The sequence below is a fragment of the Schistocerca serialis genome, chromosome 5, assembly GCF_023864345.2.
Source record: "Schistocerca serialis cubense isolate TAMUIC-IGC-003099 chromosome 5, iqSchSeri2.2, whole genome shotgun sequence".
In the NCBI taxonomy this organism is placed as follows: domain Eukaryota; kingdom Metazoa; phylum Arthropoda; class Insecta; order Orthoptera; family Acrididae; genus Schistocerca; species Schistocerca serialis.
Window position 1 is genome coordinate 239,085,631 of NC_064642.1, and position 144,179 is coordinate 239,229,809.

At 43.8% G+C, this 144,179-nt stretch overlaps 1 protein-coding gene and 2 pseudogenes across 1 annotated transcript; 1 reads left to right on the top strand and 2 right to left on the bottom strand.

Moving 5' to 3' along the window:
* The first annotated feature begins 3,082 nt into the window (after window positions 1–3,082).
* On the top strand, window positions 3,083–3,200 carry LOC126482630 (5S ribosomal RNA; annotated as a pseudogene).
* Window positions 3,201–8,515: 5,315 nt separating this feature from the next.
* LOC126481862 (venom allergen 3-like) lies at window positions 8,516–100,884 on the bottom strand. The gene is made up of 4 exons (XM_050105821.1): window positions 100,711–100,884; window positions 60,683–60,764; window positions 57,279–57,414; window positions 8,516–8,993 (listed from the first exon to the last, which is right to left on the bottom strand). Exons 1-4 carry the CDS (start codon window positions 100,882–100,884, stop codon window positions 8,765–8,767), a joined length of 621 nt encoding a protein of 206 aa, XP_049961778.1. The 3' UTR covers window positions 8,516–8,764.
* Window positions 48,375–48,492, bottom strand: LOC126482489 (5S ribosomal RNA; annotated as a pseudogene).
* Window positions 100,885–144,179: the final 43,295 nt, after the last annotated feature.

Sequence of the window (144,179 nt, forward strand, 5' to 3'; positions counted from 1 at the left end):
CATCTGACTGAAAAACGAAAAATCGGCAATTTGTCAGTTACGCGGTATTGTTTCTTCATCGACGAAATATGATTGTTGTCCGCAGCAGCACAGTTTGGCAACACGGATTTCGTTTGCCCGCTCTCTGTCGCCACGCACGTGCAAACCCGACATTCCCGGGATAACAAGTCCGTCCAGCAGTGTTAGTGACGTCACACTAAGCGGCCCATAGCCGACGCAGCAGTCCACGGACAGCTCCGTACAGACGCGCCTGATGCTAACGATCTTCTGTCCGTCATACAGAAAGGAGCGAACTATAATTCGAACCAAAGACCAAATTATACGTATTCTTGTAAACAGCATAAAGGTTCATAACGAAATACCGATTGCATATACGGGCAGAAATAGGTTCTAGAACTCCTCTGAAAAGTGTTTATCTTCAGTACCAGAATGAACATCAAACTGTCAGGTTTTCTAAATAGAAAAGCACTTTGTTAGTAACAGACAGCGATAATGAGACTTGCAGTTGGTGATTTCTACGTGGAAAAGCTGTAGAGAGATTGAAAATGGCAAGTAAAGAGAGCCTCAGCCTTTTGCTCACATTCTTACATGTAATGCACTTGGTTGTTTTTCATTTCCTTACCTTTCATAACATTTTTAATATTGTTTCAAGAAGTGTATCTTCAATAGCAGAGTGAACTTCAAATTGTCAGGCTTTTCTTAAAGGAAAGAGCAGTCCCTTAGTATCACAGTGCAAGACAGAATATTGTGTTCAGTGATGTCTATGTTAAAAGGAGAATATTTGATATCTATCTTTTGTTTCCATTCTTTATTACTGGGAATACACTTGTAAAAATTCTTGAAAAGAGCTGTCACCATGAACATATAGTAAATTCACAATAGTCATGTGTTTTATGAGATAAAGCGAACTCTTGTTACCTTATTGTAAACGAAAGTTGTGAGGGTTTTGCTATGTATGACAGTGTTTAAGATAATTTACTTTGAGTGTAATAGCTTGAAAAGGTTAAGTCCTGCTGTCAGTTGGCATTTGTCACCACCTGTATGCGAGTTTTAAAGCTAAATAGTGTTCTGATAATTATAAAATAGTGGCAAAGTTCCTCAATCGATTAAACTTATTCCTGCCCGTATATGTAATCGGTATTTCGTTATGAATCTTTATGCTGTTTACAAGAATATATATAATTTGGTCTTTGGTTCGAATTATAGTTCGCTCCTTTCTGTATGACGGACAGAAGATCGTTAGCATCAGGCGCGTCTGTACGGAGGTGTCCGTGGACTGCTGCGTCGGCTATGGGCCGCTTAGTGTGACGTCACTAACACTGCTGGACGGCCTTGTTATCCCGGGGGTGTCGGCAAACCTCATCCCCTCTACCCCTCCCAACCGCTCCGCCTCTATGCACGGAAGTACCTTCTTAAGTGAAGCGAGTTATAGACGGACAGCTCAAGAAATCCTTCCGTTTACAAGTGCATTGGACTTGAGTGAATCTTTGCCCCGGATAAGTTTTTCTATACTGAAACTAATAAAAATTATCTTCGTTCTACGTCTACATCACTAATGTGCAAGCCACCTGACAGTGTGTGGTGGAGGGTACGTACGGTATCACTAACTGACACCCCTGCCCCCCCCCCTGTTCCACTTGCGAATGGTGTGTGGGAAGAATGAATGTTAGTAAACCTCTGTTTAGTTCGGATTTTCTTATTGTGGTCATTTCACGAGACGGGTGGGAGGAAGTAATATGTTGTCAGACTGTTTCCGGAAAGTAGGCCTACTCTCTGAAAATTTCAGTAGTAAACATCTCTGTGGTGGACAGCAAACAGCTCCTCTCTTGTAGTGTCTGCCACCGGAGTTTGTTGAGCATCTCCATAACGCTCTTGTGCTGACCGAACGATTACATGACGAAACACACTGCTCTGTGTTGGATCTTCTCTACCTCTTCTGTCAGTCCCACCTAGTAAGGGTACCAGACTGGTGACCAACACTCAAGTATTGGTCAAATAAGCGCCTTGCAAGCCACTTATTTCATGGATGAGCTACATATTGTTAAGATTATTCCTGTGAAGCCCAGCCTGACATCTGCTTTCCATGTTGTTTTTCTTACATGGATCATTCCACTTGAGGTTGCTTTGTGTAGCTACGCCTACTTATTTTATGGTAGACACTGTTTCCAGCAATTTGTCACCAATAATGTAGTTTTACAGTAGTGGCTTTTTTGTGCTATGTACATGCAGTTTGTGACATTTATTGACATGAAGGGTTAACTACCAGATACTGCACCATCCTTCAGTTCTCTGTTGATCATTCTGCAGATCAGTAGTGTCCTCTGGCATTGCTACTTTCTTGTAGTCAACCACATCATCCGTGAAAAGTCTTAAAGAGCTTCTTACACTTTCTACAAAATCTTTTATATACGTTGTAAACAGTAATGGACCTATCACACTTCCTTGGAATATTATGGAAATTACCTTTACATCTGTTGATTTTATTATGTGAGGGGAGACTTGCGAGTTCTATCTGCAAAAAAGTCTTGAATCCGGTTGCAAATCTGATCTGACACTTGGTAGGCTCGTTTTTTTTTTTTTTTTTTTTTTTTTTGCACAGCTGCACCCCTGAAATTTAATGCAGTGAGAAGTTAAAAAGGCAAAGATATTGTCTATCCCAGAAACATGACAAATGTCTGTGGAGAACTATGACACATACTTCAACTTCTACTGATGTTTCAGATATGTACCATCTTTCCATCATCAAAGTGAGTCGCAAGAATGACAGCAATGTGCCAAGTGTGGCCTTACATACTCCACCAAGGTGGTATTTCTATCCACACTAGTATTAGTAGATGCCCCCCCCCTTTTTTTATGTTTTCGTTTGTTGTAAAGTTGATAACACATTAGGACATGCTACATATAGTAAACCAACTCATACTAATCTCCACTTACGTGCCAGTAGCTGCCATCAGCTTTCACAAACCGTAAGTGTCCTTAAGATATTACTACACAGGGTGCACCGTAGGATAATTGATTGTTTCACAAGGCAGTTATGTATCAGATTCCTTGCAGTAATTGTGATATGTCATATATAGGTCAGGCCAATGGCCTTTCCACAGTGGTAACACTGGTTCCCATCAGATCACTAAAGTTAAGCACTGTTGGGCTTGGATAGCACTTGGATGGGTGACCATCCGGTCTGCCAAGCGCTGTCGGTAAGTGGGGTGCACTCAACCCTTGTGGGGCAAACTGAGGAGCTACTTGACTGAGAAGTAGCGCCAGCCACGGTGGTCTAGCAGTTCTAGGCGCTCAGTCCGGAACCACGCGACTGCTACGGTCGCAGGTTCGAATCCTGCCTCGGGCGTGGATGTGTGTGATGTTCTTAGGTTAGTTAGGTTTAAGTAGTTCTAAGTTCTAGGGGAGTGATGACCACACATGTTAAGTCCCATAGTGCTCAGAGCCATTTGAATCATTTTTGAGAAGTAGCGGCTCCAGTCTCATAAACTGACATACGACAGAGAGAGTGGTGTGCTGACCATATGCCTCTCCATATTCACATTCAGTGATGCCTGTGGGCTGAAGACGACATAGTGGCCAGTTGGTACCATTGGGCCTTCATGGCCTGTTCGGGCGGAGTTTAGTTTTTTTTTTATATAGGTCAGACACAAACACCATTATGAGAGCTGCATGGAACATCGAAGATACACACACTACAGTTAGACCACTCGGCTGTGGCTAAACATTGTGTAGATGTGGGCCATTTGATGAACTACAGTGACATGAAGATTTGAACATCCACCTCTTCCTTTTAGGATTCTATTTTCAAGGAAACAATAGAAATTAGATTAACCAATAACATGATAAATAGAGATAATGGTTTTAATTTGGATAAGGCATGGAATCTGGCTCTCGGTATAATTAAATTGCAAAAAAGTCATCAAGGTATTACCACCACCAAACATACATCAATAAGTGAATCTGTTATTCTTAATGGACCTATTTTTTTCGTGGATGTCGAGTTAATTTTTCACTCGATGTTGCAACTGGAGCAGCTGGCAGTGGGTGGTTTACACTCGCAATTGTCCACTGTGAGAATGCATCACTACGTGGACTAGAATCTTTTGCCGACCGAGATGTCATTGCCTAGAAGACATGGCATTGTGGAATTGACCCGAAGACTCAAAGTAGACCTAGTTTTGTTTATAGTAATATGTCTTTTACTCTGTATACCCGTTCCTGTAGGAAAGTTTCAAATGATGAAAAAATACATGTATGGATGAAAGGACTTGGTGTGCTTGCCAACCAGCATGCAAAGTACCATCACAGTGGAGTATATAACGCGATGCTTGGCACCTTACCGTCAGTCTTGCAACTCACTCTGAAGATGGTGGGATGGTATGTGGCAGAAATACCAGTGGAAGAAGTAATGTTTGCATGGCTGTATACATGAAATTTAATGAAATATATTCACTGACTGTATGTCCTAAGTTGGTGCCGTTGTCTCTCCTCTGTGAGCTTTGAGGACGTTGCCCAAGAACAGGAGAGCAATGCTCAACTGGACAGCCTCTGTCACAGTGTCTCCAGCAGCCTATGACACGATCTAGAGCCCATTCCTGGCTCCACCCATAAGATTTGGTGGAATGTGTCTGTAGGCACATTCTGCCCATTTCTCCTGGAGAAATTCCAGCACAAAGCTTTTGATCATGTCCATGGACTATCACACCCCGGTGTCAACACTATTGTATCACTAATCCCATTTTGTTTTGTCTGACCACAAAGCCAGAAAGACTGCCGTCAATGGGCACACACCTGCACCACATACTAATATGTCAAAGCCGGGAAGCACACCCTTGCACCTGTCAGCGCCTTTCCTGACATGACATGCTGCTTTGTGCAAGTCCATATGGTCATCGTGGGCCTGCTTCCTCTGTCCAATGGGAGCCAGTATCTGCTAACAATCATGGACCATTTGATTCGTTGGCCAGAGGCAATGCCCATAGCTGACATCACCGCTGAGACTATGACTTATGAATTTAATTGACACCTTGGTGCCACATTTTGGATGCGCCAGATCGAGGATGCCAATTTGACCGTGCGCTGGTCGCTCACATCGCCCGACGGTGTGGTGTGCAGTTACACAGAACCACTAGCTACCACTAGGTGTCTAATGGCATGGTGGAGCAGCTCCATAGGAAGTTGAAAGCTGCTCTCACTTGCCATGACACCATCTGGATGCGAGCACTTTCACTGGTATTGCTCAGGTTACCAGTATCACTGAAGAAAGAGATTGGTGCTTCATCTGCCAAACTCATCTATTGAAAACAACTCGCTATTCCTGGAGATTTCATGGAGGAAGCACCACAATGCTTTGATGCTGCTATTGGTAGAATGTCTGAGCATCCTTATGGCCAATATTCAACCATCCTCACTGACACATCATGGCACTAGTAAAGTATTTGTGCACACTGATCTGATGCACTGAACACGTCATGTTGTGCACTAACGTGGTACAGCCACCACTTTGGCTGCCCTACTTTGGGGCCACACCACGTGATCACCTGCAGTGAAAAAGGATTCTACATCGAGTACAACAGCAAGCCGCTTGCACCACTACTAACAGGAAGGCCCTCCAGCAACACCTGCAGCTGCACCAGCTTCTGACAGCTGCCACTGCACTGCCATGTGTGGCTCAGTCTCCACCCACCTTGCTTAAGCAGCCGTCGCAGTCGCCTGGACCACACCCACTACAGGCAAAACCGAGCACCCGTGTGCCAGTTGCTGGCAGACTACGTCACAAGTGCTGGACTTTGTATCTGCTTCAACCACCTGTGCTGTGGAAGAATGAAGTCACACCACATGACACAGCCCATATGTGCATCAGCCATTGGATGGGATTAGAATATGCAGTCTGTCTTGTTAAATTGCAACTGCAAAGTACACAACGGCTCGAGGATAAGAAGATGGTTATCAGCTCCAAGTGCATGTATGTCCATTGGTTCTCCCACAGTTACACTATCAGACCACAAGCTCAATCATTGAGGAGTATTCACCCTCCATGAACAGCATTCAAGCACATCTATTGTGCAATGCCCATTACTGGCCATGCGATCGCAAGAGCATAGACTTTCATTATTAGAAAATATTGTTAATTTATTTTGTATTCCTTTGCCACAAATAAATATACCATTGTGCAGTCATGTTTTCTGGCAATTACCATCACCACATCCTACACCCAGAGCACAGTGTGTGGGTGTGGCAAGAAAATGGGCCCACTGCACCACTAACTTGTAAGCAGCAATTCCACACATTCCCACTTCAAGACCTTGCTTGGAACATACTTGTCTAAGCCATATGAACAATAATGACTAGTCAATTTGTCCATTTTATCAATTGAAAGGCAAGTTTCAAGTGAAATATACTTCAACAACATTATTCATAATTTCAGTAAAATAAAAGCATAAAAATATGTCCTATAACAATATGAATAATAACTACTCCCTCATACTTAAGTTATGAAAGTAACTGAAATTATAACTGTAGAAGCTATGTTTACAGACATTTAAAATGAAAGGTAATTTCCTTATTCTATTCTTTATTATTTCTCTGCACCTTAACTCATGACTGCTGTGCTAGATGATGATTCATATTGTTTCTCACCTATAGCTTTAAGTATATATATTAAAATTACTAGAGCTTAGACTATACATATTATAAATAGTTGACATCAAACTTTGTTGATATAGTTTTGTAATACCCTTTATATCTGTGTGTGTGTGTGTGTGTGTGTGTGTGTGTGTGTGCGCACATATCTCTCTTTATATGTATATATTTTTGTATGTATATATAAGCATTTTTCAAAGATTGTTGAAATTTCTTTTAATGGGGCTATTTATTTTCTATTCGGAGAGTAGAACAATTACGTTGACATGTACACACTTCTGGCATGTTACTGAGTGTGTGATGACAGTGCAAGAAAGCAGGAGATGAGGATGAAGTGTTTTCTCTAAATGCTGATCAGTTATTAAAATAAATGTACAATAGTCTTCAAAGAAGTTACACAAATGAATGATAAAGTATACAACTAGCTATTAGCCTATAAACGCAAGTTGACATTCTGAAAAGAATACACAACAGTACCTTTTTTTGTCACAGAGATAACAATTCATCAGTCTAAAGAAACCGTAGTGCCACTTTTCTCAGATTTGTCATACTCCCGGAATGATAGTGAGAATGATGGGAACACCAGAGTAAAAGTGATGCCTTGAGTTCTGATGTGTGCAACCTGCAACATTGGACTTGTATTCACTTCGTTACTGACCTCTAGTGTAACCTGGCTAGCTCCCACTGCAGGGAGCCCTTTTATATAAAGATGCAGTATTTGTACCTTTCACTCAACTTGTAAAAACCTCTAAAAACTTTGTAAATAGTTGAAATGTTGCAAACTAAGAGTACCAGTTGTCAAGGTATAACTTTCAATGCTGTCATCAATAATGTTTGCTTTCTTCCATGCAGATATCATGTTAATGAATGTGTCTCAGTACCATAACCAAACGAAAAATAAAAATACGACATTTCAGTCTTTGATTGCTATTCTTTTAATTTTCAATAACCGGTTTAAAGCTAGCTACCCATCTTCAGATCTATTAGATAAAGTTAAAAATATAATTAACAAGAGAGATTATATAGTTACTGATAGACTATCTTAGTTTACAAAATTTTTTTTCAGAATGAATTAAAATGCAAATGTACCATATATTGCAGTTACAGAGTAACCTTTCAGTACAGAACTACTGGTTCACTGTCATAACTAAAGTAATTTTTAATCTGTTAAAATCTTATATCTGTAGAAATTGTGCAAATGTCCTAAGAGGTTGCTTTATCACCATACATATTAATGGCAGATATACTTTTTAATAATAAGACAATTTTTAAAGAAATAACATTTACATAATCTTTTTTGAGTGCACCATGAACTGAAATAATGTTCTGTAAACTAAGATAATTCTATCAGTAACTATATAATCTCTCTTGTTAATTATATTTTTAACTTTATCTAACAGATCTGAAGATAGGCAGCTAGCCTGAAACCAGTTACTGAAAATAAAAAAATAGTGATCAAAGACTGAAATGCCATATTTTTATTCAAAGAACAGTTGTGGTTATCCTAGTAAGACAATCATGTCTTGTTTTGATAAAACGATGAATTGCTGCAATCTGTATAAAAAGGCAGTTTCAGTGACATCTTGCCCTTAGTGCATTATACTGTTGCAATTTAGATAACTCATTCATCAGTGAACATTACATGTTATATGTCAAATGATTTTCAATCAGTATAATTACATGTTTTGAGTCCACACAAATACAGATGGATAAAGGTGAGCCAGTTTGGTTTGGAAGCATTTTTCTTGCAACATAAAACAAGGATAATTTAAATGGCTACTGTTATCTGATCCAATAAATACAGAAAATTACTAGTTATTTCCAGCATTTTAATTTTTATAAGAAGATTAAAAACAATTGAGGTGTCTATTAATTTTAGGTGTTAACAGTTTAAGGTATGTAGAGCACAAATGCTGATTAGAATACAAATCAGTAATACCAGTAACAATACAAGAATAATAACTGACAATTTCACAAACAAATTTGAATTATTATGTGACATTCACCACCACCATCACTTGTTATTTGACATCCACTGTCAGCTGACAGTAGTTGGGTGTGCCAGACAGAGTACTGTTATAACACAGATACATTGTAGTTAGGCTTGAACAAACTATAACCACTAAGCACAAAGTGAAGTATAATTGCTATGACAGCCATTGGCACATCTGGAGCAGCTTTGTCCAGTGATGTACACAGATTGGCCAATGAAATTCCCCGCTGGTCCATAGTTGCACACGTACAACTGTGAAGTCCAGCCACCTGGTTCAGTAAATGCTGTGTAGCCACACCCAATGTAGCGTGTGACAGCCCATACAACTTGTGAATAATGGCCAGTTGCTGCACTGAATCTGCAACATATTAAAAGTAGACACAATTAGGAGGAGACTTTGTTCTCCACATGTTGGATGGAAGAATGAATGAATTAGAGTAGGAAACGGATGAAGGGATACTGTGAGAAAAAAATTGCTGCACATGTTCAAATACCCTCCCTACTCATGCACAATGAATCAAATGAATAAGCAATTAAAATCCATAGTAATACAAACAATTAGCAAAGAAGTGGCACTGTCTGGAATGATTTGAGGCTGCTCACCATCTCTTCCTGTTGTTTACATCTACATAAATATTCTGCAAATGATTGAAGTATATTGCATTATTCCCTCTTCCATTCATGCATCGACCGTGTGAAGAAAGACTGTTTAAATGACTGTGAACACTGCAGTTAGTTCAATCTTGTCAGCACAGTCGCTACCTGAGTGACACTTGTGGTGATGCGGATTACACTGAGGTGGTAAAAGTCATAGGTTGCCTCCTAATAACATGTCAGACCCCCTTTGCCTGGTGTAGTGCAACAACTTGGTGATACATGGACTCAACAAGTCATTGGAAGCCCCTGCAGAAATATTCAGTCATGCTGCCTCTATAGCTGTCCATAATTGCAAAAGTGTTGTTGGTACAGGGTTTTGTACACAAACTGACCTCTCAGTTATGTCTCATGAATGTTCCAGGGGATTCATGTTAGGCAACATGGATGGTCAAATGATTCACTCAAATTGTCAAGAATGTTCTTCAAACCAATTGCATACAATTGTGGCATGATGACATGACACATTGTCATCCATAAAAGTTAATAGTTGTTTGGGAAAATGAAGTCCATGAATGGCTGCAAATGGTCTCCATGCAGCCAAACATAACCATTTCCAGTCAATGATTGGTACAGTTGGACCAGAGGACCCAGTCCATTCCATGTAAACAAAGCCCATACAATTATGGAGCCACCACCAGCTTGCACAGTACCTTGCTGACAACTTGGGCCCATGGCTTCATGGGGTCTGTGCCACACTCAAACCCTGCCACCAGCTCTGATAAACTGAAATCAGCATTCATCTGACCAAGCCATTGCTTTCCAGTCATTTAGGGTCCAACCGGTAAGGCCGTGAGCCCAGGAGAGGAGCTGCATGCGAAGTCGTACTATTGGCAAAGACACTGCTGCGGCCTACTGCTGCCATAGTCCTCTGCAGCATGGTTCAAAATACTACATTTGTCGTGCATCCCACATTGATTCCTGCATTTACTTCACACAGTGTTGCTTGTCTGTTAGCACTAACAACTCTGTGCAAACGCCGCAACTCTCAGTCATTAAGTGAAGACTGTCTGCCACTGCACTGTCCGTGGTGAGAAGTGATGCCTGAAATTTGACATTCTTTGCACACGCTTGACACTGTGTATCTTGGAATATAGGATTCTCTAACAATTTCCGAAATGGAATGTCTCATACATCTAGTTCCAACTACCATTCGACGTTCGGAGTGAGTTAATTCCCATCGTGTGGCCATAATTGCAACCCTTTCACATGAATCACCTGCGTACAAATGACAGCTCTGCCAATGCACTGCCTTTTTATACTCTGTGTATGTGATACTACTGCCACCTTTATACATGCACATTGCTATCCCATGAATTTTGTCAGTTCTGTGTATCCCCTGATTCTCCACTTAATACTTGCTCTTAATACTTTGTAAGTAGGCTCTCCCCCAGCAGTTGGTGACTGTCTTAAAATGTCTGAAAAATCAGATTATTCAGTTAGTGAGCCAAACAAACCTGTCATCATTCATACTACTGTTCTTTGTATTCATGCAGTATCATTTTTTAGTCCTAGTTCGTATGAGTTCCATACAATTAAGCAACATTCAAGGATGGCTGCATAAGTGCATTTAAGCAATTTCCTTTGTAGACTGAAAACATTTTCCCAGCACCCTACTTTTGGATGGACACTTTATCTACGATTGGGCCCGTGTTATCATTACACCTCAGATATTCATAAATTGTTAGACCCAAGTAATTGTATGAGCTGACTCTGATTTTAATTGTGACTCGGTGATATTGTTGTCACAAAATACTACTTTTCTGAGGTTTATGAAGTGCACAGTTTTATATTTCTGTGCATTTAAAGCAGGAATCACTGACTAATCACTACCCACATTTCCAAAGCACTCTTCTACAATCCCACTATGTTTCATTTCAGTGTTCACTATCAAGCAGTGAATGATATAACTGGTCAAGATTTTGAGTCCAAGTCTATTTATTAATAACTGCTAAATTCAAGTATCATCCCAGATGAAGGCATGCCATTGCTTTGGTCAATTTTGTAGCTTGTTTATTTGTTTACGTATGTTAGTGGTAAGCTGGCCATTCAGCTCCATAGTCCTTGATAGGTAGAAGTCTGAAGGTTTCAGCTGGTAGTCATTTGTTTTTAGCTGCAGCCAACATTACCAACTTGACAACATGTTATGAGGTAGCCATTGTCATATGCAGTGTTACTGTTTTTCACTTCTGCCTGTTTCGTATTCTTTCCTTCTCAAGTTTATGTAACTGTTGCAGTTAGGATCTTTATTAAATATATCATTATATGAGAAGATTTTGCTTTCAATTACAAAAAACCCTGAAGCCTTTTTTACCTCCTTGCATGACTTTTGCTTTCACAGAAGTTCCCCCCCAAATGGCTCCTCACACCGTTGGGGCTGGGCTGCCTTTTGCAACTCCCTGCAACTCTCTGTGGCAATCAACCAACTAGCAGATAACACATTGTAATCATTACAAGTATTGCATAAATTTGACAAATAATTTGTATAAGTACCTGCAACTGGGTTTCAAGCTGGATCCACCGTTTACATTCGATGCTGAAGTGCTGTTCCAGAACATGGAGTGCCTCAGCAATTATGTTGATATGTAAGTGGAAACTGAAAGTAGCCATGGAAATTGAAAGTAACCTGGGGCAGCAGTGAGTGTTTGGGCTGAGAATGGAGGCATGCCAGGGTAATCCATGCGGTTGTGTGAATCGCTGTGCCAAGGGGGCGTAGTGTCTAATGCACATGCCTTGTAAGCAGGAAACCCGTGTTCGATTTCCAGTGTTGGTACATATTTTCACTCATTGCTTCATTCTTGATATATAAAATTAAATTTGTTTCAACACATCACCATTTCACAAAAACATAATATTTTTCAATTAACCTATGTATACAGATAGAAAATATATTGAAAATGATTTATAGAATATTATTGTCTTAGAAGTCCATTAGGAGGACTTCAGGGATTCCTACCTATGACCAATGTTCAGGCTGCAAGGGGTCCTTCCACCTGATTTTGTGGTTACAGGAAGTATCTGATGTGGACACAAACATGATTTCTTAAAGACATAAGTGTAAGTAAAGGCACTAAATCATCAGATTGGTAAAGTTGAGTAGAAAGGTAATTTTGAGGATTAGAACTATCTATACTACATATGAGAGTTTATTATGGAGCACGTTCCATGGTGGTTGTTCTACTTGTTTACCTGAGGTATTACTTATGGTCTCCATACAGTGACGAGAACTGTCGCGCTGCACTTGATGTCATTGCAAGTGCAACAAAGAGACTGGTGCACTATACGTAACTCCAAGGAATGTAAATGACTTGAACATAATATATTGTAATATTGTGAAGATCTGTTATATCTTGTTTTAATAGCTAGTTGTTTAACTGGATAAATTTCACAGTCTGAACTGGAAGTCAGCCTAACATAAAGGCACATGCTAATGACTAATACCCTATTTTATGTATAGGCAATGTATAATAAACTCCAAGATCCACTTCAGTATCCACTTCAGTAGCTGACATAACCTCTGCAGTAAATGCAACCTTGTTGATACTGTGCCTCATCGGTACACATGTGGAGATAGAATTATCAACTGGAGGCTGACCAGGAGAAAACTGCTCAGATAACAAGGACTTCCACAAACAATGTACCAAGTAACATTTTCTACAGACCAGAAGCAAGTTACCACCCTCAGGCGAAAAAATAACACAGTGACATATACCAGCTACATTTTTAACAATATTGGAAGCAATGAATGTCTTGAGTACAAAATCTATATGGAACCTGAATTCCAAAAAACGCTTAAGTACCCAAACCACAATACGAAATATGGTAACATGATATGAATTGTCTGCAACAGAATGGGTAGATTTTAGGGACATGTGGATTTCTTATCAAGAGTGGATGGGTTAGACCACAAAGCACTAGCAGTGCCATGGAAAGGCCCCACTGCTCCTGCAAGGTGTTCCCGACCCTAACCTTCCTCACAACTCACGTATGAGAAATTAATCAATATTACAGCAGATACAAGAATATGATGGCAAACATTTAGTGTCTGTTACAAAGGAAGATGTTGAACTCCCTAAGGGTGCTGTTAGAAGTCTGAAACTGACAAAAATGACAAGGCAGTGAAGTACTTTGTGGTGTTGCTGTTCGGGACTGCCCTTCTGTCAAAATAATTTTGCCTGGAGGAGACCAAGGTGCGTACATCAAGGATTAATTGATTGATTAAATTGGGTCTGGTAATTGATAAAGAGGAACCTCAGGCTGCTATTGTTAAATATTGAATATCATTCCTCATTCTATGAATGCTGTAAATGATTATGGCAATAAGCTGTCACCTTATTCATATCACTCCTTTGTAAGCTAGTCATTTTTGTCACTGTTTTTGTGGGGAAAAAAGGTGGTTACCCTGTCTAACTGCAATGCTGGGGTCCAGGTTCAATTCCTGGCTGGGACAAAGATTTTATTTTCTTGGGGAGTGGGTGCTGTGTTGTCATCATCATCATCATCATCATCAACAACAATGTCACCAAAATGGTATTGGATAAAAGACTTGCACTACGTGGCTAAATAATCCTAGAAGAGTGGCACTGGCCAGTGATGTCGTTAGATCATTGCATTTCATAAATTCCAATTGTAATTCCAAGTTACCAGAATACTGATTTAGCAGACACTGTCATTAAATCAAGACTTGAGAAATTTTTTCATATAGTCAGGGGTTCAATGACTGCTGTAGAGCAGATATGTATTTTATTCTTAATATTAAAAATCAAGATGATGAAACTAAATATGGAAGAGCTTTAGCAACTGTACTTTGCAACTGTCAAGAAGCAAGTTCCTGCCTCTTGCACTGTGCAAAACCCTGCGATAAACAGCCATTCCCCCCCACCCCCCACCCCCCCATCCACCCCCAAATGTTCTCAAATAAGCCTATCATGGCCCATCATTGTTACAATGCCAATCATGTTTTCTAGCAAGGAGACCCGATCTTCCTCAACCAATCACTGCAGTGCAGTTCATATTCTGTTCTCTGAATGCCTGGAGGTCCTGTAGCCAAACCCCTGGTGCATTTCACAAGATGAGGGCAGCTTCCTAGTGAAAAAAAAGCTCCATCTCGTCCATAAAACGATTTAGTGGGCACTGATTTGGTGAGGCGTGGTGGCATTTAAGGAACATAGCATGCAGAGAAGTTGATCATCCCATCTCACACGGTAGGCTGTTCTTGTAATAAACACATTAGCTGGGTGCCAGCCCGATGTCACTTTACCTGGAGCCGCACGTGGGATAAGGAGACCAGGCTCCCTCTTTCATTCTTGCTTCACCGTGACTAGTGACTGTTATGATGTTTTAATTGAGACATTTTCCTTATGTTGTGTCACACTATCCCTTACCATAAGTGAGCCACAAATGGCGAAAAATGATCTACTGTGAGTGGTGCGTAATGAAAGGCAACGGTGCCTTCGGGGCAGGCCACTGTCATTGTAATACTCGTCAGGACTTCCCCTTTCATTTTGTTTCAGCAATTATCACACAGTTTCATATGCCTTTGGTGTATCTAAATTTTCTCTGGTTGTCAGTAATCTGATGGACTATTAGGGTTAGGGTAAACCACTGATTGAGCTCAGATTACTTGCAGACTTGAATAGCAGTAGTAGAAGTAAATACGGCTAAAGAGACAGATTTTTGGACGCTGGATGTGACCATTGCATTAGGGGCAGCTTTAGAACTTTCCCCGAGCAGCATGCGAGTTTGCTGACCCTTCTCTTTGTTAGCCTGACTTCGTAGTCACCAAAACTGGCCATGTGCCTGGCAGGGTAGTGGTTTATGGACCGCCATTCTGAGGGCAGGCCTTGTTCCACTACGCGGCCAAGCAAGAGGGTGGGAATGCCGTGGCTTAATGCAAAATAACACTTTTCTAGGAACTGGTGGCGCCGGGCATCCTGGCGCCGGCCTAACCACTTTAGGTATTCCCGTAACCTCGAGGACGAAATGCTGACTCTGAAACTCCACAAGGAAAGCCGGACAAACTTCCAGACATGTTCAGTTATACCAAGAGCCAAGAAACACAAGCAATAAAACAGAACTACTGCTTCGATGGGAAGTAACTGATATGCATGAGAAATATGCAGTCCAGTCCTGTGTCTCGGTTTTGTTGTTGGGGTGCGACTCACTATTCCTCACTATCTTCTCTCCACAAAGAAGTTGCACACACACACACATATTTAAACGTGGAGGTGACACCAACCTCTCACAACACAAAAGTATGACCCAATGCACAGCGGTGAGGTTGGGCTTGGTGGCCTACTTAGCATTTCACAAATCCAAATTCAGCTCACACAACTCAGGCGCTGCTAAGCACACTTGAAAAAGACACCACAGAAAACTGTCACATTGACCAAGGGCGTGCCCATATGCACTAGAAACTTATCAGAAGATAGGTGGAATGCTATGAGAGTTTGCCTCTCATAAGCACTCGTAAGAGTGGTAAGCACCCTACAGAACCACCAGAGACACAAGACTGGCCCAGCTTTCACACATGCCAGATAACGATTCCCCCATCAAGGATGCACTGCTCCGTGAACCACCCAATGGCATTGCTCGTGTCGTTGAAGCTTCACAGCTATGTAATTGTTCCACCGCCCAAGGTCTCTAAGTCTTTGTCTGCAACTTTTCCCCTACTTGGGCTAGTCGATCGTTTACTTTGGCAATATTCTCTGTGTTGGTCATCACTGCCAAATTTCCCTGTGCCAAGACTTTTGAACTTTTGTCTGCCACAGAGCTCGCTCATTTTGCTCTGTTGTCAGCAGCAATAGCAATCTTTTTCACACCTGCTGCCTCATTTTGGGCAAGGAGAGCAACTTTATTTGCCTCCGTCCTCAGTTTGTGTACATCAGAAAGTTTTGCCCCAAACTCATCATTCATTCACCAATCTGCTCCTTTAATGCGATCGCCCTCTCCCTCCATTTTCTTTCTGAATCTATCTGCTTCTTAAGCTGACCTAGGAGAGCAAAGATTGGGTAAGGTTTCAGTTCATAATGCGTATCAGCCATTGGCGAAGCAACCCATGATTGTTGAGCGCAGCTGCACTGGTGTCGCACTGTGTGTCTGCCTTCTATCTCCCTTTCTGAATTTCTACTCTTGACTAATATGTCTAAATGACCATGATCATTTCCATCATCAGACTCGTCACGACTGTTAATTCCCTGTTCTGATTGTGCATCATCTATCAGGACTGAGGACCGAATGCCTATCATACGCCTTTGGGCCTGACTGCTCTATGGGAAGCCCTTCCAACAAGTCACCAGAAGGGTTGACGTCACCGTTATTAGCATGTTCCATCAGATTTCCTGAGTCTACTAGACTTTGGCCACGAAGTAACTTCGCTTTTCTCCTTGTCAACATTCACAGCAATGGGGAATAAAAAAGAAATTATTTTGCATGACCCAAAAAGAGAACAACAAAAAAACCGAACACAAAACAAAAACTATGCATATGTAAGCACACCTAATAGTATCTGACTCCCAAATACACTAAACAAAAACACACAATTACCCCACAAAAAGAAGAGTTTTTGCACCACAGGTAGCAACACTGAACTGTCAAATTTGTTTATGCGCTACAGAATCCACAAAACCAAAACATGAACAAAAATAAATATGTTACATAACAAAAGAAAAAAAATTTTTCTCATCTGTGCCAGCTCTAAGTACTACCTCAGAACTAAAAAAATTGGACTGAAATGCAAAAAGAAAAACACAAATGTAATTACATAATGATTACTTTTATCAGAGGGAACCGAGGGGAAAATCGATCCTAGCAGGGTCACCAACACGCGAGCTAGCCTGTGGTGGTGGCAGTTCTCCATCTGCAAATGACTAAAAAGTTGTAACCACCACACCCAAGAGGTGCCACATTCCTCAATAGCGCAAGGAAATCTGACTAGTGGCCCCAGTGTGGATCACCCCCGAGTTGGATAACTTGACATACTTTAATTTAATTCCTTGAAACCCACAACAAAATAAATGACATCGTAGGGAATGAGAATGGGTGTTGTTGAAAAATTGACAACAAGCAACTGCTGTATCACAAAGAGATTTGTTAATTAATATCAAGGTCAAGAGAGAACAAACATATAAACATAAACTTCAGCTGTATAACATATCATCAACACGAACTCAGGTTGGTTAGCAATAGACTTGGGGAACCTAATTGGAACGTATGTGTAAATGAGACTGGCTATTGTGAGTGGAAAGATGTCAATCTAGGCAAACACACTCTGATGTAACGTTTCACTGATTGTTCTCTAGCACCAAAATATAATTAAGCATACAATGGACACTGGGAGTGACTACTGTGATTACAAGGCTGCTATGAAAAAAGATGGTTGTGAAAACGATTGATAGGCTTCTGAGTTTGCCGAAGCTGCACAACAAAACCAGTATAGCCGGTGAAAGACGAGATGCTGTTGTCAGCGTGTGGGCGCTGCCGAAACGCCGTACTGTTGGATATGACCCTACGTCTGCTGGTGATTGTCTCACATACGTGAAAATATAAAGTTTCGACTAGGTGTCCGGATGTCTTTACAATTAACTGCTCTCCCATAGAAACTGAAGAGCTCTAGTGACTGTACTGCACGACAGTTGAGAAGCAAGTTCCTGAAGTTCCTGCCTCTCCTGCTGCTCCCCTCCCCCCCTCCCCCAATGTTCTCGTACCTACCATGGCCCAACAAATGTGACATCCAGAGAAATTCATTGTCCTGTCTCACAAGGTACGCTATTCTTGTAATAATCACATTAGCTGGGTGCCTGCCTAGTGCCACTCTACCTGGACTCGCACACGGCATAAGGAGATCAGGTTCCTACACCATGTCCACTCACTAATAAAGCAGTTAGGCTGGCGTCAGGATGCCCAGTGCTGCCAGTTTCTAGAGAAGTGTCATTTTGCAATCAGCAATGGCATTCCCAACCTCTTGCTTGGCCTCTAGCGGAACAAGGCCGGCCATCAGAATGGCGGCCCATAAACCACTGCAGTTTCGGTGACTACAAAGGCAGGTTAGCAATGAGAAGGCTCTGCAAACTCGCTTGCTGCTTGGGTAAAGTTTGAAAGCTGGCCCTAATGCAATGGTCACCTCCAGCATCCAAAAATCTGTCTCTATAGCCATGTTTATTTATACTACTGCTACTCAAGTCATGCTAGTAATATGAGATCAATCAGTGGTTTACCTAACCCTAATAGTACCCCAGATTACTATCAATCAGGGAAAATTTAGATACACCTAAGATGAATGAAACTGTATGATAATCACCGAAATATAATGAAAGGGGAAGTGCCTGACGGGTATTATCATGGCAGTGGCCTGCCCGGAAGGTACCACCATGTTTCGAACGGAAGAATGGACAGATTTGAAACGTGGTTTATCTTAGGATTTGATCATGTTTCAGAAATAAATAATCAATAGGAAATCATAGATGGTAAACTTAAACAAGTACATAATATAAAGACAGAACAGGACAAAATGTTGCGAAGAACTGATGCTTTAGGAAGTGAATTATCAGGCACTAAAACACTTTTAAGTAAATAAGGAAGTAGAATATACATGTTTTGTACTTCATTATTAATGAATTAGAACCTAAATTGCAAAAATGTGAACTAGAAATGGAGTTAGAGAGTAAAGAAGCGCACATGAAGCCCACAGATTTTTTGAAAGCAAGTCAATGTTCCCACCAACTGCAGTTGTGAGGGAGCTTCAGCAACAAATAGCAGCAGGAATTTTATTACTATTACAAAAAAGGGTCACACAGTAATGCTTTAAGTTTAGAAGAAACATAAAGAGAATCAAGGAATCCAGTAGAAGATTGTCAAAAAGGAGTGTAGTAGTAAGTAAGTACTGCGATACTAAGTGAAGTATTGAATCAAAAATTCCCAAGATTTACACCTTCAGAAGAAATTAATCCTGTACTCTTTCTTAAATCTTTTCAGTGTATGTTACCAGAATCTTTGACAATTAACAATAGTAAGTCATATGACAAGTGATGCAGCACAATGGGGTATGCTACAATTAGAAGATGTTACAACTTATCATGATTTTTAAACTGATTTCAAAGCTAAATTCTGGAGTGAAGGTACAGAAAAGAAATTATGAATACAATTTTTTGCTTAAAAATCGTATAATAGTAGTTTCTGGAATGGTTGTAGGGATTTCATAGAGTGGCATATTAACAAGGCGAAGTATTTAGATGATCCAATAAGAGAAGAGCACTTAAACATTTGTCAGTTATCATCGAGAGTAAGAGACAAGCTAGTAAGAAAGGATTGGATAAAAGTTAACATTTTATTATAATACTTAGGAGATGTAGATGTAGTGAAAAGGCAGTCAGAAAGATGGCAAGCAGATAACTTTAGCAGCTACACTAACCAACATAACAGTAATGAGGCTCCCTTGTATCTAGCGAAGACCCTACAAATGCAGGATGCAGGGGACACAACAGTCAGGATCATATTTGTGTCCTGAAATAGATACAGAAAGGGAAATAAGAAAAGAAAGTATTAGAATAGTATGTTCAACAATAATATGAACTTGGGAAGGAAAAAATAATACACTTCTGAAGCAATGCAAAATGAGCCACAAGAAACTGCCTCAAGTTTGGTTAGATGTGGTCATGACAATAAATTAACAGAAGAATTATGAACAGAGAATATACGATCAATAAAAGTACACATAAAACCAAAACTGAAAGGTGTACTAGGAAATGTAAAAGTATGAATAACTTTAGATTCTGGGAGTGATGTTTTGGTAACAGTTAATTATTTCTTGGAATGAAATAACTTATTGAACGTATTCCCTAGACTACCAGTAACACGAGTAAAGATAACAGAGATAATGGGTAAACCAGTACATGTCAAGTTATAATGATACAACATTTTAGCAACCAATATTCATTGTTGCAAGTTAAAATGTACTTTTACCCATAATCATAGACAAGAAGAAGTAGTTAGAATATACTTTGAAAAAATAAATACATGTATATTTAACTCTTATGATGGAAGATGTACTAGGCCAAAATTCCAAACACTAATTATGCAATTATGATTGACAGGTAGACAAAAATGATGTAATCAAAATCATAACTAAGTCCGAAAAAACCTTAATAAAAATGAAAAAGAAGATATCATTACTTTGTTATACAAACACATAAATATCTTTTCTATGAGATCAGGAATTATTAAAGATTTTGTTTGTACTTTAAGGACTATACCTCACAGTCCAGTCTTATCAAAAGTATCCAGGCATCTGGCTGAAAATGGCTTATAAGTTCGTGGTGCCCTCCATTGTAATGCTGGAATTCAATATGGTGTTGGCCCACCCTTAGCCTTAATGATGGCTTCTGCTTTCGCAGGCATCCATTCAGTTAGGTGCTGGAAGGTTTATTGGAGAATTGCAGTCCATTTTCAGGAAGTGCTGCGTTGAGGAGAGGTATCGATGTCGGTCAGTGAGGCCTGGCACGAAGTCAGCATTCCAAAATATCCCAATGGTGTTGTATAGGATTCAGCTCAGGGCTCTGTGTAGGCCAGTCCACTACAGGCACGTTATGTCATGTAACTACTCTGCCATAGGCCGTGCATTATGAACAGGTGCTCGATCGTATTGAAAGATGCAATCGCCATCCCCGAACTGCTCTTCAACAGTGGGAAGCAAGAAGGTGCTTAAAACATCAATGTAGGCCTGTGCTGTGATAGTGCCACACAAAACAACAAGGGGTGCAAGCCCCCTCCATGAAACACACTACCACACCATAACACCACCACCTCCGAATTTTACTATTGGCACTACACACACCGGCAGATGATGTTCACTAGGCATTCACCATCCCCACACCCTGCCATCGGATCGCCACATTGTGTACCGTGATTTCTTACTCCACACAACGTTTTCCCACTGTTCAATCGTCCAATGTTTACGCTCCTTACACCAAGCGAGGCATCGTTTGCATTTACCGGCGTGATGTGTGGCTTATGAGCAAACGCTCGACCATGAAATCCAAATTTTTTCACCTCCCCCCTAACTGTCATAGTACTTGCAGTGGATCCTAATGCATTTTGGAATTCCTGTGTGATGGTCTGGATTGATGTCTGCCTTTTACACGTTATGACCCTCTTCAACTGTCAGCAGTCTCTGTCAGTCAACAGATGAGATCGGACTGTATGCTTTTGTGCTGTATCAGAAATAGTGGACCTAGGGATGTTTAGGAGTGTGGAAATCTCACATACAGATGCGTGACACAAGTGACACCCAATCACCTGAACACGTTCAAAGTCCATGAGTTTCGTGGAGTGCCCCATTCTGCTTTCTCATGGTGTTTAATGACTACTGAGGTCGCTGATATGGAGTACCGAGCAGTAGGTGCCAGCACAATGCACCTAATATGAAAAACGTATGTTTTTGGGGGTGCTGGATACTTTTGATCACACAGTTTAAGACCATATTCTACATTGGTATCTACGAAGATATTGATACAGTAGAACAATCCTTTAGTCGTTGTTAAACAAAATCAAGACAGAACCATGCGATTGGTATCAGATGCATGTACTGTCAAAATAATTCAGCTAGAATATAATAGGCCACCTATAATAGAGGAAATGTTAACAAAGTTTGCAGAGGCGAAGTACATAAGTACAATGGATTTAACAGTATGTTACTGGCAAATTGCACTGTATAATGATAAAAAAAATGTACAATATTTTTATATGAAGGATGATCATATCAATTTCAAGTCCTGGTCTTTGGTCTACATATTTTCATATCAGTATTCATAAGAGTGTTGGAAAAGTCAATAGGTGATGAATTAAGGGCTAGTATGTTCTTATACATGAGTGATACAGTAGTGATATTCAAAAAATGGAAGGAAATCTTTGGCTGAATTTTTCCTTAGATTAAGATCCCAAGGTGTTACAATTATGTGGTGTAAATCACCATTCAGAAGAAATGAAGTTATGCTGTTGGGACAAATTAAAGATACATTAGGAATTAGGCCTGATACACACAGACCAGATGCAATTAAACTCTGTCCAGAATCTTCTAATAATACAAACTTCAATCTTATTGAGGAATGGTAGAATTTTAAAAGAAAATTCCTGCAAATGCAGTGCTTAATGCACCTAATTGAATGAAATTACTGAAACAAAACACAACATGGAACTGGAACATACATTGCAAAGAGGACTGCAACAATATAAAAGAAATTTCAACAAACTTGCAACTACTAGGTGACCCAAGTTTCGTTCTGTCTATCCATCTAGCAGTAGCTGCATCAGTCTTACAGTTTCGGATGTCATTTATTTCAGGAATGTGATACATTCAATACAACAGAACACAGGCCAGTAGGTTCTGCTAGTAGAGTGCTAGCACAAAATGAACAGAATTACACTATAACAGAAAAAGAAACTGTATCTGTAGCATGGGTGTTGAGGAAATTGAAGTACCTATTACGAGGAAGGAAAAAAATAATGCACAGTGATCAAAGAGCATTGATGTTTCTGCTAAAAACTAACTATTCAGTATAATACACTTACAAGATGGGCTCTTTTTCTACACAAGTTTGTATTTTCTATTACACACGTAACAGTACAAGATAACATAGTGCCGTGTACACTGTCTAGACTACCACACTTTAACAACTTTAATTTAAACAATGAAACTATAGAATGTGTAGACTACACAAAATTTCTTGGTATGCATGTTGACAGTCAGTTAAAGTGGGAAGAACATATTAAAATACTTAGTAACAGAATCGCTACAGCATGCTATGCTCTGAGAATTCTGACTGCAGTTTGTGATACTACATGTGTCAGATCTGTATATTTTTCTTATATCCACTCTGTTATTACCTATGGAATAATATTTTGGGGAGTCAACAGTAAAAATATTCAAATAGTTTTCAAATTACAAAAAAGAGCAATTCGTATAATAACCAAGAGTGGCAGTAGGGCTCACTGCCTTGAACATTTCCAAAAGCTGGAAATCCTAACTGTCCCCTGTGAATACATTTTTCAAAGTGTTATGTATGTAAAAAAAAATATTGACTGCTATATGAAAAATTCATTAGTACACAGCTATGAAACTAGAAACCAATTCAATCTGCATCTAGAGAGGAAAAATAAAGTTAAAACTCAGCAGAGCTTGTTGTACAATGCTGTTAAATTATATAATAAATTACCCCAAAAAATAAGAGATATTGACACAATCAGACAGTTCAAAACAAAACTAAAATTTTTTTTATTAAATAAAAGTTATTACGCAGTAACGGACTATCTGAATTAAAACATGTAGTGTAATTAAAGTAGCCTGCATTGTAATACAAGAGGAAATAATTATGATATGTAATCAAAAATTGTACAGTACTATAAGAAAATTACAAATTACATAAGGATATAAAACTAATTTAAGATACCTCAAAAATGTGTGTAAATACTAATTTTATGTGTATAATTGTAGGTATATTGTATTGTATATGATTTTGCTGACGAAATCCACACAATGTAAATTGTTACATGGATTAATAAAGAAATCAATCAATCAATCAAACCTGTGGACCTTCAGTCAAACCAGGATGTGAAGGAAAGAGGAAACTTTATTTTTTAAATGGTAATAAATACGAGAAAGGCATTAGAATTTTTGGTTGCAATTTAGAAAAAGAACAAAGGCAAGATGCACATTTCAGGATTCATTTTGTTAACTTACAACAAAACAATACAAAGATTAGTCACCAGTGGAAACTGTACAAAGGGATCTTATTCCACAGTAAGAACAATGCAGAGAAGTGGTTACTGTGTATGCCAGAAGACAGTATAAAATTAGTAACTAGATATGAACATATAGGTTATGCACTTTTTAATCCAAAATATGTATCTTGCATAGGAATAAGTATTATTACTTTAATCAAACAATCAAAAAATCCAGGATGGAATGTAATAATATTATGAAAAGGAAAATTGCCACGCACCATACAGCGGAGATGCTGAGTCGCAAATAGGCACAACAAAAAGACTGTCACAAATAGAGCTTTCGGCCCATAAGGCCTTCATCAAAAATAGAAAACACACACACACACACACACACACACACACACACACACACACACACACACACACACATGATGGCAGTCTCAGGCAACTGTAGCCACACTGAGCAGCAAAGTGGTTGCAGCTTGGCTTGTAGATCACATGACTGTTTTCACAGATAGCCCTGCCTTTGATGGGATAGGTGATGTTTGTGATCACACTGGAATAGGTGGTGGTGAGAGATTGTATGGGACAGTTCTTGCATCTAGGTCTATTACAGTGGTATGAGCCATGAGTTAAGTCATGGGAGCAGCGGTTGTGTAGGGGGGAAGAGTATATTGTGTAGGTCTGGTGAACATGAGAATAACAATGTGGAAGGGGGGCGGTGGGATGGATAGTGGGCTGGACATTTCTCATTTCAGGGCATGACGAGAGGTAGCTGCAACCCTCACAGAGAACATAATTCAGTTGCTCCAGTCCTGGGTGGTACTGAGTTATGAGAGGAATACTCCTCTCTGGCTGGACAGTGGGACTTTGAGAGACTGGAAAGATAAGGCACAGGAGATTTGTTTTTGTACAAGTATGGGAGGATAATTAAGGTGTGTGATGGCTTCAGTGAGATCTTCAGTATATATCGAGAGGGACCAAACGTCACTGCAGATGCAATGACCATGGGTGGCTATGCTGAATGGAAGAGACTTTTTGGTATGGAATGGGTGACAACTGTTGAAGTGGAGGTATTGCTCTGGTTAGTAACTTTGATATGGACAGAGGTACTGATGTAGCCATCTTGAGGTGGAGGCCAACATCAAGTAAGATGACTTGTTGGTCTGAGAAGAACCAGGTGAAACGAATGGGGGAGAAGGTGTTGAGGTTCTGGAGAAATGTGTGTAGTGTGTCCTCACCCTCGATTCAGATCACAAAGATGTCATCAGTGAATCTGAACCAGGTGAGGGATTTGGGGTTCTGGGTGAACAGGAAGAATTCCTTTTGATGGCCCGTGAATAGGTTGGCATAGGATGGTGCCATGTGGGTGCTCATATCCATACTTTGGATTTGTTTGTAGGTAATGCCTTCAAAGGAGAATGTAGGATGTAGTTAGTCATGGTGACTATGAAGTAGGTTGTTGGTTTGGAATCTGTCAGGCATTGTGAAAGGTAGTGTTGTGTTGAGTTGTCTTGTGACAGCCAGAGCGAGAGCACCAGCAGCAGCGAGTACTGTTTGTATAAAGCGTTTATTTTGCATTTTGTTTACGACCTTCCACTAAGGAAGGGATTCTATTTGTGTTTATCTGCTCTGCATAGTAACTAACAGTTCTTGATAAAACTTTACGTAGTTTTCGTGTTAGATTTCTTAGTGTTTTCTTGATCGTTTAGAACAGAAAGCGCCCTAAAACCGTCTTTTGTTTGTTTCGCGGCCGTTAGCCACTAGTCACTTGAATCAGCAGTTGTCTTGTAACAGCCAGAGCGAGAGCACCAGCAGCAGCGAGTACTGTTTGTATAAAGCGTTTATTTTGCATTTTGTTTACGACCTTCCACTAAGGAAGGGATTCTATTTGTGTTTATCTGCTCTGCATAGTAACTAACAGTTCTTGATAAAACTTTACGTAGTTTTCGTGTTAGATTTCTTAGTGTTTTCTTGATCGTTTAGAACAGAAAGCGCCCTAAAACCGTCTTTTGTTTGTTTCGCGTCCGTTAGCCACTAGTCACTTGAATCAGCAGTTGTCTTGTGACAGCCAGAGCGAGAGCACCAGCAGCAGCGAGTACTGTTTGTATAAAGCGTTTTTGTACTTATTTGCTGCGCTTAGCCTTTAAATAGTTTTTCTGGGAAAACCTAGCGTAGTTTTCGCGTCTCGTATTTCAGTGAGTGTTCCTTGATTATCAGAGTAGCTCATCAGAAGATTATCTTGGGAATTTGTCACCGTATAGAGTAGGGTAAACATAGTCATGTGTAGGGACTGTGGTTGTTGTGAGCGGACGCAAGGAGAATTGGCCACTCTTCGGGGGCAGGTGGAGGCTTTGTCTGTTAGGCTCATCGAGCTCGAGGCGCAGGCGTCGGCTCGTAGTGGCGTTGGGGCAACTGTGGTGAGACCTATGCCTACTTCGGTGGCCTTGGAATCACATGGAACCCCTGATGTCGCTGCGTCTTCCGGCAGTGAGCATCTTACCGGTCAGCCATCACTCCAGGGTGAATGGCGGACAGTGGTGGGCTCGCGCGTGCCTGGCCGAAAGGCGAAGGTGGGATCTGGCCGCGTGGCAGCTGCCTTACCCCTTTCCAACAGGTACGGGGTGCTTCCTAGTGGTGATGACATCGTTTCCGAGCCACCACAGGATGCCTCGCCTGTTGGGCCAGTGGCCGATTCTCCGGCAAGGTCCCGACAGTCACAGAGGGCGGGCCTATTAGTTATAGGGAGCTCCAACGTTAGGCGGGTTATGGAGCCCCTCAGGAAAATAGCGGGTAGGTCGGGGAAGAATGCCAGTGTGCACTCGGTGTGCTTGCCGGGGGGTCTCGTCCGTAATGTGGAGGAGGCCCTTCCGGCAGCTATTGAACGCACTGGGTGTGACCGGCTGCAGATAGTAGCACATGTCGGAACGAATGACGCCTGCCGCTTGGGTTCTGAGGCCATCCTTGGTTCCTTCCGGCGGCTGGCTGATTTGGTGAAGACAACCAGCATCGCACGCGGAGTGCAAGCTGAGCTTAATATCTGCAGCATAGTGCCCAGAGTCGATCGCGGTCCTCTGGTTTGGAGCCGTGTGGAGGGTCTAAACCAGAGGTTCAGACGACTCTGCGACTATAATGGTTGCAAATTCATCGACCTCCGTTATTGGGTGGAGAACTGTAGGGCCCCCCTAGACAGGTCAGGCGTGCACTACACACCGGAAGCAGCTACTAGGGTAGCAGAGTACGTGTGGCGTGCACACGGGGGTTTTTTAGGTTAGAGGGACCCCCCCTTGGGCGAAACGATAAAATACCTGACGGCTTACCAGAGAGGACATTATCATCGTTGATAAAGAACGTCCGTCCTCAGAGACCAAAAACAGGAAAAGTTAACGTAATATTGGTAAACTGCAGGAGTATCCAGGGCAAGGTTCCTGAATTAGTATCTCTTATTGAAGGAAATAGTGCGCATATAGTATTAGGAACGGAAAGTTGGTTAAAACCGGAAGTGAACAGTAACGAAATCCTAGACACAGAATGGAATATATACCGCAAGGATAGGATAAACGCCAATGGTGGAGGAGTATTTATAGCAGTAAAGAATTCAGTAATATCCAGTGAAGTTATTAGCGAATGCGAATGTGAAATAATCTGGGTTAAGTTAAGTATCAAAGGTGGGTCAGATATGATAGTCGGATGCTTCTATAGACCACCTGCATCAGCAACCGTAGTAGTTGAGCGCCTCAGAGAGAACCTGCAGAACGTCGTGAAGAAGTTTCGTGATCATACTATTGTAATAGGGGGAGACTTCAATCTACCAGGTATAGAATGGGATAGTCACACAATCAGAACTGGAGCCAGGGACAGAGACTCTTGTGACATTATCCTGACTGCCTTGTCCGAGAATTACTTCGAGCAGATAGTTAGAGAACCAACTCGTGAAGCTAACGTTTTAGACCTCATAGCATCAAATAGACCGGAACTTTTCGACTCCGTGAATGTAGAAGAGGGTATCAGTGATCATAAGTCAGTGGTTGCATCAATGACTACAAGTGTAATAAGAAATGCCAAGAAAGGAAGGAAAATATATTTGCTTAACAAGAGTGATAGGGCACAAATCGCAGAATATCTGAGTGACCACCATCAAACGTTCATTTCTGAGGAAGAGGATGTGGAACAAAAATGGAAAAAATTCAGAAACATCGTCCAGTACGCCTTAGATAAGTTCGTACCGACTAAGGTCCAAAGCGAGGGGAAAGATCCACCATGGTATAACAATCATGTACGAAAGGTACTACGGAAACAAAGAAAGCTTCATCATAGGTTTAAGAGTAGTCGAATCATAGCTGATAAGGAAAAGCTGAACGAAGCGAAAAAGAGCGTAAAGAGAGCAATGAGAGAAGCATTCAACGAATTCGAACATAAAACATTGGCAAACAATCTAAACAAGAACCCTAAAAAGTTTTGGTCATATGTAAAATCGGTAAGCGGATCTAAATCCCCTATTCAGTCACTCGTTGACCACGATGGCACCGAAACAGAGGACGACCGAAGAAAGGCAGAAATACTGAATTCAGTGTTCCGAAACTGTTTCACTGCGGAAAATCGTAACACGGTCCCTGACTTCAGCCGTCGCACGGACGCCAAAATGGAAAATATTGAAATAAACGATATCGGAATTGAAAAACAACTGCTATCCCTCAGTAGCGGAAAAGCATCCGGACCAGACGAGATACCCTTAAGATTCTACAGTGATTATGCTAAAGAACTTGCCCCCTTTCTATCAGCAATTTATCGTAGATCGCTGGAAGAACGTAAAGTACCTAGCGACTGGAAGAAAGCGCAGGTCGTTCCCATTTTCAAGAAGGGTCATAAATCAGATGCGAATAATTATAGGCCTATTTCGCTTACGTCAATCTGTTGTAGAATAATGGAACATGTTTTGTGTTCTCGTATTATGACGTTCTTAGATAATACAAATCTCCTTCATCATAACCAACATGGATTCCGCAAACAGAGATCATGTGAAACTCAGCTCGCCCTATTTGCCCAAGAAATTCACAGTGCCGTAGACACTGGCGAGCAGATTGATGCCGTATTCCTGGACTTCAGGAAGGCATTTGATACGGTTCCGCACTTACGTTTAGTGAAAAAAATACGAGCTTACGGAATATCGGACCAGGTTTGTGATTGGATTCAGGATTTCCTAGAAGAAAGAACACAACATGTCATTCTTAACGGTTCAAAATCTGCAGATGTAGAGGTAATTTCGGGAGTACCGCAGGGAAGCGTGATAGGACCTTTATTGTTTACAATATACATAAATGACTTAGTTGACAACATCGGTAGCTCCGTGAGGCTATTTGCAGATGACACGGTTGTCTACAAGAAAGTAGCAACATCAGAAGACTCGTACGTACTCCAGGAGGACCTGCAGAGGATTAATGCATGGTGCGACAGATGGCAGCTTTCCCTAAACGTAGATAAATGTAATATAATGCGCATACATAGGGGCAGAAATCCATTCCAGTACGATTATGCCATAGGTGGTAAATCATTGGAAGCGGTAACGACCGTAAAATACTTAGGAGTTACTATCCGGAGCGATCTGAAGTGGAATGATCACATAAAACAAATAGTGGGAAAAGCAGGCGCCAGGTTGAGATTCATAGGAAGAATTCTAAGAAAATGTGACTCATCGACGAAAGAAGTAGCTTACAAAACGCTTGTTCGTCCGATTCTTGAGTATTGCTCATCAGTATGGGACCCTTACCAGGTTGGATTAATAGAAGAGATAGACATGATCCAGCGAAAAGCAGCGCGATTCGTCATGGGGACATTTAGTCAGCGCGAGAGCGTTACGGAGATGCTGAACAAGCTCCAGTGGCGGACACTTCAAGAAAGGCGTTACGCAATACGGAGAGGTTTATTATCGAAATTACGAGAGAGCACATTCCGGGAAGAGATGGGCAACATATTACTACCGCCCACATATATCTCGCGTAATGATCACAACGAAAAGATCCGAGAAATACGGAGACTTACAAGCAGTCGTTCTTCCCACGCACAATTCGTGAATGGAACAGGGAAGGGGGGATCAGATAGTGGTACAATAAGTACCCTCCGCCACATACCGTAAGGTGGCTCGCGGAGTACAGATGTAGATGTAGATGTAGATGTAGTGTTCAACAGCGGCAAGGCCATGGGCATTAGAGATGTTACTGTAAAAAGAGGTGGCATCAGTAATGGTGAGCAGTGCACCGTGTGGTAAACGGAACAGAACTGTGGAGAGTCGGTGGAGGAAATGGTTGGTATCATTTATATAGGAGGTTAGGTTCCAGGTAATAGGTTGAAAGTGTTGGTCTGTGAGAGCAGAGATTCTCTCAGTGGAGGCACAGTAACCAGCACAATGGTGCATCATGAGTGGTTGGGTTTATGGACTTTAAGAAGGTGGTAGGGGTGAGCAGAGAGATGGGATCTGGGGGGGAGGTTCTGGGATGGGCCTAAGGATTTGAGGAGTGAGTGGAGATCCAGCTGGATTTCTGCAATGGAGTCACTGGCAAGGTTTGTAGGTGGATGTATCTGACAGCTGGTGGAGTCCTGCTGCCAGGTAATCTTTATGGTTAAAAACAACAGTGGTGGAGCCTTTGTCTGCAGGGAGGATTTTAAGGTCATGATCAGTTTTTAGATGGTGAACTGCGGTTCTTTCTGCAGATGTATGGTTAGTTTGCATGTTGAGGGATTTGGGGAATGGTGGTGAGGCAAAGTTCGATGCTAATGAATTCTGGAAATTTAACAGGGGATGATTTGGGGGCAGTGGGAGTGGACCACAATTGGATGGAGGAGTGAACTGAGTTAGGCAGGGTTCAACATTGGTCTTTGCTTGAGTCTGATTGGTAAAGTTGGTGGTGAAAAAGTTTTTCCACTGTAGGACCAGTAGAGGGAGAGAAGGTCGAAACAAATCCTTCATGATTGAATTTGGCAGTGGGGCAAAAGGTGAGGCCTTTGGAAAGAACTGATATTTCTGTGGGGCTAAGGCTTCTGGAGGAAAGGTTCATGACCAGTATTTCATGTCTGTTTAGGTTCTGGATTCTGTGTGGAGGTGGGAGGGAGTTTTGGAGGGTGGGGTAAATGTAGTAGGTCTGCAAGACAGGGTTTCTTAGCTATAAGTGGAGGAAGCTTGGAGGTTATTGTAGAAGTGGTGGACAGTGGTACTCCAAGGCGAGAGAAGGGATTGAGCAGGATGGAGAGCTTTTTGAGGTGGCGTTGTGCATGTTGCTCTAGTTCCTGGAGGGTAAGAGTTTCAATGTGCATTATGGGTTCCAGAAATTTGGGATTGCATAGCAGGAGAATTTTGCAGACGAAATGAGTGAGCAGCAGCACAAGTGTATGATGGGAATGGTGACTGGGTGGGGGTAAGGAGGAGGCTGTGGCAGGGAGGGGGAGGGATAGTAGGGTAGCGGTGGGGGACAACACAGTAATGCTGCGGAGTGTACGCAGACAAAGTGGAGAGAGGGTGGGCAGTAAGGAGATCAGACAAAGGTAGCAGAAAAGGAGAGAGATGTAAAAAGACTGTGTGCAATGGTGGAGTGAAGACTGTATAGTGCTGGAGTGGGAACAGGAAGGCTGGATGGGTGAAGACAATGACTAATGAAGGTTGAGGCCAGGAGGCTTATTTGATCATAGAATATATTGCAGTGAAAGTTCCCACATGTGCAATTCAGAAAACCTGGTGTTGGTGGGAAGGATCTATATGGCAGAAGCTGTGAAGCAGTCATTGAAATGAGGGATGTCATGTTTATCTGTGTGCTCAGGAACTGGCTGGTCCATTTGTTTCTTGGCCGCAGTTTCTTGGTGGACATTCATGTAGACAGGCAGCTTGTTGGTTGCCAAGCCCACATAGAATGCAGCACAGTGGTTGCAGCTTGGCTTGTAGATCACATGACTGGTTTCACAGGTAGCCCTGCCTTTGAGGGGATAGGTGATGTTTGTGACCAGACTGGAGTAGTTGGTGGTGGGAGACATATTGGACAGATTTTGCACCTAGGTCTATTACAGGGGTAGGAGCCATGAGGTAAGGGGCTGGGAGCAGGGGTTGTGTGGATAGGGACAAGTATATTGTGTAGGTTTGGTGGATGGAGGAATACCACTGTGGGAGGGGTGGAAAGAATAGTGAGCAGGACATTTCTCATTTCAGGGCATGATGAGAGGTAGTCAAAACCCTGACGGAGAATGTAATTTGGTTGCTCCAGTCCTGGGTGATCCTGAGTTGTGAGGGGAATACTCCTCTGTGACCGGACAGTGGGACTTTGGGAGGTGGTTGGAGACTGGCAAGATAAGACACAGTAGATTTGTTTTTGTACAAGGCTGGAAACATGAGTTGTCAAGTAAACTAATTAGTAAAATCTTGTGAGATCTGTCAAAAAGTTGAAGAATTTCTAGCATGGGAAAAAAAGTAAATCATACACTGAAGAGCCAAAGAAACTGGTACACCTGCCTAATATTGCGTAGAACCCTGTGAGCATGCAAAAGTGCCACAACATGACGGGGCATCAACTCAACTAATATCTGAATTAGTCTGGAGGGAACTGAGACCACAATCCTGCAGGGCTGTCCATTAATCCGTAAGAGAATGGGGGTGGAGATCTCTTCTGAACAGCATGTTGCAAGGCATCCCAGTTATGCTCAATAATGGCCATGTCTGGGGAGTTTTGTGGTGAGCGGAAGTGTTTAAACTCAGAAGAGTATTCCTGGAGCCACTCTGCAGCAATTCTGGACGTGTGGGGTGTTGCAATGTCCTGCTGGAACTGCCCAAGTCTGTTGGAATGTACAATGGACATGAATGGATGCAGGAGATCATACAGGATGCTTACGTGCTCGTCACTTGTCAGAGTCATATCTAGACATATCAGGGCTCCCATATCACTCCAGCTGCACACGCCCCACAGCATTACAGAGCCTCCAGCAGCTTAAACAGTCCCCTGATGACATTCAGGGTCCATGGATTCATTAGGTTTCTCCATACCCATACACGTCCTTTCGTTCGATACAAACTGAAACAAGACTCGACTGACCAGGCAACATTTTCGTGTCATCAACTGTCCAATGTCGGTGTTAACAGGCATAGACGAGGCGTAAAGCTTTGTGTTATGCAGTCATCAATGGTACACAAGTGGGCCTTTGGCTCTGAAAGCCCATATCGATGATGTTTTGTTGAATGGTTCACACACTGATATTTGTTGATGGCCCATCATTAAGATCTGAAGCAATTTGTGGAAGGGTTGCACATCCATGATGTTGAACGACTCTCTTCAGTTTTCATTGGCCCCATTCTGGCAGGATCTTTTTCTGGCCTCTGCAGCATCAGGGATTTGATGTTTTACTGGATTCATGATATTCATGGCACACTTATGAAATGCTCGTATGGGAAAATCCCCACTTCATCACTAACTCAGAGATGCTGTGTCCCATCACTGATCCATCGACTATAACGCCACATTGAAACTCACTTAAATCTTGATAACCTGCCATTGCAGTAGCAGTAACCAATCTTATAACTGCACCAGCCACTTTTTGTCTTGCAGTGCTTTTTGTCTGCAGTGCCATATTCTGTCTCTTTACAAATCTCTGTACTTGAATATGCATGTCTATACCACTTTTTCTGGTGCTTTGGTGTGTTTTAATTTCTAAATAATATCCGCATATAATGCCCCTGAAGAGTCATGTGCGAGCTCGGCAAGTTATGCAAAACCTATTGTGTGAACAGACATTCTAGGTGGACAGCGTAACTTTTAATCGATATCTACATTGTGTATGAGTTGGTACCATAAAAAGATTGGCAAGATATATATTGATTTATTGTACTAGTTTTCAATGCAAACATTCTGTGATTGACGACAAATACCTTAAAAACCATTCTAAACCTCCCAAAGATGAATTCGAACAGAGTTTTATCAAACATTATATGGAATGGCCACATTTCGTGGGACAAACTAGCCGGGCGGCAAGTGAGAGGGTACGAGATTTTCCGCTGTTTTATTGCTAAGAACCTCAAAAAATTGGAACTATTTAACTAATAGGAAAATACCATTCTAGCTTGATGTATAAATAAAGAAGCGTATATAGTTGTGCGTTTTGGAGAACTTGAGTAGAAAGGTCATTTCAGTGGTTAGAACTATCTTTCTTTTGTATGAAGGTTTATCACACAGGGCGTTTTGTGTTGGTTGTTCTATTCATTTGCCTGAGGTATTCCTTATGGACTTCATGCAGCGATGAGAAATGTAGCATTGCTATAGGCGTCATCACAAATGCTGTAAAGAAACTGTTGCACTGTATCAGCTCCAGTTAACGGCTCAAAAATAATATATTGCAATAACGTCAATGTATAGTGAATCTTTTTATAGCAGCATTTTCTTTAGGTGGTTGAATGTCAGAGTCTGAACTGAAAGAGAGCCTAACATAAAGAAAAAATGCTAATGACTAATCTCTTGTTTGATGTGCAATACACTCGATGTATAAATAAATTCCGATTGTAACACCAAGTTGTCGGAACACTGATTTAGCAGCCACTGGCGCGGGGTTTGAGAAGTTCGACGAGTACTTTAGAGGAGATGTACAGTTTATCAGTAACACACATGTTGACCGAAATCTTGCACGTGGCATAGGAGTTGCATGTGACATGCAACATGTCGAACATCCAGTTTTCAGTGACGTCACCCACCACCGAATATCATTCGACTGCTCCCTGGTGGCTGTATTTCAAACACCAGCATTATGTCGTAGTTATCGTGGAATAATTGCTGCTGTACTCTGTTCAATGGCAGCGTGTTTCCATTTTCTTACTGAAAAAGAAGTCAAAACAGAGGTCGGCAGACACAATATTTGTAATCGAATGATGTATCCTACAATCTTGAAAGATTTTTGGATGAAGGAATACCTACATTTAATCTGCAACCAAAAAAGCAAGTCATATAATAAACCTCGTGGTTTGAACGACCAAGCGCTGTAGAAATTATGGATGTTATGCGGGAAATGCCTCCCGAGTGTGATTGACTGCTGTGAAACTAAAAACGCCTACATTTACGAATGCCTACATTTACGATTAGAATAAAGTTCTAAAATCTTGGAATAGCGGTGCGTCTGCAGATGATATTTATACGACAGCTTTCGGTTTGTTTGCCATAGCAGATAGAATTTTCGTCTTCGAGTGTGAATTCCTTTGTAAACGTTTTGTAGCCCCCAATTTTATTTCCTGTGCGAATCCAACATGTACGTTTTCTTTCCTTTGTATTTACTAGATTAACACCCGACGCCGCACTGAATATTGTGCAACTACGTGCAGTTCCTGACGTCCTGTGTCAACGGTAGCTCACGGTTCCACTGCAGAATGCTACGAGCTGTGCCGTCACTTTCGTTACGTGTGTAGCCCGGCTTTATAAATATGTGTACCGTACTACCCAGTCTTCCAGACATAGTGGCAGTTTCAATGTACGTACAGTACACAGTACAGGTACACTACCTACAGCGTGTTTCGCCGCTCAGCCGTCGCTCTGTAGTAGTGCTGCGCAGACACCTACGTACCTGAGGTCATCAGCAGCCTCTCTGGACTGCTATGCAAGTCAAGCGTTCATGTCTTCCAAGCCGCCGCTGACATTCATTTAGGCTACTGGCTATAAAGAAAAAAAATGGCTCTGAGAACTGTGGGACCAAACTTCTGAGGTCATTAGTCCCCTAGAACTTAGAACTACTTAAACCTAACTAACCTAAGGACACCACACACATCCATGCCCGAGGCAGGATTCGAACCTGCGACCGTAGTGGTCGCGCGGTTCCAGACTGTAGCGCCTAGAGCCGCTCGGGCTATAAACAGTCAACGCATCTTTCATGTGCTGTGCGTGCAGTCTGGCCAAGGCAGGCCTTACCATATTCGCACCGTTTCCTATAGAGTACAACTTTCCTGTGACCCAAATTATCTTTTACCGAGTCGAGAAGAGCCAAAGTCTTTTTATGTAGTGAGAAGAATACTTTAACTTGGTGCTTCCTCTAGTTTTCTGTCTAACTTTAATCAAATGCCGCCAATACTTGGGAAGAACATCTTGAATTTCCTTTTCCTCTTTATCTCGTGACTGGACAAGTTTATTCCTCGCTATACATCTACATCTATTTTATACATTCATATTCCGCAACCCACTGCGAACTGCATGGCAGTGAGTATTTCCTAATGCGTGTATATATATATATATATATATATATATATATATATATATATATATATATATATATATATATGATTATTTATATTATTTTGTTTTTTTTTATAATTTTTGTTGAACTGAATTGAGATGGATGGAAATATTTAAAAATCAGTGAATATATTTAAACCATGATAAGGTGGCATCGGACATATACTTTGAGAATTTCGTCGCCGTAAGAAGGAGGTTCGTGGCCCACGTTATTTCTGAGCTAAAATGAGATAAATACCGAAAATACAGTTTACATATAATGTTGAAATTTTAGGATCATGGATTAAACAAATAATGAAATCACAATAGCGTTAATTATAACTATAATTACTGTAGTGCACTGTGCTACTTACATTGAGAATACAATATTAATCATTAGTGATATGTTGATTATCCGCACGTCGGTGTCTCGTCCGCGCGCAATGGAAATTTCCTTATGTAATTACTAGTATGCGCGAGTATGCGCCCTGCAGTACGCAGTGACTTTTTATAAAATTAAAGAGTTTAAATTAGAGCGGCCAGTCTAACGCGCGAGCCTCTCCCTCGACTCCATTCCAGAACAGATAACAGAACAAAAGACTAGACATCCTGTGTCTCACCAGCGATCACATGCGACCGCGCACAAGATAACTTGCATTGGCTTTCATGCTTTATTAAAGAGGGTTCTCTGATTAAAAAAATAGATTTACATGCTATGGCTAAAAATGTGCCTTTAAATGTGCCAGTTATCCGGGCTTGTTCGCGTTCCATTCAGATACAGGACACGAGAAGAATAATTGTTCAAATAACTCTGTAAGCGCAGTAAGTAATCTAATCTTGTCCTCACGATCCTTATGGGAGCGATACGTATGGTTGTAGTATATTCCTAGAGTCATCATTTAAAGCCGTTTCTTGAAACTTTGTAAGTAGACTTCCTTGGGACAGTTTTCGTGTATCTGCTAAGTGACTACCGGTTCAATTTCTGCATCATCTCTGTGACAATCTCCTACGGGTCAAACTAACCTGTGGCCGTTCATGCTGCCCTTCTCTGTATACATTCAGTAAATGCTGTTCGTCCTACTTGTATGGGCCCAACGCACTTGAACAATATTGTAGTATAGATATGCAATCTCCTTTGTAGATAATCGTATTTCCGCATTTTTCTACCAACGAACTGAAATCTGCCACCTACGACTGTGCAAATCTCTCGACAGGAATCTCTGTTCTGTTGAGTATCCCAACAAACACAAGGTGTGGCTGGTGCTCCAGCGGTCGAAAGACGCTCATACTGATGACAGCTAGGCGTCTTCAAGTAGAGACTTGTATGTGTGTGTTCATTGTTAGCGAAATTCCTTAAAGACTCGTCTACTTTTTGTCTGACTAAAAGTTTAGGAATGGTAGACTGCCAACTTTTTCACGTCTGTCGTGAAGTGGACCTATGCGCTGCACCATCACTCCTGTTTTTGGTGTAAACATATCGTTACGCACTGTAGCCATAAAAATTCGTTACGAGATAAGGAGTAAACATCATAAGCATACCACTATCTCGTGGAATACTCATTACGCTGATGCATAACTATGTAACAACATGAAAGAATGTATTAACCCACAGTTGGAGACCATCTGAGAAACTACGATCACATCGCAACAAGAAATGAAGATATACGACTGTTGCGCAGTAAGAGATACAAACATATGCTTCTAAAATTACGAACTGCAAAGAAAAAAAGGTGTTAAAAAAGAGCCCTTTGGTCATTAGATGACGGCGAAAAAAATAACCATATGCGCAAGCTGCTGTGTTAAGACTGAGCACTGAGGTGACTTCGCTGTACACAGGTGGACAAACAGATGCCAAAGTATCCTCGCTTTCAATAAGTGGACGAGTCGCTGCAGAGGTCAGTTTCAGAGAATCAGAAGGGTCTGGCTGCCTTTACCCTGGGTGATTAGTTCAGCATCTTTTTTCCTCCATCTCGATCTGTTACATAGGCGTCTGTTTTGACCGCAACGGCCTCTTAGTACATCGACAAGACACACACATTCCTTGGAAACATGTTCATGATTACCCAGCAATTCACAATTAGTTTTTGGCAGATGATTCGTGGAACAATTTTTTAACTGTTAGAAGGGTTATCGGGTGTCCAGCCGGATACGATCGTCGAATACCTACGAATGCTGATGGAATGCATCACCTGATGATGGTGGAACGTTTATTTGCCGATGCATCAGTACCATGGCGGAACGTTTATTCACCGAAATATCGTGGGCATTCAACGATCGTATCCAGCTGGACACCGAGAACCGTTCAAACAGCATATACACCGGTAAAGCCTCGGATCACAAATTACTTTTAAACTATTTCTCGATCATTCCACTCTAGAACAGCGTGTTGGAAAAAATGAAGATCTAAATCTTCATGAGATCTCCGATATCTCTTATTTAATTACTTAATTACGATGATCTTTTCTCCATATGCAGGTGGGTGCCAAAAAATATGTTCACATTGGTGATGGAAATTTCGCGAAAAGATCTCGTCGTAACGAAACATGTCTTTGTTTCAATGATTGCTACCTCAACTCGGTTATCATATCCGTAACATTATTTCCACCATTTCGCAATAATACGAAACAAACTGCGGATTTCTGAGGTTTTTAGATGTCTTCCGCAAATCCTATCTGGTAAAGGTTCTATACTAAGGTGCAGTTCTTAAGAAAGAGGAGCACAATCATAGTGCACGCTGTGATCTGTCAATAAAATGCAATCTTTGGTTCGCCTCCCCTACACCATTTTCTGTGTGATAGTTTCAGTTCAGCTTGTTCGTAATTGTAATCCTTAGGTATTTAGTTGGATTTACAGATTTTAATTTTGTTTTATTTATCGTTTAATCAAAACTTAACGAATTTTTCTTAGTTCTCATGTGCAGAAGCTCACACTTTTTGTTTTTAGGGTAAATTTACACTTTTCGCAACATGCAGATATCTTGTCTAAATAATTTTGCAATTTGTTTTGATTTTCTGATGGCTTTGATAGACGGTAACAGACAGTATCATTTGCAGATAATGTACGAAGGTTGCTGAGATTGGTTCCTAAATCGTTTACGTAGAATAAGAACAGCAGAGGGCCTATAACATTTGCTTGGGGAACCCCAGATATCCCTTCAGTTTCACTGGATGACTTCCTATCAGTTACCACGCACTGTGACCATTCTGACGGGAAATCAATAACCCAGTCGTGAAGTAACACGATGCTCCATAAGTAAGTAATTTGTTTAGAAGTCCCTTGTGAAAAACAGTGCCAAAAGCCTTCTGGAAATCATTATCTTGTGTGAATAAAGAAACAGCTGTATTTCACAAGAACGATATTTTCTGAATCCGTGCGTGTTATGTTTTAGTAGACTTTTTTCTGTGGGGCATTAAAGAATGTTGAAACACAATGTATATTACAGCACCAGTCTACAAATCGATGTCAGTGTTATGGGTCTATAGTTTAACGGATTACTTCTATTTACTTTCTTGCGTACAAGTGTAACCTACGCAACTTCTCAGTCTTTCACCGACCGATGGGTTTTGTATGACTGCTAAAAAGGAACTACACTACTGGTGTAAAATTGCTACACCACGAAGATGACGTGCTACAGACGCGAAATTTAACCGACGGGACGAAGATGCTGTGATATGCAAATGATTAGCTTTTCAGAGCATTCACACAAGACTGGCGCCGGTGGCGACACCTACAACGTGCTGACATGAGGAAAGTTTCCAACTGATTCCTCATACACAAACAACAGTTGACCAGCGTTGCCTGGTGACACGTTGTTGTGATGCCTCGTGTAAGGAGCAGAAATGCCTACCATCACGTTTCCGACTTTGATAAAGGTCGGATTGTAGCCTATCGCGATTGCGGTTTATCGTATCGCGACATTGCTGCTCGCGTTGGTCGAGATCCAATGACTATTAGCAGAATATGGAATCGGTGGGTTCAGGAGGGTAATACGGAACGCCGTGCTGGATCCCAACGGCCTCGTATCACTAGCAGTCGAGATGACAGACATCTTATCCGCATGGCTGTAACGGATCGTCCAGCCACGTCTCGATCCCCGAGTCAACAGATGGGGTCGCTTGCAAGACAACCACCATCTGCACGAACAGTTGGACGATGTTTGCAGCAGCATGGACTATCAGCTCGGACACAATGGCTGCGGTTACCCTTGACGCTGCATCACAGACAGGAGCGCCTGTGATGGTGTACTCAACGACGAACCTGGGTGCACGAATGGCAAAACGTCATTTTTTTCCGATTAATCCAGGTTCTGCTTACAGCATCATGATGATCGCATCCGTGTTTGGCGACATCGCGGTGAACGCACATTGGAAGCGTGTATTCGCCATCACCACACTGGCTTAACACCCGGCGTGGTGGTATGGGGTGCCATTGATTACACGTCTCAGTCACCTCTTGTTCGCATTGACGGCACTTTGAACAGTGGACGTTACATTTCAGATGTGTTACGATCCGTGGCTCTATCCTTCATTCGATCCCTGCGAAACCCTACATTTCAGCAGGCTAATGCACGACCACATGCTACAGGTCCTGTCCGGACCTTTCTGGATACAGAAAATGTTCGACTGCTGCCCTGGCCAGCACATTCTCCAGATCTCTCACCAACTGAAAACGTCTGGTCAATGGTGGCCGAGCAACTGGCTCGTCACAGCACGCCAGTCACTACTCTTGATGAACTGTGGTATCGTGTTGAAGCTGCATGCGAAGCTGTACCTGTACACGCCATCCAAACTCTGTTTGTCTCAATGTCCAGGCGTATCAAGGCCGTTATTACGGCCAGGGGTGATTGTTCAGGGTACTGATTTCTCAGGATCTATGCACCCAAATTGCGTGAAAGTGTAATCACATGTCAGTTCTGGTATAATATATTTGTCCAATGAATACCCGTTTATTATCTGCATTTCCTCTTGGTGTAGCAATTTTAATGGTCAGTAGTGTATATTTTCAGCGTGCTGGGAGGAGTCGTCGTTCCTCTCCCTTGTTGGCAGCCCGCGAGCTTGTCGGCGGACGACGGTGGCCACAGCGAGAGGACCGAGGCCAGTGCTGGTGGTTTTGACCCAGACGTCATAACTCAGCTTCGACAGTCCTTTGTTTGTGCTAAATAAAATGCAGCGTGGCTAGCCTGGCAGTTTTCTCAGACTTTCTGCCCAGATGTATCAGGTTGCAGTACGTTCCGAAAGTGTAGTAAGCTCACTGAATGTTCGCATCCTGCCATAGTGACTGCTGTTGTATGGATTAAAATGTTTTTCTATTCTGCTTCCATTAGTGGGTAGTTTCAGCTATGAAGCCACTTACAAGCGATTGTACAGCATAAACCATCAAATGGACACCACACTCAAGCAACCCCTAACTTTTTTAAATAGTTATTTGATTTGATGAGTGATTGAATGTAACCAAAGGCTGTTAATCTGATGGCTTATGCAGTGGAATTTAAAATGAGCATAGGGATTGCAAGAGTCTGTAACTACATTGGTGGAAAAAAATCGCGACACCACGGTGGAGTCTTTTCAAATTTCGCGCTAGTGGCTTTAAGACGAGAAAGACACCATTATCAAGACCTTATTGAGTTTGAAGGAGGTCGTTTGATAGGGCTACGAGAATCTGGATGTTCCTTCTGCGATACTGCAGAAAGACGTGGCGGGAATGTAGTCAATGTGCAAGGCTGCGGGCAGCGGTGGTTACAGGAATGTACGCTCGCAAGAAGACGAGGCTTCAGACGGTCACGTGGCGCTACCGAGAGGGAAGACCATCTTGTTCTGGCGCATCATACTGCATCTGCTGCAGCAATTTAAGCAGCATCTGGCACTACGGCTACTTCAAGGATAGCTCCGAGCAAGACGCCCTGTAGCTTGCATTCCACTAAACCCGTAGGACAGCCATTTGCGACTTCAGTGGTGTCAAGCGTCAGCTCATTGGAGGGCCCAGGGTGGAGGTCTGTTTGTTTCCTGATGAAATCTGGTTCTGCCTCGGTCCCGGTGATCGCTGTTTGTTGGTTAGGAGGAGGCCTGTTGAGGACCTGCAACCAACCCGTCTGCGTGCTTGCTCTTACACAGAATAAGTGCCAGGAAGAGGGTGATACTACACAGTTTTACACGAGTGCTTTTCTGTACCCAATATTCGTATGTTGTACCGGTCAATCTTGGCACTTATGTAGAAGGTTGGCTCATCGCTTAAAACGAGATGTGCAGCAAACGTTTCTTTTTCTGTGGCTTCCAGCATGTGCCGGTTTTGCATTCACTGCGCTTGAGCAACGAACGAAATTTTTAACTTTCCTTTACTTTCTCTGTGATGGTTATCGATGAATCGTTGTGCATTAAATACACTGACGGAAAAAGGGTCGCAAAACCAAAAAATAATTATTGTAGACTAGAGAAATTGCTGGGAGGAATTTGTCTAGGTAACGTCTCTGAGTGATTACAAGTGGTTCAAATGGCTCTGAGCACTATGAGACTTAACATCTGAGGTCATCAGTCCCCTAGAACTTAGAACTACTTAAACCTAACTAACCTAAGGACATCACACACATCCATGCCCGAGGCAGGATTCGAGCCTGCGACCGTAGCGGTCACGTGGTTCCAGACTGAAGCGCCTAGAACCGCTCGGCCACAACGGCCAGCTGAGTGATTAACATAGCAAGATCGTAGGTTAATGTAAGCGCGAGATAAGCCTTGCAAGTGTGAAATGCTGGTACACTGATAACCGGCGTAACCACCATAATGTTAAATGCAAATATGTATGCGCTGTGTCATACAGGTGCCGGATTCCACATTGCGGGACGGGGTTCCACGCCTGTTGCACTTGGTCGGTCTATAAAGAGACTGTTAAGAGTGTTTGTGAATGACGCCGGAGCTGTCGTCCGATGATGTTCCATATTGGTGAGAGACCACGGCAACATATCGACACCCTGTGGAGCATGGCCGGCTGGTGTGACCGCGAGGTTCTAGGCGCTTCAGTTTGGAACCGCCCGACCGCTACGGCTACATGTTCGAATCCTGCCTCGGGCATGGATTTGTGTGATGTCCTTAGGTTAGTTAGGTTTAAGTAGTTCTGAGTTCTAGGGGACTGATGACCTCAGATGTTAAGCATGTGGACGAGCTTCTTCCAATTGGAAAGCACCCCTGGAATGACACCACAACAGGTCGAATCAAAAGACTGATGTACCAATTCGCAGTCAATGTACGTGGGATAACGAGATTCTCCTGCTGTCACAGAAAATCGCACCCCAGACCAAAACGCCAGGTTTAGGTCCAGTGACACACTGTGTAATATCAACACTTCTTCCTGTCACTTTTTCCGTTAAGAGCAAGTATTTCAAGTGGTCTGTATGGGTCAAACACACATTACGGCTGAGAGAGAGAGAGAGAGAGAGAGAGAGAGAGAGAGAGAGAGAGAGAGTTTCGAACTATGGTTGCGTAAGATACCGGCATAGGTCGGCGCTGAACTACCATAGCCAACCGCAGCGAACAATTGCGCTGTAGCCATTACCAAATGCTTTGTGTACTACAAGTTCCTTTGCGTTGTGGACTGCATACTTTCTTTTGAAATGAGTGAAGAGACCAGTCCTGATGCATAAACGGATTTGAATGCGACTCTCATCACAACAAAGAGAATCGGGAATCGGCGATTCGTGCGACCGTTACGTCAGTTCTGCTTTCATGGAAGCCCAGAACGCGGACTTAGGAAGGCAGCCCTTCCAGAGGGAGGCGGGACTTATTCGCCCGCGCTGATTCTCATCCCTCGGGCAATCCTATTTCTCGTTTGCTTACGGTTGCGGCCGACTGCCATGATATACCGTCCGCGTAATATCTGTGGCTCGTGATATAAAAACTGTGGATATAATGTGGAACGTTAAGTGTACTATGAACTACTTACTTCTGATTTAGAAATTGCGGAGAGGAATCGGATGGTATGATCGCCGGTGAACTGTAATTAGCGGCATTGTTGGAAACTGTCATTTTGGATATGGAACGATAACATTTAATCTCTTACAAGAGGATGATGTACGCGGAAGTGTAGCTATGATGATCATTTATGGAAAAATATAATTTCATGAATGCAAAAGGTATGTTTTATTATTTGGTAATTTTATCTTCTCTCTTGTCTGTGGCTCAGAACATTATTTGGTGTGTCGTAACTCGTAGGGAACTTTGCATCCTTGGAAATCAGTACAGCCTACATCACAGTCGTTTATGCTCTATTTTGCGAGATTAATTTCTGGACTTATATCAGAATTAATACACAACTTGGACACTGATTCCCATGCTGCAGAGTGAGTAGTTCGTAGGAATCAAGACGGCTTCCCCACGGTGTACGATTGTACCTTTGCTTTAAGAATTTTCACAGTCACAGGAAGCACCTGATGAAGACGCCGAGGTACGACGTCGAAATATTGTGTTAGAAAAACGCAGACCACCGGCAGTACACCACATTCAACGAGATGCCACAAAATGGAAAGTCTAAGAAATAACATGATAACTCCTGCCCGCACACGTTGAGTGCTTCTGCTGCTTGTCTTTGTGCTTCTCAATGCCTCCCTTGGCTAGCAAGGCCCACAGATCTCTTCCCAGTTGAGAACGTTTCAAGCATTGTGGACAGGGTCCTCCAAGTAGCATGAGATCTAAGGCGCCTTTTGCACAGAATTTGGCATGATATCTCTTAGGAGGATATCCAACAACCCTGTCAGTCAATAGCAAGCCGAATAAATGATCGCATAATGGCCAGAGATAGAGCAATGCATTATTGCACAATTTATGAAGCTCCTTCTCTTGAATAAATCATCCAAGTCTCCTGAAACTGTAATCATTTGTTTGTCTCTACATGTATTTCATGTCCACCGAATTTTTGCGTCCCATTCAGATAATTCCTTCATGGTGCGTCTTTTCTTTTCTGAGGGTGCACATTGGCGGCAGTAGAATCGTTCTGAAGTCGGTCTCAAATGCCAGTTATCTAAATTTCCCCAACAGTGTCTCACTAAAAGAGCGCCGCGTTCCCTCCATGGATTCCCATTTGAGTTCGCGAAGCATTTACTTAATATATGCATGTTGATCGAACCTGCTGGTAACAAACGTAGTGGTACGCCTCTGAATTGCATTGGTGTCTGCCTTTAATCAAGAAGCTGGTGGGGATACCGAAACTCGAACGGTATTCAAAAATGGATCGCACTATCTTCCTATACACCTTATCCTTGCCGGCCGCGGTGGCCAAGCGGTTCTAGGCGCTTCAGTCCGGAACTGCGCGACTGCTACTGTCGCAGGTTCGAATCCTGCCTCGGGCATGGGTGTGTGTGATGCCCTTCGGTTAGTTAGGTTTAAGTAGTTCTCAGTTCTAGGGGACTGATGACCTCAGATGTTAAGTCCCATAGTGCTCAGAGCCATTTGAACCTTATCCTTTATGAATGAGTTACAGGTTCCTAACATTCTCCCAAAAACAAGATGTCCAGCATTCGCTTTCCCTGCTATTAACCTGACGTGCTCATTCCATTTCATATCATTTTGCAACGTTACGCCTAGGTACTTGATCGATGTGCCGCGCGAGATTAGCCGAGCGGTCATGGGCGCTGCAGTCGTGGACTGTGCGGCTGGTCCCGGCGGAGGTTCGAGTCCTCCCTCAGGCATGGGTTTGTGTGTTTCTCCTTAGGATAGTATAGATTAAGTAGTGTGTAAGCTTAGGGACTGATGACCTTAGCAATTAAGTCCCATAATATTTCCCACACATTTGAACATTTGAACTTGATCGATGTGACTGTCAAGCAGCACACTTCTAATGTTCTATTTCAACATTGTGGTTTTGTATTTCCTTCTCATCTGCATTAACTCATATTTTCCAATATTTAGAGCTAGCTGCAATTCATCACACCAACTAGAAATTTTGTCTTACTCATTTTTATCCTCTTTGAGTAGCTCAACGGCGACTCCTTTCCGTACACCGTCAGCAGCCAACCATAGATTGCTGCCCACCCTGTCCGCCTAATCATTTGTGTACATCTAAAATAGTAGCGGTCCTGTCACGCTTGCATTCCTGACGACACCCTTTCCTGAGATTAACGCTCGCCGTCGAGGACAACGTACCAGGTTCTATTAGTTTAAAAGTCCTCGAGCCACTCACGTACCTGGGAATCTAAACCGAACGGTCGGACCTTTGTGAACATTCTGTTATGGGGCACCGTGTCAAATGATTTCCGGAAATCTAGGAATATGGAATCTACTTGTTGCGCTCCATCCATGGTTTGTAGGATACCACGTGAGAAAAGGGCCAACCGAGTTGCACACTAGCGATGAATAAATCGTTGCTGATTTGTGGACAGGAGCTTTTCTGTCTCAAGGAAATTTAGTGTATTCGAACTCAGAATGTGTTTAAGAACTCTGCAGCAAACCGATGTTAAGGATATTGGTTTGTAATTATGCGGTTTATTTCTTTTATCTCTCTTGCACTGCCGCTCATTAATTTCAATATACTCAGCAACTGACATCTAGTTCTCTGTAGATAAGTTCTAATACCGTGGGCACAGTTGAGGAAGCAATGGAATTGTACAACAGTTGCCCACATGTCATAATTTTTGTTTGTGGTAATCAAGGTACAATAGTATCGAAAAAACAATGTTGTGTCCGTAAACGATATGTACCTTCTGATATGTTTGTTTACCTATTTGCCGACGGACGCCGCATTTGGTGCACCTGTGTTGTTCCCTGTAGTATTGTGATGTCCGCAGCGAACGGCAAGCACTGCTACGATACATAACATGTGGTTCCTGCACGTCAGTTCCTTCGTGACAATGAAGTGTGCACATCGCTAGTATGGCTCCACGAGTGAAGATATCTATAGAGAAACGTGCTGCAATTGTAGCACTTAGCCAAGCAGGTTTATCTATTCGCCAAATTGCGAAACAGTGTAGCGTGTCTATAGGGGGATTGCAATACATCCTTCACCGCCAGAAGACAACAGGTAGCAATAAGGGCATACCACGATCACGACTACTTCGTAAACATATGACGACAATATCTGTTGCAACAGTAAAAAGGAGACTGACTGAAGCCGGCTTGTAAGGATGTTTCACAGCAAGAAAACCCCTTCTAAGGCCCATAAATAAATAGAAGAGACTTGAATAGGCTAGAAAACATTGTAATTGGACATCGGAAGAGTGGACGAAGGTGTTATTCACCGATGAATCGAAGTTCGAGAGTTTTGGAACCAGAAGGAGAATATTTGTTCAAAATGGTTCAAATGGCTCTGAGCACTATGGGACTTAACATCTCTGGTCATCAGTCCCCTAGAACTTAGAACTACTTAAACCTAACTAACCTAAGGACGTCACACACATCCATGCCCGAGGCAGTATTCGAACCTGCGACCGTAGCGATCACGCGGTTCCAGACTGAAGCGCCTAGAACCGCACAGCCACACAGGCCGGCAATATTTGTTCGCCGATTTGTAGGGGAAAGGGTAGCCCAGCAGTGTGCTGTACCTACAGTTAAACAAAGTGGAGGTTCTATTACGGTTTGGGGATATTTTGGCGACATTGTGAAAATGTATGGATCAGAAGCAGAACCACCGCATACTCCAGTATCATGCAATACGAAGTGAGTTACGCTTAATAGGGAAAGTGTTCACGTTACAACAGGATAATGACCCAAAACATCGGTCGGCATACTGTACGAACTACATTGCCTCAAAGGAAAAACAGAAAGTACCGAATGATATGGTATGGCCGTCCCAAAGCCCCGATTGTAATCCCATTGAAATGATCTGGGAAGAAGTGGACAGACGCATCAGGGAAGTTAATATATCCAGCAAGGAACATCCCTGGAATATTGTTAAGGATGTGTGGAATCATATAGATTCACGGTACCTACAAAAGCTGATTGATCGCGAGCCTCGAGTTTGTGAGCACTAAAAAAAAGCACTCCGTCTTAAGGCCACAAGTGGCCCATCGGGACCATCCGATCGCCGTGTCATCCTCAGATGAGGATGCGGATAGGAGGGGCGTGTGGTCAGCACACCGCTCTCCCGGTCGTTACGATGGTTTTCTTTGACCGGAGCCGCCACTATTCGGTCGAGTAGCTCCTCAATTGGCATCACGAGGCTGAGTGCACCCCGAAAAATGGCAACAGCGCATGGCGGCCTCGATGGTCACCCATCCAAGTGCCGGCCACGTCCGACAGCGCTTAACTTCGGTGATCTCACGGGAACCGGTGTATCCACTGCGGCAAGGCCGTGGTCCTCGAGTTTGTGAGGCAGTCATTAAATCCAAAGGAGGATACTTTGATGAAAGTTGTGATTGTATTATATATGTAGAAGTTAATACAATTATATTTTGTGAGAAATAACGTTTGATTTATGTTGTAAATCTGAAATACCAGGGTATATTGATATTAATGAGCAGTCGTGTATATACTGTAGACACTTGCGCTTTTTCACAGGCGCTTGGGACTTTCCACTGGGAGAGAGATTCACGATAAATGTAGGCCAAGTAAGATGTCCAATGATGCAATGTAAAACCGAATTGGGACTCCATGCGGACCTGATGACTTATTTGTTTTCAACTCTTTCGTTTGCTTGTCTGCGCCACGCCAGTTTCTCTGCCCTCTATGCAGGAGTCTGTACAACTGTCAAACGACTGTATGTTTATACGATATTCGTGCACGAATGATTTCTTAACCATGTAATTTAAAACTTCAGCTTTCCTTTTGCTGTCTTCTGTTGCCACCCCAGAGTGGTCGGCGAGTGACTAGACCAAATCCTTCGACTCGCTTAGTAATTTAACATATGACCAGAATTTTCTCTGGTTCTCGACAAGACCTTTCGCTAAGGTACGACGGTGGAAGTTGTTCGCCTCGCGCATTTATCTCCTTACAGACGCACGAATTTCTTCTAACTTTTGCCTGTCAACATTTGCGCGCTCTTTTTTTGAGCCGAAAGTGCAGCGGTCTGTGTTTCCTCAGCATTTTCCAAATTTTATTATTAAACCACAGCGTGTTCTTTCCATTCTTAATACACCCACTTGGCACTTACGTCTCTAGAGCGCGATGCTGACAACTGCTTATCTGCTTTTTCTAGCATAAACACTCTCCTTGCGTTTCTGACAGTTATTAACTTTAGTAACCACTATCGCTATGATGGCATCATATCTCTGCCTCTGTATTGACACTGTCGATAAGGTCAGGGCTGTTTGCAGCTACAAGATCCAAAATATTTCAGTCGCATATGGGTTGTCTAACTAGTTGTTCAAGGCAATTTTCGGAAAAAGTGTTCGAAGCACTTCACTAGACTGTTTGTCCATTCGTACCACCTGCAGCGAATCCAAAGGCGTCCCAGTCTATAATCTGTGGGTTAAAGTAGCCTCCAACCAATATGGCATGAACTGTATATTTCCACGCTGCACACCGTTGATTTTCTTTGAATGTCTGTAAAACGGTCACAACGGTATCAAGTGGCCGGTAAAACCATTACAAAACAGAAAAATAGTACTGTCCAGTTTTCTTCAGGGAGCTAAGTATTTCAACAAACATTTACCTAGATGGTGTTGTACAATGGGTGACGTCATAGCTTGATACAGTTACCACAGGTTATACCTTGCAACAAAATAGAGCAACCAAACACTGCGTTACGATCGTGATTCCCCCGTTAATAATCAATATTCCAAACCATTTTTGTCCACTAAAGCGAAAGTGGAAAATGTCATTTTCTGTTAATCTTCCAAACATGACGTCATTGTGTTTTGCTCTTGTCCACCAAGACCCCGGAACCTGACACCCACGAATTTCTTTTTATGACATTATACGAAACACCTCGTCTATGTGTCTCCTTTGCTAAAAACAATTCCAGAACTCAAAATGCACATTTCTGATGTGGTGATGCGTCTGCGTCGCTAAGCTCTCAGTCCTTCAGAACATATAGCGGGAAATGGATTATTGCTTCGATGTTGTCCTTCTGACGAAGGGGAGTTGTAAACACAGTCAATCCAAAACGTGCCGAGACTGATTTTATTCCTGGCGTATAAGCGTCGTCAGCGCAGTGACTACAGTGTCAGCTTGAAGTGACAACTGCAAAGAACAGATGTACATTCGACTAAACAGTCGTGACCAGTCACTATAAAGTAATGGATCTGTAACTGTTATGTGTCAATGTCTTTCTCTCAAAAACTGCTATGGAGTAACGTCTCTGAATCAAGTATTGAAGACATTGCCCAGAACATTTTGTAGAAGGGAAAAGTCTCTGCAAAGTTTATCCTGCCCGCCTTGACTCCAGAAAATAAACGACGCGTGGACGCCTGCTGCGACTTTATTGAAATGCAAAATGTAAACAATTCTTTTCTGGAAAAAATCATCGTAGGCGATGAGAGGTGGCGTTATCAACACGAATAGTTCGTGCCAAATACCATGGCCGCTACATGCGCAGTCAGCGGAGGAAGCGATGGGAGAGCGACAGTAGCGGAGGGTCGCTCAGAGCACTGTAGGGGAAATGCCAAGTGCTGCAGGGAAAGTGTCGCTCTAAAATGAAGCCTATGCTCACATTTTTTGTAAATATTAAGTGGGGCTCCTTCACGCCAACACTTGCCCGGTGACCAATCAGAAAATTCTACTGTCATCTCTGCTTTCGTTCCGCCGAAAATCCAGCGATTTATTTTCAAATGGTTCAAATGGTTCTGAGCACTATGGGACTTAACTTCTGAGGCCATCAGTCCCCTAGAACTTAGAACTACTTAAACCTAACTAACCTAAGGACATCACATCCATGCCCGAGGCGATTTATTTTCGCCTGGCTTGTTAACCATTCGTAATATTCAGAGAAGCGCCATGAGTGACAATTTTGAGTAAAACCTACACATTTCTCTGGTTGCTGTGTCAAAATTTGCTTCTTTTGCCATAACAAATGGTTAAAATGGCTCTGAGCACTATGGGACTTAACATCTCTGGTCATCAGTCCCCTAGAACTTAGAACTACTTAAACCTAACTAACCTAAGGACATCACACACATCCATGCCCGAGGCAGGATTCGAACCAGCGAACGTAGCAGTCACGCGGTTCCAAACTGAAGTGCCTAGAACCGCACGGCCACCGCGGCCGGCTTGCCAAAACACAGCAGAGTTTAGTCTCACCTCAGTAACATCTTGTGCAGACAGAGTTGCGAGAGAATTCTGAAACAGTGGTTTATTAGGTGAGGAACTGAAGAAAAGTAAAGTCAGTAGCTTATGAAAAAGCATATCCTCGATACAAAAAAAAAAGTGTAATGTCTAAACATACGTTGTTCCAAAACCCATAGCATTTCTCGTTTCACAAGCTAGCAATGGCCCTTAAAAACTATATTATTCCACCGAAAAAGTCTGTAGTTATTGGAATAACACAGTAGAAAATGAAGTTAGTTAATAACGATATGGTAAAATATGCTCCTCTTTGTGTGCCATCATTTGCCAAAATCTCATTTCGATATATCAAACCGTTTATGAAATATAAAGAATGTTGTGGATGAAACTTCCTGGCAGATTAAAACTGTGTTCCGGACCGAGACTCGAACTCGGGACCTTTACCTTTCGCGGGCAAGTGCTCTACCAACTTTTTTTTATTTTTTTCTTTTTTTTCCTTTTTGTTCGGTATTGTTCGTTGCGTTGGGCCTGGGGGCGGACGTCACGAGACATCCGTTCAAGTAGTTCGTTGTTTCCTTGTCTTTTTTTTTTTTCTCTGACCGAACACGCTGAGCTACCGTGCCGGCAACTGAGATACCCAAGCACGACTCACGCCCGGTCCTTACAGCTTTACTTCTGCCAGTACCTCGTCTCCTTACAAACTTTACAGAAGCTCTCCTGCGAACCTTGCAGAACTAGCACTCCTGAAAGAAAGGATATTGCGGAGACATGGCTTAGCCACAGCCTGGGAATGTTGCGGATATTTCACTCTGGCTTTTTTGCTGGCGCGGTGCGCAAATGAGTATGCTATATGAGATCAGTTTTCTTGAGATTGGTGGCAAATAGAGACTTCGACCCAAGTCTAAAGAAAAATTCAGTATGTTAGCTAAATTTCATACACAGCAACATATTATGCAATATACATCAAACGCAAAATCATAGCGACCCCTATTTTTCACTGCAAACTTTCTGGAATTCCGCGGAGTGCCTTACACCCACGTGAATATCACAATAACTATGACCATTAACGAAGTGATCGTCACATCAACTTGAACCTGACATATACAGCTACAAGTAACGCAAAAATGATTTTTTTATCGAATAGTTTCTGCAAATTCGGTTGAGAAAGATTGCAGGGTGCATACCTCGATTCTGTCACCGTTGACCAGGCGAAAGGTGGAAAACACTTATCGGCCTCCCCTTTCGTACAAACAAAAGAACTCGCCCAGCGCTATGGACGGAAACTGGTCACTGCGTATCCTGCGCGAGCTATACCGCCAAACGTCTAAGTGAATAAATTCATATACGGGGTCAACGCTTTGACGACGTAACAGACATTCAAGTCAATGTAACGCGCGAGTTAAACAACATGGCAAAGAAGGACTTTTCTGACAGTCACACGTGATCATATGAACGTTCTGCGTGTTGCACTCAAGTGAAGGGAAACTATGTAGAACACCTGGAGTATTAAAACCACCATCTTAACGTTTTATCTATTTTTTATTAACCTAATCCCAAAACTTTTTGGGGTAACGGAGTAGAACACCGAAAAGTATGTAAAAACAATTGAACTTTCTTTTATTTTCTCTATAATTATTATCGATGCATCGCTATGCATGAAACACACTACTGGCCATTAAAATTGCTACACCAAGAAGAAATGCAGATAATAAACGGGTATTCATTGGACAAATATATTATACTAGAACTGGTATGTGATTACATTTTCACGCAATTTGGGTGCATAGACCCTGAGAAATCAGTACCCAGAACAACCACATCTGGCCGTAATAATGGTCTTGATACGCCTGGACATTGAGACAAACAGAGCTTGGATGGCGTGTACAGGAACAGCTGCCCATGCAGCCTCAACATGATACCACCATTCATCAAGAGTAGTGACTGGCGTATTGTGACGAGCCAGTTGCTCGGCCACCACTGACCAGACCTTTTAAATTGGTGAGAGATCTGTAGAATGTGCTGGCCAGGGCAGCAGTCGAACATTTTCTGTATCCAGAAAGGTCCGTACAGGACCTGCAAGATGCGGTCTTGCATTATTCTGCTGAAATGTAGGGTTTCGCAGGGATCGAATGAAGGGTAGAGCCACGGGTCGTAACACATCTGAAATGTAACGTCCACTGTTCATAGTGCCGTCAATGCGAACAAGAGGTGACCGATACGTGTAACCAATGGCACCCCATACCATCACGCCCGGTGATACGTCAGTATGGCGATGACGAATACACGCTTCCAATGTGCGTTTACCGCGTTGTCGCCAAACACGGATGCAACCATCATGATGCTGTAAACAGAACCTGGATTCATCCGAAAAAATGACGTTTTGCCATTCGTGCACCCAGTTTCGTCGTTGAGTACACCATCGCAGGGGCTCCTGTCTGTGATGCAGCGTCAAGGGTAACCTCAGCCATGGTGTCCGAGCTGATAGTCTACGCTGCTGCAAACATTGCCGAACTGTTCGTGCAGATGGTTGTTGTCTTGCAAACGTCCCCATCTGTTGACTCAGGGATCGAGACGTGGCTGCACGATCCGTTACAGCCATGCGGATAAGATGCCTGTCATCTCGACTGCTAGTAATAATAATAATAATAATAATAATAAGCTTATGGCATTGGTGGCCGGGAGACCCCTCGCTGGGCGGTTCGGCAGCCGCTCCACAAGTTCTTTAACGCCACTACGGCGACTTGCGAGTGAATGAGGATGAAATGATGATGAAAGACACACAACACCCAGTCATCTCGAGGCAGAGAAAGTCCCTGACCCCGCCGGGAATCGAACCCGGGAAGCGAGAACGCTACCGCAAGGCCACGAGCCGCGGACTCGACTGCTAGTGATACGAGGCCGTTGGGATCCAGCACAGCGTTCCTGAACCCATCGATTCCATATTCTGCTAACAATCTTTGGATCTTGACCAACGCGAGCAGCAATGTCGCGATGCGATAAACCGCAATCGCAATAGGCTACAATCCGACCTTTATCAAAGTCGGAAACGTGATGGTACGCATTTCTCTTCCTTACACGAGGCTTCACAACAACGTTTCACCAGGCAACGCCGGTTAACTGCTGTTTGTGTATGAGAAATCGGTTGGAAACTTTCCTCATGTGAGCACGTTGTAGGTGTCGCCACCGGCGCCAACCTTGTGTGAATGCTCTGAAAAGCTAATCATTTGCATATCACAACATCTTCTTCCTGACGGTTAAATTTCGCGTTCGTAGCTCGTTATCTTCGTGGTGTAGAAATTTTAATGGCCTGTAGCGCACTTACAACCGTTTGTAATCAGTGTACTAATTCTGAATTGCTGTATAGCAGAGAATATTTTTAAAGTGGATACACTGCCGAAAGTGCACGGTAATGAATGAAAAACAAAGGATATTTTAATCCATCCAGTGTCATCGTTCACAAAGTTTGTCGTGTGTAGGACCACCTTTATGTTTTGTGTGTCTGATTGTGTGTGTGTGTGGGGGGGGGGGGTGCTTCGTTAATTTAACTTGCGACATAAGGTCGCTGAGGGGGCCTGTGTTTGATAGTATACGATTATTTTTAGCGAGGAAAGCTCTGTTGTCCTGTGGAAGTGTGCTTCATCCTCTCTCTTTGCTTCGTTCGAATGGCTCTGAGCACTATGGGACTTAACATCTGAGGTCATCAATCCCCTAGAACTTAGAACTACTTAAACCTAACTAACCGATGGACATCATACACATCCATCCCCGAGGCAGGATTCGAACCTGCGACCGCAGTCGTGCGGTTCCAGACTGAAGCGCCTAGAACCGCTCGGCCACCGCGGCCGGCCTTGCTTCGTACACCATGCGTTATTTCACTTTGCCTAGCACATTGTCCACAACTTTAATGCTACATTTATCTTCTGCCCCATAATACAGGGTGAAAAATGTTCAAATGTGTGTGAATTCGTTGGGGACCAAACTACTGAGGTCATCGGTCCGTAGACTTACACACTACTTAAACTAACTTATGATAAGAACAACACACACACACCCATGTCCGAGGGAGGACTCGAACCCCCGGCTGGAGGGGCCGCGCCATCTGTGACGTGGCGCCTCAAACCGCGCGGCCACCCCGCGTGGCAATACAGTACTTTCGTCTACGTTTGGCTTACTCTCTATCTGTATTCTTTGTCCACTGAGCTATTCATTTCACTCAACAGGTCTTATAATTCATTCTTTATTTTCACTGAGCGTAACCATCAACGAATCGTTTAATTTGAATCCTATGATTCTGAATTTCAGTTCCACTCCCGAAGTTTCCTTTCTTCCGGCTTAGTTTCTTCAATGTACAGGTTACAAAATAGCGGAGATAGATTGTCTTACGCCATTCTCGGTCCTCGTATTTCCAGCAGATCTCGGTATTTGCGCAAAGCGTGGCAGTTAAATGTTGTTCATATTTGTGAAAAAGATTCAACGCAAATTGTGTAGAGTCACCAGGTATTCTTCTGAATGGAGAACATAGGCTGAGTGAGAAAGAAAGGCGTTCCGTAGTTCCGTAAAGACAATAATATCGTTAATGTCAAGGTACGTAGAGAGGAAAGGTCGACAACTTCGGGCGGTGGGCTCTCAATGGTGAGCGAACAGTTAAGTCAGCAGGTAGTCAGCACTCCAGCTTCCTCAGCCTTTGTAGTGTTCAGCACTGACTGCAGCGTTACACTTTCCCACGTCTCCTCCTCTATTTTGTTCACAGTCAAGCACTGGCCACGCCCAACAGTCCTTTGAAGAATGAATACGGCACGTAATAGAAACTAAAACACAGAGCAATAATAACAGTGATGACAAGTCTTGTTATCACACAATCTTATAGTTTAACAATTTTGTGTGTTTCTTTACACCAGACGCATTCAACAAAGAACATGAGAATTTTCTCGAAGCTTACATCATAATGTTGACGAAATCTGCTTCGTTTAGACTTATTTAAATACAAAATGTTGATAACAGCCCTTGTTGTGAAATATATCTCATTGGATTACGTGTTAATTTCTAGAGTTGCTAAAGTTTCTATTGTATTTGCTAACTTTTCTATTACATCGTTATTACCAAAAATATTTGCCCCAAAGAAAAATAAAAAATATTCTTAGCACTGATATTCTTGACAAATACTTAGGCTACAGGTACATTACATATCTGTGAAATACGGAAAAAATTTTACGGCTATATTTCCCAAAGGAATGTCGATATTTTGCCCGTGAACGGAATATATCGTGCTATGCATTTTCAGGGTCATGAGCCGTGTTTTAGTGAAGCAAGTCAAAGCACTGATGTTATAACTGAGATCCCAATCTTCTTCAGTCTTCGCCTGTACAACGCTGGAATTATTGATGTCATTTTGATATGTCGAATGTTCCCTGAAAGCAGGACAGCAACTTTTGTGACCTCTGCGTTCAACTTAACCTGACTCCATTTGATTAGTCGTGTAGGGACATGTGAAACATCTAGTGCGCAGACACCTGTCAACGATGAAGAGCAATTAATGCAAGAATCTGAACAACCATGGTGGAGGTAAGCCTTGTGCCACTTGCGCAGATGAAAAAAATGGATAGAAAAATGTTTCTACTAGGTATTTCATTGTCTCCAACAGACCAAAGCAGAATTTGAAATATTCTCATTTTTCACTTTCGACCCAGGAATTTTCGTGCCAAGTTTCCCTATCTGCCATTTGAAAGTCTATATCGTGATCACGGAAATCCCGGTATATATGTTCCGCGTACTTCATAATTTTAAAGCTACCAACGAATATTCTCTTTTCTATCAATTATTACTCGGCAATGAAAGTGTTTTGTAGAATCTGCCACCTTTAGGCGATTTACAAGTCTGAAAACATTGACAAACTGGGCGACAGGGCAGGCTGTCGAGACTCACCGGTAATTGTTGACGTTGTTCCTGCTGAAGGATGCGACCTCGTCATACCAGGCCTGTACGGCTCTGCGCCACTGCGGACCTGGTGGCGTTCCGGTAGTACTGGACTGGAAGACGTTCTGCCCGACGCTAAACCGTGCTGTTAACAGATTCAGAGTCTTTACACTCATAAAAAGAATCAGAATTAATGAAATTAAACAACTTTTTATATAGAACTAAATATGGGCACACGGGAAAGATACTGTTAAAATTTTGATCGTCGCGCGTTTTCCATAATACAAGGTTTCGTAAGCGGTCCACAGAACCCTCGCCTCTCTAGAACCTGTACCTGCTACCGAATGCGAGACATCGACTTGCGACCACGATGTAATTTTGTTGCTTACTGGTGGCCTTATAGCCGCATCGAGGACACAAGAGCGCAAGGACTCTTTCGAGAGTCATAGCAGGATAGACAGAGCGCAGATATTTGACACATTTGTTGAAAATTTAACAGAACAATTTTAAATAATGCATACAAATTCGAGACAGATGAGCGTGGACGTTGCGCCAGTAAAATCTCAGTCAAGACTTTTTATGAACTATGTGGAAGTACACCGGAAAACGATATTAACCCCCATGACACATCACGCTTCAATCCGGAACCGCGCGACTGCTACGGTCGCTGGTTCGAATCCTGCCTCGGGCATGGTTGTGCGTGATGTCCTTAGGTTAGTTAGGTTTAAGTAGTTCTTAGTTCTAGGGGACTGATGACCTCAGAAGTTAAGTCCCATAGTGCTCAGAGCCATTTGAACCAACACATCACGCAAATGCCGGCCGAAGTGGCCGTGCGGTTAAAGGCGCTGCAGTCTGGAACCGCAAGACCGCTACGGTCGCAGGTTCGAATCCTGCCTCGGGCATGGATGTTTGTGATGTCCTTAGGTTAGTTAGGTTTAACTAGTTCTAAGTTCTAGGGGACTAATGACCTCAGAAGTTGAGTCCCATAGTGCTCAGAGCCATTTTGAACCATCACGCTAATACCCCCTGACATCGCCTCTGTCCTTGACAATAGATATACAAGTTCCAGACACATTAAATGGACCACCACCTACGTTCGATGTTAACATGCAATAACCACTCACAGACGTCAGGTGGTAGCTGTACCAGTGGAAGATCCATAAAGTGTTCAAAATGGTCCAAATGGCTCTGAGCACTATGGGACTTAACTTCTGAGGTCACCAGTCCCCTAGAAGTTAGAACTACTTAAACCTAACTAACCTAAGGACATCACACACATCCATGCCCGAGGCAGGATTCGAACCCGCGACCGTAGCGGTCGCGCGGTTCCAGACTGTATCGCCTAGAACCGCTCGGCCACTCCGGCCGGCCCAATAAAGTGTCTCGGGGGACGTGGACAACAGTCCACTCGTTGTCGTGATACGGAAGCGGTGCGATTTATCTGATGTCCAAAGGGGCATGATAATTGGCTTTAGGGCCAAGGGTGGAAGCATTTTCGGAACGAGTAAGTTTATAAACCGCGTGACGCTGTGGTTTAAGTATTCCGTAGATGGTTCAAAAAATGGTTCAAATGGCTCTGAGCACCATGGGACTTAACTTCAGAGGTCATCAGTCCCCTAGAACTTAGAACTACTTAAACCTAACTAAACTAAGGACATCACACACATCCATGCCCGAGGCAGGATTCGAACCCGCGACCGTAGCGGTCGCGCGGTTCCAGACTGTAGCGCCTAGAACCGCTGGGCCACTCTGGCCGGCATTCCGTAGATGGCAAAATGGAGCTATCCAGAACGAGCGCCGAGGCAACTGTGTAGATGACAGGGGTGAACGTCGGCTCCTAAGGTGTGTACGGGCGAACTGACATGCAGCTATTGAGCAATTAACCAACCAGGTGAACCAAGGGGCTGCCACAAGTGTCTCCTGTGTATGGGCTTCCTCAGCAGGCGCCTGGTTCAAGCGCCCATTCTGACTGTAGTTCATCAGCGACGAAGGCTGGAGTCTGCACTCCAATACTGCTGTGTGATGTCCACTGAGTTGTGACAGGTGGGCTTTCCAGATGAATCATCTTTTACTAAATTTCCTCATTTTGGGAAAACAGAAAGAACGATCTGGTTTACTAGTTGCTAAAAACTTTCCAAAGATAAGATTGCACCAATATTATTTTATTTAAAAAAACCGGTTTTGACATGTCCGAAAGAACAGATACCATCTTAGTAAATATATAGTTAAGGCTCACCAGCCACTTGACCATCTTCTTCTTCTGTGCGAATGCACAAACAGTGCCCGAACTCTTACGGGAATCGGCAACGCGCCGCGAGTAATGAGTATAATGGGCGGGGGCACTACGAATGTAGTGCGGGACAATACGATGAGAATGTGGGTTTCGCGGGGAGCGTGTCACAGATAAATCCATGCAGTCGCGTTATCCTCTGTGTCCTCGGTGGCTCAGATGGATAGAGTGTCTGCCATGTAAGCAGGAGATCCCGGGTTCGAGTCCCAGTCGGGGCACACTTTTTCATCTGTCCCCGTTGACGTATGTCAACGCCTGTAAGCAGATAAGGGTGTTCATTTCATTGTAATTTCATCAATACTGTGTTCCAACATTAGACAAATATTTGTCTGACCCATCCGCATTAACTTACATCTATCCACATTTAAAGCAGGCTGCCATTCATCACTTCCACGTTACCGAGGATCTTCCCACAATCTGTCAACGATGACGCCGTCCTTTACACAGCAGCGTCATCAGCAAACACTCAGAGATTGTTGACCACTCTATCTCAGCGATGGTTTGTGCATGGAGAGCAGGAGCACTTCTACCACACTTCCCTGGGCACTACTGGCGGTACCTTTGTCTTCGATGACCATAAAAAAAGTGGCTCCAAACACTGTGCGACTTACCATCTGAGGTCATCAGCCCCCTAGACTTAGAACTACTTAAACTTAAGTAAACTAGGGACATCACACACATCCATGCACGGGGCAGGATTCGAACCTGCGACCGTAGCAGCGGCGCGGTTTCGGACTGAAGCGCCTAGAACCTCTCGCGATGAACAACCTCCGATTTCCTATGCACGGTCCTTCGTTCCCTTCGTTGTCGGCATACAGTTTGCTACAGCGTTGAACACACTGCGAAAATGTGGGCGCACATAATCTGCCTGTTGGAGTGCTTCCATAGTTAACACGTTATCATGTATGAAAAGGGCGAGCTGTGTTTCAAACGAGGGATGGTTTCTAAATCGATGCTGATTCGTTTACGGAACCTTTCTCTCTAGGAAACTCTTTATATTTCATTTTTGAATATGTTCAAAAATGCTGTACCAGACCAATGCTGAGGATACAGCTTTATGATTTAGCGCATCAAGGAACAGAATATTACAAGAGACATAAGTAATATTCAGCTGACTACTTACCTACATCCCTGCACGAATCATGGCCGAAGCGGCATTGCTCGGCCCACCGCTGAGCTACACGCGCCAACTCACTGTCCCACACCTGCAACAGAATGTTCTCAGTCGTTAACTGTGCCCATTCTTCGTGAGTTTTAAAAATGGGCTCGTGGAATATTAAAACTTGGTTAAAGGGGGCGTGGGTAGAGGAGAGGGGGAGGGAAAAGATGAAGATAATACAAAAATTGGCCAGGTGCGAATAGGATTCTCGCACTGAGCGTTCAGTACAAACTTAATTATGGATACAGGCAGTTCATACGTTTCGAGAATCGTGAATCTTGACCATTTTTGCCTGTTATCGACGTTGATACTAGCAAGATACCGGTCTCAGGGATTCCAAGATTTTTGAGAATGTCAATTTCGATAATATAAATGTGACATAAAAGTCATGCGGGAGGCAGGCGATCATTATTATAATAATCAGTAGTTCTCCACTCAGATTGCGCTCCTGGATATCTGGTGATGGATAAATCCCGAGGCACACCATATGAACAATGAAGTAATTCCTTGCCTGATGTTTCACTTTTCACTTGCGACCCAGTCAGCCTGAATGCAGAACTACTGGTTGTTTTAATTTGACGTTTGATACCAGATAACAAATGACTATACAGGGTTATTACAAATGATTGAAGCGATTTCACAGCTCTACAATAACTTTATTATTTGAGATATTTTCACAATGCTTTGCACACACATACAAAAATTCAAAAAGTTTTTTTAGGCTTTCACAAATGTACGATATGTGCCCCTTTAGTGATTCGGCAGACATCAAGCCGATAATCAAGTTCCTCCCACACTCGGCGCAGCATCTCCCCATCAATGAGTTCGAAAGCATCGTTGATGTGAGCTCGCAGTTATGGCACGTTTCTTGGTAGAGGAGGTTTAAACACTGAATCTTTCACAAAACCCCACAGAAAGAAATCGCATGGGGTTAAGTCGGGAGAGCGTGGAGGCCATGACATGAATTGTTGGTCATGATCTCCACCACGACCGATCCATCGGTTTTCCAATCTCCTGTTTAAGAAATGCTTCTGCTTTAGCCTTTTCCCTAAGATTTTCCAAACCATCGGCTGTGGTACGTTTAGCTCCCTGCTTGCTTTATTCGTCGACTTCCGCGGGCTACGCGTGAAACTTGCCCGCACGCGTTCAACCGTTTCTTCGCTCACTGCAGGCCGACCCGTTGATTTCCCCTTACAGAGGCATCCAGAAGCTTTAAACTGCGCATACCATCGCCGAATGGAGTTAGCAGTTGGTGGATCTTTGTTGAACTTCGTCCTGAAGTGTCGTTGCACTGTTATGACTGACTGGTGCGAGTGCATTTCAAGCACGACATACGCTTTCTCGGCTCCTGTCGCCATTTTGTCTCACTGCGCTCTCGAGCGCTCTGGAGGCAGAAACCTGAAGTGCGGCTTCAGCCGAACAAAACTTTATGAGTTTTTCTACGTATCTGTAGTGTGTCGTGACCATATGTCAATGAATGGAGCTACACTGAATTTATGAAATCGCTTCAATTATTTGTAATAGCCCTGTATATATATATATATATATATATATATATATATATATATATATATATATATATATATATATATATATATATTCTCATAATATAACTACGACTGAAGAACTACAGAAGGTCATTTCAGAACTTAAAAACAACAAAGCGTCCGGAGAAAACCAAATAGTGGCCGAAGTATGGAGGATATAACATACAATATTCTTTCTAAAGTCCTTTTGAACAGGGCAGAACCGCAATTAGACCCACAAATCGGGGAATACCAGGGAGGTTTTAGAAAGGGTAGATCATGGTCGGAACAAATACTAAACCTCGAAAACATCATGGCATACCAAAAATCAAGGGCAAAGACATACGTAATCTCCTTCATTGGTTTCAAAACAGCATATGATTCGATTGATAGAGAATCTCTATTATCAGTCCTGGAAGAAATGGGTTTGGATAAGAAAACAACTAATGTTATAAAAGAGACCCTTACAAATACATTTTCGAAAGATAAATTTATGGGCGAATTATCGGAACCCTTTGAAATAAAAACGGGAGTCCGACAGGGGGATGGGCTCTCACCGTTGCTGTTCAGTTGTGCGCTTGAGAAAGTAGTCAGAGAATGGAACACAAATATTAAGAGTGGTACAAGACTGGGTTGCAAAAAGAAGAACCTTAAGGTAAATTGCATTGCTTTTGCAGATGATCTGGCCATGTTGGCTGAAACAGTGGAAGAAGCACGGGAGCAAATGCTTGAACTAAAGAAACAAGCAGCTAAAATAGGTCTTCACATCTCCTTCGAAATAACTAATATATTGACAAGCATTAAGCACTCACATAAATACCTCAAAGTTCAAGAATAAAAAATTGAAATAGTAAAAGAATTCAAATATCTCGGAGAATGGATTAGATGGAATGCTGGGGAGAGCAAAGCAATGGAATCCAGAAAAAATATACTTGAACTGGCCTTCCAACTAACAAAAAATACATACAACAAAAATCCTTTTCATGGGGGTCTAAAATTACACATTACAAGAGAGTGATTAAGCCAGGAGCACTGTATGCAGCAGAAACACTAAACATGAATTTGAAATGCCAAATGGAGAAACTTGAGCTAAAGGAAAGAAAAATTTTAAGAAAAATCATAGGACCAAAATTTCAAGACAATAATACATCAAAAATGAAACTCTCTACAAGAAAATTGAAAAACTTTCAGATACTATGCGAAAGGGGAGGATAAATTTTTATGATCATCTTCTCAGAATGAATTCCAACAGATTAACCACACAAATGTTTGACATTTTCCATAACCGCAAAACGAAACCCATCTGGTTTAAAGGAACCGAGAAAGACCTAGTAGAATTAAAGATTTCAGAAAATTCACTTATCGATCGAACAGCTAAATTAATTACTAAAGATGAAAACATAAGGTTCCAAGACAAATCTACACAAAAGATCAAAACCTTCATCTCGGAAGAAGAGAGCAAATGAAGATAAGAAAGAACGGAGAAATACTGGGCCCTAAGGAAAGAACAATGCACAAAGAAATAATTGATCCAGCGTACCCCAAAGAGGGTGAAACGAAACAAAAAAGAAAGAACTACAAATTAACAATTTACATTTTTTCATTTACGTACACTGCGAAGCCTTGCTTCTTGCCAAATTTCATTATTCTAAGTCAACTGGAATTACCCTGTAGGTTTTCATGAGTGCCTTTGCGAGTGTCAACGTATGTGACATAAATGGCCGTACCTTTTGATTGCACTAACTTAGAAGCTTCAATGTTTTACACCGCGAAGGAACCGTAAACTTCAGCATACGACATAAACTTCAACTTAATACGCCCACCCGTTTCCGAGAAAAAGGGTTCTTGACAGTCGGACAGACAAGCAGTCGGACAACAAAGAGATCTTATACGGGTTCCGTCTTTACCGATTGAGGTACGGAATCCTAAAATCTGTGAATGAAATACCACCTGGTGGCATACTTGCATTTAATATCAAAGATAGGAAGACAACTCTGAAATGACAAGAGCAATAGCTTCAATTAAACTGTTACTGTTGCGTTATTGTCTTAATAATTAATGAACGGGCAGGAAGTTGTTATCCTTCTGGAAAAAGCTATCAAACGAAATTATATTGTGTAAGTTATTATACACTATAGAAAGTTGCAGACTGTTTTATTTTCTTTTAGCTGACCTATATGTATACAAGTTGCAATGATTAGTTAAATAAAATGATTAAATTCTCCATTTAATAAGAGAAGGAAATTTGAAGATAAATAACTTCCTAAAATTTTGTAATTCTAGAGAAAGGCTTCGGCAAAGTAACGTGAAATAAGAACATGATGCTGAAATGCAGACACAGACGAATAATCTACAACATATACCAAATCGAAATGAGAGTAATAAAAATGCAAGTAATACCAGTCGTGTTACGAAGAGTGTAATCGTCGCCGTTTAACTTGTTCGTCGAAGAAACAACGTGGGAAGTACTTCTCTTGGTTGGGGTTCACATTCACCTAATATTATGTAAAAGACGTCACAGTCGCCTTTGACTGCAAGAGTCATTTCTTTGCACTATTGAAATTTCGTACTTATGGCCGTCGTACCGTGGTATAAATACACTTCAGCACCTGTCAAAATCTAAGCATCCTCTGATGTTCAAATGTGTGTGAATTCCTAAGATACCAAACTGATGAGGTCAGCGGTTCATAGACTTACACAATACTTAAACTAACTTATGCTACGAACAACACACGCACACCCATGCCCGAGGCAGGATTCGAACCAGCGACCGAGGGAGGACTCGAATCTTCGGCGGGAGGCGCCGTGCGATCCGTGACATGGCGCCTCTAACCTCGCAGTCATCTTCTGACTTATGTACATATCATGGTCGTATCGGTTTGTTGGTTCTTTTAAAGTTGTTAACACATTTAACATGAATCCCTCAAAGTCACTACTTGTGTACTGTTCACATGATAGGCTAGTGTAGAGCTGCGTCAGACCAGTCTTCGGGCTCATGACCATATCAACAACAACACAACGAAAGTACATGCAATGGATAATAGAGGTAGTGTACTCGTGGTAGCAGGCAAGAAACGCAGATCTACCGAGACAGAAACTGAAGCTGCATTCGATATTGAAACTTCCTGGCAGATTAAAACTGTGTGCTGGACCGAGACTCGGACACGGGACCTTTGCCTTCCGCGGGCAAGCACTCTACCATCTGAGCTACTCAAGCACGATTCACGACCCGTTCCCACAGTTTTACTTCCGCCGGTACCTTGTCTCCTACTTTCCAAACTAAGCTCTCCTTCGAAACTTGCAGAACTAGCACTCCTGGAAGAAAGGATATTGCGGAGACATGGCTTTGCCACAGCCTGGGGGATGTTTCCAGAGTTCGATATTGTCTGGGTAAAACTCAGTAACAAGCATGGGCAAAAACTTATAATTGGATCTTTCCTCGCGAGAATTTTTATATAGAAATTTCTTGGTTGTCTAGTGCGTACGTCTGGTATTAAACAAAATCACCTTTTGTCTTTCGGTGAATTCGTCCGCAAATGGTCAGAGCTCAGCCCTATTTATATGAATATTAATTTCAGGAGACAGATGATGCTTCCCAAATAAAAGAAGCGAAACGCGTATGGCAGTAAACAAACTACCTTCATTTGGTTGCATAGACGGTACGTACCTCCACGAACATACTGATACTTTTCGGATTTTTCCCTTTACTTGTATTGTGAAACCTTTCTTTTTGCCAAATCTCATGATTCTAGGTTAACGGAAAGTACATTATAACTTTCGATGAGTGAGTTTGCGATATCGTAATATGTGACTTAAATGGTCATATCTTTTGACTGAACTGACTTGGACGCTGAAGTTTTTTACATCGCCTAGGGACCGTAGGCCTGAGTATGTGACATAAATTTCAAATTGGAACTCCCGCCCGGTCCTAAGAAGAAGAGTTTACCAGTCGGACAGATGGACAGACAGACGTACTACAAAGTGATCATACAAGGATTTCGTTTTTACCGCTGAAGGTACGGTATCGAAAACATAGTTTTTTATGCGAATCGGGTGAGGTATGAGCCATTTATGTTACCGTGGTTCCCAAGCAGCGGGAAGAGAGCAGAACGATAATCCGAGGTTCGTTGGGTCAAGTGCCTAAGCAGACAGTTTTTCTTTTTCTTTTTAACTTAAGTTACTTGCACTACACATAAACCGAAATGATCGACATATTGTATTTCTTAATGTTTTCATAAAAGGCAGGCAAAGATAAGGCAAAGGAAAATTTGGGGTAGCAATAAATTTCCCAGAAGGGAGTGCGCGGTCCGTTACCACAAGGACTCTAGAAATAAATTTCCAGTAAAAGATTGTAAGGCGTACACGACAAGTTGGCGTATGAAATTAAATCCTTTTATTATTCTACTGTTGATGAATTACACGTCCTGGGATTATACTCATCGTAAAACAGGGCGAGCAGTAATTTTCTCGGTATCTTTCACATGATATAAACGCTGCTTTTTATAATTACGCAATTGTTTCTATAGAAAAACGAGTTTTGCTTGCATTGACCAAAGGTTCGCTTTCATCTCACAGTTTGCAGCAAACAAAGCGTAACGCTGCTCGTAGGTCAAAATGAAAGTAATGGAACGCGAAGTGCTGTCACTTTAATTACAACCCTTCTTGGAAAGTTATTTGCAGAGTCCTCATGGACGCTGTAAGTGCAATCCATTCTTGGAAATTTATTTACTATCCCAGATCTTTCATTTGCCTTTCGTTTTCATGCGTTTTATGAAAATATTAAGAAATACACTATACTGAGAATTTCGATTTATTTGCAGTGTAGTTAAAATAAGAGAAATCAGGGGTCGCACAGAAAAATTTAAGTGCTCGTTTATCCCGCGTGCCGATCGAGAAATGGTTAAAATGGTTCTGAGCACTATGGGACTTCTGAGGTCATCAGCCCCATAGAACTTACAAGGGAACCTCCCCATCGCAACCCCCTCAGATTTAGTTATAACTTGGCACAGTGGATACGCCTTGAAAAACTGAACACAGATCATTCGAGAAAACAGGAAGAAGTTGTGTGGAACTATAAAAAAATAAGCAAAATATACAAACTGAGTAGTCCACGCAATCATAGGCAACGTCAAAGATAATCTTAAATCAGGAGCGCCGTGGTCCCGTCGTTAGCGTGAGCAGCTACGGAACGAGAGGTCCTTGGTTCAAGTCTCCCCTCGAGCGAAAAATTTTTCTTTATTTTCGCAAAGTTATGATCCGTCCATTCGTTCATTGACGTCTCTGTTCACTGTAATAAGTTTAGTGTGTGTTTTGCGACCGCACCGCAAAACCGTGCGATTAGTAGACGAAAGGACGTGCCTCTCCAATGGGAACCGAAAACATTTGATCGCAAGGTGATAGGTCAACCGATTCCTCCGCTGGAAAACACGTCTGATATATTCTATACGACACTGGTAACGGCATGTGCGTCACATGACAGGAATATGTTGTCGACCCACCTAACTTGTACACTTGGCGAATGGGTAAAAAGAATCTTCTACCTTGCCCGATTTAGGTGTTCTTGTGGATGTGATAATCACTACCAAAAAAGTGATGAAAACATAAGAGTTTGTCACATAAACTGCAACAAAATCCAAAAGTCTCACGGTCGCAAACTTTTCCCTGTGCTGTGTCAAAACATATGTTTTTAATGTTTTCAAATTTTTCCGTGTGTAGACCGTCAAATCCTGCATATGTCCAAGCAAATCTGAACATGTCCTGGAATTTTGGAGAGCGAAGTTGATTATGTGTGAGTGCCTGAACTTTGATAATTGTCTGAAAATAAAAAATTAAAATTTTTGCTCGAAGAAAGACTTCAACCAAGGACCTCTCGTTCCGCAGCTGCTCACGCTAACCACGGGACCACGGCGTTTATGAGGTCTGTCTATGCTTAAAACTGTTCATCTTACCCATGGACTACTCAGTTTGTATATTTTGCTTATTTTTTCATAGTTCCACACAACTCCTTCCTGTTTTCTCGATTGATGTGTGTTCAGTTTTTCAGGGTCTATCCACCGTGGCAACTTATAACTAAATCTGAGGGGGGTGCGATGGGGAGGTTCCCTTGTTAGAACTACTTAAACCGAACTAACCTAAGGACATCACACACATCCATACCCGAGGCAGGATTAGAACCTGCGACCGTAGCGGCCGTGCGGTTCCAGACTGAAGCGCTTAGAACCGCTCGACCACACCGCCCGGGACCGTTCGAGGGTGGAACGGTAGAGAGACAGCTTGAAGGTGGTTCATTGAACCCTCTGCCAGGCACTGTATTGTGAATAGCAGAGTAATCACGTAGATGTAGATGTAGGTAACGTAGAAATTTAAAATAAAAACTTTTCCGCGTAAGGACTCGGCCCCACGACCCTCGGATGACTGTTCTGTACTCTTTCCGCTGCGCAAACCGCTGCCTGGGAACCGTTGACATAAATGGATCATGCCTCGCCCGACCCGCGCCAGAAATCGTACTTTTTTTCTAACCATTTGGCCAACTGCAGCTCCCGCTTCTGTCACTTTCGCTTCAAGCCAAGTCCTGCATATTCCGTCAATGTGGACGAATAGGCAGTCCCCTTGTCAGTTCTGTGATGCCAGTTGAGGTGTAGCTACTTGAGTAAGAAGTATTGTCTCCGGTGTCAAAGGAGCTGATAACGGCCAGGAGAGAAGCGTGCCTACTCTATGCCACTCCAGACCTCACCCAATGACGTCATCGGCGAAGGATGACACAGTCGTCGGTCCCAATTGGCCCATTAGAGCCAGCATGTGGGGATGAGGTATTTTTTCCTTTTTTTTTACCACAAGCCGAATTCGCACCATGACCCACCACATAGACTTTAGTGTCAGTTTAAAGAAATGCGGTACATGTAATGAATAATATGTACCCAGAACCATTTGTCGTGAACATTCAAAACTACTTTACCACTCACCATGAAATTAATATGAATTGCTCTACCGCCCCCTCCCCTGTCCCCACTACTTCCCCAACTCAGATCCTGTGTACACTCCTGCAACTAAGTAATATAACTTAATATACCTGCTCCTTCTACACTCCTGGAAATGGAAATAAGAACACCGTGAATTCATTGTCCCAGGAAGGGGAAACTTTATTGACACATTCCTGGGGTCAGATACATCACATGATCACACTGACAGAACCACAGGCACATAGACACAGGCAACAGAGCATGCACAATGTCGGCACTAGTACAGTGTATATCCACCTTTCGCAGCAATGCAGGCTGCTATTCTCCCATGGAGACGATCGTAGAGATGCTGGATGTAGTCCTGTGGAACGGCTTGCCATGCCATTTCCACCTGGCGCCTCAGTTGGACCAGCGTTCGTGCTGGACGTGCAGACCGCGTGAGACGACGCTTCATCCAGTCCCAAACATGCTCAATGGGGGACAGATCCGGAGATCTTGCTGGCCAGGGTAGTTAACTTACACCTTCTAGAGCACGTTGGGTGGCACGGGATACATGCGGACGTGCATTGTCCTGTTGGAACAGCAAGTTCCCTTGCCGGTCTAGGAATGGTAGAACGATGGGTTCGATGACGGTTTGGATGTACCGTGCACTATTCAGTGTCCCCTCGACGATCACCAGTGGTGTACGGCCAGTGTAGGAGATCGCTCCCCACACCATGATGCCGGGTGTTGGCCCTGTGTGCCTCGGTCGTATGCAGTCCTGATTGTGGCGCTCACCTGCACGGCGCCAAACACGCATACGACCATCATTGGCACCAAGGCAGAAGCGACTCTCATCGCTGAAGACGACACGTCTCCATTCGTCCCTCCATTCACGCCTGTCGCGACACCACTGGAGGCGGGCTGCACGATGTTGGGGCGCGAGCGGAAGACGGCCTAACGGTGTGCGGGACCGTAGCCCAGCTTCATGGAGACGGTTGCGAATGGTCCTCGCCGATACCCCAGGAGCAACAGTGTCCCTAATTTGCTGGGAAGTGGCGGTGCGGTCCCCTACGGCACTGCGTAGGATCCTACGGTCTTGGCGTGCATCCGTGCGTCGCTGCGGTCCGGTCCCAGGTCGACGGGCACGTGCACCTTCCGCCGACCACTGGCGACAACATCGATGTACTGTGGAGACCTCACGCCCCACGTGTTGAGCAATTCGGCGGTACGTCCACCCGGCCTCCCGCATGCCCACTATACGCCCTCGCTCAAAGTCCGTCAACTGCACATACGGTTCACGTCCACGCTGTCGCGGCATGCTACCAGTGTTAAAGACTGCGATGGAGCTCCGTATGCCACGGCAAACTGGCTGACACTGACGGCGGCGGTGCACAAATGCTGCGCAGCTAGCGCCATTCGACGGCCAACACCGCGGTTCCTGGTGTGTCTGCTGTGCCGTGCGTGTGATCATTGCTTGTACAGCCCTCTCGCAGTGTCCGGAGCAAGTATGGTGGGTCTGACACACCGGTGTCAATGTGTTCTTTTTTCCATTTCCAGGAGTGTATATTGTACTTTCATATGTGGAGCACCCGCTGTTTAAATGAGGCGCTGAACCAACTGAAGGGTGTGGCAGACCGCCTATCGAAGAGGTGAAATGTCCCGTTATAACGCACTTAGACGTAGACGTCTCTCCAGAGAAGAACAGCGACGTAGAGAGCACTCGTCCTGCGACGTACCCGCAACTCCAGCGTTTCAAAGAAGGTGTGAATAAGAAGAGAGACGGCGTCGGCACTCTTCCGCCTAGATCAAGAAGAACGAGGTCGCTCCTAGTCGGAAGTACCCGCCGCGAGCAAGAAACCGCGACCAATTCAAATTCAAATGGCTCTAAGCACTATGGGACTTAACATCAGAGGTCATCAGTCACCTAGACTTTTTTTTTTTTTTTGGTCATCAGTCTACTGACTGGTTTGATGCGGCCCGCCACGAATTCCTTTCCTGTTCTAACCTCTTCATCTCAGAGTAGCACTTGCAACCTACGTCCTCAATTATTTGTTTGACGTATTCCAATCGCTGTCTTCCTCTACAGTTTTTGCCCTCTACAGCTCCCTCTAGTACCATGGAAGTCATTCCCTCATGTCTTAGCAGATGTCCTATCACCCTGTCCCTTCTCCGTATCAGTGTTTTCCACATATTCGTTTCCTCTCCGATTCTGCATAGAACCTCCTCATTCCTTACCTTATCAGTCCACCTAATTTTCAACATTCGTCTATAGCACCACATCTCAAATGCTTCGATTCTCTTCTGTTCCGGTTTTCCCACAGTCCATGTTTCACTACCATACAATGCTGTACTCCAGACGTACATCCTCAGAAATTTCTTCCTCAAATTAAGGCCGGTATTTGATATTAGTAGACTTCTCTTGGCCAGAAATGCCTTTTTTGCCATAGCGATTCTGCTTTTGATGTCCTCCTTGCTCCGTCCATCATTGGTTATTTTACTGCCTAGGTAGCAGAATTCCTTAACTTCATTGACTTCGTGACCATCAATCCTGATGTTAAGTTTCTCGCTGTTCTCATTTCTACTGCTTCTCATTACCTTCGTCTTTCTCCGATTTACTCTCAAACCATACTGTGTACTCATTAGACTGTTCATTCCGTTCAGCAGATCATTTAATTCTTCTTCACTTTCACTCAGGATAGCAATGTCATCAGCGAATCGTATCATTGATATCCTTTCACCTTGTATTTTAATTCCACTCCTGAACCTTTCTTTTATTTCCATCATTGCTTCCTCGATGCACAGATTGAAGAGTAGGGGCGAAAGGTTACAGCCTTGTCTTACACCCTTCTTAATACGAGCACTTCGTTCTTGATCGTCCACTCTTATTATTCCCTCTTGGTTGTTGTACATATTGTATATGACCCGTCTCTTCCTATAGCTTACCCCTACTTTTTCCAGAATCTCGAACAGCTTGCACCATTTTATATTGTCGAACGCTTTTTCCAGGTCCACAAATCCTATGAAAGTGTCTTGATTTTTCTTTAGCCTTGCTTCCATTATTAGCCGTAACGTCAGAATTGCCTCTCTCGTCCCTTTACTTCTCCTAAAGCCAAACTGATCTCCACCTAGCGCATTCTCAATTTTCCATTCTTCTGTATATTATTTTTGTATGCAGCTTCGATGCATGAGCTGTTAAGCTGATTGTGCAATAATTCTCGCACTTGTCAGCTCTTGCCGTCTTCGGAATTGTGTGGATGATGCTTTTCCGAAAGTCAGATGGTATGTCGCCAGACTCATATATTCTACACACCAACGTGAATAGTTGGTTTGTTGCCACTTCCCCCAATGATTTTAGTAATTCTGATGGAATGTTATCTATCCCTTCTGCCTTATTTGACTGTAAGTTCTCCAAAGCTCTTTTAAATTCCGATTCTAATACTGGATCCCCTATCTCTTCTAAATCGACTCCTGTTTCTTCTTCTATCACATCAGACAAATCTTCACCCTCATAGAGGCTTTCAATGTATTCTTTCCACCTATCTGCTCTCTCCTCTGCATTTAACAGTGGAATTCCCGTTTCACTCTTAATGTTACCACCGTTGCTTTTAATGTCACCAAAGGTGTGGTGTCACCGCCAGACACCCCACTTGCTAGGTGGTAGCCTTTAAATCGGCCGCGGTCCATTAGTATACGCCGGACCCGCGTGTCGCCACTGTCAGTGATTGCAGACCGAGCGCCGCCACACGGCAGGTCTAGAGAGACGTCCTAGCACTCGCCCCAGTTGTACAGCCGACTTTGCTAGCGAAGCTACACTGGCAAATACGCTCTCAATTGCCGAGACGATAGTTAGCATAGCCTTCAGCTACGTCATTTGCTACGACCTAGCAAGGCGCCATTACCAGTTTATATTGAGATTGTTATTAGTGTATCAACAAGAGCGATGTTCTCCAATTATGGATTAAAGTTAAGTATTCCAAGAATTTCGTACTTTATTTAGTAAACTCAACTCCTTTAACTGTTCCAGACCTCACGCCAGTCTGCGTGATATTAAACGCGTGCATTTCGGCCTCCTCTAGCAACACGGTGTTGGCTCTTCTGCCAACACAGCAAAAGGTTGTTTTGACTTTCCTGTATGCTGAGTCTGTCCTTCCGACAATCATATCTTTTTCGATGTCTTCACATTTTTCCTGCAGCCATTTCGTCTTAGCTTCCCTGCACTTCCTATTTATTTCATTCCTCAGCGACTTGTATTTCTGTATTCCTGATTTTCCCGGAACATGTTTGTACTTCCTCCTTTCATCAATCAACTGAAGTATTTCTTCTGTTACCCATGGTTTCTTCGCAGCTACCTTCTTTGTACCTATGTTTTCCTTCCCAACTTCTGTGATGGCCCTTTTTAGAGATCTCCATTCCTCTTCAACTGTACTGCCTACTGCGCTATTCCTTATTGCTGTATCTATAGCGTTAGAGGACTTCAAACGTATCTCGTCATTCCTTAGTACTTCCGTATCCCACTTCTTTGCGTATTAATTCTTCCTGACTAATGTCTTGAACTTCAGCCTACTCTTCGTCACTACTATATTGTGATCTGAGTCTATATCTGCTCCTGGGTACGCCTTACAGTCCAGTATCTGATTTCGGAATCTCTGTCTGACCATGATGTAATCTAATTGAAATCTTCCCGTATCTCCCGGCCTTTTCCAAGTATACCTCCTCCTCTTGTGATTCTTGAACAGGGTATTCGCTATTACTAGCTGAAACTTATTACAGAACTCAATTAGTCTTTCTCCTCTTTCATTCCTTGTCCCAAGCCCATGTTCTCCTGTAACCTTTTCTTCAACTCCTTCCCCTACAACTGCATTCCAGTCGCCCATGACTATTAGATTTTCGTCCCCCTTTACATACTACATTACCCTTTCAATATCCTCATACACTTTCTCTATCTGTTCATCTTCAACTTGCGACGTCGGCATGTATACCTGAACTATCGTTGTCGGTGTTGGTCTGTTGTCGGTTCTGATTAGAACAACCCGGTCACTGAACTGTTCACAGTAACACACCCTCTGCCCTACCTTCCTATTCATAACGAATCCTACACCTGCTATACCATTTTCTGCTGCTGTTGATATTACCCGATACTCATCTGACAAGAAATCCTTGTCTTCCTTCCACTTCACTTCACTGACCCCTACTATATCTAGATTGAGCCTTTGCATTTCCCTTTTCAGATTTTCTAGTTTCCCTACCACGTTCAAGCTTCTGACATTCCACGCCCCGAATAGTAGAACGTTATCCTTTCGTTGATTATTCAATCTTTTTCTCATGGTAACCTCCCCCTTGGCAGTCCCCTCCCGGAGATCCGAATGGGGGACTATTCCGGAATCTTTTGCCAATGGAGAGATCATCATGACACTTCTTCAATTACAGGCCACATGTCCTGTGGATACACGTTACGTGTCTTTAATGCAGTGGTTTCCATCTCCTTCTGCATCCTCATGTCGTTGATCATTGCTGATTCTTCTGCCTTTAGGGGCAATTTCCCACCCCTAGGACAAGAGAGTGCCCTGAACGTCTATCCGCTCCTCCGCCCTCTTTAACAAGGCCGTTGGGAGAATGAGGCTGACTTCTTATGCCGGAAGTCTTCGGCCGCCAATGCTGATTATTTATCAAAATTTAGGCAGTGGCGGGGATCGAACACGGGACCGGAGCCGTTTTGATTATCAATCAAAGACGCTACCCCTAGACCACGGCAATAATTCATACCCCGCCCCCCCTCCTCTAGACTTAGAAATACTTAAACCTAACTAACCTAAATACATCACACACATACATGGCCGAGGCAGGATCCGAACCTGCGACCGTAGCAGCAGCGCGGTTCCGGACTGAAGCGCCTAGAACCGCTCGACCACTGCGGCCGACCCGCGACCAATTGCGGTGCCCACAACTGCCAGGAAGAAGAGGGCTGTGGCTGACACGAGAGTGGTGGGATGAGCGTGGACGTGTGTGGCGACCAAGCGTGCCTCCTTCCACTAGTCTGCCGCAGGTGGAAAAGATGGCTGGACCAAGGTGAAGAAGATGCGTGCGGTTCGTTACGCACCAGCCAAGAAAACCTGTGCTCCGATAAAGACAACTGCCAAACGCTTCATAGCGACGAAAGATAACGATCCCACGCTGGAACAGCCGCAGAAACAGCAGGCAAATTCTGATGCAAACGAAGAGGTGGCCAGTTCCCAAGTACCACCTACAACTAAGCTAACTGACCTGAAACGACTACCAATCGTACTTGAAACCAAATACGATTAGGGTGTTTTCCTGGCTCGTGTGTAACTATGAACAACAGCAGATTACTTAGTGAAGACCGTCGGTCGTCAAACAGTGGGTGCTGCTCGTGATGGCGCATAGGCAGTCACTGTCGTTACTAGCCACCTGGCTGCACTTGTCTCGACTCTCACTGTGGCTGTAGAACGAGTCGCACACCTCGCCGAGATGCTTCAGTGAGTCGTCGAGACGGTGACGCCGGCTGCTCAGGCAGCCACGCTAGCTACCACAGCTGTTTCTCCCTCTGACGTTCGCGCCGGGGATCAGTAAAGACAACACAACACCTTGCCGGCATTGCTCGCAAGGAACAGACAATCAACTAGAGACGCGCAACATGTCGACAACAAGAAACGTGAAGATAACAATACAACCAGAGAAGATACAGGAGGAATAGCAAAACTAAAAAACTAAACTCCGAGCGAACAGGCCTTGGAAGACCCAACGGTACCGACCGGCCGCCGTGTCATCCTCAGCCCACAGGCGTCTCGGGATGGGGATATGGAGAGGCGTGTGGTCAGCACGCCGCTCTCCCGGCCGTATGTCAGTTTACGAGACCGGACAGGAGGAATAGCAAGCCTGCTTAAACTCGGCAACAACCAGGGGAGAAATGGTTCAGTTGGCTCTGAGCACTATGGGGCTTAACATCTGAGGTCATCAGTCCCCTAGAACTTAGAACTACTTAAACCTAACTAACCTAAGGACATCACACACATCCATGCCCGAAGCAGGATTCGAACCTGCGACCGTAGCGGTCGCGCGGTCCCGGATAGAAGCGCCTAGAACCGCGCGGCCACCCGGCCGAACCCACCCAGAGGAGAGAAGAAGGTCTGTATGCAGTACTAGTTGCGATAATCTGACCATCTGAAATTACGATGGCATTCATAATTGCGAACGCAGCAGAACCACTGGATATCTAGACCACCGATGAGGTAATCTGCCTCCTCCTACTTTCGTGTGCCACCAATAGACTGTATCTCTCTCGCTCGCCATTACTTACATATTTTATTTCTTCCTTTCGTAAGTGTTCTGTAATAATTTGTGTGTGCAGTTTTTTTTGCCTGACTGAGAGTTTTCTCCCGGTCCTATAATCACTATCTTGCATCCAGGCATTTTGCCACAGATTTCAAAGCCTTTCTTTACTTTATTGCTGTAATTGTGGTCTTTCCTTCTCAAATTATGCGTGTTTAAAATAGTCTGTAGTTATCTACGATTTCAGTAGAGTGGCGCTACAGCCTTCTTTCCTTAATCTACCATGGCACTACACCTGCGCCCTGTGATCCAATACGAAGAGGGTATTAGTTTCCAAGCCACATAGATGGGAATGAGGAAGGATGGAAAAGGAAATCAGCCGTTCTATTTCAAAGGAGCCATCCCGGCTTTTTCCTACAGCAGTTTAGGGAAATCACGGAAAATTAAAATCTGAATAGCCGCTTCATCTCCGAATAACTACTCCAACCTGCTTCCTGTATTCATACCTTGATTTCCTTCTATAATCTTTACCTTCCATATTTCCTTCCAGTGCCAAACTGACGATTCCTTGATACCACAGAATGTGTCCTATCAACCCAATCCCTTCTTTTACCACCGAGCGAGGTGGCGCAGTGGTTGGCATGGACTCGCATTCGGGAGGACGACGGTTCAATCCCGCGTCCGACCATCCTGATTTAGGTTTTCCGTGATTTCCCTAAATCACTCCAGGCAAATGCCGGGATGGTTCCTCTGACAGCGCACGGCCGACTTCCTTCCCGATCCTTCCCTAATCCGATGAGACCGATGACCTCGCTGTCTGGTATCCTTCCCCAAAGCAACTCCAACCTTCTTTTACTCAAGTTGTGCCTTAAATTTCTTTTCTCGCCAATTCGATTGAGTATCTCCTTATTAGTTTCGTGATATACCCATCTAATCTTCGGCATTTTTGTATAGCACCGTGTTCAAAAGCTCTATCTTTTCTTCTTGTCTGAAATGCTTATCGTCCACGCTTCACTTCCATATAAGGCTACACTCTAGAAAAATAACTTCACGAAAGACTTCCTAACAATTAAATTTACATTAAATTTTAACAGATTTCTCTTTTTCAGATATGCTTTTCTTGCTACAGCCAATCTGCATTTCATAACCACTCTACTTTACCATCATCGGCTATATTACTGCTCAAATAACAAAACTCATCTCCTACTTTCATTGCATCATTTCCAAGTCCAATTCTCTTAACATTGTCTCACTTAATTCGACTACAATTCATTACCCCTGCTTTACTTTTGTTGATGCTCACCTTATATCCTCTTTTCAAGACACTATCATTTCGTTCAGGTGGTCTTCCAAGTCCTCTGCTGACTCTGACAGAATTACAGTGTCATCGGCAAACAACAAAATTTTTATTTCTACTCCCTGAATTTTAATTTTCTTCCCAAATTTTTCTTTAGTTTCCTTTACCGCAGGTGCAATGTACATATCGAATAATATTGGGGATAGGCTGCAAACCTATTTCACTGTCTTATCAACTACTGCTTCCCTTTCATGTCCTTCCAGCCATCCGCTTTCTGTACGAGTTGTATACAATCATTCGGTCCCCTGTGTTTTATCCCCCATATCCAGAGATTTTCTACTAGTGTACTCTGGTCCAAAATGTCAAAAGCTTTCTCTAAGTCTACAAATGATATAAACGTAGATTTACCTCCCTTTAACTTATATTCTAAGATAAGTGATGGGGTCACGATTGCCCCGCGTCTTCCTCCACTTCTCCGGAACCAAAATTGATCGTTTTCGAAATCGAATTCTGCTAGTTTTGCCATAATAATTTGTGTCACTATTTTGTAACGTTGACTTATGAAACTTATAGTCCGGTAATATTCACACTTGTCAGCACCCGCTATCTTTGATACTGGAATTATTACATTCGTCTGAGGGTATTTCGCCTGTCCCATATATCTTTCGCACCGGGAGTAGTAGTTTTATTGTGATTGGTTCACCCAAGGATCTCAATAGTTCAGAGAGCATGTCGTCTACTCCAGGGACCTTGCTACCACTTTATCTTTCACTGCTCCTTCAAATTATTCTCGGAGTATCGTATCTCCCATCACATTTCCATCTTATTCCTCTTCCCTGTCTATAATATTGTGTTCAAGTTCATCTCCCTTGTAGAGCCACTCTATGTATTCCTTCCACCTTCAACTTCCCTTCTTTACTTAGTAATGGTTTGCCATCTGAGCTCTTAATATTCATACAGTTGCTCCTCTCTTCTCCAATGGTCTCTTTCATCTTCCTATAGGCGGTACTACCTTTCCCTCAGTTATACGCACTTCTGTAGCCTCGCATTTGTACTCTAGTCATTCATGCTCAGCCATTTTGCATTTCCTGGTAGTCTCGCTTTTTAGGCGTCTTATTCCCTTTCGCCTGCTTCTTTTGCTGCATTTTCGTATTTTCTTCTTTTGTCAGTTAACTTGTTTGTAATCCAAAGATTTCTGCTAGACGTTGTCTATTTACTTATGTTTTTATCTGGTGCATGCACTACTTCATCTTTCACAGCTATCTATTTGTCCTCTACTGAATTCTCTTGCTCTGTTTCAGCCAAACGTTGCCTAATGCCCCCTCTGACACGCGCAATAATATCTGGTTCTTTCAACCTATCAAGATCCAATGTCCTACTTATTTGCAGTTCCTTAAGCTTTAACTTACATTTCGTAACAAATATACACTACTGGAAATTGAAATAAGAACACCGTGAATTCATTGTCCCAGGAAGGGGAAACTTTATTGACACATTCCTGGGGTCAGATACATCACATGATCACACTGACAGAACCACAGGCACATAGACACAGGCAACAGAGCATGCACAATGTCGGCACTAGTACAGTGTATATCCACCTTTCGCAGCAATGCAGGCTGCTATTCTCCCATGGAGACGATCGTAGAGATGCTGGATGTAGTCCTGTGGAACGGCTTGCCATGCCATTTCCACCTGGCGCCTCAGTTGGACCAGCGTTCGTGCTGGACGTGCAGACCGCGTGAGACGACGCTTCATCCAGTCCCAAACATGCTCAATGGGGGACAGATCCGGAGATCTTGCTGGCCAGGGTAGTTAACTTACACCTTCTAGAGCACGTTGGGTGGCACGGGATACATGCGGACGTGCATTGTCCTGTTGGAACAGCAAGTTCCCTTGCCGGTCTAGGAATGGTAGAACGATGGGTTCGATGACGGTTTGGGTGTACCGTGCACTATTCAGTGTCCCCTCGACGATCACCAGTGGTGTACGGCCAGTGTAGGAGATCGCTCCCCACACCATGATGCCGGGTGTTGGCCCTGTGTGCCTCGGTCGTATGCAGTCCTGATTGTGGCGCTCACCTGCACGGCGCCAAACACGCATACGACCATCATTGGCACCAAGGCAGAAGCGACTCTCATCGCTGAAGACGACACGTCTCCATTCGTCCCTCCATTCACGCCTGTCGCGACACCACTGGAGGCGGGCTGCACGATGTTGGGGCGTGAGCGGAAGACGGCCTAACGGTGTGCGGGACCGTAGCCCAGCTTCATGGAGACGGTTGCGAATGGTCCTCGCCGATACCCCAGGAGCAACAGTGTCCCTAATTTGCTGGGAAGTGGCGGTGCGGTCCCCTATGGCACTGCGTAGGATCCTACGGTCTTGGCGTGCATCCGTGCGTCGCTGCGGTCCGGTCCCAGGTCGACGGGCACGTGCACCTTCCGCCGACCACTGGCGACAACATCGATGTACTGTGGAGACCTCACGCCCCACGTGTTGAGCAATTCGGCGGTATGTCCACCCGGCCTCCCGCATGCCCACTATACGCCCTCGCTCAAAGTCCGTCAACTGCACATACGGTTCACGTCCACGCTGTCGCGGCATGCTACCAGTGTTAAAGACTGCGATGGAGCTCCGTATGCCACGGCAAACTGGCTGACACTGACGGCGGCGGTGCACAAATGCTGCGCAGCTAGCGCCATTCGACGGCCAACACCGCGGTTCCTGGTGTGTCCGCTGTGCCGTGCGTGTGATCATTGCTTGTACAGCCCTCTCGCAGTGTCCGGAGCAAGTATGGTGGGTCTGACACACCGGTGTCAATGTGTTCTTTTTTCCATTTCCAGGAGTGTATTATGGTCAGTGTCTACATCTGCCAGTGGAATTGCCTTACAGCTTAAAATCTATTTTCGAAATCTTTACCTTATCATTACATAATGTCCAAAACCTTCCAGAGTTACCATGTGTCTTCCACGTAAACACCATTTTTACGCGATTCTTAAAACAAGTGTTATTAAATGTTTAAATTATGCTGTTTGCAGAAGTTTATCTGGTGGGTTCCTTTTTTATTCCGTTTTTACAGTCCATATTCTCCTACAATGTTCCCTTCTCTTAATTTTCCTATTTCGGATTCCAGTCCCCATCACAATTAAAATTTTCTCTCCCTTAACTCTCTGAATAATTTCGTACATCTCATCATACTCTCTCTCAGCCTCTTCATTAAATGCGGATCTAGTAAGCATATAAACTTGTACTAATGTGGCTGGAGTTGGCTTCGTGTCTTTCTTAGCTACGGTGATACGTTCACAATGCTGTCCGTAGTAAATTACCGCAATCCTGTTTTCTCACTCATTATTAGATTTACTCCTGCATTACCCCTGTTTCATTTTGTGTTTGTAACCCTCTTCTCCCTTTGCCAGAAGTCCTGTTTTCCCTGCCACCGCTCTTCATTGCTTCCCACTTTTCCCGTTGTGCAGGTTGATTTCCTTTCCGGCACTTTTGAATTCCCGCCGTAACCACCGAGTGCATAGTTCCCCTGCCTGTTTTGCCATCCGTTCGTCAGTGATGTGCCGGCCGCTGTGGTCGAGCGGTTCTAGGCCCATCAGTCCGGAACCGCGCTGCTGCTGCGGTCGCAGGTTCGAATCCTGCATCGAGCATTGATGTGTGATGTCCTTAGGTTAGTTATAAATCTAGGGGACTGATGACCTTAGATGTTAAGTCCCACAGTGCTCAGAGCCATTTGAACCCACAGTGCTCAGAGCCATTTGAACCATTTCGTCAGTGATGTTCCGTGCGCTGCTATCTAGTGGTGCTATCGACCTCTGGAGGGGTTACGAGACATTAAATACCTCTGGTGAGGCTCTCAGTGTTTGTTGTCGGTCATTGCGATAACGGGATCGTCTAGAGGCCCCGTGGTGTTGGTGTTGAGTATGGCGTTTGCCGTACGCCTGGTAGTCTGTTTGGTTTCCCAAGGCGTGATCGCAGTTCGGTAGCTTGGAGTTTGGTAGAAGGTTAAAAGCTAAAACGGTTTTGTGCTTTTGACACCCACCGTCCGCTCGTTTTCTGCAACTGATTATTTGACTAAATTTGGCAGAGTGTAATCACTTGATCTCGAGTTCGCTATGAGCCAACGGAACTCGTAGAATGAAAGGATTGCTGAGAATCTGAATTATGTTGTCGACAAATGAACAGATGATCTCGGGAGTGGAATCGTATTTTGAAATGAGTTGGGTCTGATTGTGATTAAGTGGCAGCTAGTGGAAGGAAGACAAACTGATGCCAGTCTGCAGTCTGGAACCCAAGTTATTCAAGATGGCGGCTCTTCCTGGGTGGCCCTCCACCTTCTCTCCATGGGGGATAAATGGGACAACGTTGCATTGCTGATGTTCTCCCCTCCCAACTTTCCCTCCCTTCCTCTACCTCTATCCCCTCCCCCACTTCCCCTCCCTGCAACTATTTGTGAATTGGTGAGAAAATGACTATCTGCACTGGGCTGCTGGAGAGGGAGGACATAAGGTACTGTCTTTATATATTTACTTTATTTATTTTTGAAGCTATTATTCTGCTGGGTGAGTTTCCTAAATTATGGCAGGGAAACCGAAAAAAGTAATTACCCTACAGCCATGCTGCCTGAAATACAAATAAACATAACTGGTTAAAATTAGGGCAGATGGCAGAAAAACGCTCTCCTGAAAAAAAAAAAAAAATAAACAGATCTCATGACACGGAATGGGCGATGATTAGAGCAACATATTGTTTATTTATTTAAATATTAATTAAATTGCTGGGAAATGTGTCAATTGATGCGATGTTGATGTTTAATAAGTGCGTCCGTAGCCTCCTACAGAAGGAATGGAAGAAAGTGGTAATGGATGAGTGTAAAAAGAGTAATTTTCAACGAATAATGCTGATGTAGCAGGATGGACAAGGATGCATTTTGCAACTCATAGAGACTCCTGCCTGTGCTGGAGCTGTTTGTGTTTGTTGAAATGGTTGGTCAGTCCACAGTGCAGGAGGCAATTTCGTTCTACTAGCCGGCCGATGTGGCCGTGCGGTTCTAGGCCCTTCAATCTGGAACCGTGTGACCGCTTCACCGCCGGTTCGAATCCTGCCTCGGGCATGGATGTGTGTGATGTCCTTAGGTTAGTTAGGTTTAAGTAGTTCTAAGTTCTAGGGGACTCATGACCCCAGATGTTAAGTCCCATAGTGCTCAGAGCTATTTGAACCATTTTTTTTTTTTTCGTTCTACTCCACTATCCCGAGACTGAATGAACAGAGGTGCTCGCCTTGGTGTATGGGACTGAACTGAGGACGCTTGAAACGGGTTTTGTTCCTCTTTCTGAAAGGCGTGTGTACATGCTCACCTTGCTGTGTGCTCTAGTCCACAATACCACTCGAAATTGGTGGAGAACTGTCCTAAGGCCACTGCCAGAAGAACTGCCTCCTACCGATCTACAAGTGAAATAGCTGCTGAGGAATTGTACACAGATATATGGTAAGAAGGGATAGGACAACAAACTATCACTGAAGTGTAGGAAAAGGCCGGCCGAAGTGGCCGTGCGGATAAAGGCGCTGTAGTCTGGAACCGCAAGACCGCTACGGTCGCAGGTTCGAATCCTGCCTCGGGCATGGATGTTTGTGATGTCCTTAGGTTAGTTAGGTTTAACTAGTTCTAAGTTCTAGGGGACTAATAACCTCAGCAGTTGAGTCCCATAGTGCTCAGAGCCATTTGAACCACTTTTTTTTTTTTGTAGGAAAAATTTCCTCCTATCGAGCTACAGGTGAAAAGGCTGCTAAGTAATTGGTACACAGATACATGGTAAGATGGGATAGTACAGCGAAATATCACTGAAATGTAGGACGGACAATACTCGCTAGCACAATTGACAGAAAATGTTTCACTACTCTAATTACACATAGAAATTGTCGTGAGAAAATCACCACTTGTCAACAACGGATCATAATGCAACACAAGCACTGGGAATTGAGAAAGATCATTGTAATAACACAACTACAGCAAAACCCGACGCCAAAAGATCTCGCCAGGAGAGAGTGGCAACAGCTACGTGTGCCGGCCGGAGTGGCCGTGCGGTTCTAGACGCTATAGTCTGGAACCGAGCGACCGCTACGGTCGTAGGTTCGAATCCTGCCTCGGGCATGGATGTGTGTGATGTCTTGAGGTTAGTTAGGTATAATTAGTTCTAAGTTCTAGGCGACTGATGACCTCAGATGTTAAGTCGCATAGTGCTCAGAGCCCTACGTGTGTATTCACCACGGTGTGTGGATACAGGTGAAACAGCTAAGAGCCGGTCTTACATACTCTCACACCTCCCCTTCCTCTTCTCCTTCCATAGGTATGAATACCAATTTTGCAGCCCTGTCCTATCCTGTCCCTGATGAGATCCATCTGTTGGCAGTGATGTAATGGTTCCAGTCTGCAGAAATTAGTCACAGATGGACAAAAGACTCACAAACAAGACGGTTCAGCAAGCCGTTAACCGTATTTCTCGGAATTACTGGCCCCCTGGAACAATTTCTAGGAAAGACTGCCCCCTGTGACAATAGCGAAATACCTGACTATTCGCCAAGTGTGAAGAACCGAATGGTCAACATCAGTATGTTTTCAAACGTTCTGGACGTGCCGGCACTGTCTGAAAGCGATCTCCAGCTAAGTAAAATCAGTCTCATGTACGAAAAAACTGAAATAATACGTTCTACGTAAGTGAGATACGCAGGGATCTTTATACTAGTTGTTTCACAGTGTGCCAATCTACCCGCTCTGCCCCCAACGGATGGGGAGTAGTGCCCTGCAGTCGCTAGCCTCCGCCGCTACATGTCATTATAATCCGTCTTCGCTCGCGTTTATTCTACGTTTTCAGGTAAACTGTCTGAAGGCTATCTGGTAGAGGTTTCAGGCGATCCACTGTACCGAGTAAAAGCTTTATGTGTGTGTGTGTGCGGGGGGGGGGGGGGGGGGGTGCGTGCGTGTGAGTGCGTGTGTGTGTATGTGTCCTATACACTGTGGAAAGATGAGATTCCTGCTGTGCAGACGGCGGAGAAACAGACTGTGGAGAAATCACTTGTTCCTTGTGGAACAGCACACTGCATGTCTGCCTAATGTGTTGCTATTCTTAGCAGCTCAACTGCTATAATGTCAGCTCATTTATTTAAAAAAATGACTGAATAGGTATGAACGTGCATTTGCTGCATGAAGTATTACTGTCGTGCATACTCGAAGTGTGCTTATCTTGCTTGTTACAACGAATGTTGTTCTGACAGAGTTCACCTCATATTGTGTAAAGGGTGTAGTCTCACACTTATAAAAAAACAAATACTGTGACGGTGCAAATAGTGAATACAATACTAAAATCAATGAAATGGCCAGCTAAATAAGTGTAAACTCATACTCGGGATATGATCTTACGCTTGCTTGAATGAACATTGATCTGAGAACATTGAAGCTTGCATTGAATATAATACAAAATAAGCACTTAACACCATCCAACAATCCTTAAATATACATCCACCTAGCATGTTCCACACAATATGGTGATCAGAATACTTCACCAATAATATAATGCTGGTAGGACCAGACAACAACATGATAACAGATATTGAGCGAACATTACAGGATGGATAGACATGATTTTTTACGAGTGGTACCACTGTATCTTAGGAGGAAAGGTGTACTATGTGATCAAACGTATCAAGTTTGTGGCGCCCTCCATCGGTAGTGCTGGAATTCAACATGGTGTTGGCCCAACCTTAGCCTTGATGACAGCTTCCACTCTCGCAGGCATACGTTCAATCAGGCGCTGGAAGGTTTCTTGGGGAATGGCAGCCCGTTCTTCACGGAGTGCTGCACTGAGCAGAGACATCGATGTCGGTCGGTGAGGCGTGGCACGAAGTTGGAGTTGAAAAAACATCCCAAAGGTGTGCTATAGGATTCAGGTCAGGACTCTGTGCAGGCCAGTCCATTACAGGGATGTTATTGTCGTGAAACCACTCCGCCACAGGCCGTGTATTATGAACAGGTGCTCTATCATGTTGAAAGATGCAATCGCTATCTCTGAAATGAATTTCAACAGTGGAAAGCAAGAAGGCGCTTAAAACATCAATGCAGGCCTGTGCTGTGATAGTGCACGCAAAACAACAAGGGGTGCTAGCCCCCTCCATGGAAAACACAACCACACCATAACATCACCGCCTCCGAATTTTAGTGTTGGCACTGCACCCGCTGACAGATGACGTTAGCCGAGCATTCGCCATACCTACACCCTGCTTTGGATCGCCACATCGTGTACCGTGATTCGTCATTCCACACAACGTTTTCCCACCGTTCAGTCGACCAATGTTTACGCTCCTTACACCAAGCAAGGTGTTGTTTGGCATTTACCGGCGTGATGTGTGGCTTATGAGCAGCCACTATCATGAAATCCAAGTTTTCTTACCTCCTGTCTAACTGTCATAGTACTTGCAGTGGATCCTGATGCAATTTGGAATTCCTGTGTGTGTGTTGGCCATTACACATTGCGACCATCTTCAACTGTTGGCGGTCTCTGTCAATCAACAGACGAGGTCGGCCTGTACGCTTTTGTGCTGTACGTGACCCTTCACGTTTCCACTTCACTATCTCATCGGAAACAGTGGACCTAGGGATGTTTAAGAGAGTGGAAATCTCGCGTACAGACGTATGATACAAGTGACACCCAGTCACCTGACCACGTTCGAAGTCCGTGAGTTCCGCGGAGCTCCCCATTCTGCTCTCTCATGATATCTAATGACTACTGAGGTCGCTGATATGGAGTACATGGCATTAGGTGGCAGCACAATGCACCTAATATGAAAAACGTATGTTGTTGGGGGTGTCCGGATACTTTTGATCACATAGTGTATGTAATCCTCTTATAAGCGACCAACTACCTACAAAAAAAGCAACGACAACAATAACGAGGACTATGTTACACTACTTGTGCATCCCAGCTGTGGTTCTACAGGAAGACAAAACGCTGTGATAACATCACAAACTACCGAAAAACACCCTCTTGCCAAAACAATGAATGTGTGGATAGAGCCTAAGCAGCTTAGTCTTACTTCCCCTCTTACATTCCTTCCTCCTTCCCTCTGAAGGTAAGAATACTGACTTTCCAGGCCTGTACTCTACTGTCCCTGCTGATACACAAAGACTGTAGACACCCTGGCTGGGTTGATAGTATTTTTCAGAGTTGGATGGTGTATGCAGAACTAGCAGACTACACCTGGTAAGCAATAAGAGCATACACTTATGGAAAATCGTGGAAGCTGCAGAAGGAGAAATCAGTCTGCACACAGTCAGCTCTCTGTTGCAGCTCCCTACACTTTACAGTGACAATCAAGTCAACATGCAGAACTGTTTCCAGAGTATCCATCCACTGCACCACTGCATGAGTCTGCAGACACACTCTCTGGTACACCGGCTTAGAACATTGAACTGTTTCCAGACGTCATGTATCTACTACATCCTTCGTTTGCAGCACTCATCGAGTCTCATATAGCTACTATACGACGGTTACTATACTTTCAACTATCTAGTTCGATTACCTTTCTACTTGTCCCATTTGAAACGCTTACACATAGATCATCAGTAAGAGGGAAATTCTTAGGATTTTATGTAAGTTGACGAATATTATCTGTATGAAATCTGTATGAAACCTGTTTACGTTAGCAACATGAGTATAAACATATCGAAAAAATGTGGAAAAAAGACATAAAATCGGTAAAATCTCAAAAATTGACGGAAAAATTGAGGGAAAATGCGACAAAATGTGGGAAAATTAAGAGTGAATGAGAGAGAAGAGACATGTCTGCTTCGAGCAGGAAAATTCTTATACATGAGAACTAGTGTGAGGCAGCAAGAGAAATATGAGAGAAAGTCGACATGGAAGCATTGGGATCCAGGGAAAAGGCGGGCAGCGATAAGATTACTGGAATAGCCTGATTAACGTGGATAACCACCAAATGTAGAGTAATAAAATTTTAAACAGTCGACCAGTTGCAATGGATAAAGACATTCTTTACCTAGGTTTCGACAAATATAAATTTGTCTTCTTCAGAAGGTAGCAATTTTACATTAGTAAAGAATTCCTTTATCCAATGCAACTGGTCGGCTGTTTAAAATTTTATTACGTGAAACCGTTGCTGGTATGCAGCTAAGTTTAAAGTATCAAATGTAGAGTAATAAATTTATGTATTTGTATGAATTCTGTTCTCCTGGAAATGTCCGAAAGAACCGACACATTGCACTCATATAACTGATATGCCTAGCGGATGCACAAATATGCCCGATCTCTTGTGGGAATCTCAGAGTAGCGAACATGGAATCAGTGGACAGGGACTGTGGATACGTGGCGCTCGGTGGGAATGTGGATCGACTGTGAGGCATGCCGAGACGGTCTGCGCATCTACGACAATGCCGTGTCCTGGATGGCGCAATGGTTAAAATACCAGCTAGTAAAGAGGAGACTCAGGGTTCGAATCCCGGTCCGGTTCACATTTTCATTCATTGCTGCTGATTCTGCGAAATGTCCTGCAGGTGACACCAGTGATCCCCTTCAGTTACATTTGAAATTTATATACTTTGGATAACAAGCTCTGGTCTGACTCCCAAGTTATTGACAACCACGTTATAGATTTTGTTAAAGTGTTCTACCGTGTGACTATGATAAACTGTATGTCCTCCTTAGTTACAGAGCATTGTATTACCATCTTGTGGACTGCTATATACAACTACAGAATGGAACGCGTGTTTGTTCCCGTGCAAGACTGTTTAAGAGTTTTCAACTCTAACAAACGGCATCTACAATGTGCTTCTCTGTACTCTCTACGAATCACAACCACGCAGTGCCAGCTAACAAACACCTTACAGAACAGTTGCTGCACGGTTATTAACAACGTTTTGCCGTATCTAGACTGCGGTGATAGGAATACAGTAAGTTGACTGCTGTCTTGGATGCTTTCTGAAGTGACATAGATCTACATTAAAGAATGATAGAAAGTAGATGGCGTAATCTGTTGAAAGTGGTTATAACGAGGTAGACTGATGTTACATTCTAGTGTGCGGGGTATGTTGCGGCAGGTCATTATTCGCACATTTAAAGATTTTTTTTTCCGTTGTTCTCTCAGGATGTATCAGTTGTGTAGTATAACCAACGTTTGACTCATATACAATGGCGAGTTCTGGGTGTGGATTAGAGCGCTATCTACCTGCAACCATGAACAGCAAACCTCTCCATACCACATTCAGTAGAGAACTTAGAACGCATATGTGAGAAATCATATCCACGAAACCGATGGGAAAGCAATTTCAGCCCCCTCCTCTAGAAGAATGAAGATATATGCGAAGTGCACCATTTATCTGTCACAGCATGGACATAAATAGATTCTTCAGTTCCATAACTGCAGTAATTCTAAGTCAGTGACAGGAGTTCGTGAGGTAGTTCAATCCCTATGTATACATTTGCTTGATAGTTGTTATGTGTGCAAGAGACTACTTTCTGTTCACAGAGTTAGTGCAGCAGCATAGAGTGTAATTCCACATGTCAAATACCGCTGCTATGCATTTGTCTATTTCCTCACAAGATGTCGTTGTTTCATGCATTTTCCGTTGCTGACGAACATTTTATAGGAGTGATGCGAGCATAGCGTAATTTTCGAATCCTAATCTGCCGTCAACAATGGGCACTATACACCTCTGGAAACCTATATAGTGCATGTATCACAAAGAATCAATGTTTTTCTTTTTCTTTGGTGTAGAGTGTAATCATCTTAAAGTCATCACCAGAGCGAGTGGGATAGAAAACTTGCAGGGTGAATGTACATCAGGTGTTGGAAATATATTTCCTGCATTGGGTTGTTAACAGAGTTGCATTCCACAACTCATATATCAGAAACCACTCTGCTTTAACATTACAGCATACTTAAGTGCAGAAGTGTGTAGCTTAGGACTGTGTGTTTATGTTCTATGATCATTGCTCTCTTTCCAATACCTTTTTCATAGGGACTCCAAACATTAGAACAATGCCCCAGAATTGATGGCACAAGTGATTTCCTTCTGGATCTCCATCATGAATAAACCATACGTTTCTTCTTCTTGACCATCTGTTATATCACTACAACAATCTCAAATGTATCACGCTCCTGTCTACACTCTTCGCAGAATAGCAGTTACAGTAATGGAATGAGAATATTGGTCTGTATCACTAGCATTAGTCAGTTGTTCAGGTTTGGAACCCATGTTATACTTTTCCGAAAGGAAAATATCAAACTGTATTGATTACATGGAACTCAGCATGATCTGTTCCTTCACGAGACGTCAGATGAAGTGGGGATAGTAACCTCCTACTTCTGGTCAGTTTCAAATTAAATCAGAGACAATGTTGCAGGAAGGGTTGGTTAAAGACATAGGAAGAGTCACAAGATGCGTAGAGAGAGGCCGTCCAGAGTGAGGATCATTAGACAATAGGTTCAATAACGGGGCATCTCGTTTCGAAATAGAGGGTAGAGTGATATGATTCGTTTGTTGGGATGGTAATCGTCAAAGGTCGCGGCACCCACTCCTATTGCTAGTGCTGCCTCTTCCAACCACGAGACGTAGCCGAGGGCCATGGCATGCTGTTGGCCACTCTGTGACGAATTTTCATTTATTTCACTATTGTTCCAGAGGTCGAAGTTTCGTAGAAGTACTTTTGATATCTGCAGACCTGAAACCGTATATCATTGTCAGCCTGACTCTGACCAAAGCAGAGCATTTCCAGCATATGGATCCAGGATAGAATAGGGCTGAGAAAGCAGAACCACTACCTACAGGAGGGTCCAGCTGCAGACCATAAACAGTATATCATAGTCATATGTAGTCGTCTGGAGCGTGGCACCATATGGGGCAGAAACATGGACGCTGAGATGAGAGGATGAAAAAATGTTAGAAGCATTTGAGATGTGGATGTGGAGGAGAATGGAGAGAATAAGCTGGATGGAAAGAGTGAGTAATAAAAGAGTATTGGAAAGGGTTGGTGAGGGAAGATGCCCGCTAAAGGTTATATGAGAAAGGAAAAAGAATTGGTTGGGACGTTCATTGAGAAGGAAGTGCTTGATAGCAGATGCTTTGGAAGGTCTGGTTCGTAGGAGAAGACTGAGAGGAAGAAGGATGTACAAGATGATAGACGACATAAAGGGAAGAGGAAATTATGCGGACCTGAAGAGGATGGCAGAAGACCAGACAGCCTGGAGAACTACCATGTGAAAACCTGCGTTTTGATAAAACACTAATGATGATGGTGATGATGACTGACCATTTCTGCTACTTTCCAACTTTCCAAGAATAAGAATTGCCACACCACTCTGTAGCCCGCCTCTCCTTACCACTGTCTACAAAGTCGTACACCACAAGCTAAAATTATCTTTTGTGTTAAAATTTTCTACAAATAGTAAGTTTTAGCGCAGGATCGATATGCAACATCTGAAGCTGGTAAAGAAAAAAAACCTTCTTAACGGTACCTCATTCATCCCTGTACGATTAGTATGTGTTAAGAAAAATGGATGTTGACTTTATATATACACGTGATTACTCTGCTATTCACAATAAAGAGCCTAGCAGAGAGTTCAATGAACCAGCTTCAAGCTGTCTCTCTACCGTTCCACTCACGAACCGCGCGCGGGAAAAACGAGCACTTAATCTTTTTCTGTGCGAGCCCTGATTTCTCTTATTTTATCATGATCATCATTTCTCCCTATGTAGGTGGGTGCCAAAAGATTGTTTTCGCAGTCGGAGGAGAAAATTGGTAATTGAAATCTCATGAGAAGATACCGTCGCAACGAAACACGCCTTTGTTTTAATGATTGCCACTCCAATTCACATATCATGTCTGTGGCACTATCTCCCCTACTTCGCGATAATACAAAACTAGCTGCCCTTCTTTGTACTTTTCCGATGTCATCCGTCAGTCCCATCTGATGCGGATCCCACACCGTACAGCAATACTTCAGAATAGGGCGGACAAGCGTGGTGTAAGCAGTCTCTTTAGTAGACCTGTTGGTTGGCTCTATTCACAACATTCTCTATGTGATCGTTCCAATTTAGGAAATTTTTAATTGTAATACCTAAGTATTTAATTGAATTTACAGCCTTCAGATTTGTGTGATTTATCGCGTAATCGAAATTTAGCGGATTTCTTTTAGTACTCATGTGAATAACTTCACACTTTTCTTTATTCAGGGTCAACTGTCACTTTTCGCACCATACAGACATATTATATAAATAATTTTGCAATTCGTTTTGCTCATCTGATGACTTTACAAGACGGTAAATGACAGCATCATCTGCAAACAATCTAAAACGGCTACTGAGATTGTCTCCTATGTCGTTAATATAGATTGGGAACAATTAGAGGGCCTATAACACTTCCTTGGGGAACTCCGGATATTATTTCTATTTTACTCGATGACTTTCCGTCTATTACTATGAACAATATACACTCCTGGAAATGGAAAAAAGAACACATTGACACCGGTGTGTCAGACCCACCATACTTGCTCCGGACACTGCGAGAGGGCTGTACAAGCAATGATCACACGCACGGCACAGCGGACACACTAGGAACCGCGGTGTTGGCCGTCGAATGGCGCTAGCTGCGCAGCATTTGTGCACCGCCGCCGTCAGTGTCAGCCAGTTTGCCGTGGCATACGGAGCTCCATCGCAGTCTTTAACACTGGTAGCATGCCGCGACAGCGTGGACGTGAACCCTATGTGCAGTTGACGGACGTTGAGCGAGGGCGTATAGTGGGCATGCGGGAGGCCGGGTGGACGTACCGCCGAATTGCTCAACACGTGGGGCGTGAGGTCTCCACAGTACATCGATGTTGTCGCCAGTGGTCGGCGGAAGGTGCACGTGCCCGTCGACCTGGGACTGGACCGCAGCGACGCACGGATGCACGCCAAGACCGTAGGATACTACGCAGTGCCGTAGGGGACCGCACCGCCACTTCCCAGCACATTAGGGACACTGTTGCTCCTGGGGTATCGGCGAGGACCATTCGCAACCGTCTCCATGAAGCTGGGCTACGGTCCCGCACACCGTTAGGCCGTCTTCCGCTCACGCCCCAACATCGTGCAGCCCGCCTCCAGTGGTGTCGCGACAGGCGTGAATGGAGGGACGAATGGAGACATGTCGTCTTCAGCGATGAGAGTCGCTTCTGCCTTGGTGCCAATGATGGTCGTATGCGTGTTTGGCGCCGTGCAGGTGAGCGCCACAATCAGGACTGCATACGATCGAGGCACACAGGGCCAACACCCGGCATCATGGTGTTGGGAGCGATCTCCTACACTGGCCTTACACCACTGGTGATCGTCGAGGGGACACTGAATAGTGCACGGTACATCCAAACCTTCATCGAACCCATCGTTCTACCATTCCTAGACCGGCAAGGGAACTTTCTGTTCCAACAGGACAATGCACGTCCGCATGTATCCCGTGCCACCCAACGTGCTCTAGAAGGTGTAAGTCAACTACCCTGGCCAGCAAGATCTCCGGATCTGTCCCCCATTGAGCATGTTTGGGACTGGATGAAGCGTCGTCTCACGCGGTCTGCACGTCCAGCACGAACGCTGGTCCAACTGGGGCGCCAGGTGGAAATGGCATGGCAAGCCGTTCCACAGGACTACATCCAGCATCTCTACGATCGTCTCCATGGGAGAATAGCAGCCTGCATTGCTGCGAAAGGTGGATATACACTGTACTAGTGCCGACATTGTGCATGCTCTGTTGCCTGTGTCTATGTGCCTGTGGTTCCGTCAGTGTGATCATGTGATGTATCTGACCCCAAGAATGTGTCAATAAAGTTTCCCCTTCCTGGGACAATGAATTCACGGTGTTCTTATTTCAATTTCCAGGAGTGTATATATATATATATATATACGGTGTGCGGGACCATTGAGCATGTTTGGGACTGGATGAAGCGTCGTCTCACGCGGTCTGCACGTCCAGCACGAACGCTGGTCCAACTGAGGCGCCAGGTGGGAATGGCATGGCAAGCCGGAATGCACCAAAGGAATGCACCAAATCTTCCTCAAGAATAAAATACAGTATATATATATATACGGTGTGCGGGACCATTGAGCATGTTTGGGACTGGATGAAGCGTCGTCTCACGCGGTCTGCACGTCCAGCACTAACGCTGGTCCAACTGAGGCGCCAGGTGGGAATGGCATGGCAAGCCGGAATGCACCAAAGGAATGCACCAAATCTTCCTCAAGAATAAAATACACTCCTGGAAATGGAAAAAAGAACACATTGACACCGGTGTGTCAGACCCACCATACTTGCTCCGGACACTGCGAGAGGGCTGTACAAGCAATGATCACACACACGGCACAGCGGACACACCAGGAACCGCGGTGTTGGCCGTCGAATGGCGCCAGCTGCGCAGCATTTGTGTACCGCCGCCGTCAGTGTCAGCCAGTTTGCCGTGGCATACGGAGCTCCATCGCAGTCTTTAACACTGGTAGCATGCCGTGACAGCATGGACGTGAACCGTATGTGCAGTTGACAGACTTTGAGCGAGGGCGTATAGTGGGCATGCGGGAGGCCGGGTGGACGTACCGCCGAATTGCTCAACACGTGGGGCGTGAGGTCTCCACAGTACATCGATGTTGTCGCCAGTGGTCGGCGGAAGGTGCACGTGCCCGTCGACCTGGGACCGGACCGCAGCGACGCACGGATGCACGCCAAGACCGTAGGATCCTACGCAGTGCCGTAGGGGACCGCACCGCCACTTCCCAGCAAATTAGGGACACTGTTGCTCCTGGGGTATCGGCGAGGACCATTCGCAACCGTCTCCATGAAGCTGGGCTACGGTCCCGCACACCGTTAGGCCGTCTTCCGCTCACGCCCCAACATTGTGCAGCCCGCCTCCAGTGGTGTCGCGACAGGCGTGAATGGAGGGACGAATGGAGACGTGTCGTCTTCAGCGAAAGAGAGTCGCTTCTGCCTTGGTGCCAATGATGGTCGTATGCGTGTTTGGCGCCGTGCAGGTGAGCGCCACAATCAGGACTGCATACGACCGAGGCACACAGGGCCAACACCCGACATCATGGTGTGGGGAGCGATCTCCTACACTGGCCGTACACCACTGGTGATCGTCGAGGGGACACTGAATAGTGCACGGTACATCGAAACCGTCATCGAACCCATCGTTCAACCATTCCTAGACCGGCAAGGGAACTTGCTGTTCCAACAGGACAATGCACGTCCGCATGTATCCCGTGCCACCCAACGTGCTCTAGAAGGTGTAAGTCAACTACCCTGGCCAGCAAGATCTCCGGATCTGTCCCCCATTGAGCATGTTTGGGACTGGATGAAGCGTCGTCTCACGCGGTCTGCACGTCCAGCACGAATGCTGGTCCAACTGAGGCGCCAGGTGGAAATGGCATGGCAAGCTGTTCCACAGGACTACATCCAGCATCTCTACGATCGTCTCCATGGGAGAATAGCAGCCTGCATTGCTGCGAAAGGTGGATATACACTGTACTAGTGCCGACATTGTGCATGCTCTGTTGCCTGTGTCTATGTGCCTGTGGTTCCGTCAGTGTGATCATGTGATGTATCTGTCCCCAGGAATGTGTCAATAAAGTTTCCCCTTTCTGGGACAATGAATTCACGGTGTTCTTATTTCAATTTCCAGGAGTGTATATATATATACGGTGTGCGGGACCATTGAGCATGTTTGGGACTGGATGAAGCGTCGTCTCACGCGGTCTGCACGTCCAGCACGAACGCTGGTCCAACTGAGGCGCTAGGTGGGAATGGCATGGCAAGCCGGAATGCACCAAAGGAATGCACCAAATCTTCCTCAAGAATAAAATACAGTATATATATATACGGTGTGCGGGACCATTGAGCATGTTTGGGACTGGATGAAGCGTCGTCACACGCGGTCTGCACGTCCAGCACTAACGCTGGTCCAACTGAGGCGCCAGGTGGAAATGGCATGGCAAGCCGGAATGCACCAAAGGAATGCACCAAATCTTCCTCAAGAATAAAATACACTCCTGGAAATGGAAAAAAGAACACATTGACACCGGTGTGTCAGACCCACCATACTTGCTCCGGACACTGCGAGAGGGCTGTACAAGCAATGATCACACGCACGGCACAGCGGACACACCAGGAACCGCGGTGTTGGCCGTCGAATGGCGCCAGCTGCGCAGCATTTGTGCACCGCCGCCGTCAGTGTCAGCCAGTTTGCCGTGGCATACGGAGCTCCATCGCAGTCTTTAACACTGGTAGCATGCCGCGACAGCGTGGACGTGAACCGTATGTGCAGTTGACAGACTTTGAGCGAGGGCGTATAGTGGGCATGCGGGAGGCCGGGTGGACGTACCGCCGAATTGCTCAACACATGGGGCGTGAGGTCTCCACAGTACATCGATGTTGTCGCCAGTGGTCGGCGGAAGGTGCACGTGCCCGTCGACCTGGGACCGGACCGCAGCGACGCACGGATGCACGCCAAGACCGTAGGATCCTACGCAGTGCCGTAGGGGACCGCACCGCCACTTCCCAGCAAATTAGGGACACTGTTGCTCCTGGGGTATCGGCGAGGACCATTCGCAACCGTCTCCATGAAGCTGGGCTACGGTCCCGCACACCGTTAGGCCGTCTTCCGCTCACGCCCCAACATTGTGCAGCCCGCCTCCAGTGGTGTCGCGACAGGCGTGAATGGAGGGACGAATGGAGACGTGTCGTCTTCAGCGAAAGAGAGTCGCTTCTGCCTTGGTGCCAATGATGGTCGTATGCGTGTTTGGCGCCGTGCAGGTGAGCGCCACAATCAGGACTGCATACGACCGAGGCACACAGGGCCAACACCCGGCATCATGGTGTGGGGAGCGATCTCCTACACTGGCCGTACACCACTGGTGATCGTCGAGGGGACACTGAATAGTGCACGGTACATCGAAACCGTCATCGAACCCATCGTTCTACCATTCCTAGACCGGCAAGGGAACTTGCTGTTCCAACAGGACAATGCACGTCCGCATGTATCCCGTGCCACCCAACGTGCTCTAGAAGGTGTAAGTCAACTACCCTGGCCAGCAAGATCTCCGGATCTGTCCCCCATTGAGCATGTTTGGGACTGGATGAAGCGTCGTCTCACGCGGTCTGCACGTCCAGCACGAACGCTGGTCCAACTGAGGCGCCAGGTGGAAATGGCATGGCAAGGTGTTCCACAGGACTACATCCAGCATCTCTACGATCGTCTCCATGGGAGAATAGCAGCCTGCATTGCTGCGAAAGGTGGATATACACTGTAGTAGTGCCGACATTGTGCATGCTCTGTTGCCTGTGTCTATGTGCCTGTGGTTCTGTCAGTGTGATCATGTGATGTATCTGACCCCAGGAATGTGTCAATAAAGTTTCCCCTTCCTGGGACAATGAATGCTGGATGTAGTCCTGAGGAACGGCTTGCCATGCCATTTCCACCTGGCGCCTCAGTTGGACCAGCGTTCGTGCTGGACGTGCAGACCGCGTGAGACGACACTTCATCCAGTCCCAAACATGCTCAATGGGGGACAGATCCGGAGATCTTGCTGGCCAGGGTAGTTGACTTACACCTTCTAGAGCACGTTGGGTGGCACGGGATACATGCGGACGTGCATTGTCCTGTTGGAACAGCAAGTTCCCTAGCCGGTCTAGGAATGGTAGAACGATGGGTTCGATGACGGTTTGGATGTACCGTGCACTATTCAGTGTCCCCTCGACGATCACCAGTGGTGTACGGCCAGTGTAGGAGATCGCTCCCAACACCATGATGCCGGGTGTTGGCCCTGTGTGCCTCGTTCGTATGCAGTCCTGATTGTGGCGCTCACCTGCACGGCGCCAAACACGCATACGACCATCATTGGCACCAAGGCAGAAGCGACTCTCATCGCTGAAGACGATATGTCTCCATTCGTCCCTCCATTCACGCCTGTCGCGACACCACTGGAGGCGGGCTGCACGATGTTGGGGCGTGAGCGGAAGACGGCCTAACGGTGTGCGGGACCGTAGCCCAGCTTCATGGAGACGGTTGCGAATGGTCCTCGCCGATACCCCAGGAGCAACAGTGTCCCTAATTTGCTGGGAAGTGGCGGTGCGGTCCCCTACGGCACTGCGTAGTATCCTACGGTCTTGGCGTGCATCCGTGCGTCGCTGCGGTCCAGTCCCAGGTCGACGGGCACGTGCACCTTCCGCCGACCACTGGCGACAACATCGATGTACTGTGGAGACCTCACGCCCCACGTGTTGAGCAATTCGGCGGTACGTCCACCCGGCCTCCCGCATGCCCACTATACGCCCTCGCTCAACGTCCGTCAACTACACATACGGTTCACGTCCACGCTGTCGCGGCATGCTACCAGTGTTAAAGACTGCGATGGAGCTCCGTATGCCACGGCAAACTGGCTGACACTGACGGCGGCGGTGCACAAATGCTGCGCAGCTAGCGCCATTCGACGGCCAACACCGCGGTTCCTAGTGTGTCCGCTGTGCCGTGCGTGTGATCATTGCTTGTACAGCCCTCTCGCAGTGTCCGGAGCAAGTATGGTGGGTCTGACACACCGGTGTCAATGTGTTCTTTTTTCCATTTCCAGGAGTGTGTATATATATATATATATATATATATATATATATATATATATATATATATATATATATATATAGTAGATCCAACAAAGAGCTTTCTTGGTCATCTGTCATCCTGCTCCTATCCAAATGTCCTAAACACGATCGTTTCATTTTCGTAGCACTAATAATTGTAATATTCAATCCCGCCTATTTACTTATCTATTTGCTTCATTTTCCTTCTTTTCTAGGATTTCCCAGCTATATCTCTCTAATCATAGGTGTGAGTTCTTTAGAATGATTTTCACAACAATAGTCCACGCCCCACTGCCTCAAGTTTAAACTGGTAATACATACCAACTGTGAAGTTTCCTTTTGATAAACATAGGAAACGTAGTTATCAGTGCTCTATTTGGTACACCAAATCTCTCGCCGCCATTTATACTTTTTCGGTTACTTCGTTTGCTGCCCCTCTAGCCGTTCTCAGCTATCCTATACAGGGTGAACCCCAACTCAATGAACAAAATAGGTAAGGACTTTCTGGGACTTTTTCTGAGTATTATGGTGTGGTCTCGAGACGCTCATTACAGAGTACAAGGCCTGAAAAAAAAAGAGCACTCATGAAAGGAAGAGGAAACGAAGAGAATGAAAGTTCACGGCTTGAGAGGGTACGTGATATTATTATTTCCGTGATAACAAAATCGAGTGAAATTTACTAACAACTTAACAATATGAGGCCACTGGTCGATATGATGTTGCCTGGATGCATGCACTGATTCGGTTGTATGCTCTTCTGCAGCAAACTGGCCAACAACTGTTGTAGCTTATTTAACAATGACATTCCCCAAACATCCGTGCAATTGAGATGTTATTCTATTTTCGCTACCAGTTTCAAATGGTTCAAATAGCTCTGAGCTCTATGGGACTTAACATTTGAGGCCATCAGTCCCCTAGAACTTAGAACTAATTAAACCTAACTAAGCTTAGGACATGACACACATCCATGCCCGAGGCCGGATTCGAACCTGCGACCTCAACGGTCGCGCGGTTCTAGACTGAAGCGCCTAGAACCGCTCGGCCACAACGACCGGCGCTACGAGTTTCGGCGCCATCCTTAGACCCCATATGCACCTCTCAAAAGTAATCGATATCGACATTCTGGGGCCATATGCTTCAGGATGTCGTGAAGATGGCATAATGAACTGGCAGCGAAAGTAAAATAAAATAACATCTCAATTGCACGGCCGCTGTCCCATGTCCACAATCGATTATCAGCGATTGTTGTAATTGGTCACTGATGTCCTGGGTACTGGCATAGGGCGGAGCTAATGTACCGCACAAGTTCTATAGGGTACAGATATGGGGGAGGGGGGGGGGGGGGGCATGGATGTACCTCAGCATCAAGCAGACACTTCATACAGGCACATGTCATACGTGGATGAGTATTGTCTTGTTGAAAAATGACACCGCGATACTGCTGCATGAAAGGAACACATGAGGATGCAGGATGTCTGTGAATACCGTTCTACCACCAGATGCGACCGCAAGTCATTCCCCATGGCTCTCCGAACTGGAAATGAAATGAGCGTTTGGTGTCATTGGCCCTTACGAGGCAGATCCGGCCGCCTTGGTGCAGGTCTTATTACATTCGACGCCACATTGGGCGACTGCGCGCCGGATGGGGATGAAATGATGATGAAGACAACACAACACCCAGTCCCTGAGCGGAGAAAAATCCCGACCCAGCCGAGAATCGAACCCGGGCCCCTTAGGACGGCAGTCCGTCACGCTGACCATTCAGCTATCGGGGCGGACGCTCTCCGAACTACGACGTTAGGAGTAACAGTGGTGTGCCTCTCGAAAACACTGGAAGAATGATACCTCTCGCCAGCTCGCCGCCACACTCGCCAGAGACGGCGAGCACATACATGTGCATGCGCTTGCACGTGGCACCTACAGCACTTGAGAATGGCCTGAATGACCGAAATAGACCAATTGTGGGAAATTACATGAAGTAAATAAGCGAAAACAACATCCGAGGCGGAGGTTCAAAAATGGCTCTGAGTACTATGGGACTTAACATCTGTGGTCATCAGTCCCCTAGAACTGAGAACTACTTAAACCTAACTAACCTAAGGACATCACACACATCCATGCCCGAGGCAGGATTCGAACCTGCGACCGTAGCGGTCACGCGGTTCCAGACCGAAGCACCTAGAACCGCACGGCCACACCGGCCGGCGAGGCGGAGGCATTAAAGTGTCCTTCAACAAAGATACGGCTGTGGTACGCCATATGAAGAAAGTGGTTGACTCACCAGAGCGTTCATGTTGGATGCCGACGGCTGGGGCCCAGGACTGCCGCGGCCCTCGGCGCCAGAGGCCACCCTGTTACGGAGTTCGTTGTGGGCAGCTACGATGGCGTTCTCGTCCGCCCGTGTTGTGCCGTTGCCTCTCAGGCCGCCGCATCTGCTTCCGACTCCCTGTAACATGACACTCGTGAGCTCATCCCTACCCTACACATGCGCACATGGTTACTGAGCAAATACAAGTAACTGAACACATTATCCCCCTTTTGCTTTTGTCGCTGTTCATTTTATATCCTCCTTTCAAGACACTGTTCATTCCGTTCAGCTGCTCTTCCAAGTCCTTTGCTGTCTCTGACAGAATTACAACGTCATCAGCGAACCTCAAAGTTTTTATTTCTTCTCCATGGATTTTAATACCTACTCAAGTGCACATCACGTTTTTTAACGTGCACTGATAGTACACACTGATGCGATCAAGCAGAGATATACATTATGTTGGTACTTATGGAACAGGCTGTTCGAGTTTCTGATTCACTTCTGAGGCATATGAAACGTAATCTTAACATATTTGCAGAAAAGATGGAAATCTTCGCTTTCGAAGATGGGGATAACTGAGTCCTTTCAAGACACTGTCCATTCTGTTCAGCTGCTCTTCCAAGTCCCTTGCTGTCTCTTGACACAATTACAATGTCATCAGCGAATCTCAAAGTTTTTATTTCTTCTCCATGGATTTTAATACCTACTCCGAATTATTCTTTTGTTTCCTTTATTGCTTTCTCAATATACAGATTGAATAACATCGGGGACGGGCTCCAACCCTGTCTCACTCCCTTCCCAACCACTGCTTACCTTACATGCACCTCGACTCTTATAACTCTCATCTGGTTTCTGTACAAATTGTAAATAACCTTTCGCTCCCTGTATTTTACACCTGCCACCTTCAGAATTTGAAAGAGAGCATTCCAGTCAAATAGAAATATTAATCCTTAACTTTGTATTGTAATATATATTAAAAAATCTTGTTTCATATGTGTATTTCTTGTGCACTTGACACGCTCCACGTGATAACGGCTACCGTACAGTGCGATTGATCCACGGAACGCGCAACTAACTAACTAACTAACTAACTAACTAATTGAGATTAACACAGTCTTCATCACTGTATATCTGATATGCACTGTAAGGCAACCCCACTTGTCCAGGCGGGGTAATGACATATGGCAATAATTTCAGCTGAACTTGATGCACATATTAATTAGTGCCGGTACCAAGAAAGTTAAAAGGTTAGGACACACCTGTCATTGCTGGGAAAGGGGTTTGTGGTCGGGGAGGGTGGTTGGCGACGTGAAATACAGAAAAAATAAAACAACTCTAGGGCATGGAGACAAGTTTTAAGTAGGCTGTTTATGTTTTCTTATTGGTAACGCCACGTAACGCTCTATATGAAAAATCACTGGCTGTGCTGTGTGCAGTCTGTGGGTAGTTTGCATTGTTGTCTGCCATTGTAGTGTTGGGCAGCGGCAGCTGGATGTGAACAGCGCGTAGCGTTGCGCAGTTGGAGGTGAGCCGCCAGCAGTGGTGGATGTGGGGAGAGGGATGGCGGAGTTTTGTAATTTGTCATGAACTGCTATATATATATTATGACTTTTGATGATATTAAGGTAAATACATTGTTTGTTCTCTATTAATATCTTTCATTTGCTAACTATCCCTATCAGTAGTTAGTGCCTTCCGTAGTTTGAATCTTTTATTTAGCTGGCAGTAGTGGCGCTTGCTGTATTGCAGTAGTTCGAGTAACCAAGATTTTTGTGAGGTAAGCGATTTGTGAAATGCATAGGTTAATGTTAGTCAGGGCCATTCTTTCGTAGGGATTTTTTGAAAGTCAGATTGCGTTGCGCTAAAAATATTGTGTGTCAGGTTAAGCACAGTCCTGTATAAATTGTTCAAAGAGGGGACGTTTCAAAGTCAGTACCAAACTTGGAACACGTATCTAGGAAAGCATACAGATAGAGTGCGACACCTCAGGCAATAGTGTTTTCGGTAATGGATGTGGGTTCCTCAACAACAACTTCGGCAATTTCAACTCAACTTGGTAAGTTAAATTTTGGAGGAACAGGAACCTAACGCCTTTAGCCGTTAGATGCATGTTTGGTGGCATGACTAGCAAAATGAGTGGAAAACGAACAACGGTAGTGTTTAATACATAGTCTTCGTGGTCTTTAGGTAGATTGGTGAGAGTCTTGTCGACATTGAAAACCTAGGGGTGAGGGTGGAGGTAGGAACGAGTGACATGTAAGTCATAATTCTGGAATGAGCACTATGATCAACCAAAAACCGCAAGGATAGTCCTTTAACTATGGCGAAGTGAATGGAAGTTGCCATGTTTCACCCACTGTCACGTTTTCTTACATCGAGAGGGCAAACTAAAATTTTGTAACTATCAAGTTTCATGTTACCTTAATACTACAATGAATTTGAAAAGAATTTAAGTAATATACTGTACTTGTACTTAAAAAAAACATTTTTACGTTACAAACAGATTTAATGCCCTTTTCCTATCGAGTATAAAATTGAGGTAAGCAGTTAGCTGGGCAACGTTAGCTTATCAACATGTGGAATACGAGTACAGTCTATAGAACTCATCAGATTTTTCAGCAAGAATTTTGCACCATGCTGGGGGCAGGATCGAGAACAATTTTCCACAAGAGGACTCACCATTTTGCACCCTCCCCCTCCCCACTTTTCCATCGTACATTTCCATCCGTGTCACTCTTCGCTACTAATTGTGTAACGCGCTGTATACAAATCTTGCACTTGGGCACCTCTCTCACATTGGCACCCCAAGCGACCGTTTCTAATTGTGGTACGTCCTATATAGAAATCTTACAGTTGCTGCTCAAAGGGCGCCCCTCTCAGCCTGGCTCCCCAAACGCACCTTGTGTCGTTTGGGCCTTAAAACAGGCTCTGGTCATTCTTCTTGTCCACACAGTGCAGAATTTGTTTCTGTCTGCCGCAGTAGGTGATCTAACAGCGATCGCAAACGAGGCACGTACAGAAAATAATGGAAGTTTTTATGCGTAACGAAGCGTGTGACATGTCGTCGGCAGTATGTGTTCGTCACTCCCTCTTTTCACATTGTTAGCATCTCGTTAAATACGTTTCACAACAGCTGCAAGCCACCTCACTGAAGACGCACTGTTAAAAGTTTTATCGTTTCCTGCCATTAACAGTTTCGAACAGTCACATCGGATGGCTGAATTACAATTACAGGACGAACTGCTTATCATCTTATTAAACATTTTTATTGATATTGTGCTCGCCGGTGCAAATAATTTCTTATTTAGAAATAATCAGAATTGAAACGAAAATCAAATTAAATACGGCAGAATAAATACGTGGCCCATTTATTATTTTCCCAAAATTTTCATATTTCGAGTTATACGAAATATGACGTTGATACACTTTGCATAACATTGCTTGCTTTTCTAGGAGCAGTGACGAATGTTTCGTCTTAAATTATAGAGTGGCCTACCCTGGCACTTGAAACCGAACAGCCTTATCTCACGTGCACATCACGTTTTTTAACATGCACTGATAGCACACACTGATGCGATCAAGCGGAGATATACATTATGATGGTACTTATGGAACAGGCTGTTCGAGTTTCTGATTCACTTCTGAGGCATATGAAACATAATCTTACCATATTTGCAGAAAAGGTGAAAATATTCGCTTTCAAAGATGGGGATAACTGAGTCGATACAAGTCGAAGGATTATGATCGTTCCTGACAGCTTTCCAGTAGCCACATCTACATCCACATCGGTATACACACACCGCATGCCACCGTATGGTGCATGGTGGAGGGTCGCTTGTGCCACTACTGGCCATTTCCTTTCCTCTTCCACTCGCATATCTAGCGTTTTCTCTCAAACGCCAACCTGTTATTAATATGGTCCATCTCAGTTATTGCTATTCCTACAGTAATCTGATTTTAGCGTTATTAGCTAGTGGCATTTGTGAGAAAATGTGGGGGTGCAACCGTGTCGTTAGCTATGATTTTTTCGGTTGTCCTTCCTGCCTTCCATGTTAGTTCTGGCGGCGGCCACCCTGTGACCTATATTTTACACACAAATCTCATTGCATTTAGCACGGCAGTCGTCTGACTGGTCTTAATGAGCATCCATGAGATGTGGCGAGCTGGGCACTTAGATAATAAGCTACTTTTGAGGTTCACAAATTGGCATTTACGGCATTTATGCCGTCATTTTACTTTCTTGAGCCTATGCCGCATATCGGACCATTCGCAGTTGGTTTGTACGTTATATGAGTCTGGCAAGGAGTGTTTCACTTGATAATTCATTCCTGGTTTTTTCAGCTATGCCCCATTTACTCGGTGTGGTACTAGTTGATTCAAAGAATCTTTTCATGCCACACCCACGTAGCATCTCACATGCAACATGATAAATTTGTTGAATGTTTTACATGAGTGCGACGATTTTCTCGTATGCAATTAAGGTATGACCTGATGTTCAAGTGTATGGACCCTTTTAGTGTTGATTTATCGTATACAATATCCCTCTTAGCTTCCCATGTTTTTGTGGAGCCCAAAGATGTGATTTACATCCTGAAACCCGGAAAGTGTGTACGATGTTATCCAAATTAAGGATACGTCAAGTACATCTGGAGAGGATTTATTGATCATGAAAAATGTATACAAATTGTTCAGAAAGTAGACTGCGGCTTTAAGAGTCTAAGGACATAAAACAGACAATGGTTGAGAAGGGAGTGAGTTAGGTTTATAGCCTTTCCACTATGTTATTAAACCCATACTTAGAGTAAGCTGGGAAGGAAAGTATAGAGAAAATTCTGAAAAGAATTATAGTTAAAGAAATTGTAAGTAATAGGCACCCAGGCGATTTCAGGACAATTTGTTAGTGTGGGTTGCCTACATTCAGGGTCAAGCATACATTCAGAGGCAAACCTATTGTTCTCTTTTTATTGACAGGTCTTTAACCTATTGTTCTGCTAAGTGATTATGATCCTCTGGGGATAGTCCTTCATTTTGATCTATAGGTCCTTATCCTATTGTTCCCCCAGCCCACCCCCTTCCACTCCCCCTCCTCCCCCAACCCATCAGGAAACGTCCCAACACTGGTGTGAAAAAAACTCAGTTGATCGGTCATTTGGAGGGAAAGCGATTGCACTGTGTGGAATATTGTTTACACAGTTTAGACAGTGTGTGAAATATTGTTTATTTAAACAATTTTCTGTATTCAAGGCGGTGTGTGGCATATAGTTTACTTATTTAGTTAAAGAATTTGTCAGGAAATCGATCGCACTACAGGATATATAAACAACTGCAACTTAGATTATTTGCTGCCAGAGTCAGGTGTTTATGGCTCTTATTATCTATTTTCCTCACGTTCTGAAGTACTCAGGTGTCTGAACACAGTTGGAAAAATCAGAAACATTACATATCGAAAAGTTCATGACATATTTCAGCGTCATTCCATTTTCTGCAAATGGAATCTCAGTGGCAAACTAATTTGTACAGATCGAGAAACATACAGCAGTCATATTGCACTGACGGTTAAACCCTGCAAAAGTGGTCTACAGAGCATGAATGGAATGAAGTGCGGTGTAGTAGCCACTGTTTGGGTTCTCCCGTGTCTCTCTCTATCGTCAGGGCACCACAACGAAGGTCAAAATCGTCCAATGTCATAATTACAGACCAAATTACTAAATACCACTAACCACACACCACATATCGGCCTCCTTCGATCTCGCAGCTCCCAAACAAAGCATCAAGTGGCGGCATTCTGTTGATTGGGAAATTCCAGACTCGTTCCTGACCCTGCCTTTCTCAAGAGACCACTGATAATGCTAGAGGCAATGAAAGAGCTGACGCAATTCTGATATCAAAAATAGAGTGAAATAAGCCTCTTGCACTACCCTTTCCAATTAATTGTTCAACAATTTACAGGACTCAAATAGATCCCTTAAAACACTCACCTCCACCTTACAATTAACCATCTTTGTAATAATACGCTACTAGCCATTAAAATTGCTAAACCACGATGATGACGTGCTACAGACGCGAAATTTAACCGACAGGAAGAAGATGCTCTGATATGCAAATGATTAGCTTTTCAGAGCATTCACGCAAGGTTGGAGCCGGTGGCGACACCTACAACGTGCTGACATGAGGAAAGTTTCCACCCGATTTCTCATACACAAACAGCAGTTGACCAGCGTTGCCTGGTGAAACGTTGTTGTAATGCCTCGTGTAAGGAGGAGAAATGCGTACCGTCACGTTTCCGACTTTGATAAAGGTCGAATTGTAGCCTATCGCAACTACGATTTATCGTATCGCGACATTGCTTTCTCGCGTTGGTTGAGATCCAATGACTGTTAGCAGAATATGGAATCGGTGGGTTCAGGAGGGTAATACGGACCGACGTGCTGGATCCCAACAGCCTCGTATCACTAGCAGTCGAGATGACAGGCATCTTATCGCCATGGCTGTAACGGATCGTGCAGCCACGCCACGATCCCTGAGTCAACAGATGTGGACGTTCACAAGACAACAACCATCTGCACGAACGGTTCGACGACGTTTGCAGCAGCATGGACTATCAGCTCGGAGACCTTGGCTGCGATTACCCTTGACGCTGCATCGCCGGCCTCGGTGGCCGTGCGGTTCTAGGCACGTCAGTCCGGAACCGCGTGACTGCTACGATCGCAGGTTCGAGTCCTGCCTCGGGCATGGATGTGTGTGATGTCCTTAGGTTAGTTAGGTTTAATTAGTTGTAAGTTTTAGGGGACTGATGACCTCAGATGTTGAGTCCCATGCCGGCCGGAGTGGCCGTGCGGTTAAAGGCGCTGCAGTCTGGAACCGCAAGACCGCTACGTCGCAGGTTCGAATCCTGCCTCGGGCATGGATGTTTGTGATGTCCTTAGGTTAGTTAGGTTTAACTAGTTCTAAGTTCTAGGGGACTAATGACCTCAGCAGTTGAGTCCCATAGTGCTCAGAGCTATTTGAACCATTTAATTTTTTGTTGAGTCCCATAGTGCTCAGAGCCATTTGAACCATTTTTGACACTGCATCACAGACAGGAGCGCCTGTGATGGTGTACTCAACGACGAACCTGGGTGCACGAATGGGAAAACGTCATTTTATTGGATGAATCCAGGTTCTGTTTACAGCATCATGATGGTCGCATCCGTGTTTGGCGACATCGCGGTAAACGCACACTGGAAGCGTGTATTCGTAATCGCCATACTGGCGTATCACCCGGCGTGATGGTATGGGGTGACGTTAGTTACATGTCTCGGTCACCTCTTGTTCGAATTGATGGCACTTTGAACAGTGTACGTTACATTTCAGATGTGTTATGACCCGTGGCTCCACCCTTCATTCGATCCCTGTGAAACCCTACATTTCAGCAGGATAATAAACGACCGCATCTAGCAGGTCCCGTACGGGCCTCTCTGGATACAGAAAATGTTCGACTGCTGCCCTGGCCAGCACATTCTCCAGATCTCTCACCAACTGAATACGTCTGGTCAATGATGGCCGAATAACTGGCTCGTCACAATACGCCAGTCACTACTCTTGATGAACTGTGGTATGGCGTTGAAGCTGCATGGGCAGCTTTACCTGTACATACCATCCAAGCTCTGTTTGACTCAATGCCTAGGCGTATCAAGGCCATTATTACGGCCACAGGTGCCTGTTCTGGGTACTGATTTCTCAGGATCTACACACCCAAATTGCTTGAAAATGTAATCACATGTCAGTTCTAGTGTAATATATTTGTATGTAAGACGTCGTGGTCTCCTGACCTTCATTACTTACATATTCCACCCTCACAATAATATTCCGCACATCAAGACGCTTCATTCGAATCCAAACTCGATAAGATAAAGTCAGTGCTGTATGAATTCATGTAAACGATATGCAAATAAAAAGTAAGCGCACCGTGGATGAAATACGCGAGGCTGGCATACACACATACATTGCAGACACGACGGTCACAGGAGCGTTTAGTTTGAGAGAGGCAGACCGCATGCCAGGGGGCCGATCCGTTCAGAGGACGACCCAGCCTATCTATGCTGACTGGTGACCGCCCATAGAGAAGACAGTGGTTGCCTGAGTGAAAGGAGGAACGACCCTATGTTCGGCTTGAAAGCAAATTCCGCTATATTGTGTGGGAGCGGGCAGCCTACACATTCTTTATACATAGCACGCAGTTTCAGAGATTTTCAGAGGGAGACAGCAAACACCAGACGCCAATACTACAGGTTTCTGGATTGGTCGCCTTAAACGAAACGTCATTCTCCAGTTTTAGAAGAGCAATGCTGATTGGCAGACGACATTTATGACGCCTTGAGCTGAAGGAGTAATGGAAGAGACCCAAAGATATACCCCTTCACGTCTGGCGTGGAGAGGGGCTGCTCCGTTGTCGCTCTTGGAGCGAAAACACGTAACAAGAGCGTGCACGCTCGTACGTGTACTCAAAGAGCGAGGAACAAGTCTCTCCTCAGTACTTCACTGGGAGAGCACCTCTGTCGAGAGCGAATCAAAGTGCGACTCTATATTGAGTCCTTGTGATTAAGCGTTGTTCACTGTGTTGGCCGACACACTTATTGTGCGGTGTGAATGGACAGAGTTATAGTTAAACGCCTGTGAGCGAATTTTTAAGTGGCATCGCGGTGGACTTGTTATCTGACCAGTGTACCACGCCGATAGGCTAGGGGCGAATAGGAGTCCTTGACTTCATCAAGGTGTAGGGAGAGTTTGATTGGCTAAGGTCAATCCATATAGAACGAGAGTTATCTTATTTGTCAGCAGTGAGCGGCGCAGACAGCAGTCATCCCAGCTTACGGTATTGTGCGCTACAGCTATTGCGAGCCCCATACTCCCTCCACAACAGTACCCTTCACTTCATTTCACACACGACAGCCTCGACTGTACCTAGCAACATTCTAATGGATAATTGTTCAAGTTGAGTAGGCACGGCTCTCAGCAATTCTGCCAAGTCAATAACAATCTTACACTTTGTATAGAAATTTCATTAGCGAATCCTATCCTTGAGAGGTAACTTCACATTCCGAAAAGAACCAGGATATAACTTGAAACTTCCTGGCAGATTAAAACTGTGTGCCCGACCGAGACTCGAACTCGGGACGTAGTTCTGCAAGGTTTGCAGGAGAGCTTCTGTAAAGTTTGGAAGGTAGGAGACGAGGTACTGGCAGAAGTAAAGCTGTGAGTATCGGGCGTGAGTCATGCTTCGGTAGCTCAGTTGGTAGAGCACTTGCCCGCGAAAGGCAAAGTTCCCGAGTTCTAATCTCGGTCGGGCACACAGTTTTAATCTGCCAGGAAGTTTCATATCAGCGCACACTCCACTGCAGAGTGAAAATCTCATTCTGGAAACATCCCCCAGGCTGTGGCTAAGTCATGTCTCCGCAATATCCTTTCTTTCAGGAGTGCTAGTTCTGCAAGGTTCGCAGGAGAGCTTCTGTAAAGTTTGGAAGGTAGGAGACGAGGTACTGGCAGAAGTAAAGCTGTGAGTACCGGGCGTGAGTCGTGCTTCGGTAGCTCAGTTGGTAGAGCACTTGCCCGCGAAAGGCATAGGTCCCAAGTTCGAGTCTCGGTCGGGCACACAGTTTTAATCTGCCAGGAAGTTTCATATCAGCGCACACTCCGCTGCAGAGTGAAAATCTCATTCTGGAAACATCCCCCAGGCTGTGGCTAAGGCATGTCTCCGCAATATCCTTTCTTTCAGGAGTGCTAGTTCTGCAAGGTTCACAGGAGAGCTTCTGTAAAGTTTGGAAGGTAGGAGACGAGGTACTGGCAGAAGTAAAGCTGTGAGTACCGGGCGTGGGTCGTGCTTCGGTGGCTCAGTTGGTAGAGCACTTGCCCGCGAAAGGCAAAGGTCCCAAGTTCGAGTCTCGGTCGGGCACACAGTTTTAATCTGCCAGGAAGTTTCATATCAGCACACACTCCGCTGCAGAGTGAAAATCTCATTCTGAAGGATATAACTTGTTCAAATCATCACTAAAAGTGCCATTGTGATTTCTCAGAATTTTTGCAAAATAAATAATAATTTTCGTTAGTTTCATGTTTTTCTTACACTAACTAGCACTACTCCAGTACCCAAGTATCCCACTAGTTATGTAAGAAATTTTGTGAATTTTTGTGTCATTTCCTTACAGTGAACGACTCCAGAAGATATTTATTGCTGAAAGTTTTTCAGGCATTTTTCTTTAGAACGTTAGGAGCGTCTGGTGGTGGTGGTGGTTAGTGTTTAACGTCCCTTCGACAGCGAGGTCATTAGAGACGGAGCGCAAGCTCGGATTAGGGAAGGATTGGGAAGGAAATCGGCCGTGCCCTTTCAATGGAACCATCCCGGCATTTGCCTGAAACGATTTAGGGAAATCACGGAAAACCTAAATCAGGATGGCCGGAGACGGGATTGATCCGTCGTCCTCCCGAATGCGAGTCCAGTGTGGTAACCACTGCGCCACCTCGCTCGGTAGCAGCGTCTGTCTGACTTCTGTAGTAGTGTGGGGATGGAAATTGCATCTTGCAGGAGCCACAGGGTAAGGGATACATCTCAGATTAATCCGTTGCGCAGAATGACAGACTAGCAAACCCCCGCCGCTCACAATGTCAGTTCTAGTATAATATATTTGTCCAATGAAGACCCGTTTATCATCTTTTCTTGGTGAGCAATTTTAATGGCCAGTAGTGTACGTATTTTCAACGTTTGAGTATCGCACACAAACATTATGCAAATCAAGTAATGAAATTTCCATCACAAATAGGTCATAGCGGTAAATATATCTGAGGTCTTGTGTGCACCAACGTTTGAGAGCACAAACACCCTCCTCCTCCACAACGTTCCACTAATCATGAAAAAAAAAATTCTACAGATCACACAGACTAGTGATTGTGAGATGCTCGCCGTTTGCTGTCTGCAGCATAGCCTCGATCCGCACCGGCTGAGAGGGAAGCACACCTGACGGTATGCGTGGACACAGGGCAACTAAGGAAACAATAAACTGACCAATCGGCAATTTAATGTCCCGAGTGGGTTTTTAAAAGTACTGTAGAATTACTAAATTGGTTCTCTCCACTACATACGGTTGAAGGAAGGAAGGTTCTACTGGATGACAGAATAAAAACAGCAAATATCTCTGGAAGACAGAGTCCACTGCGATGTTTTCAGAAGTGCTGCCGGCGGCGGTGGCCGAGTGGTTCTAGGCGCTTCAGTCCGGAACCGCGCGACTGCTACGGTCGCAGGCTCGAATCCTGCCTCGGGCATGGATCTGTGTGATGTTCTTAGGTTAGTTAGGTTTAAGTAGTTATAAGTTCTAGAGGACTGATGACCTCAGATGTTAAGTCCCATAGTGCTTTCTGTACAAATTGTAAATAGCCTTACGCTCCCTATATTTTACCCCTGCCACCTTCAGAATTTGAAAGGGAGTATTCCAATCAACATTGTCAAAAGCTTTCTCTAAGTCTACAAATGCTAGAAACGTAGGTTTGCCTTTCCTTAATCTTTCTTCTAAGATAAGTCGTAGGGTCAGTATTGCCTCGCGTGTTCCAACATTTCTACGGAATCCAAACTGATCTTCCCCGAGGTCGGCTTCTATCAGTTTTTCCATTCGCCTGTAAAGAATTCGCGTTGGTATTTTGCAGCTGTGACTTATTAAACTGATAGTTCGATAATTTTCACATCTGTCAACACCTGCTTTCTTTGGGATTGGAATTATTATATTCTTCTTGAAGTCTGAGGGTATTTCCCCCGTCTCATACATCTTGTTCACCAGATGGTAGAGTTTTGTCAGGACTGACTCTCCCAAGGCTGTCAGTATTCTAATGGAATGTTGTCTACTCCCAGGGCCTTGTTTCGACTTAGGTCTTTCAGTGCTCTGTCAAACTCTTCACGCAGCATCATATCTCCCATTTCATCTTCATCTACATCCTCTTCCATTTCCATAATATTGTCCTCAAGTACATCGCCCTTGTATAGACCCTCTATATACTCCTTCCACCTTTCTGCTTTCCCTTCTTTGCTTAGAACTGGGTTTCCATCAAAGCTCTTGATATTCATGCAAGTGGTTCTCCTTTCTCCAAAGGTCTCTTTAATTTTCCTGTAGGCAGTATCTATCCTACCCCTAGTGAGATAAGCCTCTACATCCTTACATTTGTCCTCTAGCCACCCCTGCTTAGCCATTTTGCACTTCCTGTCGATCTCATTTTTGAGACGTTTGTATTCCTTTTTGCCTGCTTCATTTACTGCATTTTTATATTTTCTCCTTTCATCAATTAAATTCAATATATCTTCTGTTACCCAACGGTTTCTACTAACCCTCGTCTATTTACCGATTTGATCCTCTCCCGCCTTCACTATTTCATCCCTCAAAGCTACCCATTCTTCTTCTACTGCACTTCTTTCCCCCATTCCTGTCAATTGTTCCCTTATGCTCTCCCTGAAACTCTGTACAACCTCTGGTTCTTTCAGTTTATCCAGGTCCCATCTCCTTAAATTCCCACATTTTTGCAGTTTCTTCAGTTTTAATCTACAGTTAATAACCAATAGATTGAGGTCAGAGTCCACATCTGCCCCTGGAAATGTTTTACAATTTAAAACCTGGTTCCTAAACCTCCGTCTTACCATTATATAATCTATCTGATACCTTTTAGTATCTCCAGGGATCTTCCATGTATACAATCTTCTTTCATGATTCTTGAACCAAGTGTTAGCTATGATTAAGTTATGCTCTGCGTAAAATTCTACCAGACGGCTTCCTCTTTCATTTCTTAGCCCCAATCCATATTCACCTATTACGTTTCCTTCTCTCCCTTTTCCTACTCTCGAATTCCAGTCACCCATGACTATTAAATTTTTATCTCCCTTCATTATCTGAATAATTTCTTTTATCTCATCATACATTTCATCAATTTCTTCATCATCTGCAGAGCTGGTTGGCATATAATCTTGTACTACTGTAGTAGGCGTGGGCTTCGTGTCTATCTTGGCCACAATAATGCGTTCACTATGCTGTTTGTAGTAGCTTACCCACACTCCTATTTTTTTTATTCATTATTGAACCTACTACTACATTACCCCTCTTTGATTTTGTATTTATAATCCTGTATTCACCTACCAAAAGTCTTGTTCCTCCTGCCACCGAACTTCACTAATTCCCACTATACCTAACTTTAACCTATCCATTTCCCTTTTTAAATTTTCTAACTTACCTGCCCGGTTAAGGGATCTGACATTCCACACTCCGATCCATAGAACGCCAGTTTTCTTTCTCCTTATAACGACGTCCTTCTGAGTAGTCCCCACCCGGAGATCCAAATGGGGGACTATTTTACCCCTAAAATATTTTACCCAAGAGGACGCCATCATCATTTAACCATACAGTAAAGCTGCATGCCCTGTTCATATGCTACATCAATTGTCGCTTTGACTCTATTCAGTGTACAGAACTGGATATAGTGAGTTTTTTCAAAATTAAGGAAGAGTACATTTTCTGAGAAACACTTAACAATTCTTTGAAAGACATTCTTAACAATATCTTCAGCCGCTTTTCATGGAATGGGGCATATTATAACACTTGTGTCATCAGCAAAAGGTACTAGTTCTGCTTGCCGAACGTTAAGTGAGAGGTCATTCACATGAATAAGGAATAGCAGAGGACCCAAAATTGAACCGTGTGGGACTCCCTTTGTGATAACTTCCCATTCACTAGACTTTACCACCCTCCCAACATTATTTGTGTTATTCAGGACAACGTTTTGCTTTCTGTTTGTTAAGCATGTTTCAAACAAGCTGTGTGTATAGCTTTCAGTTCTATAAGACCTAAGTTTTTCTAAGAGTGTGACGTGATCCACACAATCAAATGCCTTGAAAAGATCACATAAAATACTAGCTGGCGATAATTTGTTATTTAGGGCTTGTAGTATTTGATGCGTAAATGTGTAGACAGCATTATCAGTCGAGAAACCCTTCCGGAATCTGAACTATGACATGCTGAGTAAATTATTTTCATTTAAATGTGAGAATACTCTTGAATACTTAATTTTTTAGAATATTTTAGAAAATGAAGTCAGCAATGAGATTGGTCTATAATTATTTAAGTCACTCGTGACCCCTTTCTTATGAAGAGGTTTGACAATTGCATATTTCAATCTGTCTGAAATAGCCGGCCGGGGTGGCCGAGCGGTTCTGGGCACTACAGTCTGGAACCGCGCGACCGCTACGGTCGCAGGTTCGAATCGTACCTCGGGCATGGATGTGTGTGATGTCCTTAGGTTAGTTAGGTCTAAGCAGTTCTAAGTTCTAGGGGACTGATGACCTCAAAAGTTAAATCCCATAGTGCTCAGAGCCAGTTTTTTGAATTTTGTCTGAAAAAATTCCCTGCGCCAGCGAAGCATTACATATATCACTAAGGACTCCACTTATTAAATTAGAACAACACTTCAAAATTTTGTTAGAGACTCCATCAACACCACATGAGCTCTTGTTTTTCAGTATATTTATAATTCCCTTAATTTCAATGGTGGACGTTGGTGCTATTTCTAAAGGCCTAAAGTCCTGGGGAATGACATTTTTTACGTATTTTTTCGATTTTTGCTGCTACATTCAGAAAGTAATTGTTAAAAATACTTGCAACTATGAATTATCACTCACAACATCATCATTTAGATTTATTGCTATGGTATGCTGTGCACTGTCAGGCTGCCCCGCTTCCTGTTTGACAATATTCTACATGGTTTTAATCTTATTATCCGCATTATTGATTTATGTCAGAAGACATAAGCTTCTCGTGTGTAGCATTTAAAATGTATACATCGCAGTGGACTCTCTAGCAGTGGTGTTTGTAGTTTCTATTCTATCACGCAATTGAACCTTCCTTCCTTCTTCCGAATGTAGCGGAGAGAACCAATTTAGGAATTCTACAGTACGTTGAAAAACCCAATCGCGACGTCAACTTCCCGACTGGACAATTTATAGTTTTCAATAGTTGTACTGTGTGCACGCAAGCTTTTGGGTCTAGGTCTCTCTCCCTGCCAGTGCGGACAGGGGCTACGCTGTAGACGGCAAACGGTCCGCGCCTCGCGATCGCTAGTTTGTGTGTTGTTGTGGTCTTCAGTCCAGAGACTGGTGTGATGCAGCTCTCCATGCTACTCTATCCTGTGCAAGCCCCTTCATCTCCCAGTACCTACTGCAGCCTACATCCTTCTGAATCTGCTTAGTGTATTCATCTCTTGGTCTCCCTCTACGATTTTTATCCTCCACGCTGATCTCCGTAGATTTTTTTTTCATAAGATTTGTTTAGTGGAACGTTTTGGAAGAGGAGCGTGTTTGTGCTCTCTAACGTTGGTGCGTGCAAGACCTCAGATATATTTAGTGCTACGATTTATTTGTGAAGGAAATTTCATTACTTGATTTTCATAATGTTTGTGGGCGATATTCAAATATTGAAAATATGTATTATTACGAAGAAGGACAATTGTAAGGTGGAGATGAGTGTTTTAAGTGATCTATTTGAGTCCTGTAAATCGTTAAAAAATTGATTGGAAAGGGCAGTGCAAATGGGTTATTTCACTCTGTTTGTGATATCGAAATTACATCAGCTTTTCCTTTGTCTCCAGCATTAGCCACACTGTATTCTGAGGGGAGATGCAAACTTCCATCTGTATGTTTTGAGACGTTGGTTCACACATACAATCGGGGAGTGGCCTCTTGAGAAGGACAGGAAGCGAGTCAGGAATTTCCCAGTCAACAGAATGCCGCCACTAAATGCTGGTTTTGGGGGCTACGAGATCAAAGGACCCTGATATGTGGACTGTGGTCGACGGTATTTGTATCGTGGATAACACAGGAGGATGCTGTGGTACAACTAGGATACACAAACTCTCTTACAAAAGAAGTGAGACGCTCAGAAGGGGAGGAAGAAACGAAGTGAATCTTCACAGTTTGAGAGAGCATGCGATTTTATTTCATTGCTTACAGTATCAAGTCAAATTTACAAGGAACTTGACAGTATCAGCCCACTTATCAGTACGATAGTGCACCACGTCTGGACTGGATGCACGAACTGATTCGGTTGGGAAGGGTGTTATTGCGGATGTATCCTCTGTTGGGGCAAGTGGCCCAAAACTGTTGTAACTGATCCTTGATGATCCGGACGGTGTTATATCCGAGCTGGTCCCACACATGTTTTGTCGGAGACAGATTTCTTGCTGGCCATGGGAGTACCTAACACCATGCAGACAGTTCACATAGACACGTGTCATGTATGGTCGAGCATTGTCTTGTTGTCACGTGGAAGGCAACACATGAGGATGCAGAATGTCCCTGACGTACCGTTCTGCTGTCAGAATTCCTTGAATCACTGCCAGCCGTGACACGGAGTCATACCCGATCACTCCGTATACCATGACGCCGGGAATAACACTGCTGTGTCTGCTCAAAACATTGTAAGAACGGGACGTCTCCCCACGCCGAGAATTGTCATCAGGCGTCAAAAAGAACCGCGATTCAGCGCTGAATACAATGCGACGTTATTCATCAGCAGATCATGCTTCCCTGTCACAGCCCCACTTCAACCGTAGCCGTTTGTCTTGTGACATTAATGGCCGCCTAACGTGGGATGGTATACTTCCTACTCCAGCTGCTGCTAGTCCCCGACTAAAGCAGGACTGCACAGTATGTTGGAGGTGGTCTATTACTTATTCTTGGATGGCAGGCAGAGATTTGGAGGGGTTACAGTGTGCTTGGTACACAGTACGACGATCCACCCCTGTGCTGATCAGATGTGGTCTCACGGAACCTCAACAACATGCCTTCATACAACCTTGAGAAAATGGTTAGAAAACCAACTCGAGATGGGAACAAATTAGATATCTTGGCGACAAACAGACCTGATCTTTTTGAGAAAGTTAATCTAGAAGAAGGTATTAGAGATTATAATGTCGTTGTGGCTTCTATGTCAGTGGAAGCTGCAAAAAAAAACCAAAGAAACAGCGTAGAGTTTCCTTGTTTGGGAAAGCAAATAAAAGTGTCATTAATGAATATCTTCATAGTCAGCTGCAAGCATTCACCGCGGGACACAAAGATATTGAGCATCTTTGGTCGGAATTTAAAGGTATTGTCCACCAAGTGCAAGAGAAGTATGTGCCTAGCAAAAATATAGGGGAGGGAATGTATCCACCTTGGTACAACAAACATATTAGGAAGTTGCTGATAAAGCAGACAATTTTGCACAGTCGTTTTAAACGTAGTCACTGCGCCGCTGACAAACAGAAATTATGCGAAATGAAAGCAGCTGTCAAAAGGTCAATGAGAGATTCTTTTAAAGAATTTGAAAGCAATATTCTATCTGCAGATTTTAGAGATAACCCCAAAAAATTTTGGCCGTATGTAAAATCTATGAACGCTACAAATAATTCAGTACCTTCTCTTGCTGACAGTACGGGTAATGTAACGGATGATGATAAACAGAAGGCCGAAATTCTAAACCTAGCTTTCCAAAACTCGTTTACGGTATAGGACTGCAGTACCATTGCCCCTTTCATTTATCGAACAAACGCAAGGATGGCTGACATAGTGTTTATTGTATCTGGGATTGTAAAACGGTTAAGATCCTTAGACGCCAGGAAGGAATCTGGCCCAGACGATATCCCCGTAAGATTATATGTTGACTGTGCTACAAATATAGCATCATTCTTATCCATCATCTATCAGAGATCATGGGAATAGCAGAAAGTTCTACGGAACTGGAAGAAGTCTCAGGTCATAGCAATCTATAAAAAGGGTAGAAAATCGGATGCACATAATTACCGGCCAATTTCACTGACATCGATTTGTTGTAGAATCATGGAACATATTTTGTGTTCAGACATCATGACCTTTCTAGACTCTGAGAAGCTCATCTGCAGAATCCAGCATGGTTTCAGGAAACAGCGGTCATGCGAGACACAGTTGGCCCTCTTTGTGCATGATATACATCAGGCTCTAGATACCAGCTCCCAGGTTGATGCCATATTTCTCGACTTTCGAAAGGCGTTCGACTCAGTTCCGCACTGTCGATTGCTCCAAAAAGTGCGCGCTTACGGTCTATCCGATGACATATGCGGTTGGATAGAAAGTTTTCTCACAGACAGAGAGCAGTATGTCGTCCTGAATGGGGTGACCTCAACAAAAAAAAAAAAAAAAAAAAAAAAAAAAAAAAAAAAAAAAAAAAGCAATGGCTCTGAGCACTATGAGACTTAACTTCTGAGGTCATCAGTCCCCTAGAACTTAGAACTACTTAAACCTAACTAACCTAAGGGCATCACACACATCCATGCCCGAGGCAGGATTCGAACCTGCGACCGTAGAGATCGCGCGGTTCCAGACTGTAGCGCCTAGAAGCGCTCGGCCACTCTGGGCGGCTGACTTCAACAGCAACAAGCTTAACTTCAGGTGTGCCCCATGGCAGCGTAATAGGTCCGCTGCTTTTTACGATTTATAGAGGGTTGAGGCACCTAACATTACCGCTGGATTATTTCGTAAACCACATCAAATACTGACGAATCGATTCCACAGACCGAACGTGAGGAGAGGGGCTAGTGTAACTGGTTAATACAAACCATAAAAAAATGCACGGAAGTATGTTTTTTAACACAAACCTACGTTTTTTTAAATGGAACCCCGTTAGTATTGTTAGCACATCTGAACATATAAACAAATACGTAATCAGTGCCGTTTGTTGCATTGTAAAATGTTAATTACATCTGGAGATATCGTAAACTAAAGTTGACGCTTGAGTACCACTCCTCCGCTGCTCGATCGTGTGTATCGGAGAGCACCGAATTACGTAGGGATCCAAAGGGAACAGTGATGGACCTTAGGTACAGAAGAGACTGGAACAGCACATTACGTCCACATTTTATTGGTCTTTTTCACTGACGCACATGTACATTACCATGAGGGGTGAGGTACACGTACACGCGTGGTTTCCGTTTTCAATTACGGAGTGGAATAGAGTGTGTCCCGACATGTCAGGCCAATAGATGTTCAATGTGGTGGCCATCATTTGCTGCACACAATTGCAATCTCTGGCGTAATGAATGTCGTACACGCCGCAGTACGTCTGGTGCAATGTCGCCGCAGGCTGCCACAATACGTTGTTTCATATCCTCTGGGGTTGTAGGCACATCACGGTACACATTCTCCTTTAACGTATCCCACAGAAAGAAGTCCAGATGTGTAAGATCAAGAGAACGGGCTGGCCAATTTATGCGTCCTCCACGTCCTATGAAACGCCCGTCGAACATCCTGTCAACGGTCAGCCTAGTGTTAATTGCGGAATGTGCAGGTGCACCATCATGCTGATACCACATACGTCGACGCGTTTCCAGTGGGACATTTTCGAGCAACGTTGGCAGAGCATTCTGTAGAAACGCGATGTATGTTGCAGCTGTTTGGGCCCCTGCAATGAAGTGAGGACCAATGAGGTGGTCGCCAATGATTCCGCACCATACATTTACAGTCCACGGTCGCTGTCGCTCTACCTGTCTGAGCCAGCGAGGATTGTCCACGGACCAGTAATGCATGTTCCATAGATTCACTGCCCCGTGGTTTGTGAAACCCGCTCCATCGGTAAACAGGTAGAACTGCAACGCATTCTCTGTTAATGCCCATTGACAGAACTGCACTCGATGATTAAAGTCATCACCATGTAATTTCTGATGTAGCGACACATGAAACGGGTGAAAGCGGCGACGATGCAGTATAATCATGACACTACTTTGACTCAATCCACCGGCTCTCGCAATGTCCCGTGTACTCATGTGTGGGTTCATGGCAACAGCAGCTGACACACCAACTGCACCGGCTTCTCCTGTGACGGGCCTGTTGCGGACCCGTTTGCGTGCTACGACCATACCTGTTGCATACAGTTAGCGGTAGATGTTTTGCAATGTGCGGCACGTTGGATGCTCTCTGTCCGGGTACCGTTCTGCATACACCCTGCAGGCTTCAGCTGCATTTCGTCGACACTCGCCATAGATGAGTATCATCTCCGCCTTTTCAGAGTTCGAATACACCATGGTCACAGTTCCTACAACACTACACTATCACAGACGTCTGGTAACACGGTGTACTACAGTTGGTCTGCGTGCGGAGACGAATGCAGAATAACAATAGCAGCAAGCGCTACATGCGGACACTGCAACAGCTTGACCAAACCACAACAGTGCACTACAGCCACACTCGTAAACACGGTCGCCATCGTAAACATGTCCCTGCAGATGCTGCTCGCCGACCGTGGCCCGTGTTTGTTACAACACGCAACTGAACGTCGGAGGTTTCAAGCGTCAAGTTTAGGTTACAATATCTCCGGATGTAATTAACATTTTAGAATGCAACAAACGGCACTGATTACGTATTGTTTATATGTTCAGATGTGCTAAGAAAACTAACGTGGTTCCATTTTAAAAAAACGTAGGTTTGTGTTAAATAACATACTTCCGTGCATTTTTGTATGGTTTGTATTAAACAATTACACTAGCCCCTCTCCTCACGTTCGGTCTGTGGAATCGGTTCGTCAGTATTTGATGTGGTTTACGAAATATATCCAGCGGTAACGTTAGGTGACTCACCCTGTATAAACGATCTGGTTGATGGTATTGACAGCATCATTAGACCGTTTGCCGATGTAGCTGTAGTCTACAGGCAAGTAGTATCACACGAAAGTTGTAAACAAATCAATGAGGATTTGCAGAAAATAAATACGTAGTGTAATAACTGGTAGTTATCTCTCAATATTAGTAAGTGTAACCTACTGCGTATAACAAGGCGAAAATCCCCATTAATGTACGAGTAAAAAATAAATGCCCAGAGTTTGGAAGCGGTAACATCCGTCAAATATCTAGGTGTGACTATTCGAAATGATCTCAAATGGAATGATCAGATTACGCTAGTAACGGGCAAGGTGAACTCTAGATTGCGGTTTATTGGTAGAATCCTGAAGCGATGCAGTCCTTCAACAAAGCAAATTGCTTACAATACGTTAGTTCATCAAGTCTTAGAGTATTGTTCCTCTTTATGGGACCCTTACAAGTTGGGTCTGACTCAAGAGATTGAGAAGATCCAAAGAAGAGCGGCAAGATTCGTGACTATTACACTACTGGCCATTAAAATTGCTACACCACGAAGATGACGTGCTACAGATTGAAATTTAACCGACAGGAAGAAGATGCTGTGCTATGCAAATTATTAGATTTTCAGAGCATTCACACAAGGTTGGCGCGGGTGGCGCCACCTACAACGTTATGACATGAGGAAAGTTTCCAGCCGATTTCTCATACACAAACAGCAGTTGACCGGCGTTCTCTGGTGAAACGTTGTTGTGATACCTCGTGTAAGGAGGAGAAATGCGTACCATCACGTTTCCGACTTTGATAAAGGGCGGATTGTAGCCTATCGCGTTTGCGGTTTATCGTATCGCGGTATTGCTGCTCGCGTTGGTTGAGATCCAACGACTGTTAGCAGAATATGGAATCGGTGGGTTCGGGAGGGTAATACGGAACGCCATGCTGGATCCCAACGACCTCGTGTTACTAGCAGTCGAGATAACAGGCATCTTATCCGCATGGCTGTAACGGATCGTGCAGCCACGTCTCGATCCCTGAGTCAACAGATGGGGACGTTTGCAAGACAACAACCATTTGCACGAACAGTTCGACGACGTTTGCAGGAGCATGGACTATCAGCTCGGAGACCATGGCTGCGGTTACCCTTGACGCTGCATCACAGACAGGACCGCCTGCGACGTTGTACTCAACGACGAACCTGGGTGCACGAATGGCAAAACGTCATTTTTTTCGTATGAATCCAGGTTCTGTTTACAGCATCATGATGATCGCATCCGTGTTTGGCGACATCGCGGTGAACGCACATTGGAAGCGTGTATTCGTCATCGCCAGACTGGCGTATCACCCGGCGTGATGGTATGGGGTGCCACTGGTTACACGTCTCGGTCACCTCTTATTCGCATTGACGGCACTTTGAACAGTGGACGTTACATTTCAGATGTGTTACGACCCGTGGCTCTACCCTTCATTCGATTCCTGCGAAATCCTACATTTCAGCAGGATAATGCACGACCGCATGTTGCAGGTCCTGTACGGGCCTTTCTGGATACAGAAAATGTTCGACTGCTGCCCTGGCCAGCAAATTCTCCAGATCTATCACCAATTGAAACGTCTGGTCAATGGTGGCCGAGCAACTGGCTCGTCACAATACGCCAGTCACTACTCTTGATGAACTGTGGTATCGTGTTGAAGCTGCATGGGCAGCTGTACCTGTACATACCATCCAAGCTCTGTTTGACTCAATGCCCAGGTGTATCAAGGTCGTTATTACGGCCAGAGGTGGTTGTTATGGGTACTGATTCGTCAGGACCTATACACCCAAACTGCGTGAAAATGTAATCACATATCAGTGCTAGTATAACATTTTTGTCCAATGAATACCCGTTTATCATCTGCATTTCTTCTTGGTGTAGCAATTTTAATGGCCAGTAGTATAAATGCCGACGCTGCAAATAGGGGATGAAGTGATACAGAAAATATTTCAGGATATTGAACGGGTAAATCAGGATGTAAATTGAGATGAAAAGCTAACATTTACGGGGTATTGCTACGCTGTAGCAGGAGAGGGGTTCGTAGAAATAGTTACGGGAGAATGAGGGCTTGGTACCAGAAATGAGAGAGGAGAAAGACTAATCGAGTTCTGCCATAAATTCAGCAAGTAATAGCGAATAATCTGTTCAGAATCACAAGAAGAGGAAGTATACCTGGAAAATGCGGGTAGATACGGAAAGATTTCAATTAGATTACATCATGGACAAGCAGATATTCTGAAGTCAAATATTGGACTGTAAGGCATATCCAGGAGCATACGTAGACTCAGATCACAATTTAGTGATGATGTAGTGTAGGTTGAAGTTCAAGAGAATGGTCAGGAGGAAACAATGTGCAAAGAAGTGGGATACGGAAATACTAAGGAGTGAAGAGATACGCTTGAATTTCTCTGAGGCTATAGATACTGGAATAACGAGTAGTTCAGTGGGAAGTTCGGTTGAAGAGGAATGGACATTTCTAAAAAGGGCAATCACAGATGCTACAAAGAGAAACATAGGTAAAAGTAAGGTAACTGTGAAGGAACTATGAGTAACAGAAGAAATAGGCGGGCTATTCGGAAAGTAAGGTCCGATGGGGTGCGAAATGGAAACCACAGAGGAAATCCGATGAAGCTTTGCACAGATATGTTGGCCAGTGTCTCTAGTACGCCCGTCGACCGCGTCATGTCGCTCTTTTCAGTTATGAGCGCACAATGAGCATGTAAAGATGTTTAGAACAATAGTGTCTCCCACCAAGTATGACAATTCTCGGCCCACTCTGAAGGGACAATGAAGATGCTCCTGCAGCGTTTTCGATGGTAAGTGATCACCCACAATAGAGCCCTGAGTTTCATATCTGCTCACAGGAACCGCTAGCTATGAAGACAACGTTCTGGCACAGACAACGACCAGCTTAGAGATTTGGCAGGAAGCACATGCGACTTCTTTCTAAGACGAGGGTATCTGGAAAGTTGTTACAACGCTACGACAAATGCCTAAATCGGAGCGGCAACTATGTAGAGAAGTATCTGGAAGGTGTAGCTAACTGTTGCAAATAAAACATTTTTGATTTTCACGATGGTTACCATTTTGCGACCGATCGGAGTTTGCTTTCCGAATAGGCTTCGTACTTCAGTTGATCGACATAAGAAGGAAGTACAAACATGTTCAGAGAAATTTAGGAATACAGAAATACAAGTCACTTAGGAATGAAGTAAACAGGAACAGCCGTCCGTTGTGGCCGAGCCGTTCTAGGCACTTCAGTCCGGAACCGCGCTGCTGCTACGGTCGCATGTTCGAATCTTGCCTCGGGCATGGATGTGTGTGATGTCCTTAGGTTAGTTAGGTTTAAGTAGTTCTAAGTTCTGGGGGACTGATGACCTCAGAAGTTAGGTCCCATAGTGCTTAAAAAAAAGGAAAAACATGGGAGCTAAGAGGAAAAGGCTGCATGAAAATTGAGAATAGATCGAAAAAGAAATGATTGTCTGAAGGACTGAGTCAGCATACAGAAATGTCAAAACAAGCAAGGACTGTAAAATTAAGAGTACAGTGGAAATTCCTCTGTTAAATGCAGAAGAGAGAGCAGATAAGTGGGGATATTGCATCGAAGGCCTGATGGAGTTATAGAAGAAGAAACAAGAGTCGATAGGTGAGAGGTAGGGGACGCAGTATCAGAACAGAATTTAAAAGAGCTTTGGGAGACTGAAGGTCAAATAAGGGAGAAGAGATAGATAACAGTCCATCGGAATTTCTAAAATCATTGGGAAAGTTGTAAATAAACGACTATTCACGTTTGTGTGTAGAATGTATGATATACCATCAAAAGTTGCTGACAAGATTAATATACGAGTACAAAAGAATGGAAAAGAAAATTGAGGATTGTCAGATGACGATCAGTTTGACTTTACGAAAGGTAAGGGTATCATAGAGGCGGTTCCGACATTGCTGTTGAGAAAGAAAGCAAGACTGAAGAAAAATCAAGACACGTTAATAGGATTTGTCGACCTGGAAAAAGCTTTCTATAGTATAAAATGGTGCAAAATGTTTGAAATTCTGAGGAAAGTAGGGGTAAACTACATTGGAAGAGGGGTAATATATAATCTGTGCAAGATCAACGAGGGAACGAAACGAATGAGAGACAAGAATGAAATGCTACGGTTAAAAATGTTGTGAGACAGGGATGGAGTATTCCGCTGCTACTGTTCAGTCAATACATCGAAGAAACAATGACGGAAACAGAAGACAGATTTAATCGCGAGATTAAAATTCAGGGTGAAAAGATATGAGTTATAAGATTGGCTGATCACATTTACATCCACAATGAAACTGAAGAATAATTGCAGGGTCTGTTGAATAGTACGAACAGTCTAATGGTTATGGAATATGGATTGGGAATAAATCAAAGAAAGAACGAAAGGAATGAAAGCAGCAGCGAGAAACTTAACATCAGAATTGATGGTGACGAAGTAGACGAAGTTAACGAACTCTGCTACCTAGGCAGCAAAACAACCAATGATGGACGGAGCAAGGAGAATATCAGAAGCAGACTAGCACTGGCAAAAAGGGGATTCCTGGACAACAAACGTAGGCCTTAACTTGTGGAAGAACTTTTAGAGAATGTACGTTTGGAGCACAGCATTGTAAACTAGTGAATTATGGACTGTAAGGTAAGGAATGATGAGGTTCTCCGCGCCGCGGAATTGGCGGGGAAAGGAATACATGGAAAACACTGACAAGGAGAAGGGACAGGATGATAGACATCTGTTAAGACATAAGGGAATGACTTCCATACTACTAGAAGGAGCTGCAGAGGGTAAAAGCAGTAGAGGAAGACAGAGATTATAATACATCCAGCAAATAGTTGAGGACCTAGGTTGTGAGTGCTACTCTGAGATGAAAAGGTTGGCACAGCAGAGGAATTCGTGGCGGGGCACATCAAACCAATCGGAAGTCTGACGACTCAAAAAAAAAAAAAAAAAAAAAAAAAAAAAAAAAAAAAAAACCTGATATAATCAAAGAGTAATTGAATTAAGGGAAAAAAATAATCTCACCGAGTAGCTGCAGAGCGTGTGGTCGCTGCATATACGGCAGTATTCGTCCTGGCTTGCGGTTCTTGAGACTAGCGCCACAAGGAGCACTGCCGCAGTAGGAATGGCGCACTTCCTGTAACACGAATGAAGCACACTGATAGTTGCCTCCCACATTCACAGATTCCGATAGTAAATCTCTCTCGCGTGTTCTTAAAGATATACGAGGGGGAGTTGGAAAGTAAGTTTCCCCTGTCGACTGTGGGCAGAGTTGTGTGATATGGGCGAAAGACGACACGGCAGGTGAACGCGCAGGTGCAAGACACCGATACACCCAGGGGCGGATCCAGGATCTCGATCAGGGGGGGGGAGGGGGGGGCAAATTTTTTGGTACCTGCCTTCAAAAAAATTAATTCCAAATAAAACTATTAATACTCTAAAAGCGCGCGCGCGCGCACACACACACACACACACACACACACACACACACACATATATATATATATATATATATATATATATATAAAATTCTGTTTTTAGTTTAATTGTGTATCGCTATGCGTTAAGTGTGTTTAATGAAATAACTTACTGCATTACCTAAAAAATATTCTTCAAATACGACACGTGCACTTGAAAAACTCTGTGTTTGTCTGCTAATGTAAAATAATCTATAAAAATGCTAATGTTCATTTGTTTCCATTCTTAAATCTACGAAATTAGTTCACCAATTTCTTTCATTTGACAGAGTGTTGCCATCGAATTCGCGAATGTGTTTATACGCAGCAATGACGATACGACTGCGATAAGTTATAATAGGATATTTAACTGTGTTCAGGAAATCATCTTATATTGTTAATTACGTAATTTTATGCTCATAATAAGCTGTTTTTCCTCATGAATGTAAATATTAATAATAAGAAATTTCTTTCTTCTTGTAAAAAAAAAAGAAATATAAAAAAAATGCAAAATTATAAATAAAATTCAATTTAATATTAAATATGTATATTCAAAATACTGATCTTAAATATTAAGTTCTAACCTCCTTCTACGCCCACATTTTAAAATCTTGTAATTACTTTTTCTATATCTACAGGAATCTGGTAATGAATATGCATAAGTGCAAAACCAAGGAGGCGGTTTTCATTCATCGATGTTCTTAAATAAGTTTTCAGGCGCCGCAACGACGAAAACGATCTTTCAGCAGATGCAGTTGTCACTGGAAGCGTTGCCAGGACCAATAAAAGCTTACGCATTGTAGGATATGCATCCATATCACATCTAGCCAATATATCAAGGGCGATGGTTGGAAGCTCTTTTTGTCGTTTCTTTTCTTGATTCCATTTGTCTCACCACATCATCATTTCATCCCGTAACATAAGAGAAGCAATGCTTTTGTCTACGTCAAGCAACGAACCGAAGCGGTTGGTGAGGGACTCTGCAATTTTTTCAGTTTCACCTGCAGAGATCTTCACAATACTTTCTGGACTGGAAACAGAAAAGTTGAACACATCCTAAGTTTCTGCAGAGAATCTTTCTCGTAAATCAGTTATAATGAAGTCCAGTAGGGGAGCATAGACTGTTACTCTGTAATATTCTTCTGCGGAATTTGTTTGAGGGTTGTCACGATAAACTCGCGTCGACCATGGCGAGGTATGCGAGGGATATTGAGCTCGATGCCGGTGGCCACCCAAAGTGTTCGCACGCTGTCAGTTTCTTAACAGTCAAACCGCACCTCAACACAACCTTCTTGACTTCAGCGGTTCGCAGTAGTTTCTAATATATGATATTTTTTTTTCGGTCAAATCACGCTTCTAGGCCTACTACAGTGGTGGCTTACATTATCACTATCGTGTTTCACTGAATTTTAGAAGCAAAAAATGCGAAGCCTACGTTTTCTTTACGTTGTTGTTTTACCTCCTGTTGACAATGTGGTCATTTGAGACAGCTTAGTGCTAACTTATTGTAGCTTAATCTACAGACATCACTAACACCGATACCCAAGGGGGGACACGAACACAGTCTTCGCGTACGCGCGGCTCATGACAACGCCTAAAGCTGTTCCGCTACAGCGACCGAGTACCATTGGGTTTTCAGAGTCCTGTGAAATACTTATGAACTGGTGGCGAAATATATATTATCAATAAAATCATGTGGGAGGAAAGCAGGTGGGGAATGATGGCATTATAGGATTCAGAAACAGGACGTAAACAATAAAAATTGATGAACTAGCAACAGGAGCTCATTTTTTCTTTAAATACAGTTATCACAGTTTAGCAAGCTCGAGAGCAGATTCTTGCTTCTACTCCGGCAGTTTCCTTGGCTATTTGCAAACACCAGTTCGTTTCTTCAAGATTTGGCTTCCGAAATAAGCAAACAGTTTAGAACAAAGCCACAGCTCTAAATTCTAACACTGTCATGAAATTCATGCTTTTTTCAGATTTCGGCAGAAGCATACGCTTAGTACCTCAGAATAAATTATATTGATGAGGAAAACGCATCTTCCTCAGTCTTTGGCAGAGTTGTCCTCTGCACTCTGGAGAAAGAGAAATGAATCTGAGTTTTCTAGATTTCAGTATGTGTTTGAATCTGCTGACCGTAACATTTATATTCTTACTGGACAAAATAAAAAATAAAGTGAGAGAATGGATTGTAAATGAATCCACAGACGTTATTTTCGTTTACATTATTACATTTGGCTAATTAATGTTTGTTCACATTCCGCATCAAAAGTGAGAAGAAAGCCAAAATGGGGGAGAAGCGTTCATCCAGATCGAAACGTGCAATTGCAGAATAAAAGGGACTGTCTTAAGGTTCTCACTATTTGCAACTAATGAGAATATTTTCAAGCATTCCTTCGGTGCTCATTGCCTAATTATCAACACCATCTCTTTGCAAATTGACACTAGAAACAAAATCCTACACACGCACTACAGGGAAAGTGCTAAAAAGGGACACACATTGCTCATGCCTCAGCGAATATTATCATTTTATTCGCAAGTATAGTTGTTTCTTCTGTAGGTTATTCGCTAAATGGAAGAGGCTTCAAGGTCTCTTTTTGAATTGTTGCATCAAACTGAGTGCCATTGTTTACATCTTCGACTTCAAGTAAAACATACTAGATAGGCCGTCGTAATCAGCCCCTAAAGCAGTCGGAAAAAAAGATCGGTCAAGCACCAGGGGGGGGGGGGGCAATTGCCACCATTGCCCCCCCCCCCCTTGGATCCGCCCCTGGATACACCACTGGGTAGAGGTCGACCGCCATCAAGCAGAAGTCGCTGTCGCAGTGCCTGTGCAAAGCGTAGGCCAGTCGCTCGGTCTTTTCCCGGAGCTATGGAGAGAAGGTACGTTTTGGAGTCGTCGTCAAAGGCAGAAGTGAGAGCTGTTATCCGCTATGAATGGGCACGTGGAGTATCGGGCACAGAAATTCATAACCGCCTTGTTGAGGTGTATGTCCAGGCAAATGGTGCGGACATGGTGCCAGCAATTCAGTGATGGACATCAGCAAGTGCAGGACATGCCGAGACTGGACGGAACCGCACGGCCACTACAGGAGCAAATGTCAGGAAGGTGGATGACACGATTAACCAGCGTATCACCATCGATGGAGTAGCGGCAGAACTTGGAAACGGACATGAGGGATCTCACAAGATCATCCACGACATTCTTCGATACAGGAAGGTGTCAGCACGATGGGTGCCCCGCCAACTGACCCCGGCACACAAGGAACAACGCATGGCGTTCAGCCTGGAACAGCTCGTGCGTTATCATGAATCCGGCAGTGACCTTCTGTTTCGGATCGTGACGGGGGATGAAATGTGGGTCCACCATTACACGCCCGAATCGAAGGGCACATCCATGGAGAGGAAACATCCGTCACCACCTGTCCGAAAGAAGTTCAAAAGCCTTCCGTCCACAAGCAAAGTGCTACTCATCGTTTTCTGGGACGCCAAAGGAGTTTTGCTGATGGACTTTCTGGAGGATGCAACCATAAATGCTGCGCGGTACTGTGCCACTCTGTCGAAATTGAAAGAGGTGATTCGGAAAAAGCGGCCTGGCCTTCTCAGATCTGGCGCTCTGCTGTTGGATAACAATGCGAGACCACACATGGCGACGGCAACTCTTGGTTGGGACCGCCTACACCATCCATCTTACAGTCCGGATCTCGCACCAAGTGACTTCCATCTGTTTCGTGCTTTGAAGAAGACTCTCGGCGGAAAGCGCTTTGGCAGCAGTGCTGGCTTCAAACAAACCGTTCAACGCTTCTTCTATATGCAACTCCATGATTTTTTCCTGGAGGGCTTTTTGAAGCTTATAAATCGGTATGACAAATGTCTCAAAGTACTTGGAAACTATGTTGAAAAATAAAGACATGTCTTGTCTTTAATGTCTCATTCTCTTTTTTTTTCCTTTCACACACAACTCTGACCACAGTCGACAGGGAAAACTTATTTTCCAACTCCCCCACGTATAATTGAAAGGATAATAGTCTTTCGACACGATCTATAGGTAAGCACTTTGACGGAACGTGGAAAGCGAGTGATTTTTACAAGGAAGCTCCCTACTGCATCCCCCTTAGCTTTAGTGGTAAGACGGCTCAGTGGATAGCTCTTCAAAAACTGAACACAGATCAAGAATTGAAACAGGAAGAAGGTGTACTGAACTGTGAAGAAAAAGAAAAAATAGAAACAATGAAAGGACCAAGCTCCAAATGTGCAACTCCGAGCAAATTGTAAGAATCTTGGCGTCGTGGTTGTGTGGTCACGGTGTTGACCTGGTACACGGGAGATCCGTCCTCGAACCTCTCTCCTGCCCCATTTTTTTCACGAAATTATGAATTCTCCGTTCAGCCGTTGACGTATCCCTTCTTCTTCTTCTTTAATTTTAGCAGCTGTCATACTGTACATTCGTTATAGAATGTGAGTCATATAGTGAGAATACGCTACCGTCGCAAGTAAATGTGACGAACAGTGAGAGCAGGTGAGACGCCGCATAGACCTCTCACAAAAATGAAAACAACAGATAAACGGGTATGAATTATGTTACAACAGCGGAATTCAACGATCAAAATTTCCAAAACTGATCGGAAGAGTCATAACATGTGGTACTTGTGAAGAACAAATAGCACGTACGTACGTCTGGAGGTGCCTTCCTTACACCTCATGGCGGTGCGTAGCATAACCATGTCAATGTGTGAGAAACAGCGTGCTGTAATCGAGTTTCTAAGCGTAGAGAACGAACCACCCAATTAAATCCATAGAATAATTAAAGCTTTGTACGGAGATGGCTGTTTAGACATCAGGCTGGGTTTTTTGTGCTCACTGTGATCGATCATCTTCCACAAAGTCCCCACCTAGCCCCATACGATTTCCACCTGTTTCCAAAACTTAAAGAACTCCTTCGAGGCCTTCACTTTGACAGTGATGAAGCGGTGCACGGAGGGGTGAGGTTGTGGCTCCCTGAACAAAATCAAACGTTCTACAGTGACGATATCAACAAGCTGGTCTCTCATCGGGAGAAATATGTTGGTCGCCAGGGTGAGTATGTTGAGAAATAAATATATAGGCATGGAGAGTAAAGATGTGGAATGTTAATAAAGCTTGTTTTACCTAAAAAGCTTTAAGACTTTTCACATAAAAATTTTGGAGGCATAACTTTTCAGCACGCACTCATATATATTTTACCGACTTTTAGCGTGTCAGTTCAGTCGCATCGGTCTCATCGGATTAGGGAAGGAAGTGGGCTGTGCCCTTTCAAAGGAACCATCCCGGCATTTGCCTGAAGCCATTTAGGGAAATCACGGAAAAACTAAATCAGGATGGCCGGACGCGGGTACGAACCGTCGTCCTCTCGAACGCGAGTCCAGTGTGCTAACCACTGAGCCACCACGCTCGGTATACTGATGTAGTCCAACTCACACAATTTCCTTTCTTACTTCCATAATGTGGAGACTGCGCATCATCAGTCCAGAAGTTTACGGAGACACCGGATGGATTACCTTTTATTTTAGGAAATATCTTTGATTCCAGAATCATTACCAAATACAACTATTCCGGCACTAAACATTTTTACTGCTTGTATTGTAGCTACGAATAACTATAACTCATCTTTCACATCTGAATTTTATTTTTGCTTTTAGCCAGATACGTGTCACCCAGCTGGGTTAGGCATCTTACAGTGGTCTACAAAGGAAACATAGGAAACAGATTATTTTTAACTGTAAACATCTTGCTTTGAGATACGTAGTGTCTCACACTAGCACTTTTAGTTTAACTTAACACTCAAATTATTTACAAGTAAAGGATGCTGTCTACCCACTTAATATTGTGCCTTAGGTTTCATACATGAAGACCTCAACTGTAAACAGTAGTAAGGAATAGTCGACGAGAAACAGAGTAACTGCGTGGAAAACATGGTAAGTGATGTCCTTTATTCATATTAGTTGATAGTTGCACGATAAAGTGAGAAACGGCAGACCTATATCTAATTTCAAATTCTCACTAATGGCAACTTTGCCAGATTGTGTGTACGTAAACAGTAGTAAGCGCCAAAAACAAGCTGTTAATAGTAGCAAAAAGGTAAGTCAGTGCGGCTGAGTATAAACAACGATCCCGTAACTTTCGGATTAGCATTAGCAGTGTCCTGCTTGACACAGTCACGCCGTTTAAATATCTGGGCGTAACGTTGCGAAGCGATATGACATGGAACGAGCATATGAGGATTGTAGAGAAAGGCGAATGGGGAATCTTCAGTTTACAGGGCGAATTTTTCGAAATGTGTGGTTCATCTGTAAAGGAGATAGCATATAGAACGCTAGTGCGACATATTCTCGGGAACTGATCGAGTGTTTGGGACTCGTAACTAGTCGGACTGAAGGAAGACATCGAACCCATTCAGAAGCGGGCTCCTAGGTTTGTTACCCGCAGGTTCGAACGACACGTAAATAAACACAAATGGGATCCCATGAGGGTAGAGGAACTACGAGGCTAACCCCAAAAGTAAGGTCTCCTATTTTCTTGTAAGCACATAGACCTGTTTATTTCTACAATGGTTTACATCAGTTTACAGCTTGAACATTTAGCTATTTTTCGACATAATCACCATTTCTGTCGATGCATTTTTGTAGACGCTGTGTCAGTTTTTGTATGCCCATGTCATAACAGCTCACCGCCATGCTGTTCAGATAGTTATGAACTGGCGTGATTATTGCTTGGTCTCAGGTGTAAAGTGGAATGCCCAGGTTTCGTCACCCGTGACAGTTGAGTCCAGAAAGTTGTCCTGTTCGGGTGCAAGGCGGTGAAGAAATGCGCGGAAAGCATCAACTCGTTGCCGCATGTGGTCCTCAGACAGCATTCGTGGCACCCAGCTCGCGCACACCTTCCGGTAGTTCAATGTTTCCGTTAAAATTCTGTGAACGGTAATTCGGGAAACCTCAGGAACCAACGTGCAGAGATCATCCAGGATGATCCGCCGATCTTCACGCATGCTTTACTCGACCTTCAACACTGACTCCTCAGAAATTGACCGTCTCCCGCTCCTTTGTTCGTCGTGAATTTCGGTCCGACCAGCTGCAAACTCTCTACACCATTTACGAACACTTTTTAACATCCATGCACGACTCACCATGCACTTCCGTCAATTGGCGATGGATTTCAATCGGCGCAGTTCCCTTTGCGTTCAAAAACCGAATAACTGCGAGCAATTCGCACTTGGCGGTAACATCTAACGGGAGCTCCATTCTCAATGGCTGCCAAGCCAAGACAGCGCCTCAGCACGGCGTGCGCGTGTTTACACACAGCGCGTGAAGCACTCTTCATAACAGTGTGACCAACTGCCACACAGAGTTCTGTACTAATAAAAAAATAGGAGACCTTACTTTTGGGGTTACCCTCTTATACTGAGAAAATTTAGAGAACACGCGTTTGAAGGTGACTGGAGAACGGTCCTACTGCTGCCAACATACTTTTCCCGCATGGACCACGAACATACTATATGAAACATACGAGCACATACGGGTGCCTATAGATAGTACTTTCCTCTCGCCCTGTTTGCGAGTGGAATACGAAAGGAAATGACAAGTAGTGAGTGATACAAGGTACCCTCCGGCGCGCACTCCGTCACGCACTCTCCGCCTTGTGGAGTGTGTTTGTAGACGTAGCTGTAGATGTAGATGTACACTATGGTATCAGGAGTATCCGGACACCCCCAAAAAACACGTTTTTCATATTATGTGCATTGTACTGCCACCTATTGCTAGGTACTCCATATCAGCAGCCTCAGTAGTCTTTAGACATCGTAAAAGAGCGGAATGTGGTGCTCCGCGGAACTCACGGACTTCAAACGTGGTCAGGTGACTGAGTGTCACTTGTGTCATACCTCTGTACGCGAGATTTCCACACTCCTAAACATCCCTAGGTCCACTGTTTCCGATGTGATAGTGAAGTGGAAACGTGAAGGGACACGTACAGGCTAACCTCGTCTGTTGACTGACAGAGACCGCCGACAGTTGAAGAGGGTCGTAATGTGTAATGGGCAGACATCTATCCAGACCATCAATCAGGAATACCAAACTGCATCAGGGTCCACGGCAAGTACTGTGACAGTTAGGAAGGAGGTGAGAAAACTTGTATTTCATGGCCTCTCTTAAGCCACACATCACGCAAATGCCAAACGACGCCTCGTTTGGTGTAAGGAGCGTAAACATCGGACGATTGAACATTGGTAAAACGTTGTGTGGAGTGAATCACGGTACACAATGTGGCGATCTGATGACAGGGTGTGGATATGGCGAGTGCCCGGTGAACATCTGCCAGTGTGTATAGTGCCAACAGTAAAATTGGGAGGCGGTGATGTTATGGTGTGGTCGTGTTTTTCATGGAGGGGGCTTGCACCCCCTTTTGTTTTGCGTGGCACTATCTCAGCACAGGCTTCCATTGCTGTTTTACGCACCTTCCTGCTTCCCACTGTTGGAGAGCAATTCGGGGATGGCGATTGCATCTTTCAACACAATCGAGCACCTGTTCATAATGAAAAGCCTGTGGCGGAGTGGTTACACGACAATAATGTCCCTGCAATGTACTGGCCTGCACAGAGTCCTGACCTGAGTCCTATAGAACACCTTCGGAATGTTTTGGAACGCCGATTTCGTGTCAGGTCTCACCGACCGACATCGATACCTCTCCTCAGTGCAGCACTCCGTGAAGAATAGGCTGCCATTCCCCAAGAAATATTGCAGCACATGATTGAACTATGCCTGCGAGAGTGGAAGCTGTCATCAAGGCTAAGGGTGGGCCAATACCATTTTGAATTCTAGCATTACCGATGGAGGGCGCCACGAACTTTTAAGTCATTTTCAGCCAGGTGTCCGGATATTTTTGATCACATAGTGTAGTAATGCGTGCAGTGGTCGTCCAGGAAAATGCTTTTCAGGGACTATTTGTGCAAATCTGAGGATTAAGTGAATACCTACGACTCAGATAAAGATCCTGCATATGTTCCTGGTCGCAAATGCGCTTCAGAAATTGCTGCTAATCAGGTAAACGTGATTATTTATTTATCAATTAAACATTTTGATGTTTCTTTCCATGCTTACGTGAATTTATCTGGCGGAGTGGTGATAGGAATGTTAAGGCCAATCCTTGACATTGTTTACGTGTCTTAGTAAATTGCTTGCTAAAACTGATTATACAAAGAGCGGAATCATAGATAAATTTTTGAGGTTGTTATATTTTATCATCACAAACACTGTTAGTGCAAATCTTAGTATTAAAAACTGAAACAATTAGGGAGTTTTAATTTGTATTTTTGAACGGTTTCGCAGTAATTTCGCTAACTCGTACAGCAAATAAACAGTGATAAGATTGCTAAACCATGTTAAGTGCACTCAGTTTGCAAGCAAACAATGTTAAGCACTCACTGACGAATTATTAAGAATGAAATGCGGGGTGGAATTGACAGTTTTAAAAACATGTCGCTACCGTAAACGTATTAGAAAAGAATGATTTATCTGAAATGGCTCTGAGCACTATGGGACTCAACTGCTGTGGTCATAAGTCCCCTAGAACTTAGAACTACTTAAACCTAACTAACCTAAGGACAGCACACAACACCCAGCCATCACGAGGCAGAGAAAATCCCTGACCCCGCCGGGAATCGAACCCGGGAACCCGGGCGTGGGAAGCGAGAAAGCTACCGCACGACCACGAGATGCGGGCAATGACTTATCTGAATTTTTAAAAAAAATCCCATTGCATTTACTTGAAATATCTTATTTATTAGATTTATTTGAAACTATACTGCAAAATTTCTCAAAAAGTCTAATTTATCTCTTACCATTGTCTACAGCTGAGGATTTCATATGTCCATTGGCTCTTCCGTAGGCACTCAAACTTTGTCGATAAAAGTTTTGACTAAACTGCATATCACTTGACCTCACTGCTAGATAAGCTGAAGTGTCATGAGGAAAGAGACAGGAAAAGTGAGGCTTGGTAGGGGGGGGGGGGGGGGCGGTGGGGTCAGTGGCTTAATGCTGCAGTGAGATTTTATATGTGTACTCTTGTAATGTGTGTGTGTTTACGTTTTTTAGATATATGTTTCTCCTGCGATGTGTGTGTGTTTATTTCTTTTAGATAAATGTTTTTATTTCGTAGTGAATATTAAGAAATATGTTACAGTGAAACGCTATGTCAACAAAACACAATGAACTTAATTCAGCGGTCAATGTTTTAATTTACTCTGGAGGCAGAATACGTTTGCTTGAAAACAAAAATTCAGTTGCAAAAGGCAAATACTCTTATCGAAACATAAAAACAATTTCAGGAAGAATGGCTGCAAATTATAACAACTAAAAAACTTTTCCTTTGTTGAAAATGAAATATCATTTGTTCTTGTGGCATGTGCACGTGAAAACTGCGTCACGTCACTGCCAGCATTTTCCGAACTGTTAACTTTTCACCGTATCTGTTACTCTTGCACCGCCTTGTTTTTATCGTTGATTTAGAATTTCGATAAAATCACCCATATGGCATTCTCCAGTAAGCTCGCAGACCTGCATTTGACACACAATCTGATTCAAGGCTAAACCGAGGCCATTGTATGATGTGAAGAAAGGTATATCGGACGGAAAACAGACACAGTTTGTAGAGAGTTGTGTGCTACTATGCATCCACAGCCAGCCAGTGTTTTCACTCACATTGTTATCCGGACGTCGTCGGCGACAGCGACGGCGAAGTTCTTCTGGTGACGGGCATAGGTTTCTCTTCGTCACCGCGACGCTGTCATTTTATATACTTCGCATCCGACGTGCCTGACAGAAGCCGTCGCTTTTTGCTTTCGGAATGGTAGAAATGTTTGTAGCTTCAGCAGGTAAGGTCAACTCTTGGCAACAGTCTGTGCGTCTCTATTTACAAATGTGACACTTGTTTGCGCATAGTCGCACACAACAGTGTGCTGCTGCGGTTCAGCACGTTCCGAGTGAATGGACTAGCAGCACTATATGACAGTTAGTTTCTAACAACCCTACCACAACAAAGGTCAGAATTTAATAACGATTGTGGTGTTGCTCACGCTGCTAAATACTGCATTTTCGGGCAACAACTAAGTTATTATGTGGCAGGTGTTATTAGAGCACAGTTAATAATGTCATTTCATGTAATAATGAAAAAACTAGGCACTCATCTTTTTGTGTTTCCCACGCTGGTCTCGTATTATCATGGCTCAATCGTTGAAAATCTAGGTGATTATGATTCCAAGCTCGGACGCAAAGAGGCCTAGGTTTTATTCTGCTATATTCAAAAGTTTTGTAGATGCGCTTCACAAATCATTCTTGAAGATTACACTTTTGCAGGAGAATGGTGATGTAAAAAAAAGCAATCAGCACTTCGAATTTCAGTTACACTGCCTTTTAATTGCTTTTATTGCAATATCACGTAACACACAAACATCACTTCACAATTCAAAACATACTTGAAAACATCTTCCTCACAGTCACTGTTAAAGTTCACATTTTATATGCTGACTACGTTATGCGTCTTTCCAACATGACGTCCAAGAGTTGACCTTTCTCAAGGTCCGACTCCCTAACAAGTTAACAACTAACTAACAATCGCTTACGCGCCCAAAAATTAGAGTTACAAGTACGTCAAAGATCATAGTGACAAAAGAAAGAATACACATAGGAATAATATCATTGCAATATAAACATATCGATGTATCACAAATGAAATCAAATCTGAATGTTGTCTCAGAAATATGTCAACTACTTTGCAGAAACACAGTAGAATATAGCTGGTATCGAGAGGTTCAGGTGAGGTGCCGTAATGGTTGCGTAAGTCAAGTACCATTACAAGTTACAACTTTTTATTGCCTGTTATCCAACTGTCAGCTTCGCTGGTCGCTAAAACGGAGGCCTCAGATTCGATTCCCAGGGAGCGTCTCATAATTTTCTATGACGGACAGACTTGCACCAGACTGGTAGACACGTGATAATTATTTTGTTAACGATGGGAAGAATAGTAAAGAGCTTCAAGACTCTTCAGGTTATTTATTATACTTCTACCTTGAGCTGTTTTTTTGCCGTCGTTGTAATGCACTCCAAAATGCTCGGTAGAGGTTACTCTTTAGCGTATCTATGTTTTCTTGAATGGCAGTCGCGGATGGAAGGCACAGAGAATAACATGAATTTCCTTCACTTCACGTCTATGGTCACAATTTTCTTTTGTCATCAGACCACCGATTTAGGTCTATAATGACCATGGCCATAAGAGAAATAAGGACACGTACAGTAAACGCACCGACTGTCATTTTCTCCTCGCTAAAAATACGAATGAAGTAGGAGAAAGAGATCTGGAAGAAATAGGAATACAATAAACACAAATTTGGATAGGATGACTTTCCGTCTGTCATAGTTTCGAGGACTGAATTAGGAGACCGGCCGGTGTGGCCGAGGGGTTCTAGGCGCTACAGTCTGGAACCGCGCGACCACTACGGTCGCAGGTTCGAATCCTGCCTGGGGCATGGATGTGTATGATGTCCTTAGGTTAGTTAGGTTTAAGTAGTTCTAAGTTCTAGGGGACTGATAACCTCAGAAGTTAAGTCCCATAGTGCACAGAGCCATTTGAACCATTTTATAATGACCATCTTCAGATCTGTTTTATAAAAACATGTCCTAATATACTGGAGCCATAGCGACACTGTCAAATTGTGAAACAGAGAATAACTGCTTTTACGCCTACGTGCGAGTCTAAATCTATATACATCTATATTCCCCAAGTCTCTTTACTATGCCTGGCAGAGGGTATTTTGTACAAAAAGTTAGCAATTTTCTCTCATATTTCTCTCCTTTTCTTTTTACTTCGTTTTGGGCAGATGAGGACCACGTTAATTCACATAAACTCCTGGTATTTGTCCTTGTTCATTATTCTTTCATTCTCATACCTTGCAGACTTCTTTGCTCTTCTGTCCATGGTGGTTTTGTCCCATGCCTAATTCAGTTCAAATTGGTTCAAATGGCTCTGAGCACTATGGGACTTAACATCTGAGGTCATCAGTCCCCTAGAATTTAGAATTACTTAAACCTAACTAATCTAAGAACATCACACACATCCATGCCCGAGGCAGGATTCGAACCTGCGACCGTAGCGGTCACGCGGCTCCAGACTGTAGCGCCTAGAACCGCTCGGCCACACCGGCCGGCCTCCTAATTCAGTCCTCGAAACTATGACAGACGGAAAGTCATCCTATCCAACTTTGTGTTTATTGTATTCCTATTTCTTCCAGATCTCTTTCTCCTACTTCATTCGTATTTTTAGCGAGGAGAAAATGACAGTCGGTGCGTTTACTGTACGTGTCCTTATTTCTCTTACCTAATTCCCACGATTCCTACGCGGGAAGTACGATGGTTATAGCAGAATGGTCTCACGGCCATTCTCGAGGACTTGTTCCCTAAATTTGCCCAACAGCGTTTCGCGAGAACAGTGTTTCCAAAGATTCCAATTTAAATCATCCGAGCATCTCGTTACGTTTTCGTACGCACTGCAATGATCTGTTACCATCCTAACAGCGCTTCTCTGTATTCATTCGATGGTTGTTGTCACGCTTAATTGATTAAGAGTCCAAACAATGGAACAATGTTATAGAATTATGAGCACTAGCATGTCGCATGCCATTTCGTTTAAAAATGCACCGCACTTACCCAGAATTCTTCCAGAAAATCTAAGTCTTCGATTCACTTCTGCTACTTCTGATTTCACGTGGTCACGCCTTTCGATACAGCCGCTTAGTACTACGCCTACATAATTATGCGATGTGACATGCTGCAGATGTTCAGGACTAACCTTGTAGGTTCTTTCTCTTTGTTATGGACACTACACTTGAAAGGGAGATACGATTCAGTCCACCAAATAGAAATTTCATCTAAGGCTTTCTTCATTTTCTTCGTTTAGTGTCGAAATATTCCCGTTCACAATAGCATCATAAGCGAATAAACTAACGGTATTTTTTACCTTACTTGATAAACCAGTTATGTAGGGGAAGGTGAGGTAAAGTGCCCGTGGCGGAAAAACTGTCAGTCCATTGCAGATTTTTTGCTATGAACAGTGCTGCTGCCAGCGGAGAGGTAGTGAATTTGACAGAGGAAGGTTGTTCCATTATTTTTAAGACAATACTTTTCCAGTTTACAGTACACTGGTGTAAGGTAAGTGATTTGTATTATACTTGTTATCTTACTAATTTGTAGAATAACACTTTTGACAATATCAGTATTTAAACAACGTTCTTTGGCGTAAAAGTATAGCTGCTTGTTGTCTGTTTCGGTCTGATACACCCATTTGTAAGCACTATTGCTGACATGGAAAAGTGACCGAAATTTTTATCCGAATAAGAGTTAGCTACTTCCATGTACCAGGCATAACACTACATATCGGTCTGAGTTTTAAACATTTTTATATCCAAAGCTATCACCTGTAATTTTCTTAAAACTGACTCTGTTCTGTTATATGTGACTTATAGAAAAATCCCATTGGAACCATCTGATGCATCTACATCTACATCTACGTGATTACTCTGCTATTCACAATAAAGTGCCTGGCAGAGAGTTCAATGAACCAACTTCATGCTGTCTCTCTACCGTTCCACTCTCGAACGGCACGCGGGAAAAACGAGCACTTAAATTTTTCCGTGCGAGCCCTGATTTCTCTTATTTTATCGTGATGATCATTTCTCCCTATGTAGGTGGGTGCCGACGGAATGTTTTCGCAATCGGAGGAGAAAACTGGTGATTGAAATTTCATGAGAAGATCCCGTCGCAACGAAAAACGCCTTTGTTTTAATGATTGCCACTCCAATTCACATATCATGTCTGTAACACTATCGCCCCTACTTCGCGATAATACAAAACGAGCTGCCCTTCTTTGTACTTTTTCGATGTCATCCGTCAGTCCCATCTGATGCCGATCCCACACCGCGTAGCAGTACTCCAGGATAGGGCGAACAAGCGTGGTGTATGCAGTCTCTTTAATAGACCTGTTGCACCTTCAGTGTTCTGCCAATGAATCGCAGTCTTTGGTTTGCTCTACCCACAATATTATCTATGTGATCGTTCCAATGTAGGTTATTTGTAATTCTAATCCCTAAGTATTTAGTTGAATTTGCAGGCCTCCGATTTGTGTGACTTATCGCGTAATCGAAATTTAGCTGATTTCTTTTAGCACTCATGCGAATAACTTCGCACTTTTCTATATTCGGGGTCAATTGCCACTTTTCGCACCGTACAGATATCTTATCTAAATCGTTTTGCAAGTCGTTTTGATCATCTGATGACTTTACTAGACGGTAAATGACAGCATCATCTGCAAATAATCTAAGACAGCTACTTAGGTTGCCTCCTATGTCGTTAATATAGATCAGGAGTAATAGAGGGCCTATAACACTTCCTTGGGGAACGCTGGATATTACGTCTGTTTTACTCGATGACTTTCCGTGTACTATTAGGAATTGTGACCTTCCTGACAGGAAATCACGAATCCAGTCACACAACTGTGGCGACACTCCGTAGGCACGCAGTTTGATTAGAAGACGCTCGTGAGGGACGGTGTCGAAAGCCTTCTGGAAATCTAAAAATATGGAATCAATTTGACATCCCCTATCGATAGCACTTATTACTTCATGAGTATAAAGAGCTAGTTGTGTTTCACAAGAACGATATTTTCTGAATCCGTGCTGACTATATGTCAGTACATCGTTTTCTTCGAGGTACTTCATAATGTTCGAATACAGTATATGTTCTAAAACCCTACTGCAAATCGACGTTAGTGATATAGGCCTGTAATTCAGCGGATTACTCCTACTTCCCTTTTTGGGTATTGGTGTGACTTGGGCAATTTTCCAGTCTTTAGGTACGTATCTTTCTGTGAGCGAGTGGTTGTATATAATTGCTAAATATGAAGCTATTTTATCAGCATACTCTGAGAGGAACCTGACTGGTATACAATCTGGACCGGAGGCCTTGCCTTCATTAAGTGATTTAAGCTGTTTTGTTACACCGAGGATATCTACTTCTATGCTACAGCCGGTTGCTACTGCGTTAGATACTAGGGCATCAAGATGCGTAGAAAATATGTCCGGAAATCAGAACAGCAAACATGCGATGCCGTTCCGATGGCACAGGCCACAGTATCACCTTATATGAGGAAAAGTGGGAGCCTTTATAAAAATGCATGTAGTTCCTATGCACACAGTCCAGTCATATTAATGTAACCGCCTATGTTCGACGTCGATGTGCAATAATCAGTCACAGATGGCAGGTGGCATTACTAGCAATGGAGGATATATTAAAAGTGTCAAGGGGACGCGGAAACAGTGCTATCGTTGTCGCAATGCGGAAACTGAGCGATTTATCCGACGTCCACAAGAGCACGATTACTGGCTTTGGAGCCAAGGGTGGAAACATTCCCGAAACGCCTTAGTTTGTAAACAGTTCGCGTGCCGCCGTGGTTAAAGTACCGCGTGATCAAAAAGTCAGTATAAATTTGAAAACTTAATAAACCCCGGAATAATATAGACAGAGAGGTAAAAATTGACACATATCCTTGGAATGACATGGGATTTTATTAAAAAAAAAACCATTCACAAAACGTCCGACAGATGGTGCTGGACAGCAAAACGTCAGTGACCGCGCATGACAGTCGTGTATAAAAGGAACTGTAATGAGAGAGAGAATCAGAAGGCCGACGACGCGTTGGCCTGATCTGCTGCGGGAGTAGTTTCTTCCGCAGCACCTATGACGCTTTTGACGAAGCGTCCCCCCCCCACGCGGCCGCTCACATAGGCCAATCCTAACTGTGAGGCCAAAAAAATAGTTCTTGAGGTCCACACAGGAACAGCAGCTTCGCTGCTTAGCCTGTCTCACTCCTGGTAGATGTAACCAGAGATTTGCAGTGCAGTGCAGTGCAGAGAGAATCAGATGCGCCAGCAGTCGCAGAATGTTGACGTTACCTGAAAAGGCGCTTTTAGTGAAGCTGTATTATCAGAATGGGGAATGTGCTAGTTCAGCGTTACGATCCTATCGCCACAGGAAGGGGATTTGAACGGGTAAAGATCCGTTGACAAATGCAGCTGTGGCGAGAATGATTTCGAAGTTCGAAGCCACGGGTTGTTTAGACGATAGACCCCGTAGTGGCCGACCGAGCACAAGGCATAATGCTGCTGAGACAGTTCAGGAAGAAATGGAGACTGTAGCGGGTTCGTCTATGCACGGGGA

What these genes read in the sequence shown, in the direction of transcription:
- LOC126481862 (XM_050105821.1), bottom strand. Translation starts at nt 100,884, where the DNA reads ATGTTACAGGGAGTCGGAAGCAGATGCGGCGGCCTGAGAGGCAACGGC. An exon ending in TGATTCGTGCAGGGATGTAG is followed by an intron (nt 57,415 to 60,682) that starts GTAAGTAGTCAG and finishes ATCTGTTAACAG; the next exon opens with CACGGTTTAGCGTCGGGCAG. An exon ending in AACAACGTCAACAATTACCG is followed by an intron (nt 8,994 to 57,278) that starts GTGAGTCTCGAC and finishes AATATGTTGCAG; the next exon opens with ATTCAGTGCAGCAACTGGCC.